Below are 144,179 nucleotides of genomic sequence, written 5' to 3' on the forward strand. Positions count from 1 at the left end.
AATTTGTTCAGTGAGTCCAAAAAAATCACAGGGAAAAAAAATCATTTTTGTCTAAGCTGAACATGAAATTTTTAGTGGAAAAAATTCCCAAAATGTTTTGTTTCAGTTTTGAGCATTTTCAATTTTTTTTTAAATTTTTTGTAATAATTAGGGCTGTCAAACAATTAAAAAATGAATCGCAATTGAGCACAAGATTAGAAAAAATAGTCACGATTAATCAGTTTTAATCACACTGTTAATAGTAGAATGGCATTTATTTAAATATTCAGGGCAGCCGGGGGTGGGGGGGGAAGGAAAGTGAGGCAGTTTACCCCAGGACCCGGGCTCCACAAAGGCCCCAAGAGAACGGGTGAGGGTACGGCCCCAGGGCCCGATCCCGCCTCCGCCCCTCTCCCTGAGCCTCAGCGCATCCAGGAGTGTCCCTGAACAGCTGTGTAGCCTGACTCTGGGGGGGCCTGAGCTCTGCCCCACTCAGAGGCACGTGGTAAGGGGCGGGGCTGTGAGCTCAGGCCCCACTGGAGCTCGCAGCCTCGCCCCTTTGCCTCGCGGCTCTGTGCGGGGAGAAGCTCCTGTGTCATCGGAACCACACTGCACAGCTGTTCAGGGACGCTCCTGGATACGACGCGCTGAGGCTCCAGGTGAAGAGGGAGCCGGGGGTAAGGGGCTGGGGGCGGGTTGGATAAGGGTAGGGAGTTCTGGGGACAGGGAGTGGGCAGAGGTTGGGGGGGCGGTCAGAGAACAGAAAACGGGGGGGATAGGATCGTGGGTGTTCTGGGGGTCTGTCAGGACTCAGTGGGGGGTGGATAGGGATTGGGGCAGGCAAGGGACAGGGAGCAGGGTTGGGGTCTCTCAGGGATGGTGAGGGGGCAAGGAGCAGGATAGGTCGGGGATTCTGAGGGGGGCAGGCAGCTGGAGGACAGGAAGTAGGTGAGGTCAGATAGGGGGCAGGGCCAGGCTGTTTGGGAGGGACAGCCTTCCCTACCCTAAAGCTCATTCAGCAGTTGGAGGCTTGCAGAAGAGCCAAGCTGTTAGTTTTTCCATTAGGACTACCATCCCTTTCACTTCTCAAATGCCAAATTATAGTCTATATTTAATTTCAGTGCCATAGGGAGATTCATGTCAGGGGAGAGTAGCTTCATTTAAAATTAGCCACTGGGGGGAGGGATCACATGAGAAGAGCAATATCCTACACCACCTACCTCCTTCCCAACCCTACCAAGGGAGACTTCCCCTCCCCTGTATTCCCTGAGGCTTCAGAGGGGTTAATTCAGTGGTTCTCAAACTTTTGTACTGGTGACCCCTTTCACATAGCAAACCTCTGAGTGCGACCCCCTCCCTTATAAATTGAAAACACTTTTTAATATATTTAACGCTATCATAAATGCTGGAGGCAAAGCGGGGTTTGAGGTGGAGGCTGACAGCTCATGACCCCCAGTAATAACCTTGTGACCCCTTGAGGGGTCCCGAATACCAGTTTGAGAACCCCTGGGTTAATTTAATTTTAGCATCCTGTGTCCATTCACATGCATGTGCTATTTTGAACATGTCAGTTTTCACAACATAGGCTCATCCCAGATTCTGGAACAAGCTCAAATGCTCAGTTCGTGGAGTATGTACATAAACTATACTAAAGACAAACCCAAAGTAACCGTCTCCAGTTTGTGAGGGACCCCATGGAGCCAGTCTCTAGGAAACAGATAAATGCATGGAGGTTGAGTCCATTAATGGCTATTAGCCAGGATGGGTAAGGAATGGTGTCCCTAGCCTCTGTTCGTCTGAGGGTGGAGATGGATGGCAGGAGAGAGATCACTTGATCATTACCTGTTAGGTTCATTCCCTCTGAGGCACTTGGCATTGGCCATTGTCGGTAGACAGGATACTGGGTTTGATGGACCTTTGGTTTGACCCAGTGTGGCTGTTCTTATGTTCTAACCTAAATGAACCCAAAGTTATGGAGACAGATATGAGTCAAGGAAGCCAGCAGAGTATCTGAAACCTGGAAAAATCTCTGACTCGATGGGCTCAGACATTTGGTCACAAGCCGAGGTGGTTCAAAAGTTTTGGATTTTTGTTAAGCAGAATTTTTTTATTGCTTCTTTAAACAATCAAACACAGCAAGCGGCAAATATTTGGTCACCCACTTCTGAAACCCCAAACCATATTCAGGTTTTGGCAGACTAATTTCAGCTTTTCGATTAAAAAAAACCACAACAAATTTTGAAGGAAAGCAGACATTATCCGTGATTTTTTTTCTGCTTTTTAAAAACCCATCGTTTTCGATCTAAAAAAAGTTTTGAGGGAAAATTTGTCCAACCCTTTTAATGAGCTTTAGTGCCTTTTAGCACTAGCTGATTCTGAGAACCAGTAATACCTTGTAAAGAAGTTCTCGAAACTAGGTTTGTGCAGAGATGCAGAAGGTTTATTTTTCCCAGGGCCGTCCTTGGGGAGAGCAAGTGGGGCAATTTGCCCAGGCCCCCCAGGGGCCCCCATGAGAATATAGTATTGCAATTTTTTTTATGGAAGGGGCCCCTAAAATTGCTTTGCCCCAGGCCTCTGAATCCTCTGGGCAGCCCTGTAAATATTTGTGGATGTTTTCTACATTTTCAAATATATTGACTTCAGTTACAGCACACCCTTACTTCTGCTCTGCTGTTGTGGCTTGTGGTGCCTGGTGCTCAACCTGCAGTTCCAGGCAGGCTCCGTGTGGCTGCCGCTTGCCAGAACCCACAGCCATCCTGCAGCCCTCTGGCCACTTTTGGCTCACCAGGGGCACCATTTTAGATTTTAGTTTGGGGAGAGAGAGAGAGAGTGTGAGTGTGTGTGTGTGTGTGTGTTGGCAGAGCACTGTCTCTTTAAGCAGAGCACTCAGGAGCCTGAACACTTTTTCGGCCAGCAGCAGCCAGTCTCCCCCTGGTCCCTGACCCCAGCTTAGTGATGACAGGCTACACTGGTGGGAGGACGGGGAACACCCCATGTCAGTCCTTCCGCCCCCATTCTCGCCGGCAGACATAAGTCAGGTTCCCAGTCTGGAGGTGGCTCCATGGCAGGGGAGGAGGAGGCAGGCACACCAGTGGAGCAGGGCGGTTGGAGTAGGGGCACCCCGTGCTGTGGCCTCCCCCGCCCACCACTAAGGCCAACCCTGGGGGAAGGCATGGTGTAGGCAGCAGGGTGTGATTAATTGACAACCCTAAAAATAATTATAGGAAATTTCAAAACAAAGTTGTTTCAAATTGAAAAATCAAACCATTTTGTTTTGAAAATGCTGGAATGAAAGGTTTGGATTATTTCCCATTTTTCTTTTTTAGTTCAAAAATGTAGCACAATGGCCAGACATTCACTGAGCGGTTTAGTGTCACCTAATCTCCATTTTTTTGCTGGAAAAAGTTTTGGTCAAAAAATGCCACGCAGCTCCAGGTGTAAATTAGGGATCTCTCCAGCCTCCCAGCAGGTGGAACATCCATTGAAACTGTTACCAGGGCATTTCCCTGCACTTCCAGTATGTCCACTGTTTAAAAACTGTCAATCATGAAAAAAACCAGTGGGTGTAGTAATTCAGTCTAACCATGTCTGTCTGAAGCCTCATTCCATATGAGGTTGGCCTCTATTTCTGCATATTACAAGAGGATTAGCAAGTACAGATATTGAAAATTGTGTCTATCAACATATCATGTGAATTTCCAAAGATGTCATGCAACTTCCCAGTTACTGACCCACATTGCATTAATTCGTCCTCCTCTGCTTATTCTGTACTTGAGATGAGTAAGAAGTGCAGCATGCCTCTGATTTCTATGCTTGGGTGACAGATTTCTGTCATTTGTCAGGTTATAAGAAGACTGATGAACTGGCCAGGCCCCATTGGGTTCATTTTCCAGCTGCATCTCTACCTTCCTGTGAAGTTTCTGAACCCACAAAGCAGCCCCAGACCCATACAAACTGTTCTTCACACCATGCACAGTATGCTTGTGGAGCTCCTTGCAGAGGATTTTATAAAGGCCAAGACACTTAGAGTTAAAAAAACAAAACAAAACAGTTAACAGAGATAGGTCCATCAATGGCTATTAGCCAGAATGGGCAGGGATGGAGTCTCTAGGCTCTGTTTGCCAGGAGCTGGGAGTGGGTGACAGGGGATGGATCACTTGATTACCTATCTGTTCATTTCCTCTGGGGCACCTGGCATTGGCCACTGTCGGAAGACAAGATACTGGACTAGATGGACCATTGATCTGACCCAGTACTGCCGTTCTTATGAAATACAAAGCACTAACCATGCTTTGCAGTGCATAAAGGCTTGATGGAATGTTGTGATTCTTATACAAGCTTAAGCAAGATGTAACTATGATTAACTAGCTTCTTAATTTTAATATACCCTGTCTAGTGTTCATTGGAAATAACCCTTGATGTTTACTTTTGAGTCCATGCAAACCCCTAGCTGTTCAAGGTGCAGTAAAGCTAAGTTCTGACACCAATTACCATTAAATTAGTTTTTTGTAAAAGATACATAGTGCATGAAGTTCCTCAGAGCTTTAATGGCTCGACTGTGAGGATGACTCTGAAGGTTAAGTGAGGAGGGCTGAGAAGCCCTAGCTAAATGTATCTGCTACAGATCAAATTACTTCATTCTATTCCATCTGAAAAGCAACTAAATATATTTTGCATTTCTAATGTTAGCCAAAGATCCAGGGAGATCTAAAAATGGATGTTTTCAGTCATCAGTTGAGCTTCTGGAATCACCCTACAGTGTTCTTTATAACAATAAAAATCAGCATTACTTGCATTTTTATTCAAAACCTGCAAATATTTTGCATATGTTTTTAATGAAATTATCTTAATGTATTTATTTTAAAATTTTAAAGTTTGTAAAGTGAATGTATTGTCCATGCAAAGTTACAATTTAACTGGACACTGTTGTTATCTGTTCCTAGAAGCAGTCTTGGTGCTGCAGCAATGTAAGCTTGCTTACTCTGCTCCATTGAGGTGATTCTACCATGACTCAAAGAAACCCCATTCCATGCTTGGCCTCTCCACAGAGGCTCCTGACAAGGGTAATATCAATGTAGATGGTGGGTTTTGTGTTGTCTAAACTGGTGGAACTGGACTGAGATTGATAAAGTTCAGAGACTACCAAACAGTCATGAGCTGGTTTAGCCTTTTGATCACCCTGACCTGGATTGGATTTGTTAACAGGGGGCAGATTGCATACCCTATCAACTATTCCCTGAGCCTTCCAGCCTCCCTCATTAGTATCCTGTCTGAGAGGTTTCACTCCTTTTGCTGCCTAATTTAACAACAAATCTGGGTGGAGGGGTTCCTCTGCGCAACTCTAATTCTTTACAGTTTCTTTCATTCTACCATATTTTAAAAAGTCCCAATGACAGAGACCATGTTTGTTATTGTAATTCCTAGACTAGACCGAATTGTCTCCTTTTGAATCACTTTTAGGGATCTCACTGTTCTACAAACCCTGGATGTAGAGGTGTTTGTCATTCAGAAATTATTTCCATAATTAAGGATCCAGTTGTAGCAAATTGATTTGTTTCTGTCTCTAGAGTTTTTTTCTCCCAAGGGTAAAGCTGCATCTCTCTCTTCCCCCCAGTTTTATGAAGCTCTTATCCCAAACTTTTAATTTAGAGACCAGCACTAGCTACATCCCACTACTCCAGATCTGGATCCATATTCAATCTTTGTCAAAAGCTGGGGCTGTCAGATTAGAGCCAAGGTTTTGGTGGAGACCATTGTAGAACTAGGATCCAGTTATGAAGCTGGGATCTGAAGCTGGACTTTTCCAAACTCCAGGAGAGCTTTAATTTGGAGTTTTTGTTTGGGTCCATTGCCACTACAATCCTGTGGTAGGTTTCTCTTTTGGGAGCAGAATGGTAGATGTTTAAATCTCTTCTAATTGGGAGACCAAGAATCATTTAAAAATCATTGCAATTTGGGAAGCCCTATGTGCTTCTATTTTCCCAGCCTCTTGTAATTCGACTCCCTGTTTTGCACCCTGTGCATCAGCTACTTGGGTAAAGGATGGCAGCGGAACATATTAATGAATGGTCGAGAACTTGGTCTCACTGAAGTCAATGGAAAAACCTCCACTTTCTCCCTCACTCATGGGCAGTGAGTATCATAGGCAGGGGTAGGCTGTGCCTTCCCAAACAGCCTAGTGTGGCCCCACTCACTCTGTAGCCCCAGGCCAGGCCCCTCCTGCATTCCAGACTCTGACTTGGCTGGCCTGGCAGGGGAGCTGGTGCTGTGGCCATGCCACTGGGAGCACCAGGGCTGGTCACCTCACCTCTCACAGGGAGTTAAGACGGCTGATACTGGAGCTGTGCTGCCTGGTGCACTGGGGCTGGCTGTGCCACTTGGCCCCCAGAGCACCGGGGCCAGGAGCGCTACTTCCCGGCGCATTGGGGCTGGTTGTGCCACCTGGAGCACCAGGGCCATGAACGCTGCTGTCTGGCACACTGGGGCTGGGGCCTTGCCCCCTGGCCACCCAGCCCTGGGGCCAGGGCCAGCAGTGGGGGAGCTATGGGCTCCTTCAGGGAAGGGGGGACAGGTGGGGAGGGGCAGGTGTGGGGGGCTAGCCTCCCTGAAAGGCTGGGTCACCGGCCACCCGTGCTCTCAGCCTTACGGAAGTGTGATAGCAGGAATAGACCAGCACAGTTCCTGTGCTTCGCCACTCCAGTGGCTAACCACTGTGCAGGCATGTTGAGGGGAGGAAAATTCTTCAAACTCTCCCTCTTGTGCATCCATAAGATTCCTAACCACAATCTGATCCTCTGTCTCACCCAGATGTATTTCAGTGGGGAGTTATGAAATCTGGCTGTATGACTGGATGCAATGCTGTTGAAGCCAAGACTTACTCATTGGATGGAAGCAACAATGGCTTTTGGAACAAAATCATTTCTTAGATTAGATTAAAGAGCAAATTGGCTTGTTTTACGAAGTCACGAAAAGCCAAATTAATGAACTGCACTTGCAAACCAATGTGTAAGAAAGCAAATAGATCCCATTTCCCAGCCTCAGATACTTTACTGACTTCCTGCAGCATGTAAAAACGTAAATGTGTACTTAATACATGTGATGCATTGGAGAATACACACTGGTGTTAAGATGACAGCACTTCTGGAGTTATGGTTAATCTGTCCGCAATTATCCTTTCCCTTGGTCCAGTAATAGATTTGCCTTCTCATCATTAAATGCCACATTTAAAAACCAACTAGTTTACACCTCTGGCATGTTAATTAGATCTTTGTTTCACAGCAGGTTCCACTCATGCAGGAGTGTGTGAGGAAAAAAATTAGGGTTCAGTTCCTCAGAAGGTATAAATTGGCTTCAGTGGCACTTAGTGGATTTGACCTAGCTGAGGGTCTGAAATCTGGGGCTGAGACTAAAGATGCTCTTGCTTTCTCATATTAATATATGTGAAAAATAAAATGTGAAGGTTTAATGCTAAAAGCACTGTTCTGAATGGAAACGTTCAGGATATCCGTGTATTAACAAATAGAAGCTCTGCATGAGTACTACTCATGGTGTCATTCTGTGCTTCAGTGACTGAAAGTCATGTGACATGGGATTTTTCAAAAGCATTCACTGTTGGTCTTACTGCGCTCTCCTGGAAGCTAAGGGGAATGTTACTGCTGATTTTAATGGGAGCAGAGCCAGGGCGATGCTGAGTGTTTTTGAAATTCCCACCCCGGGCATGTGAGGATTAAATGCTTTTAAAAACTCTGATAGATAACTAAAGACCTAGAGTGAAATCCTTGCCCCCGTGAAGCTGATGGGTGTTTTGCCTTGCAGGATCAGGTAATATATATTTACACAGAGCTGTCCTGTTGCCCCTCACCCACCTTCTGCAGTAGGTCTGCCATTGCTCACCACGTGACCACTCACACAGTGAATGCAGCTAACTACAGGACTAGTGCAATGTGTTAAAAAGACCTGATGGCTTTCACCCTTCTCTCCATCTATGATTGTCAATGACAAGAGAAAATGGCAAGTCACTCCATATGAGGGACCCACCGCTTCTGGGACGGTCCTCAAATATAAATTTTCTGGACCTCAGTAAGGATGTAATCCAAAGCCCATCGAAGTTGATGGGAATATTTCCATTGACCTCAATGGGCTTTGGATCAGGCCCTAACTGATTCCTGACCCTTAGTTCCAACTGGCATATGAAGGACTCCGAAGCTGTTTAACAACAATCCTTTTTAGCAAATTTAAAGAGTGAAATGGTTCGACCCGGAAGGGAGTTAGTCACCAGTCCTCTTGGCACAAAGGTTTCTGACTGTGTGTGATGGGGCAACTGCCTCACACTGGCCTGTAAGGGGTTAATGGAGCCCTAGGGAGGCTGTACAAAAGCAGCCAATAGAAAAGGGGCTGTGAGGAACAGCCAATCAGGGCCTGGCAGGCCCATATACGAAGAGCTGCAGGGCAGAGTAGGTTCAATTGCTCCTTGGAGTTCAAGGAAGGAGGACTGGCTGCCTTGCAGGTGGAAGACAGACCCTGGACAGAGCAATGCTGCTAACAGAGACCAGGGTAGCGACACACAGCTCCTGGCTGGGCATAGATTCAAGGTTTGGAAGGGACCTTGAGAGGTCATTGAGTCCAGTCCCCTACCCTCATGGCAGGGCCAAATACTGTCTAGACCATCCCTGATAGACATTTATCTACTCTTAAATATCTCCAGAGATGGAGATTCCACAACCTCCCTAATTTATTCCAGTGTTTAACCACCCTGACAGTTAAGAACTTTTCTCTAATGTCCAACTAAACCTCCCTTGCAGCAGTTTAAGCCCATTGCTTCTTGTTCTGTCCTTAGAGGCTAAGATGAACAAGTTTTCACCTGCCTCCTTATGACCAGAGCTGCCCAGAGGATTCAGGGGGCCTGGGACAAAGCAATTTTTGGGGCCCCTTCCATAAAGTTGCAATACTATAGAATACTGTCTTCTTGTGGGAGGCTCCGTGGGCCCTGGGGAAAATAAACATTTAAAAACCTTCCGCATCTCAGCACAAACCCAGTTTCGAGAGAATTTCTTTTCAAGTCATCTTTACAAGGTATCACTCACTGGTTCTCAGTATCAGCTAGTGCTAAAAGGCACTAAAGCTCATTAAAAAGTTTGGACAAATATTTTCTGTCAAAACTTATTTTGGATCAAAAACTAGGGTTTTTTTAAAAGAAAAAAAACACGGACAATGTCTGCTTTCCTTCAAAATTTGTTGTGGTTTTTTTTATTGAAAAGCTGAAATAAGTCTGCCAAAACCTGAAAATGATTCGGGGTTTCAGAAGTGTGTGGCCAAATATTTGCTGCTTGCTGGTTTTGATTGTTTAAAGAAACAATAAAATTCTTCTTAAAAAAATCCAAAACTTTTGAATTTTAATGGAGTTAGATGGCTTGCCTCTTTGATCTTCCTCGGCAAAAGCACACACAACAACAGACAAAGACATTCCTCCCTCCCAGATTTGAAAGTATCTTGTCTCCTTATTGGTCCTGTTGGTCAGGTGTCAGCTAGGTTATGTGATCTTCTTAACCCTTTACAGGCAAAAGAGGAATTAATCCTTAACCATATGTTTATGACACACTCTAAAAGCTTATCAGATGTCACTGCTCAATCTGACGGGAGCCCTAGTAAGCCAAAGTTCTTCCAGCCCTTCTGGAAGGGTTGCGTCTTTGGTCAGAAGGACTTGTCTGCTTGCTGAATCCAAAGAAGGCCTTGAGTCAGTTTAAATGTAGACTTTTTATGCCAAACACCCTTTCTTAGTCAGTTGGTCTCTGGAAAACTGAGTTTGAACCGGTTTATGCAAGCGTCCTCAGGCATGGTACCTCTCTGGAGGTCTTTACAACCTGAGTGATTCACCTTAAATCACCATCCACTGCTTTTAGTTCCTGGAGGAGCTGTGGTATTATTCCCCCTCACTCTCCTCCATTGCCCCAAGTTGCATACAGTCCCTGGCCCACAGTGATACATAAACTATTCATAAGCTTAATACGTATGTATCCCCAAAGATACTGCAGAAGGTTACAACATATGTCATAACAACCTAGTATGATATTAGTCTCTTTTGTAGCTGCATCATATTGTTGACACATTCACTTTGTGATTCACTATAATCCCCAGATCCTTTCCAGAGGTACTATTGCCTAGCTAGTTATTCCCCATTTTGTAGTTATGCATTTGATTTTTCATTCCTAAGTGTAGTACTTTGCACTTGTTTTTATTGAATTTCATCTGCTGATTTCAGACCAATCCTCCAATTTATCAAGTGCGTTTCAAATTCTAATCATGTCGTCCAAAGTGCTTTCAACCCCTCCCAGCCTGGTGTCATCTACAAATTGCATAAGTGAACTTTTGACTTCATTATCCAATTGATTTATGAAAATATTGAATAGTCCCTGTGGGACCTGCTGGACACATTTCCCCAGTTTGAAAGTGTGTCATTGATAACCATTCCTTGATTACTGTCCTTCAAACCAGTTTTTCACCCACTATTTCACCTACCTGCACATGACTGAGCCGTAGAAGGCAGGCGAAGCACATGCTTGGCTAAAATAATGTAGAAATATCTTGTGGTTAATCTGAAGAGCAGAAATACACTATTTTTCTTCTTTGCCCAAGGAGTGACTCAGTTATAGGTCAAAAGGAGGAATGCGCTCATGCCATCCAGCAAAAGTAACAGTTTCAGCCAGATATCTAGGCACTGAGACAGAGGCTGGGTGAGAAGCTGAGAGTTAAGGGAAGGAAGCCATATTTAGCAGGTGCCCCCTATGAGACTGAACTCAGGGCCAGTGGGCCATTCAGGCTAGGCATAAGTAGTATACAGAAGCCTGTGTGGTTACAACTAAAGCTGGGTGATTTTTTTGTTCAAAACATTTAAGAAAAAGTGTAGAAAAATGTTGTTTCATTCAACTTTTGTTTTCCACTTAAATTAAAGTCTTTTAAAATGGTTTTCATTGAGCTTTTCCTCTCTTGGGCTTTCCTTCTCATCACCTCCTTTTCCCTCTCAGAGCAGGGGGAGAAAAAGGTAAAGAGAGAGAAAAAGGAGATGGGGTAGAGGGGAACAACAAATTGAAAACCTTGGAGGCTTTTTTGATTCTTGTTTCACCAAGAAGCAGAAAAAAAAAATACACACAAACCTTGCTAAACATTTCAAATGAAATGAGAATTTTTTAGAATCTTTGATCCATCCTGCTCCTTGTCCCCTGATCACCCCCTCCAAGACCCCCCCAATCCAACCAGCCTTCCCTGTCCCCTGACTGCCCCCCCTAGAACCTCTGCCCCATCCAACCCCCCCTCCCTGCCCCTTATCTAACCCCCCTGGCCCCAGCCGCTTACCCTCACCTCCTAGCGCCTCAGCACGTGCGTCGAGAAGCAACCCTGAACAGCGCTGCAGCCACATCGCTGAGGGGGCCTGAGAACCTCCCCGCTCAGAGTTGCATAGTAAGGGGAGGAGCTACCCTGCCTCCTTGCCACACGGCTCTGAGCGGTGTGGAGCTGAGGCCCCCCCGGAGCCACGTGGCCGCAGCGCTGTTCAGGACGCACTGAGGCGCCACGGGGATGGTGGGGCCGAGCCTCAGCAGGGGCAAATTGCCCCACTTGCCCCCCCCGCTAAGCGGCCCTGCTTATGACACCCTTTTAGATTTAGCATTGCAGACTGAGGCCCTCAGGCAAGGGTGAAGGTGGTACTGGGGTTGCAGGAAAGTGACCCAGGGAAATAGACTGAGAAGTTGGAGGGGATGCAGCACATGGCTGCTATCTACAGGGTCCTGGGCCAGGACTCAGAGTAGTGGGTGGGCCTGGGTCTCCTCCCTCCCCCCGGTTGCTCGCCACTGAGGAAGTTGGACTGCTGTACTGTCCCCCAGAAGGAGTGTCACACAGCCAGAGGGCTGTGTCCTGAAGAGGACACTGTGGTCATTGAAGTGACATGAAGTGATGGTGGGTGAGACACCACCAAGAGTTGGTGTACCTGGGGAGCTGATTCACAAGATGACCAGCAAGAGATGTTAGTGTAGTGAGTCCCACCCTGTCACATTGTGGTAAAATGACTCATGAGGTTACAAATGAATGGAGAGGGGTTATAGAATACGGAAATCCTCGGTATTTAGGGGTTCTGAGAAACAACAAAGAGTTAAATATCCAAAGACACTAGTCTACATTTTGGAAACGTAGTTACTTTTGAGCAATAGGTACTGTACTGGGATTCTGGGACATAAAAATAGGGAGATGCAATATTTTATGGGGGTGGAGGGAGATTTTTCTTGATAGGACTCTGCTAGATTTTATCCTGGAGTGAGTGTGTCCTATCTAATTCTATCCAGAAATACGGGATTTGGTAATGGAAACATTGGCAGGCTCATGACTACAAAGGGGGCTTTCTGTAATGCTGGATTAATCCCCAGAGGTAACCCAGCAAGTTGTTTGTCCTAATAAAGTCCTGACTTAAGAACTAACATTTTATAAACACGTTCTGTACACTTATTTCCTGTGTGCTGAGCAAAGCTAGGATAGCTGTCAAACATACACTGATGCTGAAAGCTTGGAAATTGCTGTACAAGGAGAGACTGTAGATACACCCTTATTTAGCAGCGCTGAAGTACGTTGCCAATAGGAGGGGGGGAAAAAATGGAGGCTCAGCTGTATTTACAAAGGCAAGAGAAATTTTCCTGACCTGAAGCCAACTCTGATATGAGCTATTAATTTAGCTTGATTTTGTGGGGCTAGTTTTGAATGTCGTGTTTTTGGTCCAGAATATAAACAATTTACTTTAGTTCATGTTAGAGTTACATGTTCTTGTTTTCAAAACTGGTGTCTAGTATTTAGTCTCTGCTACTTCTATAACATGGCTGGAATTGCTAGAGAACTCCAAATAGTTTATGCCTGATCAAGATTCCATGCCATTTAGGTACCAGATGCACAATGCATCCGAAACATTTAGTTACGATACTATACATATTCAATTAAAAAAAAAAACCCAAAATCTTGTTACATTGAAAGCAAAGTGATGTAAGTGTTAACAGCACAGATGTACAGATTCTTAATCAAATTGCTACAAGTGCCAAAGGGGTTTTACATTTGTCTGTAAAGATATGTATCTTTATATATTTCTTTTTGTTACTGGAAAATTTTCCTTATCACTCTCATTCAGCAAGATATGAGAGTATGTTCCTAATTTTAAGCATATCATGGGACTATGATGGGGCCTTAAGTACTTTGCTGAATTGGGGCCTATGAAAGTAAAATGAATACAATTTATCTAGCCATGGTAATTATTTGATTGGCTCAATACTGGGCTCAGCTAACTGGCTTCTCCCTTGAGGAGGTCCACGCCATGTCACAGTAATTGGCATAGCCCAGTTATTTAGTTTGGGAGCATGAACCATCTGAGGTCTAGTCCTATCTCTGAAAATATCTTCACCTATGGCCTTTGACTAGTTTCTTAACCTTCCTGCCTCACTCTCCCAGTCTGCAGATGAGATTGATGGTACTTCCTTATCTTAGAGAGCTTCGGGGAGGATTTATCAGTTAAGGCCAAATTCTGCAATCTTCCCTAGGAGTTTTGCTCAATTAAGGACTGCAGAATTTCACCGTAGTGTTTGAGTAATACCAGGAGGAAGAAAAGTTACAATGGATCTTTCCACTGATTTCTAGTGGGAGTTGGATCAGGCCTTAAAAGTGTTATAGCAAGATAGAGATATTAAGTATCAAGCAGCTAAGAAGTCTGAGTTAAACTTGTTAGCAGCTAAGTGTCAAGGCTTTAGAAATAAAAACATAATTTGCCCAAAGCTGCTGTGATTCTGTTTGAGCTCTTCCAAAAAACCATTGCTATAACATAAATCTAGTACTTTATGTCTGGATACTAAGGCTTTGACAGGTACACAGAATCAAATACCAGCTGCTTTTAGAGGCTATGAGGAAAGAGGATGATGGGGATTGCTTAATTTAAGAAGAAACAGCCCAGCAAGAATGAGTTGAAATGACAGCAGCCTAGCGTCATTTGTGATTTATTCTGGATGGAGCCATAACCTATTAAACAAAAACAAAATGACACGAGTCATGGCATACATCAGGGTAGGCAACCTATGGCACGGGTGCTGAAGGCAGCATGCAAGCTGATTTTCAGTGGTACTCATGCTGCCCAGATCCTGGTCACCAGTCCAGGGATCTGCATTTTAATTTAATTTTAAATGAAGCTTCTTAAACATTTTAAAACCTTATTTACTTTACATACAACAATGGTTTAGTTATATATTATAGACATAGGAAGAGACCTTCTAAAAATGTTGAAATGTATTACTGGCACGTGAAGTCTTAAATTAAAGTGAATAAATGAAGACTCGGCACAGCACTTCTGAAAGGTTGCCAACCCCTGGCATACATGCAATATGTTTGAAATAGATTTGTAATCAGGAAACTGCAACAGCAGTACAGTCAGAGTTTAAGACTGACTATAAAAGACCTGAGTTAGAGACTTACAGCAGCCATACAATTACAGGTGTGGTTAGAGATGTCACTGGGGCATCAGTAGCAGGGGTGAAAGTAACTTACAGGACTTATTGGTACTGCTGGAGTCCTGAGGGGGTGTGTGGCCTCACCGGAAGAGGTGTGACATCCAGAAGAGGCGTGGCCTCTCAAGATTTAAAGGCCCTGGGGAACCAGCTGCGGCTGGGAGACCCAGAGCCTTTAAATTAACAAGGGGCTCCCAGCTGCAGAAGTGGCTGGGAGCCCCCCAGGGCTCAGGGGCAAATTAAAGGGCCTGGGGCACTGGCTGCCAGGGGGAACCCTGAGCTTTGTGGGGCTGGGGCAGGGATTTAAATGGTCTAGAGCTCCTGCCACTGAGGGAAGCCCGGAGCCCTTTAAATCCTGGCCCCAGCCCGGCCACCAGAGCTGTGGCCAAGATTCAAAGAGCTCTGGGCTGCCCGCAGCCGCGGGGAGCTCTGAGCCCTATAAATCTCAGCCCCAGCCCAGCTGCTGGAGCTGCGGCTGGGATTTAAAGGGTTCAGGGCTGCCCGCAGCTGCAGGCAGCCCAGAGCCCTTTCAATCCCCGCAGTGGAAGTCGATGCGGTCCAGCACGGCGTACTGGCTCTTGCCGGTACGCTGGACTGGACTGGACCGGACTGGCTTACTTTCACCTCTGACTGTATGTATGTGTATGAATGTGTCACAAACAATGCAGTTGCAGCCTGTCACTGACCAACAGCTACCTTAGCATCTGGCCCCTGTGGGCTACTGCTTGCAGAGAGCTAGCAGGTGCCGCTGGGCTGGGTCTGCCAAGGAGTAAGTAACCAAGGCAAAAACCACAGCCAGCCAGCCAGGAAGGGAGCCGGGTGGGGTGGGGCAGGGGCAGGGAGAGGAGAAGTCAGGGGTGAATGAAGGACAACTGGAATAGCCTTCATGAAGTATACAAGAAATTTAGAGAAAGTTTTGTCAATTTCAGCCTCTGCACTCTGCAGGCAGGACAAAACAAAGATCTGAGATTGCACCCAATGTCCTAAAGACATTTCAGGTGTTTAAATCAATATATAAAGAGGGTGGATTGGAATGAAAACCACTATTTCTTTCAAAAGAGGCACAATAATTTCCCTGAATATTCAGTTTTCCCCCTCCAATCCCTTTGTGCTTTTGTCTATGAAGGCTATTTCCTTTCCCTGTGAATCTTTAGTTGTTTTAGCAAAATTGCTTTGCCCAAAATAAACCCTAATCATCATGGCACATCCTTCTACCATGTTCTCCATGTTTTTTGTGGTTTTTTTAAGCAGTGATATTTCAAAGAGGATCTGCAAGCAGTTTGGACATCACAACCATGATCCTCTGCTGGGGAGGGAATGGGATAGATTTGAACTTGGAAATGGTTCCTGATTTTGATTGTGTTTAGGAGATTCCCCTCATCCTGGGGCCAGAAAAGAACTGCCCCTGCCATAGTCACACACATCCAACAACAACTGGGAGTGAAATTAACAAGGATGCCAGAAACGGCTTCTAACTCTGGGCACTGAACTGCCCAGGGAACAGCTAAGTTCAAACTGTTATTTTGCAAGCAGCATCAGCAGGCATCTCAGCCAGTCCCCCTACTGCAAGGTAGAGCCTAGAGGAAAACCTCTGCTGGGCATGGGGGGAGGTATGGGGAGGAATGCAGAGCCTTGTCTGCAGCCTGGCTGGAGGAGGAGGGAGGAGCTGAGAAACCAATGTGACAGTGAGTTTTCCCCTTCCACCTGCTTTTATTAGCTCTGGATTTAAGCTATGCAGCCAAATGCTTGTATTTGTTGTGTATATTAGTACTGGAGAGATCCCTTCATCCCTGGGGGGCAGAAAAGGACTGCCCCTGCCATGGTCAAACACACCTTCCCCTCAACCCCCTCCCCCCAGCTACTGAGAGTGAAATTAACAAGGATGCCAGAAACCTAGCCTTGAGGACTGCCCCTGCCATGGTCAAACACACCTTCCCCTCAACCCCCTCCCCCCAGCTACTGAGAGTGAAATTAACAAGGATGCCAGAAACCTAGCCTTGAGGACTGCCCCTGCCATGGTCAAACACACCTTCCCCTCAACCCCCTCCCCCCAGCTACTGAGAGTGAAATTAACAAGGATGCCAGAAACCTAGCCTTCAGGGCTGAGCCATCAGGGAACAGCTGAGTTTAAACTATTTTTATGCAGGGAGCAGGCTTCTCTCTCCCTCTCTCAGTCAGTCTCCTTCTTACCGGTCCTCCATACTGGCCCGTACCCACTTACTTTCACCTCTGATCAGTAGCTATTTTGGATGGGATTTTCAAAAGCAATGGTTTTGGCTTGCCTCCCACTGAACTCAATGGGAGTTTTACTATGCATTTCAGTGGGAGCAGTGTTGGGTCAATGTTGAACACTATAAACAGGGGGATTTCCATTAATGATTTACTGACTGACTACTAAGTACCCAGGCCTGGGTTATTGTTGATTCTTCCACATTTGCATGGCTACATGTACAATAACTAAAGAAAGATGCTGACCACACTAGTTCCAGCGTGCTGAGGCAGTCTTCTAGAAAGTGTGCATATAAGTTACAAGGCCAAAATCTGCCCTCAGTCATGCAATTTCAAGTGCAGGATCAGATGCCAAGGCATAACTAAAGGCAAGTTTTCCCCCCGAATATGTGCCTGCCTGAGTTTGTCTGCCAGTGCATGTACTCTATTAGTGACTGATACGAGTGTCTATTGAGGTTGTGTGTTCTACGTACAAAATAATTGCCTGAAAAATAAGTTTCAAATATTCATATGTAGTTGGCTGGGTTCTCTGCCAGTGGTACAAGCTGTGCAGTCCCAGTAAGATGAATGAGTTGACCAGATGCCAAAATGAAATACAAGTTAATAACAAAAGTAAGTTTCCCAGCCCTGAAGAAGAGCTCTGTGTAAGCTCAACAGCTTGTTTCTTTCCCCAGCAGAAACTGGTCCAACAAAAGCTATTACCTCATCCACCTTATGTCGCAGAAACAAAATATTGTCATTGTATTTTGGTTTTTTGACCTGGCTGTCATAGCTGCAGATCTTTGGACAGGACAGAGACAGATTCTAAACACTCTCACACCAGTGCAAACCCAGTGAAGTCAACAGAATTTCTCCTTGCATGCACCAGCCTAAATGAGATTAGGTAATAATTGGAGATATACCAATCTCCTAGAACTGGAAGGGACCTTGAAAGGTCATTGAGTCCAGGCCCCTGCCTTCACTAGCAGGACCAATTTTTGCCCCAGATCCCTAAGTGACCCCCCTCAAGGACTGAGCTGACAACCCTGGGTTTAGCAGGTCAATGCTCAAATCACTGAGCTATCCCTCCCCCCAATTCTGAGAGTTTTAAAATTATAACTTCTTGAAAGTGCTGCCTCTTTTCTCTCCTCAGCATCAGCCTGAGCAAGACATCACAGATGCAGCAGAGCTGCTGGCTCCATTCCACCGTGCTGCTCAGGGGAAAACTGTTGAGAGCAAAGCTTCAAATCAGCTGATGGTTGCAGGGCTGGCAGCCCTACTTCTCCTTTGAAGATCCACTCCTGCCACTTAGCAAGACAGATGAGAGCCAACCAAGATCCTTGCTCTTTATGCCCTACTCAGGCTGTTCTTGCAAGTCAGCTGACAGGAAGAGGCAGCCTTTATTTTCATATTGTACCTCCCACCCATCAGCTGGAGGATATGGTGGCTCACAGACAGCTGAACTGTGTAAAGGACTTCTCTTTCCCCTCTTCAACTCTATGAACCAGCAGTGGGAAGGTAACTTAAAAAAAAGTAGTCAAAGAAATAGATAGTTCCTGTTGCTCCAATACAAGTGTTTTGATGTGTTAGAGTGACCTGATGGCGAGGAGATTCTCTAGTCCCCATGTGCAGGTTGATGGGTTGAAACTCATTTTAGCTAATTAGATCATGGCTTTCCTCCTAACCATTTTCTATACAGTGCTCTGCAAGACAGGGAAGTATCTTGGAACCTTGTTGACCCACCCATATAAATAACTGTGTGTCTTCAGCTCAAAATCTGGTGACAGGTTGGGGAGGATTCCTATTCTGAGCAAGCCCTAAAGCTTTCAGCTACCAAGGATGCTTGTTTAAGGGGAGGCTGGTGGCGGCAGGGAGATGCTTGGCATAGGGAAGGAGAATGGGGTGCCTGGTGTTGGAATTGAATTGAAAACATTGACACTCTTCCACTTCAGCTTTGACCCCTAAGCATGCATTGTGAACATTTCAGCTGTTCAGCCCAAAACAATGAGGATCAGATCCTCCTCAAATCCTTAAAAAAAATATCCACTTCTGGCCTTGACAGCAAGTGTGTTAGATTTCAGCTCAGGAGTCCCTAATCTATAAACCTTGGGGGTGTCGCTCAAACTAAATGAAGACAGCCCCTGAGCTGCAGTGCTGAACAGGGCCCCACTATAGAGAGATTTTATTAGTCATTAAAAATACATTTTGAAACTTGTGGGGACTGTAAAGATTCATTCAAGTGACAGACACCTTTGCCATATTTAAGAATTCAAATAAAGTAGCTCACATATCAGATTGATAAAATACAAAACCTGATTCCCAGCTGGCTGCTGCTGCTGTTCATTGTCTTGTTGACACTGCAATACAAATAATAATCTCCAGTTTAGGACTGGAGCCCTACTGTGCAGGCACTCCCTTTACACACACACTTTTTGCACCACTTTAACTATACCCATGTGGAAACCACTATAGATAAAATACAATTTTTAGAGTCGATGCAGTTATACTTGAGGAAAGGTGCCTTACACTTGTCTTTATTCCTGGAAATTTACCAAAATAAACTAGACTGCTATAAGCCACTTCTTAGTGATATAACTCTAGTTGCACTAGGGGGTTTCCATGTTCATATAGTTAAAGTGGCACAAACCAGACCTCTAACCAAAATAGCTACATTGATACAATAACTGGGTGTAGTCCAGGTCGTTATATATACAAATGTTTTTGAAAAGTCATTGTCTATTATATGCTTAGAGCTGGTCAAGAATTTTCCAACAAAATTCTTGTTGGTCAGAAATTGCCAATTTGGCAAAAAAAAATTCCTGGGAACATGCTAGTTTGGATCAAATTTCATCAGGAAAGGTTTGGCGGGTCCAGGATGTAATTTGTGGTCAAAACCAGAGAGAAAGAATAGTCCAGTGGTTAGGGCACTTACCTGCAATATGCCTGATTCAGAGCAGGGACTTGAACCTGAGTCTCCTGCTTTCCTGGAGAATGCACTGATCACCAGACTTCTAGCTATTTGGAGGGGGGACATACTTGTAAAAATATTCCAAAGGTCTCAGTTTTGCCCTAAAGGGGAACAGCAAAATTTTCAGGAGATGGGGAAAAGTATTTCCTGCCCAGCTCTAGTTTAGATTGCAAGCTGTTTGTGGCAAGAAATAGAGTAGAGATCTCTACAGACACGAGGGGGTGTGTGATAAATGCAAGCTGAGGGAAGAAGGCCCAGGTAAGAGTGAAATAGTCATATTTCATACACATGGGAAGTGGGTGAAACTTCCCTGGGGGGGAAATAAGCTCCTTGTCCAACTCTTCCAACCACAGCCCTGCCCCCACCCACCACTGACTCCCACTTACCTCTTCATCCCCTGTCTGCTCACCTCCTCCACCGCCTGCCTGCCACCTGCTGCTTGCCTCTTCACCCCCACCGCCAAACCCTTTCCCTGTCTGCCCTGAGTACCCTCCCACCCCCACTGTGCAGCTGGCTCGCTGCTTGCCTCCTCACCCTGCTGCCCTCCTGTCATAAACAGATAGCTAAGGGTTAATGTCTCTTTCACCTGAAGCACCTGACCAGAGGACCAATCAGGAAACCGGATTTTTTCAACTTTGGGTGGAGGGAATTTTGTGTCTGAGGTCTTTGTTTTCTGTCTGCCTGCTTTCTCTGAGCTTTGGAGATGTAGTTTCTGTTTTCTAATCTTCTGTTTCTAAGTGTAAGGACAAAGAGATCAGATAGTAAGTTATATGGTTTCTTTTCTTTGGTATTTGCATGAATATAAGTGCTGGAGTGCTTTGATTTGTATTCTTTTTGAATAAGGCTGTTTATTCAATATTCTTTTAAGCAATTGACCCTGTATTTCGTCACCTTAATACAGAGAGACCATTTGTATGTATTTTTTCTTTCTTTTTTATATAAAGCTTTCTTTTAAGACCTGTTGGAGTTTTTCTTTATTTCAGGGAAATTAAGTCTGTACTCACCAGGGAATTGGTGGGAGGAAGAAATCAGGGGGAAATCTGTGTGTGTTGAATTTGCTAGCCTGATTTTGCATTCCCTCTGGGTGAAGAGGAAAGTGCTTTTTGTTTCCAGGACTGGGAACGGAGAGGGAGAGTCACTCTGTTTGGATTCACAGAGCTTGTGTCTGTGTATCTCTCCAGGAGCACCTGGAGGGGGGAAGGGAAAAAGGATTATTTCTCTTTGTTGTGAGACTCAAGGGATTTGGGTCTTGGGGTCCCCAGGGAAGGTTTTTCAGGGGGACCAGAGTGCCCCAAAACACTTTTGGGTGGTGGCAGCAAGTACCAGGTCCAAGCTGATAACTAAGCTTGGAGGTTTTCATGCTAACCCCCATATTTTGGACGCTAAGGTCCAAAGCTGGGACTAGGGTTATGATACCCCATGACACCGTCTCCCCTTTTCACCTTAACGCACTAGTAACATTGCCCAAGGGAACTGAACAGGCAATAGGTATAGCTCAGTTGCCAGATAGATTCTCCTCTGCCTCACAGGCAGTTCGGTGTGTGCTGTATAGAGAGAGATGAAAAGCCAGGCTATCTGTGCCAACTTGAAGCCTCATCTCCTCTTTTGAAAAAGTGCTTGTCATTGACAGCCTGCATTAAGGCAGAAGTTTAATCACTGTTCTTACTCAGAATTCTCTGCCAGACTCCTTTACTTAAACTGGGTTTGAATAAACTGACTAGTTCAAGAAATAAACTCACTGGCTATATCAGCTCCTCCTTGAGTCAAGTTAGCAGTTACTTCTTCTGGGTACAGAGAAGAACTGAAGGGTTGTTATTTGGAAACTATTTTTAACCCCAATAACACATTTTCCTACAATATAAAAGCCAGCTCAATGTGGCCAAAGGAAGCCATTTAACAGGCATTTGCCAATGCCCAGGAAGCATTACCACTTTAATGGCCCTTTAACTAGGGTTACCTTGTAGCAACTGTGGGGAAAAATGAGACAGGGTAGGGGGTTATAGGCACCTATATAAGAAAAAGTCCCCAAAAATGGGACATCTAGTCACCTTAACAGTTTCTGTGATCTTTGCTACTAGGCCTCTGGAAGGCTTTTGCACTGTGTAAAGTTACAGATGGATCCCCTCCACTCACCTCCACACTCTTCTCCCTGCACCCTCAGTCTGCCATTGACTCCCCACTCGCATTCTTACACACACATGCACACCCCACGCCCCACTGGGAGGAGGAGGAGAAATGTGGCTGGCAGCTGCTGGGACCTCTGAGGGGGGGAAGGGGATGGGGTGGAGGAGAGGACGATTCACCCCAGGCAGCAGCAGCAAGCTGTGGGAGCCTGGGAGAAGGGTCAGAGCAGAGAAGGGAAGAGAAGAGGCAGGAGAGGGGGGCACCATGGCTGAGGTGTCAGGCTGCAGGATGGCTGAGCTAGGGGAGGCAATGGCTCCCCTTGCCTATTATACCTGCTGCCCATGTTGGTACAATAAGTACTAACTACAGCATGCCTGCTACTTAGGTGCTATTGTGTGTTTTGTAGGCCTCACAACAGGAATGCATTTTAAGGAGAGATTTGAAAGAGAATAATGTACTGACTGTGGCTTTTTTTACAGTGAGCTCCTCTCATGCATTAGAGGTGGCATGGGAAAAGACACAAAAGGTGAATGAAGGAAAATTGGACTAGCGAACAATGAAAGGTGGTATTGTCAGTGGAATGGAAGCAGGATATCTGAACATGGTGAGTTTTCTGTGCTGTTGTGTGTGATCATACTGTTCATCAGGAATCAGTATTCAGATGACCCTGTTTTATTCCTGAAACATTCCCACATTCTGGGTTTTTCATGAATTGTCATGTGAATGAGGATTTGTAGGGAAGTGTATTATTAATTTGTGTCAGGAATTATTTTTCTCTTTGAAAAGTTTCAATGGGCTAACCATGGTCAGAAAAGTTGCTGTCTGACCGGGGGCTTGCGTTGATCAGTCACACTCTGTGAAGAGCAGATGGGTGAAGCAATGGTCAAAGGAAACAGTTTTTGATCTACTCATAGACTGAAGTGCACATATATAAACTGCTCAGCAAATACATGCAAATAACAAATCCACCTGCAAAAATCTGCATCAGCTCATAAACAGTTTGCAAACTGAAAACAGGTTCAATTTGTTGGCTTGTGCATTCATAACAAATAACTTGACCATCTCCAATATAGGTCAGGCATACACAGTAATAAAAAGTGTCCTGTATGCTGCACTTCTGCTCAGATTGTGTTAGGTTTATTTGATACAAAGCACAAAAGTGCATTTTCAGCTAAAGGCATGAAGGATTTAACCTACCATACCATGACCCCCATTAATACAACAAACTGAAAATAGGCTCCTAAAACAGAGGGAAAGTCTACACTACAAAATTAAGTTGACTTAAGTTATGTTGACTTACAGCCACTGCAGTAATTAAATCACTTTTGTGTCCACACTATGTGCCTTGTGTTGGCATTGCATGTCCTCACCAGGAGCACTTGCACCAATTTAACTGTCAGTGTGGGGCATTGTGGGATGGCTTCTGAAAGGCAGCAATAGTTAATGTAAGGAAATCAGCGTGTACGCTGACACTGCATTGGTCTAGCTACATTGACCTGAGTGCTACACCTCTCGTGGAGGTGGAGTTATTACATCGGTGTAGTGGACAAGCTACAATGGCAGGAGCTACATTTTAGTGTAGCTACTTACAGAGTTAGGTTGACGTAATCTGACTTATGTCAACCTAACTCTGTAGTGTACTGTCAAGCCAATATCGCCTGTCTATGTTAAGCATTTGGGGTGAAAAAAATCACTCATTTAGAGAGAGTGGGCAGAAGACTTACACACCACCAAGGTGGACCTCCGCATATTGGTGAATTTTCTTCTTTCAGAAGTAATAATTGGTTTCCATAAACTATTTTACCTGAAGGACAAATCCACCCTTCCCTCATGTACTACTTTTGCAATCCCTCCCTTCTCCCCACACCATCCACCTCTTTTTTTATTTGTAAAGAAACCTTGTCGTTTTAAGAAAGTGGATTCACATTAAGGCCCCAATTCAGTGGGTCTTTAGATGGGTCCAGGCAAGCAGGTCATTTTGAAAAATCAGGGTCTAGACTCTAGATGATCAGTCCAATTGAGAGATTTCTGGCAAACATTGCTTGATGTTCAAAACTGTATTTTCTTCAGAACAGCACAGTTGGAAACAGAGCCAACCTTACCGATGAGGATTGTAAACCCTAGGAATCTGATGTTTCAAATGCCACTTTTGATCATCAATACATGCAACTTATAATATTCACTAAGATGTAGTCAAAACTGGGTTGACTGGGCAACAAAATGGCAGATGAAATTCAATGTTGATAAATGCAAAGTAATGCACACTGGAAAACAATCACAACTATACATATAAAATGAAGGGGTCTAAATTAGTTGTTACCACTCAGGAAAGAAATCTTGGAGTCATTGTGGATAGTTCTCTGAAAACATCCACTCGATGTGCAACAGCAGTCAAAAAAGCAAACAATGTTTGGAATCATTAAGAAAGGGATAGATAAGACAGAATATATTGCCTCTATATAAATCCATGTTACTCTCACATCTTGAATACTGTGTACAGATGTGGTCACCCCATCTCAAAAAGATATACTGGAATTGGAAAAGAGCAACAAAAAAATTATTAGGGTTCTGGAATGGCTGCCGTATGAGGAGAGATTAATAAGACAGATTTTTCAGCTTGGAAAAGAGATGACTAATGGAGGATACGATAGAGGTCTATAAAATCATGACGGTATGGAGAAAGTAAATAAAGTAGTGTTGTGTACTCCTCTTCATAACACAGGAACTAAGGGTCACCAAATGAAATGAATAGGCAGCAGGTTTAAAACAAACAAAAGGAAGTATTTTTTCCCCACACAAAACACAGTCAACCTGAGGAACTCTTTGCCAGAGGATATTCTGAAGGCCAAGACTAACAGGGTTCAGAAAAGAACTAGATAGATTCATGGAGGATAGGTCCATCAATGGCTATTAGCCAGGATGGGCAGGGATGGTGTCCCTAGCCTCTGTTTGCCAGAAGCTGGGAATGGGCGACAGGAGATGGATCACTTGATTACCTGTTCAATTCATTCCCTTTGGGGCACCTGGCATTGGCCGCTGTCAGAAGACTGGATACTGGGCTAGATGGACCTTTGGTCTGACCCAGTGTGGCCAATTTTATGTTCTTAAGATCAGAGCTGGCTTTAGGCCGATTCCCTGGAATCGGGCTCCGTGCCTAATAGGGCCCCACGCCTGCACCTAAGAGGGCCCCCTGCCTTAGGTGCTTTTTTTTTTGTTTTTGTTTTTAAAAAAAAACAAAAAAACATACCCAGCCGCAGTCTGGGTCTTCGACAGCAGGGGGTCCTTCACTCGCTCCGGGTCTTGGGCGGCATTTCGGCAGCAGGGAGTCCAAAGCAAGTGAAGGACCCCCCTGCCACCAAAGTGCTGCCGAAGACCCAGACAGCTGCCAGGTATTCGAATTGGGCCCTGCAGTTCCTAAAGCTGGCCCTGCTTAAGATATAGGAAAGCCTGAGATTACTGGATGCTGGAATATCTGTCATCTTTGTATCAACAGCTTAAAGTCAGGAAATATTTACTGAGGTTTTTTGTGTGTCCAAATAACTGATAAATCTGAAATGGAGGATATGACATGAGATGCTGGAAACGGCTAAGCTACAGTATTGTACGTTATTAGAAAAAGAATTTAGCTCAATATTAAATTTTTCTGCATTGTTCTTATTTTATTAAAATCTTGGTTTACACATGTAGTATAAAACCACGTTTTGTATTCTCAGTTTATATCAAACAAGCCACAGTGCAGTGGGGGTTGTACTATAACACAACTGGCTGGCACAAAATGTTATTCTATTAAAAAAATCTGTGATTTTAAACTTCCACAGCATGATATGTTAATAAAGTTAATTGGCTGATCAAAATACTTGTTCTATCTGCAGACTGCTTAACTTAGATAAATCATTTGATTACTAATACCATGAGAAAGCAAGACTACTACATTAAGGGCTCAATCATGCAAACACCTATATGCAAGCAACTTCATGCCCTTGAGTACTCTCACTGAAGTCAATGGGGCTAGCACATGCATAAGTGGTTTCAGGATCTGGCTCCAAAATAAAATACAATAAAAAAATCTGGTAGTTGAGTCTCCCATATTCTCTGGGGATTTTTTCAGGTTCAGATAGCAACTAACAGCTGGATTCTCTGTGCAGCTATTTATCAGGACAATTTCACCCAGATAATCATTTATCTCTCGAGGTGCTTATTCAGGCTCATCATCATAGTACCTGAGCATCTCACAAACATTGGTGTGTTCCTCCTTTTACTGTCTGAGGGTATGGAAATGTTATCCCTATTCTGCAGGCAGAGGACCAGAGACAGAAGGTCACGTAGGGAGCCTGTGGCAGAGCCAGGGATGGATTCAGTTTTTCTGAGTCCTAGCCCAGTGCTTTAATAAGACCCTCCTTCGTGTCCACCAGAAATAGAAACACTGATTTAACCCAACACCCTATTCAGGACTACGTTAAAAAGAATAAAGATAATACCTGGAAATACCTCTAATGTAGCAAGATATGGACACCTGGATTAATGGTACCAGTAGATTACACTTAATAGCAACTGTGACAAAGTTCCTCCTCTGCCTTGGTGGGTACTGCACTTATTGGCAGATTTGTGCACCTCAGTGATCTTCCCCTCTGGTGGAACCCACAGTCTGGGTCAACTCCTCCTGTGTCCGATCAGGAGTTGGGAGATTTGGGGGGGGAACCCGGGCTCACCCTCTACTCCAGGTTCCACCCCAGGGCCCTGTGGATCACAGCTGTCTAGAGTGCCACCTGGAACAGCTGCATGACAACTACCACTCCCTGGCCTACTTCCCCATGGCCTCCTCCAAACACTATCTTTATCCTCACCACAGGATCTTCTTCCTGGTGTCTGATAATGTTTGTACTCCTTAGTCTCTCTCTCTCTCTCTCTCTCTCTCTCTCTCTCTCTCTCTGTCTCTCTCAGCTCCTTGCACCTCTTCCTCCCAGCTCCTCACACACACATTTCACTGACTAACTGGGAGGCTTTTAACTAGTTCCAGACAGCCCTTGATTGGCTTCAGGTGTCCCAATCAATCTAGCTATCTCCACTGCATTCTAGAAGGATCTTAATTGGCCACAGGTGTCTTGATTAACATGGAGCAACTGCCATTTGGTTACCATGGTACCAGGGATTTGTTTAGCCTGGGGCTAACATACCTGTTCCTCACAACTTTACTGTAGCCATCTGGCTTTGCCCCATCACACAACCCAGATGATGACCACTTTGTTAATAGCAACATTTTGCTGGGAAGCAATCCCGTCTCATTAACTGATTTGGATATTGGCACTGGGATGCCGCTTATTAGCAAACATTATTTTGGAAGAAAGGTCCCAGCTGCAGGCAGGTTTGTGGAGCCGCAGTCCCAGAAAGAAGTGCTGGGATGGCCCTTCCCCAGTGGCAGCTCTGTGAACCTGCCTGTAGCTAGTGCTCAGTCCGTCCTAGTGCTTCCTTCTGGGGATGCAGCCCTGCAAACCTGCTTTTGGACAGGGACTGCACTGGAGGTAGAGGGCTGAGAGCTTGGGGGACAGGGCAATCACAGGAAGGGGGCTGCAGCCCAGATGCCAGGCTACCCAGTACCTCTCCCTGCACACTCCCTGTGCCCTGCACATAGAGGAGGAAGTTCTGGGACATGCTAAGCCCCAAACCCCAGATTGTGCAGGAAGAGATACTGTGCAGATCCATGGGCCCCGCTGCTGGCACTCCCTGTGGAAAGCCCTGGCACCCCTTCTCACTGCTGCCCCACCCACAAGCAGATTTGCAGGGTTGCAGCCAGGGAAGTCCATGTCCACAGTGCTTCCATCTCTGGATACAGCTCTGAAAACCTGCCTTTCACATGCTAGCAACTGCTGGATAACGGCAACTTTTGCTGGCAACTCAGGCCAGTTGCTAATAATGGAATCTACTGTAGTTCTGAACAACACAAGCTAAAATCTCCAAGGGAATGGTCCTAGGGAATGAGGATCAAAAGGTAAGAAAGTCAATGTTAATCATTTGTTTGGCAGGAATTGCTTTCAGATACAAATGTGTCTTAGGAAGGAGGAGTAGGCTAAGCTGACGAATACTGTGGGCAACACCTGGCAAACATTATCAGAGAGAGTTTTCAAGGCTTTGCATCAGATCATTCCTTCTTCGGGGAGTGGATGCAAAGGAATCAGTAGCATTTGCTTTCAAGTCTGAGGGAAAAAAATAGAAGTAGTCTATTGTACAAGCCAGATCTTCACTTGCCCTCACTCAGAGGTCATTAACCTTCAGCTGCACATATGCAAGGTTCAAAGAGGAAGCAATGAACCAGGGGAATTCTTCCTTTCTCTCCTCCCAGAGATTTATTAAACTAACATCTTATATATTTCAAAATATTTGAACAAGTGGATCCCTCTCTCTCGGAGCCCTGCAGATGCCGTCCATGAAGCAGAAGAACAAAGCAGGAGAATTGTGCTAAGCACAACATGCCCCCACCAAAATACTTTGCCTCCTTTGCGTAATGACCTCTGAACAGGGCAGGTGAAGACCTGAAGTTTATGACAGATTAGTTTGTTCTCTATTGGAACTGAAAGCAAACACTCCCGATTTGCCTTTAATGCTGGCTGACCTAAATCAAAGCTACTGAGACCTCTGCCTGATAATGTTTACCAGATGTAGCAGTGCAGAGATGTCTCCACATTATCCCCCTCAATATACTTTCAATTTGTTCTCTTGGAACTCCTTTTATATTGAAAACTTAAGGGCCCAATGAAGCCCAAGAGTATTTAACCTTTGCCTTCAATGAGAAAAAGCTTAGGCATCAAAATGCAAACATAAATAACATTTCTGCAAAGCCGATACATTCAGACCACACTTGCCAACTTTCATGTGGTAAATAAGCACCCTGACTTTCATTATAAGCCAAAAATCAAGCTAATCCCTTTTCAAACCAATCTAATCCCTAAGAACCCCAATACTATGTGACTAGATCCCCCCTGGTGTGTAGTCTGGGACTGTGGTGGGCCTGCTGTGCACCCCTGACTCTTTCCATCACTCCGGCCTCTGCTTACCAGGAGCCAACCAAAAGAAAGAAGCAACAAGTTGCCACAAGCTACAAGCCAAAGAAGCTACATGCCAAAAATTAGCCAACAAGCAACTCACAAGCCAATTAAGCCAAAGCAAGCCCAGTGTCTGTTTTTTTTCCTCACAGGTTTGGCATGTCTGATTCAGACTCCTGTTCAATGTCACCCGAGTGAAAAGGTTCTATCTAGAGTAAAAGGAAAAGCGAATCTGACAGATTTTTGCAGCACTGCACACTCCGTTTGCTTGCAGCTCTCTGCCTGCTGAAATTTAGTTTACAATTTCAGGCATAGAAAAAAAGAGTTCTGTGCAGCAAGCCGCTGCTGGCAAAAGGACAGAGCCAAATGGAAGAAAAGAACAGCAAAAGCAGTAAACATTTTTGCTGACAGAAGCATTCGGAAGTGGAAAATGTCAACTGGGAGATTTTCACTAGCTGCTGCAGGCACAGGCAGGATTTGGAGATGCTGGGCTATAAGCAGCTCTTTCACATGCAGTGGAAAGCAAAAGAGGGAAAGAAGTGGTTACAAGATCACCAGGCATTAAATAAAAAAACAATGTAATTCAGACATTGCTTTGTAACCAGCAATTGCTTTCTTCAAGGGGCAGCAGAAAGCCCAATGCAGGAAGCCGTGCAGAGAATAATGAGAAAGCACACGTGTGGGTGCAGTGGGGTGATTGAAGTTTTGAGTCAGGAGAAAAGCAAACAAAGAGAGGTAAATGCCAGTTTCAAAGAAGCAGTCTGTCATGCAAGCCTCAAGTGAGGCTATTGTGGAGAGGGGAAAAGAAGGAAGGGGGAAATATAAGTGTTCATATTTCACAGCGCCAGCTGCCAGCAGCAAATGAATACAAAAGCACTGTTACCCAATTGCTACAAATAATGGCAAAATCAGGCTTTCTAGCCAACTGGAGAAAGCTGTGTATTGCCTAATTAGATACATTCTACTGTTGTCGGGCTCTAGCTCTATAAGCATGCTCAGCACTCAAGAATAGGTGAAAAATGCTAAACAACAGGATAAAATCCTTGCTTCCAAAGAACTTTCAACATCCTTGTCACGCACGTTTGTATACACACCCTAAGGACCCAGAAACATGCCAGTCAAACCGCCACATCCAGTACCCTAGGCTCACGGGAATGCACTCTGCTAGGGAACAGTCACTCTTATTTCATAAATTACCTTAAAAAAGCAGCATTGGGGGGAAAAAAGCACTATATCATGTAACACTGTGTTAAAATTAGGCCGATGACTCATTTAGCAGCCATAAGAGAGCAGGGAAGCAGCCTCCAGTGTACAAAGTCTAACACAGACTGACATATAGCCCATTGTAACATACAACTTGTCTCAGGACTTCGGTATTGGTGGGTTGATCTGCAGTGCTTGTAATTTGGCCTAACTCAAAGTCAGACCCCCAGAGAGAAGGGACATCAAACAGAAGCATGCACCTGACTCAACCCAAACTTTCCTCTCCCGTACTCTGTTTTTTTCTATGTTGTGCTAGGTTACTGATTATTATGATGGAAGGATTGTATTAAATCATTAGCTTGGTGGCAAGACAGACTTAGACAAGACATATAGTCAGTCAGGCTCAACTGCTTGTCTGCTCTTTTTAAGGAAGAAATAAGTTAGAATAACAACATGTACAGAGGACAGAAACACAGCAGGGTCAGTGACAAATAGAAGAACGGCCATATAGGGTCAAACCAAAGGTCCGTCTAGCCCAGTAAACTGTCTCCCGACAGTGGCCAGTGCCAGGTGCCCCAGAGGGAATGAACAGAACAGGAAATCATCAAGTGATCCATCCCTTGTCGCCCATTCCCAGCATCTTGCAAACAAAGGCTAGGGATGGGGTGGCAAGTTGTATGGTCTCCAGGAATATTCTGATTTGTATGGTCCTAGGGGCCTAGCTCCACCAATGTTCAATGCTAGGTCTCTCCCCTGGCCACCCCTGCGCACCTCCCCCAGAGCATCTCTTGGCCCCGCCTGCCACCTCCTGGTGATTTAAAAGGGCCCAGGGACCCCCGGCCGCTGCTGCCACCAGCAGTGCAGCATGGCTAAGATGGCCATGCTGTAGCCCTGAGCCCAACCAGGGGTTGCGATGGATTTTACTTTCCCAATGCACCAGAACTTCATCTGCAAAGAATCATCTGCAAGTGAGGCTATATGGATATTAAATGGCTCCCCTCCGAGGGTTTACAAAGTGCTTGGAGATCCTTGGATGAGAGGCTATGGAAATGCCAGGTATTACTCATTTGAATATTTTCTCTTTTCTTTGTATTCCTTGCACTGTCTGTATTCTGAGCTCCGATTACAGTAACATGAGCTGCTCCTAACGAGAGCAGCCGTGGGCAAAGCATCCCATTGGTCTCAATATTAAAAGTCTATTTTAAAAAAATTATATAAAACAGAAAATTAGTACAGAAATAAACCAAGTAAATGATGAAAGTCAGAGCCGTGTGTGTGTGCCCCTCTGTTAATTAGCCAGACATCTGCTTTAACAGGTATTATTTAAAGGAACCAATGAGTTTATCTCTGAAAAAGTTTCCTTTCAAAGGGAAATTCAGTCACAGGAGGATTTTATTTTCCTGGGCAGTTCCCCAGCCATATGCTGTTGGTCATTTATTTTTAATGTAATATCTTCTCATGTTCACGCTACCTTCGTGGAATTGAGGTAGGGACAGGAAAGGAGGAGGGGACGCCACAACTCTCTTGCTTCCTAGATTCTCTAATAGATTTTTCTTTAGAAGTCCTCTTAGAATGAAAACCTGCCATTCTCTTTCATTCCATTGTGCTTCACAAGCTAAGTCCTGCTCCCCACCACGTTGGTATGCGATGCACAGCTGCAGGCCAGCTTTTTTGCTGATGTGGGCAGTGCCATGGGGATCCTGTGCAAAACACTAAATCAGATGCTCATTTCTTGGCCCCATTTGCCTGCCCCTGCCTCTTCCCAGCTCCCTCTTTTCAGTTCAGGAAAATCATTTTAGTAGAGACATTCCAAATAGTCCCGTAAACTAACAGTAATTGTGATAGGTGTCTGTTATGGGTAAAATGCATCATATTTACCATAAAAAGTCAGTAGGTTGTCATTGCTATCTTCTCCCTGCAGTGTATTGTTCTCACCTAGCAGCTGTTTTAGAGGCTTGTTGAGACTGTGTAACATTTGCTTTAGAAGAAAAGAAAAACCTTGTAAAAATGGCATGGGTCAGGAGAGATATGGGGAAATCTGTAGCTTCTTTTTGCTCTGGACATGCTTATTCAAGTCAAAGAATGTTCCCATGAATTCATGGACAAAGTAAAGTAGGTTAGTTAGTCTACAGTTCATTTTTTTCCACAGGTTTCCTTGTTTTTTTCTTGTTTTTGCTGTATGTGGTGTTTTTCCTGCCTGTTCCTGGACAGTAGTGGTAAGTTCTCCTGAAACTGCAGTTATCCTCTGTCCAAACTGTTCACAGGAAGTTCAGCATGCTTCTGTTTTCACTTAGCTCCAGAGGTGCTGTAACAGGGCACTTTAAAACATGTTCTCTGCGTGAGAAAGTTGCCAGCCTGAGAGCTGTCAAGACTGAACATCACTAGGTCCCACAAAAAAATTACAGCAAGGCAATCGGCACTGCAGGGGTTCCCACCCTGTTCTGCCAACGTGCTTCTGCCATTTCAATGCTAAGGTATCATGAGTGACAAGTGAGGCCTTCAGAGTGCAATAGAAAGATGTTCTGCTTTGAATCTTCCACTGTTGTGACTTATCTGCTCGCCAGATACACTTGAGGGAATTTAATATAGGGCCAGATTTTGAAAGTGAGGCACCTAACTGTCATACACGTGCACATATACCTGAATTACATATCCAAACTGAATGCTTACTTGGATAAATTAGATGTGCCCTAATGTATGTGTCTAAATAGATGCATCTGACTTTGGAAATCTTACTCTTCAAAGCTTTAGTACATAATTGGACAACAGTCCTCTAGATTACATTCAACACCAGCATTTTTTGCATGTGGTTAACTAATTTATTTTCAGAACAGTATTCCATAATGAAGAAATTGTGTGGCTCTATTTACAGAATCTCATTTCTGAAAGAATTTTTTTTTTTACTCAGAATTATAACCACAAGAAAACATTGTTGTGTTGTACTTCACTTCAAATCTGCATGTTTTATTGACTGCAAGTTCATAGTGTGTTTTAAAGGATAGCTAGCAAAGTCTGATCAGTGTTCTTTATCTTTTGACTGTTATGACTTTTGGAAGAAAAGCTGCGTTAGTGAAAATGATCTTTTGCACATGTTCAGTATATTGCATGTAACTTTTATTCTGCCTGATTTGTTTTATATATGCTGTTGATTAAAGACAGACCATAAAATGTCCCTAATTCCTTAGCCACTTGTTTTACTTCTTTTTATTTTCTTTCATGCCATTTTGGTGACTTTTATTTTATGCTATTGAAATAATATATCTGGCTGTGTGCGGTCATCTCTGGAAGATAAAATACAATAGTCAACAATCATAGTAAGGATATTCAATACATTAGCTTGAGGCAGAATCTGTTTATTCCTCTCTGTGATTTCCTCAGGCATCTGGAAATGTTGGGTTGGTTTGTTTGTTTGATTTTGGTTTTAACTACTTCTTTTTATATTATTAAATTCGAAAAAACATGTTTAAAAATAAAGGGTCAAACTCTGACCCGGTTTTCTGTGGGAACTGCAGTAGGATGTTATTTAAGATCAAACACTGTTTAGCATTTTGCAGCAGAAAAACAAAAATGGGGCTTGCAACAATAGCTACGGGGTGAACTTATGTCTTACTGAAGGCATTGAAAGAAACCATACTCGCTAGAGACAGGTCTAGGACTTGCATATCAGCTACTTGCTTTATTTTTCTTCTTCCAGCTTTTTTTTAACGAGGAATGTTTGCAATAAAATAAAATCTTTGGTTTTTTTAAGAGATTATTTCCCCACCCCCATCATAATTTCCTCTTTGTAACATCCAAATTGATTGCTATGGAAATGTATATAAGTTCAGAAAGAGGCACATGACTGCACATGGGAAATTAGCAGCAGGAGTTGAAGAACTTTTAAAGGTGCTGTGAAATGCTTTAAAAATCAAATCAAAGTTCTTTTTCTGCATATTGTTTACTTTAGTGGGCTATAGTCCTCCTAGCTCCTGTGTCTAGTGCTGTTATTTATGAATTTTCAGAGCTTTCGAGTTTCATCCTGAGGTGATATGAAGCAGCTGAAATTTTAAACTTCCAAGTTAGGGTTAATAATGAAAATGTGAACAGATCCTTAGGAACAGAATCATTGGCCCAGTGCTCTATTGGCAGTGACTCTAGCCCAGTTACAAAAACCGCTATTCGGAGACTAGAACTGTACAAGATTGACCTTGATGAAGCATCTGGGGTATTTCTCTGACTATGCCAAGCATAGGGGATGACATCCTGACTCCACTAGAGTCAATGTCAAAAGGCCCCTTGACCTCAATGGGCTGGATTTGTACCTGGAAACATTATTCTTTTGGGGTTCTTTCATCTCTTTTTTCCTTTGTGATCTTCAGCGTATCTCTGTGTACACTGGAACAGAGCAAATTGTGATTAAAATGTAGGAAAACTCTCCCCTTTTTGGCTGAGGAAGCAGGGTGCACAGTCACACAGATCTTGGTAGGAACAAGGCTTGCGTGCTGGGCCAAATTCTATCTTCCATTACGTGCATATAGCACCCTCTGCAGTCAATGAGAGTGGCCTGTGGATTGGCATCTGAGGGGAGAATCTGACTGTTTTGAACTTTGCAGTCTTTATATTTGACTTTTTTAATCCTTCCTAATACGATACATTTCTATTGCCTTTGGCCCTTGAAGCAAGGACCGTCTCTTGCCGTGTATTTGTACAGCACCTAACTGTACGCAGCCTGACTGAGACTTTTGGTCACTAGTGCAAACACTAATTTGGGGAACAGTTCTTCTTCTAGTTACTGCTATTTAAAGTACAGTTCTGCTTTAGAAGGTGATTATGTTAAACAACTCAACATCTCTAGTTCTGGTTATCTTGGCTGAACTCTTTATAAGGTTTTCCCTTAGGGGCTGCTGTTGCTGCTGCTTCTTTCTTCTTCTCTAGATTGTATCATTGTGGCAGTACAATTCTTTTTCAAACTTGGCTTACTTTTATCCTCCAATGTCTCCTTCATTATGACCACTCCATCAATTAGGACAAGTTACCCTCTATTTAATGGAATTTTAGAATCCATATGGCCCAGTCCAAATATAAAATCTCTTCCTTATTCCATGGATAACTTATACTGCAATGCAATTTGCAAACCTATTAATCATCTTCCTCATTGGAAGACTCCTCAAGAGCATTCATAAGACGAGGAGGCTGTGACAGAGCACTGGGAGCTCGCAGTGATCACTCTGGTAACAACTAGAGAGCTCTGATTGGGGAATGGAATGGAATTAGCTAATCAGGCTGGCTGGCTGGGTGAGCCAAAGGATTAATTAACCCATCTGCTCAGGACTGACAAAAAGGCACAGGAAGGAAGTGCCTGGGAGAGGCACGGACTTCCTCAGAGAGAGCTCAAGGAAGGGAGATCTCTTCTCCTCTCAGGCCCTGGGGAAAGGGCTGATGGTACAGGAGACGCTGAAAATAGTATTGTCACGTGGAACTGTAGAGGTGCTGGTGGAGGGATCTGAAATAAACTGTGCAGTGTGGCATTTGACTGGTTGGTGGCGTCTGAGCAGTTTCTGTGGGGCTAGAAGGTAGGAGAAGAGCATGCCCGGAGACAGGCTGCTATCGCTAGAAAATTTACCTCTTTGTAACTTTAGCATATTTGTCCCTTTATACAACTGGTTTTCGAAGAGGAAATGTCATAGTATCTAACAGAGCAAAGAAGAAATAAAATTGCTTGCCCTGGGAAAAAAAAAGAGAAATAACCTGGCCATATGTTCCATGATGACAACAATATGTTGACCAATAGGTTGACAGAGCCTCCGCTTCCCCCACACTGAATCCATCAGTTATTCTATGAAGAGTACACACTTTGCTTCAATACTAGCTTAGTCATTGGGGGGTAAGGTGTCACTAAAATTGATTAACCCAAGGAAAAGATCATGAGAAAATAAAAGAGCCTTCATATATTTCCAAAGGGAATCATCTGGTGGCATAAAACCGGCATAGCCAACTTTTACACCCTTTGCCCTTCGCCTCTGCATAGGAGGCATGCTCAGATGTTCCAAGGCTGTGACAGATATAGCCAGGGTGCACTCTACTCTAGTGATCTACAATTGGCTGAACAGTGCCCAGATGACTGTTCCATCTGATATAAATTAGAGCAGCCCTATGGCTGCTCTGATTTGTGCTGGAGGTCAGTTTGGCCCTCCACTGACCCAGGATTGTGGGAAGTGGAAAGACTGCTTTGCCTCACTCATCTGCACTGAGCATTGAAACCATTCTCGCTGACTACGAGGACTTGGTTACCTCAATGGAAGCCTCTAATAATTCACATGAGGTTAAACTATTGAAATTATTTTAGAAAACAGGTCCCAGAGAAATAGTCTCAGACTTACAAGGATCCCTAAAGATGCTGAGAAAGGGAGCATCTTGCTTTAATTTTCTTATAAGTGCTCTGTGTGGATTATTGAATACTGAAGAGAATGATCCATTTGAAACAGAAGGAACTCGACAGACCTTGTGCAGAAGACCAAGAGCAAATGTAAAGGTGCTATACACAGAAAGCAATGGCAAAACAGCTCCATACTACGTTCTGTACACACTGCAACTAAGAATGTGTCTGATTTGTCACTCAAAGTCATCCTGCCTGTGTGCCTGGCTGTTTGGTAAATTAAAAGGATCCTTCCTGAGATAATATAAAAATGATCTTCCACAAGGGCACAAGTGTCTGCTATAAATAGCCCATTATGTTTAAACATATCTATTCATTGTGGACGAGTCCCTTTTAAGCAAATATTGTGCGATTAGAGAGACTGAAAGAGGGAGAATTTTTATGGAGGTCATGTTCTGTTTGTTTGGATATTTTAAATTCTTACAGAGTAGCATCATTATTTATTAAATAACCATGGCACCATGGTATCTGTTTGCTGATCTCTGAACAAAATACTGCTGATGTTTCAGAGATCTATTGTGTCCTTACTTACATGTCATGCAAGCGGGTTTTTCATAATATGGTGTGCTCAGATAAGTGAGACAGCTGCGTAAGTACAGTCCAGTTTCAGTTATTGGTGCACAGTCTATGAAATACATACAAGGAGGCAAGGGGCAGCAGCTAAGGAGGCAGAGACCTGAGGAAAACATGAAGAGTTTCCCCAAAATAGCTACTTCAGTCACTGTATAGCCTAATAAATGTAGGATTTTTTTTTACAGATACTATACAATGTTAAATCATGAGTGTAAAAATTAAGCCTGATTTAGGCTTAAGTTTTATTCAAATAAGTTGTTAGAAGAAATACTGAACAAATGGGGTTTCTCTTGTTCTTTCAGCTCTTGCTTGGCTCACATAGCGCTAACAACAGTTAATGTTCTGCTCAGATTTTCCAGCAATAGCCAAATCCCCCGATTTTTAGACATCCCTTAACCTAATACCTAGTCCTCCCCAAGGCTTTGTCTACACTGCCTCACCTAAGTAGGCATAGTCCTCTAGTATAGATGGAGCATCCACCAGCAAAAGGAAGTTTTCTGCTGGTATAGGAACATTGCCTCTCCAAATGCCATTAGCTATGCTAATAATTTCATTGGCAGAGCTTCAGCTATGCTCAGGGTTTTGTCAGCATAACTATCGGCCAGGTATGCTTGTTCACACTCCTGACCGACATAGATAGGCTGATGTAAGTTTTAAGTGAAGAGACCAAGCCTAAGTGATCACGAATAAAAGCTATCTCAGAGTTTTGGTCACACCAATTCCTGCCAAACTTTTACAAAGAACTTTACTTGAAACTACCAGTCAATTAGCTGCCCATTTTCCAGCGACTCAGGCAAGCAACTTTTCAGCTCTCTTTTTTTCTCCTGTTTCTGTCTAACCGTAGTAACTTTCTGCTTCAGTTACTGATTTAATATCCAAGGACCAAACACTACAGTATATACTCAAGCTAAACCTACACTATAAAGGTTTGTCAGCAGAACTATGTTGGTTGAGGTGGAAACAAGCAGTGTAGACAAGGCCTCAGACAAAATTGTCACTGATCTTTGCTTGAGAAAGATTTATGTATGACTTGTCCCAAAGCAAAGTGACCATTTTCTTGGCTTTTTGTATCCCTTTTTGTTGGCTTCTCCCTGAATATTCAGGCAACCGGTTATTGTTCTCCCAAATGGAAGAATTCTTCCATTTACTTAACTACCACATCTTGGGGAGGTGGGTTAACTACAGCAACAAGAGAACTCCTTGCCCCTCTGTAGGGAGTGTCTACACTGACATGCTATAGTAGTGCCACTGTAGCGTGGTAAGTGTAGACACAGCTTCAGTAACTTTTTACTATGCCTCTAACTGGTTAGGGGCATGTCTGGCTAAAAACATGGCTTGTGTCCACACAGCCAGTGATTAATAACTGCTGAATCTTCACAAGGTGCTGCCCCTACTAACTATCTTGTTAGTAGGCACACAGTCAGGTTCTTGTAACTGGGTAGACACACTGAGTACAATGTTCAAAGGCCCCTAAATGCCATTTTCAAAAGCATCTAAGTCACTTAAGAAGCTTCTTCTTAGCATGTGCACAATGTGCCTCAGGTTGCATGTGACCAGGATTCATCAGCAAATTTGGTCGTCTGGTTGGATCATCAGTTTCCCCAGCTTGGGCCAGGTATTGACAAGGAGTGTGACATGAGTACCTCTGAATGAAAGTGAGGCTCCTAAATGACTGAGGTGCTTTTGAAAGGATCTTAGGCTTCCAAGTCACTGAGGTGTTTTTGAAAATGTTACCCCCCTGTTACTTTGCAGCATCCATAAGGTCACTGTAACTGTGTTACTGTAAGAGGGGAAGTAGATGAGGTAGTGTCTCTCACTGGGCCAACTTCTGTTGGGGAGAGCGACAAGTTTTCAAGCTTACACAGAGCTCTTCCTCAGGTCTGGGAAAGGCACTCAGAGCCTCACAGCTAAATGCAAGGTGGAATGGATTGTTTAGCAATTAACATATATTCTAAGGGACCATTCAAGGTAGAGTGGCCCGTTAACACCCCTGCAGTCATGGGACAAAAAGAAGGGCTTAATGGGTTACAGATTGTTGCTCAGTGTACTTTTCCCAGACCTGAAGAAGAGCTCTGTGTGGCTCGAATGCTTGTCTCTCTCTGACCAACAGAAGTTGGTCCAGTCAAAGATATTACCTCACCCATCTTGTCTTTCTAATATCCTGGGACCAACATGGCTACAACTACACTGCATGGAAGTGGTAAAATTAGTCTTCCTTGTTTCCATAATTTTGTGAGGTTAGCCACCCCATAATGCACTTCTTTGACACTGCATCTCATATCATAATATCTCTATGAAGACTATGATTACGGCATAACTATAATGTATTTTATACAAGATAGGTCATGAGAGATATCATTGAAAAGGTTATGATTTACTGAATATGATTATACTATTTGTATGCATGTATCATTTTGATATCTGAAGTTAGGAATATTGTCTATGTATCTATTAAAAATGTGTTTACACCTGGGGAATGCCCACAAGGCAAAAGACTGTCAGTCTGGATGGCTGGCTGGAAACACAAGTCAATGGACCATTAGGGAGAACAATAGGCCTTACAAGAAGTTTATCTCTAAAGCTGGGAGCCTTCCAAAGGATGCTGCAAACAGCCTCTGAGTCATGGCTGCTATTACACTACAGGGGCATGTGACCAGATCACCTGGTACTAGACTCCATCTTGGAAGACCAGTGTTTTTCCACTGAGAGGCATGGGAACCAAGCTTGGAGACAAGAGGTTCCCACCATATGCAAAAGCTATTTAAGGCAGGAGAGTGACATCATCGTGGTTCTTCACTGACTCCCCGCCCAAAGGAGACTCTTGGAACCAGCAGAGAACAAGGACTCAACTGGGGGGGAATGGCTGGACCCAGGCTAGAGGGGTTTCTAGCTTATGAAAGGAATACCTGGGATAAGTAAGCTGCAAGCAAGGGCAGCTTACCCCTTAGACTTTCTGCAGCTGGTTTAAATAATCATTTAGGCTGGGTATACTTGGTCCTGCTTCAGTGTGTGTGTGGGGAAGAGGTTAAATGGCATCCAGAGGTCACTTCCACCCCATACTTTCAATGGTTTGTATTACAGTAACAGCCAACTGCTCCAGTCAGTATCTGAGCCCCATTGAGGTAGGCACAGTACAGCTATATAAAAAGACACAGTCGCTGCCTAAGGAGACTCTTTAAGAGCGTTCCATCACCCTGTCTGGCTAGTTTTGTGGGTAATAGGTACAGTTGCAGTGTTGCCAACGCTCCCAATTTAATCACAAGAAACAGAATTACGGGCACTATCCTGGAGAAGAACAGCCAATTGTCAAAGTTAGACTCAGGACTCACAGTTTGTCAGACCACTCTGTTTTATTAGCATAGAGCTCTGCTAATACACCCAAATAACGTGAGCACCATGCAAGACACAAACTCTCTTATTTATACAGATGAAAGAGCGGGAATTAGACAAAGGGACAAAGAAAGCAAAACAGTAAAATTTACCTGGGGCACAGCATGCATATTCTACTTCCTTACTAACTCTTATCGATCTAAGGCTAATACTTCACCAATTGCCCTTAAACGGTGCAATTGTTCTATGTTAATGTCTGTATTCCTGACACCTGGATTGCAGCATTCCAACAATTTTGCTTAAAGGTACAGACAGCATTTCTTTAATTCTTTTTATTTTCACAATATAATTCATTCTACTTTCACAATCCCTCCTTTTGGTCAAGCGCACGCCATGACCAACAATTACTGGGTTCCACAAATTAACTGTTCCTTATTTCTTTGTTCATCAGCGATATTTAAAATCATTATATTAGCACTCTGTTTTGCGGCAATTATCTGGGTGACACAATTCTGAATACAACGGGAGATTAACTGAAAGCATACAAAAATCACTAAGATTTCAAACAGGATAGTTAGGGCTCCCTGAAACAATCAGTTTCCTATGCCAGAGAAATTGAACAGGTTACTTAGCCACTTCCATAAAGAACTCGGCTCTACATGGGGAAGATATGTGATTTGTTTTAAATGGCTAGCACGATTTATTACCTTATTGGTGTTGTTTTTCAATGAGAGCACAGTACCCTCCTTTGGCTGCCAGCACTATATTTAATGCCTAATGGTTTTGGAGGGCCACCTGTTGGATCGCCCCTGTTTCTTTGGCCAGGGCTTTTAAACTTTTTCCAGTTTTATTTGCCATTATTTTAACTATTGCTTGTAACCTCAGGAGCTTTTTGCATGGTTTATTACTTCCCCAAGTGGGATAAAGGAACTGCCAATAGCCTCTTCCCAGGTGTTATTACTGTTCCATATTGTGTTAAACAGACAAGGTCCTCCAGTGAGGTCTGGGGAATTGAATGGGTAGCCAGGACAGGAACACCAGTCTGAGAGTGGGCTGGGATATGGCTGCAGACATAGCATTTAGAAATATTAAGGGTCTGAGCTATTTACACTGGATAAAAGAATTGTCATTGTGGACTCCCCAAACCTTAAGACACCAACAGCCGAGGAACAGGCACCACCAAAGGCGCATGTTGGAGGCAGGGCCCTTCTGGTTCTGACAACCTCAACTGAGGGAACTGCAGTCACAGTTTTATGTCCACCAGGCAGCAGGCGCCAGGCTCACTACTGTTTCTTCATGGGCCTTGCTTTATGTAGTCGTCTGCTTCTGGCAACCCTTACAAAAACGTAGATTGAAAGGTATTGCAGGCTGTTCCTCTACATTTTCTTCTGGAGTCACAATTGACTCTGCGCGGTTCTGAGGTGATGATTGCTTCGCTGGGGGTGGTGCATTCTCACACAGCGAAGCATGTATCCACTCTGAGATGCCAGACAGTTTAACAGCCGTCGGGGTAGTAAGCAGTGCCTGGTGATTCTTTGATGTTCTTTAAGTCTCTGTACCACTTTTTCCTTGACTCTGGCTATAACAATGGCTTTCACACCTTATCTTTTCCTGATGCATACATTCCTCATTTACACAAACAGATTGAGAATACAAACAGTAGTATTTTATATTGAGCAAAAAGGCATTGTAAATTAAACCTTGCTAAATTTTACAATTAATAACAAGACAATTTACATTGAGACCCAGGCCTTCAATGTTTCTTTAATTTACTTAACATAGACACAGTAGAGAATCCTGTCTCTTACTACCTAAATCTTAAAACAAAGAGTTAGAAAAGGCCCAATTTGTAATGCATATGGGAAAACAGAATCTTATAGTCCCAGGGAGTCATTTCCTTCTGCTATTTAAAAAAAGGTTGCTAGCAGGATGAAATCAAATTATACTTTAATTCTTATGGGACATTATAAAATCTTGCTCCTACATATCTCCCTTTTGACACTAAGATGATTAATCACCAAAAACCAACCAACCAAACAAAAAGACTTCAGACTCTCTTCCTATTCTCCTGATTTTGATTGCCATATTGCAGCCATGACTTGGTCTTTATTTAAAAACATTTTAAATTTTGTAAAGAATCAAGTTACCCCTTAAGGGTTAAATGCTAAATCCCAAAGCCAAACAGTACTAATTGCCTGTGTCTTGCAAAAAGGTCTGTCAGTTTTGCAACTTCGAATTAAAGAGTCAAATGAATGTTTAGTGGCATTAAAAACAAAAACAAAACCAATTTATTTCACACCTAGAAAACAGGAGTTTTACAAACCAGATGTGTTGGTTTAGATTTTTAGAACTTTACATATTTTCAGACAGATACATACACATTTTCTTTTCCTTAACATTCCTTTACACTGCTTTGTTTTTACATAGCTGTATATATATTTGGATTATTTACAGGCATTTTTTTGGAAAAGGGCCCATTTTTCCTTTAGCATGGCTGCAAAGAAACCAAGAATTTTTTCTTCAACATGGTCCTTTTTAACATTTTTCACAAAGTTTAACTGCTTAATTTTCTCCAGCCTCTGTAGAGTAAACTTTTCACTCTCTTTCCTTAAATCACTGGTTTATGTCCCAAAATGACACCTTTATCACCTCAGCTTTTACCATTTTAAGTATTGTTCCAGGGGTTCATGCATGCACTTACTGCTTTTCTTACTCCTGACACTATTTCCTTATGGCTTCCAACCTGTTTTTCAGTTTTTTTATCTGTTGCTTGCCTGCTTGTCTGGGCCCGATCCTGCTTTTTTCAATGAACCATTTGTGAGTGCTGTTGTGGTCACTTTACAATTTTGAAAGAAATGTTCAAGGAAAGGGACCAGGAAGGGTGGGGGCTAGTTGAGGAGCCCACCCTCCTTGCTGAATTGGTAGTGGAACACTAAAGAATCAGTTTTTGAGGCAGACAATAAAGGGGAACAGAACAGGGGGCTTTTTGTTCTTTTTACAATAAGATGGGAGTATGAAGGTGGTTGGATCGATTCGGGCTTTGGAGAACCGGGTAAAGAGGAGCGCTCGGTCTGGTAGTGGGAGAGGAGGCTTTTAATAAAGCTTTTAACTTATTATTTGAATAATTGAGAGAGGTGAGTTTTGATTTTGTCCACCTACAATTTGCCTCTTCCCACCACTGCATGAAACAATTAACCTCTCCTTTAGCCAATTTAGTTTTAGGTTGGCCGAGTTTGTCCTTTAAGACATCCACTCAGTCTTTGTTCCAAGATTTTAACAGTGGCCACTGAGTTTTTTTGGGGGGATCCCCCTGAGTTAGCCTAGACCATTTTTCCAGAAATTTACGGGAGTCTGGACCCTTTTTACAGGAGTCCGGACCCATCCTAAATACATAAAATGAGCTGGCGTTCATTTAGGGAACTGTCCCGACTTAGATGTCTGGTTACCAATACAGGAGGACTTCACACACCAATCACACAAGAAGGAAATTTGGGTTCGTCAGAGCGATGCCCTGTGCAACACACAAAAGGAGCCCACAGGCTACTGCCTCAATCGCCCTTGCTTTCACACCAGGGGTTTTACCAAAATGCAGTGAGGCTGTGATTGTGCAGATTCCACTCACTCAGACTGCGGGGATAGGAACCCCTTGATCGGCCGATCCCCAGACAGAGACGGCACCCAGACTCAAACACTCCACAAGAGGACGGATAGACACAGAGACAGGACAGTCCTCAATCCAGACAAAACACAGAAATAATTACCTGACCAGATTCCTGATGTCAGATCCCGGGATCCCTACCGGAACAGAGTGGGAACCAATAGGTTCAATGGCTTAACCTTCACTGTGGTCATGCGCCTTTCTGTTCTAGTGGAGTTCCACTCGGGCCAAATGCCCAGGTGCCGGCTGCCACGGTCATCCTACAAAAACAGTCAGGAATCACACAGCCCCAGTGAAGACGGTTGCCATCTTGGTGGAACCTCCAAATTGTCAAAGTTAGACTCAGGACTCACAGTTTGTCAGACCACTCTGTTTTATTAGCACAGAACTCTGCTAATACACCCAGATAATGTGAGCACCATGCAAGACACAAACTATCTTATTTATACAGATAAAAGAGCGGTAATTAGACAAAGGGACAAAGAAAGCAAAACAGTACAATTTACCTGGGGCACAGCATGCATATTCTACTTCCTTACTAACTCTTATCGATCTAAGGCTAATACTTCACCAATTGCCCTTAAACGGTGCAATTGTACTATGTTAATGTCCGTTTTCCTGACACCTGGATTGCAGCATTCCAACAATTTTGCTTAAAGGTACAGACAACATTTCTTTAATTCTTTTTATTTTCACAATATAATTCATTCTACTTTCACACAATCAATCGGAGCATTTCAGGAAGCTGGCAGCACTCTCCCTCCTCCCCTCAGGAGTTGAGAGAAGATTTCTGAGCAGGGGGAGAGGGAGCTGCTGCTGACAGAATGCAGCAAAAAGAGCCAGCTGCCGAGCTTTCCTCCCTCCCGGGAAAAATGGGTCACTCTGCTCTTTGCTCCCTGCAACACCAGGCCTGGGAAGGGGGACAGAGGGTGAGAAACCCCTGGAGCTGCAGGAGCTGCTGAGGTGTATACAGGGCAAGTGGCAGATGTGGGAGGGGGTGGGCGGGAGCGGCAGAATGAATTAGAATTTGGGGGGTTGGAATGAAGCTGGAAGCTCTGTGATATAAGGCAGCATTTGGTACAAATCTGTCAAATTTAATCTGAGCTGGGTTTTGCAGTGAGAGATTCTGCAGAGAGACCCCAAAATCACTTTCCCATATAAGCATGTGAGAGCTGACAGCACTGTAACAGTCACACTGGGTGGGGTGGGCAGGAGGTTCAACAATCAAGCGAGACCAAAAAACCCACAATATAATTTTTTTTTAAAGCCTAATGATTTTGGTGGTGGGGGAGGTGTATCATGATTTTTGAACTTTTGGGGTTGGCAGTAATGAGTGTCTCTGCAGCTCACAAAGCTATCTAGTCAATGGTGGCAGCACCATGTCCAGCAAAACAAAGTTACTGGCATTTTAAATCAGCCTCCTCTCACCTCCACCCTATTGTGTCATGGCGATGTAGTATTGTCTGGTCTTGCAGCTTTGACAAATTATGAGATTGCATAAATGTATTGGTGATCCCGGGAGGCATGTGGTATTTGGAAACTGTACAAGCTGTAAGTCATTTACCTTTGGGTACTTTCTATTGCCTGATTTTTCATAAAGAAACAATTTTTAAAAAGCCTTCAACCTCTGGTGACCTTGCCAGGGAAGCCCTTTGGGTTGGCGTATGCAGAGGGGATAGAGTTTTCAGAGGACAGGTATTTATTGGGGTAAGTTCTGATGGGTTCCCTCTGGGGTGCCACCTGGAACTGGGGTGCCACTGAGCCCCCCTGACCCACCAGCCTGGGCTCCCTCTCACACTGTGGTGCTGTGATAAGTTGCCAAGCTCTCCAAGCTTGTTCTTTCACCACCACTCACACAGGTAGGGACACACCCAGCGGCAGAACTTACAGGCTGCTGTGATCAGCTCTGTATGGCGAGGCTACAGCTAAGGAACTGCCCAGCTGTTCAAGAGCACACACCCCTTGTGCTGCAAAGAGATCCATACAGCATAAGCTCATGAAATTCGCACCCTCCCTCAATGTGGAGAGGAAATATACAACAGCTTTTTGCTCCAACTTGTAGCTCCCACACACTGGTTTGAGATAAAGCAAAAACAAACTTATAAACTACAAAAGAGAGATTTTAAGTGATTTTAAGGGAGAGCAAACAGATCAAAGCAGGTTACCTAGCAAATATGCAATCTAAGATTAATATACTAAAGAAGTTGGATAACCGTAGCAACTTCTCACTAGACCATCCCTGACAGGTTTTTGTCCATCCTGTTCTTAAAACCTTCAGTGACAAGGATTTCACAACCTCCCTAGGTAATCTGTTGCAGTGCTTAACTCTCTGTATAATTAGAAAGTTTTTGCTCATAGCTAACCTAAGTCTCTTTTGTTGCAAACCAAGCCACTTGCTTCTTGTCCTTCTGCAGTGGACACAGAGAGCAATTGATCACCATCCTCTTGTAACAGCCCTTAACATATTTGAAGGCTATCTGGTCCCCCCCACCCAGTCTTTGCTCTAGACTGAATATGCCCAATTCTTTCAATCTGTCTTCAAAGATCAAGTATTTAAAACCTTTTATCACATTTGTTGCGCTCCTCTGGACACTGTCCTATTTGTTCATGGCTTTCTTAAAGTATGGTGCTCAAAACTGGACACAGTAATGCAGCTGAGGCCTCACCAGTGCCAGCTAACTACCTCCCCTGTCTTACATGTGACACTCCTGGTAATATACCACAGAATTACCTTTCCCTTTTTCACAACAGCATCATACCGTTGACTCACATTTTAATTTGTGGTCCACTATCACCCGAGTCCCCAATCCTTTTCAGCAGTACTACCAACTAGCCAGTTATTTCCCATTTTATAGTTGTACATTTGATTAGTCTTTACTAAGCGAAAGACTTTGCATTTGCCTTTGCTGAATTTCATATTTGTTGATTTCAGACAAACTCTCCACTTTATCAAATTCATGTTGAATTCTAAAGTGCTGGTATCTCCTCCCAACTTGGAGATGTCTGCAGATTTTATAAACATACTGTACTCTCTACTCCATCATCCAAGTAATAAATGAAAGTATTGAATAGTACTGGACCCAGGACTGACCCTTGCTGGATACAGTGTCCTAGTTTGATAGTGAATCATTGATAGCTACTCTTTGAGACTAGGCTTTCAACCTGTTGTGTAATTTCATCTAGACCACATTTCCCTTGTTTGCAAATCAGTAATACTGAAAAGCTACAGTACTGGCAATTTTGAAGTCCCTGTGATCATGTTGTGACTGCAGTAAGCAGAGGCCAAAAACCATAATGCTACTTCACTGGCATAAAGATTTCACAGGTTACTAACTTGTAAATCTCCAAAATTAAGCCTGACTCCGATCAGGAGTTTTTAAACTATTTGTGATTTCTTTTAATTATTTAAGAAGTTCCCAGCATCCCTTTATGGAAGTTGAACTCTATTATGTCTAGCTGGTGTCTGTCGTGTCTGTCTGAATTATTTCTGTAAGCCATGCCTACTTTGTGTTCCCCTCTCAGGGCAGCCCATACTGGGAAGCCTCTGAAGCTCAGGACACACTCGCCCTGCCAGAGAAAGTAGGTAAGCCATGCCTGCTCAGTATGGCACTCTGTCCCTATCTAGTGGTGGCTAAGCAGTACACAGTAGCTGGCAGTGAACCTTCTAGCTGGGATAGACGGACTAGTTTGAGTGCAGCTGGCACTAGCATGCTAACAATAGCGGTGTGGATATTGTAGCACCGGCAGAGGAGCACGCTAGCCACCCAAGCTCAGACCCAACCTAGCCCCTATGACTGAGCTCAGGTGGCTAGCCTGAGCCTTCGCCGGTGCTGCAATGTCCACCTGCTACTTTTAGCATGCTTGTGCCAGCTCTCCTCACCTGAGTCTGCATACCCAGGCTGGGCGGCTCCCTCACAGTTAGGGTGACCAGACAGCAAGTGTGAAAAATCGGGACAGGGAGTTAGGGGTAATAGGCACCTATGTAAGGCAAAGCCCCAAATATTGGGAACTGTCCCCATAAAATCAGGACATCTGGTCACCCTACTCACAGTGGCAGCAGAGACATACCAATCACAGAGTGGCTGAGTGTGCTACAGGCTAGCCTAAGAGAATGGGGTGTATAGTTTATGCAGTAAAGGCTTGTGCATTTCACTCCTGACAGCCTAGATTCAATCCCTGCTGCTGATAACCCACTGAGGGGCATGTGTGCTGCATTTCTTGTATCTTCTCAAAGGAAAATATTGTGATACTACTACTGTCAAACATTACGGTAATTCCTTGATTTGGTTACTCGCCAGTAAAGGGCTTCGTCAGTAGTTAGATGTCAGTGTTTCACTGTTTTGAAGGGCAGTTGCTGAGCACTCTCCTTGATCCCTTACTGCATACAGTAAAGTCTGCACTGCTGGAGGTCATGCCCTGCTCCTTCTGCTAAGCCTGATAGGAGTGTGCCTTAGGGTAAATGAGGCCAGATCACTCAGATACACAGGAATACGGCATTTGCAGTGATCACGTCTACTCAGCCAGAATATACTTGCTTCTAACACCTACACAGGAATACGGCATTTGCAGTGATCACGTCTACTCAGCAAGAATATACTTGCTTCTAACACCTGCAAGAAATTAAGAAAGATTGAAATAGTCCCTAAAATCTGTTGCTCATCATGCAGCCTACACAAAAGAACCAAATTCTTTTTACATGAGAACACCGGGATACATCTGCTTGTAATCATCCTTCTGCAGGCAGTCAGGCCTCCTTCTGATTAAGCCGCAATGTGATTCTCCACACTTGGTCCACAGAACGCTTAGTAGAAGTTTTTAGCCAAGGGGCTGGAATTCACGAGCAATAGAATAAATGCGTCTTTCATATATTACTTCACCAGTCAGGTGGCCTCAGCATTTGGAACTCTTTTCCTCTGCTGCTCGCTCATTTCTTGCATTACTTTCAGAAGTCAAGAAATGCTTAAATAAAGAGAAACTTGTTCCGTGACAGAAAAGGTCATTTCTTCTGGCCAGGCATTTGGGAAGGAGACAGGAAGCATATTATTTTAAAGGTAAACTGATAAAATATGTGTTTGCTGTAGATATAGGAGGAAAGTCAAAAACCATGTCAGAGTTCTTTAGACAGTACTGGGAGGAAACGTTACTGTAACACCTGGGGACTGTGCTGACAACAACTACATGTATCACAGGGGAAACAGGTTAGTCTTCAATTATCGGTACATTCGTGCAATGTAAATATTTTTCTTTGCTCACAGAAATCTAGGTTGTTGGTGTGTGTCTAAATGTCTAAAACTACTACCGCTGCAGTACAGTGAGTATTCCACTGAAGAATATTAGACATGTCGATGGTAGTAACCTTGATCATTTCTCAATATATTCTTCAATTTTAGAGAATCATCAAGAAAAGAACAATAAAATCCTTTATTTATATGAAAGCTAAGTGTTTTCTCCTATTGTAGCATGGACACACTGGAGTTGAAGTAATGCACTTTTATAGGTTTGTTATGTTACATCCAAAAGGATGTCTTATATACTACTATACACAATGACTGGGAATGTAATTTAAACTGTTTGAAAGGGAACCAGGCTTGTTTTATGTTTAATAAAAGAAAACTTCTCTTGATAGCTAAGTGTTACTATGATTCATAGAGATAAGTTGATGGCTCTGTCTGCACTATGTTTATTTACCTCAATTGATTGCCAGTTAGCTTGAGCTAGTTAACAGGTTTGGAAAGGCAAGCGTCTGCGCTCCTTAAATGTTTATTTCTGGATCCTGTACAGACAAAGTTGAAGACCTCAGCCGTGCCTAGGCTAGGAGTACTCTGCTGATACAGCTATCTCAGTATGTCTGTACTTATGGCTTATACTGACAAAACTGAGTTTTTGCTGGTATAGCTTATTCCAACCACCCACCCCCAAGCAAAATAAATTATACCAACAAAAGTGCAGTTTTGCTGATGTAACTGAATTTACACTAGGAACTTGTGTTGGCGCAGCTGTATCGGTAGCAAATTGTACTTCTTCAGACTCCAACTTCAGACTTCAGACATATAGTTATGCCGGCAGAAGTCAGTAGTGTAGACCTGGCCGTAAAAAGTTGGACTAATGCATTTTAGTTTGTGTTTGAAATGTAGAGGCATGTAGTTAAATGCAAAGATAAAAGAGAAGCCTGGGTTAATTATTCATTTTATCAATTAAATGCTCAATTGCATTCTGACATCTACATATACAGTATAAAGGGCCTCATTTAAATAGTGTGAACAATTTACTGCACTAATACAGTGTCATTAAAGTTTTGACACAGGAAATAATTGTCCTTATTACACCTCTATGTAGAACTTGGTCTGTTTTAATATTTTTAAGCACACACCTACTTGGTATTATGCTTTCCTTTAAAATGTGTTTAAAGAAGTCACATATTCATACAGTATATCAGTGGCAAACTTTCAGAGAGTATTGATCCACTGCATTGGAGAGTACATTAAGGAGCAATATTTTTGGAAATATTGCAAAGAAAGCAGTCTTTATCTTCTGCAGTGAGTGGGCTGCCACATATGAGTTCACAGCCAGATTTTCAAAGGCGCTTAGCACATTGGATACTGAGCTCTTGGACAATCTGATCATAAGAGTGTCAATGGGAGCTTCGAGGCACCAAACTGTCTGGAAAATCTGAGCTGAAACCCTGGCTTCATGGGAGTCAATGGCAAAATGCGGATTACCTTAAATGGGACTGGAATTTCACCCCGAGCATCTATTTGGTTACCTTGTTGTGAGGTGAGCTCTTATGGAAATCTGGTTTTTAGTGCTAGGGAAATCTTAACATGCAGAAACAACCCTGACTCCTCTCTTTTGTTCTTTTCTTAAGTTTGGAGTGTGTGGTGAGAAAACATTATTTGCCCTTTGGCATGAGAGAAGGACATTAGCAGATCCATGTAGAAAGTGAAGGAGCAATGAGTATTAATGAGATGCTGCAGTAGCAGATCAACAAGTGGTTCTCCTACAGACACTTCTGAAGTTTCAGAGAACTTTTGACATGAAATGTATTAAGTTTACTAATGGATTTCAAATGTTTATCTTTCTACAGAAAGAAGGAGGTTTAGTTTTCATTTTACATAGTCTTGCCAGCATTAGAAACTGATATTTAAGTAAGTTTTCGACTATTTGAACTTTAAATTTATTTGGCAAAATGGAAGATCTTTGTTCTACACTCAATAACTGGATATGCACTAATTGACAGGATTGATTTAATGGAGCCTCCTTTAATGCCTGGTATTTTAGCCCCTTCTGACTTCTAGTCTGAAATTCAAATTAAAAGCAAAAATCAAAACCAGGGAAAGCAGCATCAGACAATGTTGGCAGGAAAGCTTTGTATCTGGGTTAGTTATCTTTCAAAAGTCTCTACTCAACTCAACACACAGTTTTATCTGTGTGTTCTTTTCATTCAAACATTTAACAGTTCAGTTATGCTTTTGTATTAGAATTCTCCCCAGCCACTTATTCCTGGGCAAAGTAGATTTTTAGCAAACATATTTAAAGACCCATCCAAAAAAATTTAGCTTAGCTTCTTTCTTCCAAAACAAGGGAATGACTAATCTAGCAGCGTGAGGTACAAGGGGAAACATTTCTCCTTGAAAAATACTAAGAAGATTTCTTGCATAGAGGCTGAATGCTTGGGGCACTTTCACACTTTGCTAGACATGACGTATGACTGACAAAACCTAATGATATATAGAATAACTATCTGAAGGGAACTGCACTTTCATCTGATATTTATTATTTTTAGTGCACCTATTTCATGGTCCCTCTTAAGAGTTCAAGATCCACCTGAACTTACCATCTTGCAAATTTGGTGGCAAAGCAATTTTAGTGTAATTTAGGACCACAGGACTGGAAGGGTCCTCCTAAGTCATCAAATCAGCTCCCTGATATTGCAGGCAACCATGTCATATAATCCCATTCATAAATTTTTCAAACTGCATCTTCAAACTAATTAAGTTTCTAGTCCCCACTGTTCTATTATTTGGCATCTTCAGATTTCCTTGATACCCTTCAGCATAACTTTCAGCCTGGGTGTGACAGCACAATGGCTACACTAGTCTTCTTGACTGATCCCCTAGTGATGATATGCAAAGGACAAGTGTCTACACTGATTATTTTAAGTCTGTCAGCAGTCTTTGAAAGCACTGGCTACAGAGAGACGCTGAGACTTGCCAACTGTGAAAGTACAGTCTATAGTGTATTAGCACAGGAATCTGGATTTTGGCAAGGATGAACCCCTGGCAACTAAAAAAGGGACCTCAGATTAAGAACATAAGAACAGCCATACTGGATCAGACCAAAGGTCCATCTAGCCCAGTATCCTGTCTTCTGACAGTGGCCAATGCCAGGTGCCCCAGAGGGAATGAACAGAAGAGGTAATCATCAAGTGATCCATCCCCTATTGCCCATTCCCAGTTTCTGCCATACAGAGGCTAGGGACACCATCCTTGCTAATAGCCATAGAGTCAGACCTAGGCTCCATGAATTTATCCAGTTCATTTTTAAACCCTGCTATAGTCTTGGCCTTCACAACATCCTCTGGCAAGGAGTTCCACAAGTTGACTGTGCTTTGTATGAAAAAATACTTTCTTTTGTTTTAAACCTGCTGCCTATTAATTTCATTTGGTGGCCCCTACTTCTTATGTTATGAGAAGGAGTAAATAACACTTCCTTATTTACTTTTTCTACACCAGTCGTGATTTTTATAGTCCTCTATCATATCCCCCCTTCATCGTCTCTTTTCCAAGCTGAAAAGTCTCAGTCTTATTAATCTCTCCTCATACGGAAGCTGTTCCATAACTGTAATAATTTTGTTGCCCTTTTCTGAACCTTTTCTAATTCCAATATATCTTTTTTGCGATGGGGCAACCACATCTGCACGCAGTATTCAAGATGTGCACATACCATGGATTTATATAATGGCAATATGCTATTTTCTGTCATACTATCTATCCCTTTCTTAATGATTCTCTCCATGACACTCATTATTCACAATATCTGAATCCAAGACTTGGTCTCAGTGGGACTGCAGCAACCTAAAATGTACTGCATTTTATTCTTTAAAATGTCTGTTTCCATAGTTAGTACTGTAACAGTTGCTGTGAGGCTCTGTGCACCTCTCAACATCAATAGGTGAAAGGTGACACTGCAGCAAGGCTGTACTTGGTTTAGGGGAAAATGTAACTTGTTTGTATCTTGTCCTCATCTTTAAGAGCTACACAACTCTACTCTTGACTCACCCACTCTTGTCCTCACATTGCTCCCCAACCTCTCTGCTCTGGCATGATGCTAGCCTTACCTGCCAGTTTGTCCTCTGCTCCTGCTTTCTTCTACAGCATCTCTTCTGTATAGAAGACTGTCTATGAAACAATCTGAAAGGCCAGTGTCCTCTTCTCTTTCAGATCCCTCCTGAAGAGACACTGCTGCTGTGACCGCTACAAGAAACTGGCTAATCAGTGAGGTCTAGTTGGAAGGGAAGTTGGTTTTAGCTGATAGTTTATTTTTATAAAAATAATTAGAATATTTTTAAGTTATTCAGCACAATCACATTGTGCACATAGTGAGTCTGTTTAAATGCACAATGTTTTTACTGTTGCCCTTCTCCTTTGCCTTACTTCCTAATGCTTGTCACATTCATTCAGTGCATCTTGTCTTAAATTAAGCTCTGAGCCTGAAAACACACATAGCCAGAGACTGTAAGTTCTTCAGAACAGAGATGGGGTCTTCCTATGTGTATGTACATCACCTAGCAAAAAGAGTCTGAATTTGTATCAGGAATTAGGGCCTTTGGACACTATTAAAATACAAATAATTAAGTAAATAATAAATGCCGCAATATAATTGTAATTGTTTATGCCTATATTGTTCACAGTCAGAGGTGGGTTAATATGGCAAAAAATATCTGTGAACATTCATTTCAATAAAAATGCAGACACCTTCCAATGGTATTTACCATTTCCTTTAGTTACTTTCTGCAAACATGCATATGGACAAAATGTTGTTCATTAGAGTCTGCACAGAAAGAGACAGTGTTGTGAAAACTCAGGTATATCTGCATTCGTGCGTGTGTTCATGCCAGAAGTGCTCAGTGGCCATCATGAAAACTCAGTGGTCTGGGAATTATCCAACAGAAACAATACCACGTGACTTAGGTGGTCAATAACACCACACAGATCTATTCATCCAGCTGTGAAATATGTTTGCATAAATTGTTTACTAATATTTTGGAATTCATTACTCTAAATTACTTAAACTATTCACAGATCATTTATGAAGGAAAAGAAGAGCAATGTTTGTCTAATATTTTGTTTACAAAGAATTTGCTCAGCTCTATGAATAATAGGACAGTTTTATATGACTGTGTTAACCTAAACAGATTTAAGTTTTAGTTTTATCGATCATGGCTTAATTTGTGAACATTTCCTGTTTAGCTGAGAGATGAAAGAACCCCACTATGAAAGGAGAAGAGGACTTGAAAAAGAATTTCTTAGTAGCTAATCAAATAACCAAGTGTCCCACCAGCTGTTAGTGTGCTCTTTTACTGGTTTAGCCAGCCAGAAGACTGGTCTAGAGTAGGACAGTCATCCTGCAGGTTAATTAATCACCGTCTAGGGCTGGAGCAACTTGTAGTGGCTATTGGAGTCTACTGCAAACATTGAGAAAACAGGCTTATGGGTGGCTCTGCAACTATAACCACAGTAGTTTAATTTTTTGGCTTCTACAGGAAATGAACCTTTCCTTTCACATGAAGTGGTCAGCCTGCTATGCACACAGCATCAATGACCCTCCACCGTTTAAGAACCTCCAAAGCCCAGATATATTTTCATTTGGACTAGAACTGAAATTTATTATGGCAATTTACAGAAATGCAGGAGTTGTGCATTGTTTATGATACATTTTTTTGAGAACTGTTGTTAAAATATTGATTTTTCAGAAATTTCTTTCTGCTATTTCTTTACTAAACTATATTCCCTAGAACAGGGGTTATCACTTCTTTTCTTTCTGAGCCCCCCACCCGCAACATACTATAAAAACTCCACAGCCCACCTGTGCCACAACAATTGTTGTTCTGCATATAAAAGCCAATGCTGGCGTTAAGGAATAGCAAGCAGAGTAGCTAGCAGGGCAGTTGCCCGAGGCTCCATACCACAGGGTACCCCGCAAAGCTTCGTTGCCCAGGCTTCTGCTTCAGCCCCGGGTGGCAGAGCTCAAGCCCGGAGCCCTGTGTGGCAGGGCTTAGACTGTCTGCCCTAGGCCTCAGTGAGTCTAACACTGGTCCTGTTTGGCATATCCTCTGAAACCTGCTCACGGCCCCCCAGGGGGCCCCAGGCTCCTGCTTGAGAACCACTGCCCTACAACTCAAACACCCTCCTTTGGTAAAATTGCTGTTTGTTTCTTTTCTCTCTCTTTGTTCTCTACAGGGTTCTTTAAGCTCTTCAGTCAAGTTTACATTAGGCAAAAAATAAATTAAGACTCAGACAAAAATGTTACTATGGAAAAGCTCCACTAGACGGTTGTTATACTAATTTACTGGGTTGTTTTAATAGACATGTCTCTTTTGAAAGGACAAACTGATCTCACGCATTTCAGTATAAAATGATTTCAGTGTAAAATCCTGACTCTACTGCAATCAATGGCAAAACTCCTGTAGACTTCAGTGGGGCTAGTCTCTCACCACAACCATGTAAACCCCACCAACAGAGCTCAGGGTAGCCCTATGGGAACTGCAATCCCACTTGACCTTGGTGTGCTCCGAAGAGAATGAGTGCTTTGTGCGTCCACAATTTTCCTTTCACGAAAAGTAGGCTTCAAGCATTCTAACTCATTGTCACCAATTTACAAGTGATTCCCAACAGCGAGTTATATTACATGTCACATGCTGTCACAGCCTTGACATGAAAATCTTTGGTAATGAGCAAGAAAAGATTTTTTTTTAAAGTGATCATCTTTGAGAATGGGTTCCAAACCCTCTTATTACTTGAACAAAAATAATCTTACGTCACTTTGGGAGCCTCTCCTGTTCTATCATGCAATTATTGCCACACTCATGCTATTTTTATAAATGACAGTAACTCCCCACAGAGCTTATCTATGTGTTCACTGGCTTCCATATAGCTGAACAATAGTCAGGACGCAAATGGAAAACAAAGAGCCCAATACAACCAAAGTATCATTTTCCAATAAATTACCCCAACCCTCAGTAAGACTCAGCTATTGCATATTAGACTTAAAGCTATTGCACCTTTAGTAGTAATGTGTTGTGTGACAGTGTCTTTTATGAAGGACACTAGGTGACAACACAGACTAGTGGAACGACAGGATTTTTATTTTAGGAGGTTATAGGGGCTATAGGTATTGTTGGAAAATAACAAGAACTGAGGACACTGATCTCTAATGGAAGGAGTGGAGCAGATGTGAGATGCAATAAGAAGATATGATATAGCAGGAAAACTAAATGTTATGCAAATCAAGATCACCAGGCCTGGAAGATGATGAAATGAGCACTAGTTTGCATAATCAAAACAAAAAAGAAAACAAGGAGTTAAGGTAATAGACTTTAGATCCTTTCACCTGTTAGTTCAAATTCAGCCCAAGGGGGTAGTAACTATAAATGATTATGATCTGCTGGATGTTTGAATGCTTATATAAAATGAGTCAATAAACTCAGTTCAGTTCTCAGAGGATATGTCTACACAGCAAGGAAAAACCCATGGCTGGCCTGTGTCAGCCCACTCAGGCTTGCAGGGCTTGGGCAGTGGGGCTGTGTAGACTTCTGGGCTCGGGTTGGAGCCCAAGCTCTGGGACCCTGCCACCCCGCATGCCCCCAGAAGCCAAAGAATGCAAGATCATGGAGTTTGCCCTATTTTCTCACCCTGTAAAGATGGCACCTCTAGGTGAGACTTGAGTCTCATTGAGATGGGATGAGGAAGCTTGTGCTGCCACTGTCCATCCTGCATCTGTCAGGTGACCAGAGAACTTTCGCCTTCTAGCCTTTCAAACTAGCACTTTGCAGATAAACCACATCTAGACAAATTATTTAATTGAAAAACCAAATGGGATAACAAAGATTTTCAGCATGAAGATTCCCTGCCCTTTTCATGGTCTTTCCTATGGCTGTACAACTGCAGGGTCCTCTTTATTTGTAGTGACCAGTAGCAAGAACTAATAATGGGTAAGAAGAAAAAAATGATTATTATAAAGGTTCTTAAAAGAGTTTTACTGCTAGTGTGAAGCATGGCTAACATTTAATCTGGCATGTTAAAAAAATAATATTTTACTGATGCTTTTAAATTATTCAGTAAACAAGAAAAAATATAATGGGTCAGTTTCTGTATGCAGTTCAAGTCTAGCCTGCAAATGCCCAACAGAGAATTCCCTTTCTGAAGGGGACCGGCCTGCTGATGCAAGTGGGTCAGAACTGGACCAGCCTACATAATCAGGGAGTAGAGCTGGCTGGAAAATTTTAGTGGACCCTTTTTTTTTCCCAACAGAAAATGCCATTTTCATCAGAACACATTGGAATACCATGTCAATTTCTACAGCAACTCATATGGGGAAAAACTGAAATGAAAACTTTTCATTTTGGAACATTTTTGTTTAGGAAATTTTGAAATTTTGTTTTGACATTTTGAAATCTTGTTTCAAAAATTTTTTAAATATATTTTATGACATGACAGTGCATATTATGCACTGCTACTAGTGACGTGTCACAAGATGAGATAGTATAATAATTGAAATAGTCTCTTTTTGTTTTATTTTTAAAATCATTAAGGGCAACTTCTACTTAGCTTACATCAGAGTGTTGTGTATGTGTGTGTGAGTGTGTGGTAATGAAGCATTTTGACACCTTCACACAATTTTTATGCTCCTAGTGATATTTTGAAACGAAATTTCTGAAATCTGAAACAAAAATTTGAAATTCCCGTTCCCATTTCCCCCAAACCAACATTTTTCAGAAATGTTGGTTTGTGGAAAATTTCATAAATATTTTGTTTTGATCCCAGATCAGAATGAAAAGAAGCTTCAACATGTCAACATGTCCCACTAACTGGAAATTCTGAGTTTTGATCAGTTTCCCCTACTGGTTATGGTCCCCACCCCGCATCTCCCCAGAGAATCTTGCCAAACGGCAGCAAAGAGCTGACAGCTGAGCCAGTTTGTTTGAGTTACACTTCTGTAGTGTAATATTTTGCAAGTTTTATCGAAATATGTCATTGTCCCGCTGGGATTTAGCTTTGGGAGCATGTGGCTCCATGGTATTACTCTTTTATGTTTTAAGTGATGTATGCACAAAAATGTATGTAAGATTGAGTCCAGAATTAACATGGCAGGCAAAAATCTTCTTTCATGGTTTCATACTATGCATCCGTTCAGTCTTGTACAGCCAGGTTAGTAAACTCTACATTGAACTTGCTGGGATCTAAGCATAACCTGGTGCAGTGGGATTTCCTGCTGCAAGATTAAAGATGTCATGATCTTTTATGTGGCAGCAGTAAGGAGGAAAAACTACAAAAAGTGCAATCTTCTGGAAACAAAATATACTGTAAATCAGAAACATAGACTACAGTCTAACATCAAAGCAAAAAAAAAGGCACAGGCTTCTAACAGAGAGATTTAGGGCGGGCAGTTATGAGACTAGCATTTATAGATTTAAAACAGGACCAATAAATATGGCACCAAAGCAATTCAAGAGAAGTACAAGGTCAAATGGGATAATGTCAGAAAGACATGTGCTATATCTTAACAGTCAGGATCTCAGCACTAGAGCTAGGGCTGGTAGCATCATGTATTGCTCAGGTTGCCCAGCCCTGCTCTCTATAAACTCCTGTTTTCAGTTACTTATAATTTTGCCAAACTTTAAACATTTAGGCTGAAATTTTCCATGCTGAGTATATGTCTCAGGCTGAATTTTATGGGAAATTTCAGCCAAAACAATTCTGCCATTTCTGAGAATGAGTCTTGGGGAAAATATGTTGTTTGGCCTATGTTAAAAATTCTGGCAACATTTTCTTGGTCAGCTGTCGTGCCCCCATGCTCTGGAACAGGGATTGGAAATATGGCTGGTGGGGTGGATGGTCTTCATGTCAGGGATGTGCCTTTAGCCATCCCTGTGAAAATTTGCCTAAATTTAGCCAAGTTATAATCCTTTAAAAAATCACAGTTTGTACATATGCAGTAGAAACTTGCTAGAACTTTGTAGGTAAAATCTGTAAAATGGGACCAGTATCACCCCTCAAACCCCAGGAGTGTTGTATAGATAAAATAATTGTTTGAGAAGCACTCAGATACAATTGTAATGACCCACATAGAAAAGCCCAGGAGGAAGTTAATAATTACATCTTCAAAGTGAGTTCTGAACTATAGATAAGCCATGGAGCCACACACTGAACCAGGAGAAAACAAAACATTAAATAGCTGCTCATTAATGCACACCATCCATCCTGTACACTGAATGGGGCAGAGGTCCTGGGGGAAGAATAGTATCTGCTCATATAATTAAAGACTGTCATAATGCATATACATGGGAGGGTCAAATTAAGGTTGTACAGGCAACCTTAATTCTGGCATTTCTTAACTTTTGAGGGGTGTGTTGCGTGTGTAAAGGGTGGGAAATGTTGAAATGGGAGACAAAAATAGCTCAGAAAGGAGGACTTAGAAAATTGTGTGGAAGCAGCCTGAATAGAAGAAAGAGAGCAATGAATGAGTAAGTCTATGGAAACAATCATTCTGCAGTGAAATGACATATTCAAAAGCTGCTGCATTCTTCCCAGCCCCATCTCCTCTCCTGTTAAATCTGGCTCATGAACCTGCTATATTTGCTTGAGGTTTATGTAACATACATTTGATGTAGTGGAGGAGGAGGAGGAGCAATGCTCAGAGGTTGAATGTATTTGTATCCTCTTATGGTGTGTTAGCTAATGAAGGGAAGCAGTTGTGGCCAGATAATGTTGCCAAACTAATATGCTTTCCACTGTGCTTTAATATAACAGCAAGACTGTTCCTTTCATAAGTAGGACAACACAGTACCAGGAATTAACAGAACAGACGTAGAGGGACAAATAAGTGAATAAGCATCAGTTTGTAGCTGACAAGCTCAGACAAAAGAAGTTTCAAAAAATCATCAGCAGTGGCAAAGCAGAGAAAACGACCCTAATCTGTATAATCACTAAGAAAATTGCTTAGAAAGTTGACAGTCCCCAGTGCTGAGTGATGACTATGGACAGAAAAATAATACACTGGCAAATGGGACATTGCAGAAGAAACGCTGTTGATCCTGCCTGTTGTGAACTGAACTGTGGAATAAGGTCAACAAATCTCATGGTTGGTGATAAGCGGCAAGGCCGCGATGCACAGTTTATACAGAAACTGACTTTCCCCAAGGCTGAGGTGTTTGGATCTGAGATTTGTTTTAATCCCATTTCTATAAGGAAAATATCTGTAGGAGCAGAAAAGCAAATAGTATAAAAGTCAAGATGTTTTGGAAGTAATTGACTGATCACTGAAATGTTCTTGCTGTTTCTGTTTGGAAGAAAAATGTGACTCCTGAAGTTTTCTTGGAACTAGCTGCAGAAAGCAATTTGGAATGCCAGGGGCACTTAACCTAAGACTAGCTCCGGGGGCAATATAGTTGGGATATTATGTAAAAATCCTTATCAGCAGAAAATAATGATTGCATGGTATTGGGGCACTTGGCTGTGCTGCCAAGTTCCTGATCAAATGAGGTCATTAAAAATCCCCTGGTCTTTTTTTACAAGAAGAAAAGTGTTATCTCCTGGAATTCTGGCCAAATTCCAATTTGTCTACTAAATTATTATTGCCAAATATTGTGATTTTAATCTTAAATCTCATGATATTTGCTGCTTTTCTTAACCCCCCAGCTTCTGGAGTCATGTGATTGTATGAGACTCTCAGCTTACATTTTTTTTAAAAAAAGATAAGTTTCTAGCCCTCATAGTTGTGGAGAAAAGCATGAAATCATGAGTTCTAAAGGCTCCAAAACCAGAAGGCAAATAAAATAAATCATTTTTTTAAAAATCTCATTATTATGCCAAATATTATGATTTTTAAGGTTCTGATTTTTGAGTGCTTTGGAGTTGGCAATGCTGAAATTATCTCTTCAATTTTAGCTGAATGTAACATATATAATTCTCTGTTTAATAGCTGCGGTGTTCCACACCAAAGACTCCTGCATTCCTGTGGCATTCAGCCTTCTTTTTGTACCTAATATATATAAAATATAAAATTACAAACAGACTGCTGAAAGTATGTATATATATATATATATATATATATATATATATATATATATATATATATATATATATATATATATATATATATACACACACACACACAAACACACCCCAACAGAGCATTTAGTGTAAGGGCCAGCTCTGTAAAGGTATTTAGGTGCCTAAAGATATAGAGATACCCTAGTGGAATTTTCAAAAATGCCTCTGCTCCTAACTCTCTCTGGGCACTTAGGTACTTTGGAAGATCTCACTTGGTCAGGGGTTGGCAACCTTTCAGAAGCGATGTGCCGAGTCTTCATGTATACACTCTAATTTAAGGCTTCGTTTGCCAGTAATACATTTGAATGCTTTTTAGAAGGTCTCTCTATAAGTCTATAATATATAACCAAACTACTGTTATATGTAAAGTAAACAAGGTTTTCAAATTTTTCAGAAGCTTTATTTAAAATTAAATTAAAATTCAGATCTTATTAGTTTAGTGTGATCCTTGCCCTTGCTTTTCCTTGCTGAGTTTTCCAATGTCTAGTGGCATGTATTTGGATACTTTAAGCTGCACACAGACTTCTGAGTTATAAGTTGATAACCGGCTGGCAGGAGGTCAGCGACTGGAACCCCAGATCAGCAGCTGAGGTGAGTGGAGCTGGCGGCTGGTAGGGCTGAGTGGGGCCGGAAGCCTGGACCCTGTCTGGCAGGGGGCCTGTGCTGGAACTCCAACTGGAAGCAAGGTGAGTGGGGCTGTGGAGGGGACCCCGGCTCGCAGGGGGCCAGCAGCCAGAACCCCAGAGCAGCGGCGGGCTGAGTGGCTCAGCCCGCTGCTGTTCTGGGGTCTCAGCCTGCTGCCAGCCTGGGTTCCTTCCTCAAGGCCAGCAGTGGGTGCTGAGTGGGACCCCAGTTGGCAAGGAGCCAGCAGTGGGAACCCCAGAGTGGTGGCGGGCTGAGCTGCTCAACCTGCCGCCCCTCTGGGGTTTCCACCACAGGTTCCTGCCAGCTGGGGTCTCAGCCCACTGCCAGCCTGAGGTACTGTCCCCCAGGCCAGCCGCGGGTGCTGAGTGGGACTGGCAGCGGGACCCCAGCTGGCAAGGGGCCAGCAATGGGAATCCCAGAGTGGCAGTGGGCTGAGCGGCTCAGCCCGCCCCGCAAGCCATCAAAAATCAGCCCATGTGCCATATGTTGCTGACCCCTGCACTAAGTGTTTCTTGGTATTTTTAGGTGCCTAAATATCTTCACAAGGCTGTTTGGGACAGATATTTAGAAATTTAGTCCCATTCACCTAAACAGGCATGTCCATTGATGTCATAACATAGGTAATAATTTTAGGTGGTAGGTGAAGTTTCTCCTGTATGTTATATGGCTAAAATAACACTGCCCCTTTGGCCCAAGGAGATAGTAAATATTTGGTGCCTTACAGCGTTGTTTCCATTAGGATGAGAAATTGATGATCCAAGTCAGGTACCTTCTTGGTGCAATCTTGTTTATTTACAAAGCAGCAGCAGACAGTTTCCTTGCTCGGGAATCCCCACACTCTGTCTCTGCCCCCTCACAGGTTCATGGACACAACTGCTTCTCGGGGCTTTCTAGTGGATTTTTCCTGGCTTTAATCCACAGGCTGCAGCACACACAGCCCTTGTGTTTGCAATCAGGGAAACTCCTCAGCCCAAATGTTACAGCTCTGATATGCCATTTGCCTTGGAAGTCCCTCCAAGCTGTCTCTACTGCAGAAAGGGGCTAAACTGCACTTTCCATTGTGGCTGAAAGAGAGCTTGCTCATCAATTGACTTGAACTAGGTCTGCAATTATCTTTGGATCAGAGACTCACCTCATGGCAGGCATCAGCATCTTTCAGCATAACAGTTTAGTGTTACTGTTCTGTTAGCTTGGCTGTAGGAGATATCAGTGATAAAATCCATTAACCAACTAGCTATTGGCCAAACCAGAAATCCAAGAGAGTCTCTCTCAGCAACTCCTTGTATCTGTGAGCTACAATAGAAACTTGGCTTCTGACTGGCTGTCTCAGTATTCCTCCAGTACCAATCTCCATAGTACTATATGTAGGCACATAAAAGCCACCACCTCTAGGGCTAAGACATACACCAACCTCACCTCTGCCAGTGGCCATTGCTGTTGTTGCTAACAAAGAGACTGCTGGGAAACATTGCAGTATCAAATAGTACTCACAGTGCCTGCTTTCATATGTTGTGTGAACTAGAAAAAAGAACACTAGGGGATATCTTGGCCATGGAGATGTCAATAAAGAGAGGCACTCGTTTGAATATTTACACAAATGCTAGTGCATTGTAGAGTCCTGATGATGCAGTGTGCACCAGCTGAGCTGAAAAATTACCTCCTGCTGCAATTGACACATGACAGGGAGGATGACAATATGTCAGACCCTTAAAAAAACCAGACTGGAGCGGGAAGAAGAGAGTAAACAATTGCCAAGAGAAGGGCATTGCTCATCTCCTTTCACCATCGTTTTTGAAAGAGCATGTGGCAATATAGTTTCAATTACTTTGTTAGATTTTATATTAAAAATGGCTGTCCTCTGAAAAAGTGGCAAAATATTGTGCTCAGTCTAACCTTGAGCATTCTGTCCTTGAAGAGCAATGATTTTGCACAATAACCTTGAACTTGAGTGAGTATATTCTCTGAGTTAAACAAGATAGCATTTGAGCCAGACAGCTTCTTGAACTACAGTAATATATTTAAAACCTTTTGTATTTGTATTCCCCTGGATTTCCAGGGATATATGGTATAGCAACACCAAACATCATACCAAGCTCTTTGTGTGCCTGTCTGCCTGCTGCTTGTTTACAAATTATTTACTGAACCAAATAATGCCCTGACTTCCCTTTAGCAATATAACAATGTCTGTTAATATTTGTTACTTTCATTCTTACATCATTTGTCTTCATAACTTCATGTACTTTCTGCATATCTATATGCATCATTTGTCTGTATAGTCTTAGCCATACACTGCACCTATTCATTTGAATTAAAATTGAATGGGTTTAAGAAAAGACATGTGGACATTAAATTAATGAATGAACCCTTGATTCTAATAAGTATCGGTATTTGCTGATACACACTGTGATATGCATTATGAGTGCTGGCACTTGTGATGCTGGGATGTGCATATGAACCCTCAAAACACAGTGAAACAAGGAGACCAATGAAATTCAGTTGTTTAAGGGAGGTTTCTAATATGGGATAGCAGAGTTGCACTCCCTGTCCCCAGAAAGCATTTTGGGACTTAAGACAGGGCTTTGCATAATACAAGTACTTGTACAGGCTTCATTGTTCAAGAGCCGGAATAATAATGCAAACTTAAAATATAAAAAAGAACATTTAAAACGGAGATCAAAACACGGTGTTTGGTCTATATCTTGTACAGTATACTGTGGTACACACGACATTTCAGGGTGTGGGGGGGAATAGGGGAACAATATTATCTATTAGTAAGGCTATGATTTTGGCACAGGTATTTTTATTAAAAGTCACGGACAGGACGAAGGCAACAAACAGCACAGCATGGATTTACTGAAGCCAGAGCCGGAACCCCTGAAGCTGTGCTGCTGGAGCACTTCAATGTAGATGCTGAAGCCCGAGCCCCACCGCCCAGGACTGACTTACTGGAATTTTCAAGAAGTCACAGAGGTCTTATAAAATCACAGATTCTGTGACCTCCATGACAGATTCATAGCCCGAGCTCTTAGTTGCTGTCCAAAACTCCACTATGATCAATGGGCCTCTTTCAAACACCAATGAAGTCAATCGAAAGACAGTCCATGGGAAATCTGTGCCTTGACATCAATGGACTTTAGATCAGACCCAATAGCATTTTCAAGCTTTCACCAGCTATAGGTGGTCTGTCACCCAGGACCTGCACGGAGGCCAGATTTAGATAAACACATGCCCTGATCCAAAATCCACTGACTTCTGTGAGCTTTGGGTCAGGTCCATAATTGGAGAAATTAATTCCTGGTAGTCTATTTAAATCAATGGAGTTACCCCAGGAATTAGTTTGGTCCATTGACTAATATAATTTTTTTCTTCAGTAATCAAGTGGTGTCAAGTCAATTACACCTCTACCTCAATATAACGATGTCCTTGGGAGCCAAAAAATCTTACCAGGTTATAGATGAAACTGTGTATATCGAACTTGCTTTGATCCGCCAGAGTGCACAGCCCCCCCCGCAAGCACTGCTTTACTGTATTTTATCCAAATTCATGTAATATCGAGGCGTTATACCGAAGTAGCAGTGTGCTTAGGCTCCAGAGGGCATTCCATGCCAAACTGTAACAATATTATAGTATGGCAACTTTTGTCTTTTCCACAATTTCCCTTTAAAATAATACAGGTCTAAGAGCCATAGATCAGCTGGTGTAAACTCATTTAGTTCCATCTGCTTTTACACCAAAGGAGGATCTGGCTTTACATGTAGAAAAATGACAAAAACATTATGTCAGGGTCTATTTTTTATTATATCTCATATAACAAGATTTCTAATTCTGTATGAATTGCTGACACACAATAGTGAGGTTTATTTGTGGAAATATTTGTGAAAATTTAAAAAAAAAAAACATGCTACAATGTGTCCAGAAAATATACAATACTGAAGGCACAAGTGTACATGCTTTGTTGACTGGTTGTAAATGGAAAAGGTTATACAAAATCACAAAGGAGCAAACTAATACGTAACAGCTGTTAAGTACAGTACAGAAGAGAGACTGTTGCATACAGAAAGAATTCCTTTATTGACTAATTAAGTAGGTTTTGATCAGAACCTTGAAAACTTGACAAGGAAATGCATATTAAATGCTGTTATACTGAGAATAATGCTGGTTATGAACTCACTTTAAAAAAGGGTAGTGCGCAGCATACTGATGAACCAAATAATTATTTTGATAGTAACATAGCTCAATTCATTTTGTTTGATTTCAGATATGGTCCTAATATAAATTGAATGTATCATTTGTTTATAACAATATTTCTTCACCTTGTTTTAGATTCTGTGTATTATACATTGGAATTTCCTACTCAGACTTGAGTATGTCCTTCCAGACATTTTTATCTAGTCATTTCTCCAAAAAGTTAGGGTCTGGCATTATTGTGCAGACTGACATGCCTGTTTTACATTATAATGATTGCAAAAAAATATCTGGTGTGATCTGGATCAGCAGGTAGTAGTAGTACACATTGCAAATCGCTTACACCCTTCTGCTTCTGGAATTAAGATTTCAAATTGAAAATACATTATTACTTACATAATACTCAAGGAGTGCATGACACTTTGCATATATATATATATATAGGGTGACAAAGTCCCTATTCTGAGGAGTTTGTAATCTAAGGCAATAGTTTTCAATGGGATTCCTCACTGAGTAACTTTATTCATACAGATAATTGTTAAAGGCTCAAATTTGATCTCTTTTAGCCTTTTTTTGACGTGTCCTAACAGCTGGTATGCATCCTTTTTATAAGCCTGGTTATTTAAACAAATCTGCCACTGCTATGTGGGAGGCTGTGTTGAATTAATTTGCACTTAACTAGAAATGTCTATAGCCATCCTCAAAGCGCTATAGAAACAATTAAATCACAATGTTTAGATTCCACAGAAAATGAACCCAGTGATATAATTAAATTCCAGGATTGTCACTGTTCTGTGCGTGCCACTCTGAAGCCTGCAATGTCTGTTGAGTCACATGAAGTGATGGAAACAGCTACACGCGTTGCTGAGAGCTTGTTTTATTCTGAATGTCACCAGGTCACTCATCACTGGGTTTCGCTGGGTTTTATGAGCTGATTTTAAAGTGCGTAAATCATTTTTGGCTTTTTCTTACACACCTGTGAAAGCATGGGCATAGCTCCCAGTATACACGTGTTAGCTGCTCAGGTAGATGATTAGCTCCCTAGCTAATATACCACCTGAGTGTGGACAGATTTCTTTTTTGTGTATTACCAGTGGCAATTATTAATCCTTATGCTATGCCACAGCTGGTTTTTAGGCGCTCATTGCCACTGCACATACACAAAGTGTAGGGGACTGTCCTGTGCAGGGCTCTGTATGATCCACAGCTTTGTTGGCCCCTGGGTGCAATGTGTGGGGTGCAGCGATAAGGCCGTTTCTATGGGGTGCAGGGCCATTGCCCCTCTGCCCTGGGTGAGAGTGGGTGGGGCACAAGGCCATTGGACCTAAGCAGTGTGTGTGGTGGGGGGCGAGGGGATGTGGGTGACTCAGGGCCATTGCCCTCTACATGGTGTGAGAGGTTTGGGGTGCAGAGCCATTACCCCTCTGCAGTGCATGAGGGAGGCTGGGGTGAAGGGCCAGTGCTACCCAGCATGATGTGGGGAGAGGGGGTGAGTGTGATGAATATGGGGCTCAGGGCCTATGCCTCAGGGCAGGGTGAGGGGCATGGTGAGCCATTGGGGCCATTGCCCCCAGGGGCAGGGTGAAGGACACATTGCCCCAGGTGTGGTGTGAGGGATCAGGGCCATGGCCTCTGGCCGTGTGAGGGGTTGCTTGAAGCAGGCCCATTGCCTCAGGGGTGCTGTGCTGCGCATATCCCAGCAGATCGGTGCCCCTCAGCTGTGCAGGGGGCACTGCCAGTGGTGCCCCTCAGCCCGTGCCTAGCAGGGGTGCTGTGCTGGGGAGAGGTGCTAACTGAACCACTGCAGGGGATATGGCCTGGGGTCCAGACCAGCCCTGTCCATGCCATGCTGTCTCCTGAGCCTCCGCCTCTTGTCCGTTCCCTGCAGGTGGAAGAGCTGTGCTGCCTCCCTCACCAGCTGCCACCTGTCAAGATGGTGCTATCGGCCTGCCGGGGGGTGCTGCCCCTGGCTGCCCTAGCACTGCTCCTGCTCGTCTGCTTGGCTCCCGGTGAGTACGTGGCACACCTGGTGCTGTAAGGAACACTCTGTGCCATGCAGACGGGAACCAAGGGGAGAGGGAGGTGGGTGGGGATGTTGGGATGATCCCCAGACACCCAGCAATGGGCGCTCGTGCCCGGAGAAAGGCTGCTCAGTGGGAAGGGGGGGTAGAGGGAGACCCTGTAACCCCACTCTTTTGAATTCTCCTGTTATTAAAGCCTCTCTCTGGGGTTAAAGGATTCCCTTTGTGTATTGCAGTGTCACACGCTGTACTGGATCCTGACCTCCAACTTTGGGGGAGTTCATGACCAAGCCCACGTCCCAGTTACCGTCTCAGTGGGAAAGAATAATTGTGAAAGCTCTCGTTCCAGTTGCTCAGGGCCCACTGGGAAGTGAATGGTTTTATAGATAACACACACTTTATAGACTCAGAGACTTTAAGACCAGAAGGGATGATCAGGATCATCATGTCTGACCTCCTCCACATTTAAGGTCACAGAACCTCACCCACCCACTCCTATAACAGATCCCTAACTTCTGACTGAGCAACTGAAGTCCTCAAATCATGGTTTAAAGACTTCAAGTTATAGAGAATCCACCATTTACACTAGTTTAAACCTGAAAGTGACACGTGCCTCATGCTGTAGAAGGTGGCAAAAAAAACCCAGAGGCTCTGACAATCTCACCCAGGGGAAAATTCCTCTCATTTTGCAGTATTCAGCACTAAAAAATGATGAAATCTAGAAGAGCTCTGCTGTAATTGAAACTAAGCAGAGAATAAAAAATGGGAAAGTACTGTAATTTTTTTCTCTTTCACTTTGAGAAAAAAAATCTGGTTCCACCCACACTTAGAGCAAATGGTTGTGCCAATGAATAAGACTTTCACTTTCTATAAAAAATTGTCCTTATGTTCAGTGAGATACGTTAGATGACAGGGACAGTATTCATTTTAGGAAAGTTGTACAGTAAAAGCTTTGTTATCTGGCATGTTGGGGGAATAGGGGGTGTTGGTTAGTAAAATATTCCAGAGGGAGGGAGTTTGGGTGTGGGAGGTTTAGGTGTGGAAGGTGGCTCGGGGTAGGGGGTTGGGGCACAGGAGGGGTTTTGGGGTGCCAGATCCAGGCAGCACTCACCTTGGGTGACTCCCCACAAGTGGCGATATGTCCCTGCTGCTCCTAGACGAAGGTACGGCCAGGTGGCTCTGCATGTTGTCTCCACCTGCAGGCGCCATCCCTGTAGCTCCTATTGGCTATGATTCCTGGCCAATGGGAGCTGCAAAGCCAGCGTTCGGGAAAGGGTGGAGCGGGGGCAGCAAATGGAGCCCCTGGGGCCATTCCTCTGCCTAGGAGCATCAGGGACATGTTGCTGCTTCTGGGGAGCCACACAGAGCCAGGTAGGGAGCCTGCCACTCCCGTGCCAACTGGACTTTTAATTTGTATTGGGAGCTATCAGAAAGGCCATTTTCTAGAGGTTTGGTAAAGTGCTGGATAACACAGGTTTTACTGTGCTAAAGGAGTCTAAAGGTTCAAGGATCAAGACTGGGTCTGTTTGGAAAAAAATTTCCTATCAGCTTATTTAAAATTAACAAGTTTGGGAACTGGGCATTCCAGTTATGCAAGCTGGGAATCAGATGTGCTAAAGGAAACATGTAAAATTACTCAGACCCATAAGCTAGCTAAATGTTCTCTTTGTACTGCCAAGCTAGGTAATAAAAAATGAACATTGCAAATGCTTGATGAGTTTTGCTGTGCTGGATTGCCACTGGATTATGGAAAGTTTAAAAGTCTTAGTTAAAAGGTGGACAAAAATAGACTAGTCAATGGATTTTGTTGTCATATTTACATACTGCCTGGCAGCTCAGTGATGACAACTCTCCTAAATATAAGGGCCAATTCTGCAGCTTTTACCCAGCCCGTTGCAGTCAATAGGAACTCTGATTGAGTGGGGACGGTAGGATCAAGTCCATAAGACATAATTTTTAAAAAATGCTTAGAAAAAAATAATCCAGTAAGTGCATGGATTGACATTTTCCAATATTATAATCGTATTTGCATAAATTAAATACTGCAGCCTGTTTCTTTTTTGCTTTTAAACAGAGAAGGTTTTTTCCCTAACAATTACATTATTATGGGCAGGCTATAAAACAGTGGTGAATGCCACTGCGTCTTAAAAGGCAGGATATTAAAATACGCTGGGGTGTGAATACACCTGATATTTTTGACTAAGAGGCATACAATTCCTACAGAGAAATTGTTTTAGCAAGATTACAGTTCTGAAATGCTAAGAGGAAAATTGTACCAAGTCTGCTTGCTAATATGCTTTTTATTCTGTGACAGAATGTCTCATGATTAACACAGCAACATGGATGTTACATCCTGGTACTGACACCAGGAAGAAGTCTTGATCTGCTAAAAAGTAGACCAGTTGCATGAGATAAGGACATATTAGGTTTCAATGTCAAGTGCCCTTGTTGAAAGATGTTAGAATCATGAAGGCCTTCTCAGAGCATGTGTTTTACTTGAGTGTCAGACTTGGAGCTAGGACAGATACTAGTGCTTTGTTATATATTCAGGAGTTATGCCTTTTGTATTTTTTTCAAGTTAGTGTTTTACTTCCTCTTGTCCATGATGCATAGTTAAAGAGTGTACTTAATCTTTATTTTTATTCACCTAGATGGTTCAAGAGGGAATAAACTTAAGCTGATGCTTCAAAAACGCAAAGGTAAAACCTCCTAAACAAACTTCCTCACCGCTTGTGTGGGTTGGGATTTCCTTGCAAAAGAAAAGTTCTTCAACTGCTGTCCCTTCTTTGATAAATCTCACACAGCACAGAAGCTCAGCCATATTGGCTGTGTCTGTGACTTGTCTTAACCTGTTCTGTGAACTGGTCCTGGACATTTTCTGCAAGGTCATCAAGGCATCAGCGCACAGTTTTATTTGGCGTAAGAATGGTTTTCAGTGCCATGGCTCTTTATTTCCCAGTCATAATTCTGTACCAGTCTATTGCTGCTGGAATTAGAAGGCTCTTATCAATGGTGCATGTTCGTTTGCATTTTGCACTTTGTATGGCCCCAACATAAACTGCTTCTAAGGCCTTTTAAGGAACAGTTGCTGCTTTGGACGTGACTTTAATTTTTTTTGCTACTTTCTTTTCTGAAGGGAAAAATCACAGCTTCCTTATGAATTTTGGCTCTATGGTTTCTATATGTCTCTGTAGTTTCCCCGGCCTCGGTCTTTCATTTACTAACACTTGGCAAACAAATGGCACATTGGGGCTGTGAAATTTCTGCAGTAACATGAAAAGCCAAACATAATGTAACTATCATCATATTGTCTACACCTCTTCCTTTCCTGTTTAACTTTAACATACAGCTGAAGAAGATGATGGTTTTTAATAACTACACACAAGCTTGGTAACAATTGTTCCAGAATGAAGATTAGATGCCCCTGTCACTCCCTCAGCACCCTTCCCTAGCTTGCAGTGCTGCCTGGACTGGAAGCTTCTCTTTTGCTTCAGCAGGGGGCTTTCAGCTGAGACACTTCCTGCTGAATGCTTTCCTCAGCCAGAAATCACTCTGCTTTAGGCTCCCTGCAGGAGCTGAGGGCATAGAGAGCCTCTCAGCTAGGGTTGCCAACTTGGTAATATCTAAAAACAGGACCCTCTAGCAAAGAGTGCCAGAACCTCCCCTGTCCTCCCTCTTCCCCTGAGGCCCTGCCCCTGCCCCACCTCTCACCCTGAGGCCCCACCCCTTCCCTGCCTCTTTCCCTGAGGCCCTCTTCCCCTTTGCCCCTGTCACTTTCTGCTTTTCCCTGCCCACCCCAACAGCTCCTGGTCAGGAGGGACTTGCCTGCAGAGCAGGCTGGGAGCTGCAGCCACCTGATGAAGGTAGGAGGCAGCTCCGGCTGAATAGGGGCTGGAGTGGGTGATGATCTGGTGCCACCCTGCCTCCAGTAACTAAACTTTGGATGTCCAGTCAGTAGATCTGACTGAACACCGTCAGATCACCTTTTCAACCAGACTTTCCAGTCAAAAGCGAGGCACCTGGCCACACTACTCTCAGCCCCAGCAAGCAGCAGGATAAGATGCAGACCCATAGATAAAATCACATTTTTTTTCTTAATTAGAAAAAACAAGAACAGTCGTATTGCTATAAATTTCTCAGACACTCATAGCTCACCCTTGAACCTTTTGTAGCCACATCTCACAGTCTGGAAAGCACTGTACTCTGCTGTCCATTAAATCCAGCCCAACTCCCACATTCTATGAGTGGACTAAGAAGTAATAGAACTCAAGATCTAAAGTACTATTTTCACATGACTACACCACTGATTTAAGATTGAAAAAAATACGAATTTGAGTTGTTGGTGTTTATCCTAGTGCCTTAAGGCTTGGTTCAAAAATGTGTTTTTCTTTGCATGGCTTTTCGTTTCCCGTCCCCCTTATACCAACATGGAGCTATCATGTTTCAGCATCTCTCCTCAGAGTGGAACACAACTCATACTATGCAGTAGTTTCATCAGTCCTTGTTTAGTGTATAGCTTCTGGGGAAGGATAGCTGATGGAAAATCCAGCAGGTAGGGGAAAGGGGCTGAGGGCGAGACATGGGCAAAATCCAGAATGAAGTAAACTGACAGTGTCTATTTTATTTGATTGATTATGTCTGTTATTATTACAACTCTGTTGTTACTATTGAGTGCATAGGTAAGCCAAGCATGAAGGTGGTGACTTATTGCTAAAGGCATAACTAGGCTAATACATTTTGGGTTGATCAAAAAGTTACTGCCATGTCATTTGAGGACTTCATTTCAGCTCTGGCACCAGCTAAAACAGAGGTGTCAGTGAAAGAAAACACGGCCAAGGAGTTCTTAAGCAGCCTGAAACGCCAGAAGCGCCAACTGTGGGACAGGACTCAACCCGATGTGCAGCAGTGGTATCAGCAATTCCTCTACTTGGGGTTTGATGAAGCTGTGAGTACTAGTCTTGCCAGTAGTAATGGGGACTTCAGTATGTGTCCAAATATAGTGATACTAAGAATACATATCAATGAGAAAGTGGCTTATTTCTTTTTTTCCACAAGTTTGACACTTTCGTACCTTTTGAAAATAGAGAATTGTGAAGTATAAATGCAAACCCAGTAGTTATTTGTGATAGCTTGATTTAAAACCCTGTTCAGAAAAATTATATAAAGAAAACATGTTCCAAAATTTTTGAATCCCGTTGAGCTTCAATTTAATGAAATTGTCATCTGGTTTATATGGAAGTGTGTGGATGAGAGAGAGACATACACCAAACAAAGTTACCAGTGTTGAAATGAGCATCGTGGTCTCAGTCTATTACTTTTGGGTGTTTGGGTGTTTGGACAAATCACAAATCCACTCATAGTTTAGCATAGTTTCTCAGAAGAGGTAGGGAATTTGAATACCGGCTAGAGCATTGGCAGTTGTGGTGAGAGGCTTTTAGATCACAGACCTACAGTACATCCAGCTTTGATCAGTGCTGTAACTTTCTAATTTGCATGAGCACTAAAGGTATTTGGGCACCTAACTTCTTTAGAACTCAATGGAAGTTAGATGCCTAAATAGCTAAGTTTTAAGTTAATTAAAAAGTTTAAAGAGAAGTGTGTACTATTTGAAGGCATTTGACAAGCCTCCTTTCCAGAGAAATAGTTAATTTGTAGGAATGTTAGAGTGGAACTGAGAGTTCTAGTTCCTCTGCATATTCCACAAAGCTGTAACTGAGAGATCACTGAAAGTGGGGAATAGACATATTTATAGTGACACACTCCCAGCTCTAGCATAAAGAAGAGGTAAAAAATAAAGTTATAGATGTTAAATTCTTGGCTTCTTGGAATGTTTTTGATGAAGTTGAATTGGCACAGAGCAGTTGTACTACAGCTAGACTTCTATGACTGTGTGGACTGTTTACTGCACTAATTTTGGAAGGCCAAATGATTTGTTTTAAAAGCCTACTTTTTTCAAATAAGGAAAGGCTTAACATCCCTAAAACAAAGCAGAAGCAGCCATTACATTGTTTTCCTTTTACACAAAATGATTGTGGCTTTAGAAGACAAGTTGATTCTTTCTCATCTTTTGTTTGCAGAAATTTGAAGATGACGTCTCCTACTGGACAAACCTGCGACGTGGTGGCAATGAATATTATGGAGGCTACTACCAGAACCATTTTGATGAAGATGCACCTATTGGGCCCCGAAACCCACACACCTTCAGGCATGGAGCAAATGTCAACTATGATGATTATTAACCTCATTTATTCTACTGTAACTAAGAATTGTATGTCTGTACTGGATTGAGCTAAGCCCTACCCTCACTAACTCACATTCTCTCTCTCCCTCTACCCTCTTTTTTTTATAGTAGCCATTTGTTATAAACAGGGAGAAGGAAGAAACTGTCTAGCACAGAAGCCTATTTGGAATGGGCTTCTATAATTACTTAATAGTACACTACGTATAAGTGTTAGAATTAAAGTCTTTTGGTAAAATAAGCATTTTTCCATTTCTTGGGTAGAGTTTGCAATAGCTGACCACTTCAAAGCACTGCATTATTAGAGATTACATTTTCAAGGGCTTTTTACCCATTCTTAAAAACTGATTGTCTAATTCCATGATTTCACCCAGTTTTGGTGTATTTTATAAGACAATGCGTTTCAATGTGCTTAGTTATTTAGGTCTGTGTCAATACTGTAAATAAATCCCACACTTTTAGAGGAAAAACTGTTTCCTCAAATTTAAACATCTTTGTGGGTCCTTTCCCTACATTTCCATTTTCAGCATGCTCTAATACATAATATATATTAAATATTATAGCTCTTTTATAGTTCACGTTGCATCCTTTACAACTTGGCTGTAAAAGTTTAACCTGGGCTGAAACTTGGCATAAAATTACCAAAGGAGCTATTTTAAAGTTATGTGAGTACAAAAATAATAGATGTTTAAAGGGTCTCTCCATCGCTATATAATCAGGTATAAAATATATTGTCCCATGAAATTAATAGTGGTGAAATAGCACCAGATAGTGGCCTCTGCCGTGGTCATGGGAAGTGCAGCCTGGATACGATCACATGAAGCTGTCAAAAGGGAACATAAAGCTAAGATCAAAAAATTGTGTCTGAATGAAGGGGGTAGCAAGTTAATGAAGAAAAACATCCAGGACTCAGCAGAGCACAGAGGGGCTTTGTGATGCAACCCAACCCCAGGCCCAGCTTTTGTGTCGTTAGTTGAAAATGGGCTGGGGCTGCATTCTTTTTTCCTCAGTGTGGCCCTATGGGAAGCCTTTATTAGGTTTAAATGAATCTAAGAGGACACCCTCAAAGACATGAGGAGTTTCAGAATGAGTATAAAGGTTGATGTAAATGGAGGAATCAGAGGAGAAGTTGGGAGGCCTCAGGATATTGACACTGGGGGAGGGGGGTCAGGCTGATGAACAGGAAGACACGTTCTGTAAGTCCAGTCAGGAACTTGTAGCAAACTGGGGCTTGACGTAAATAAGAATGTCCAACACCATGCATAACTATAATGTCTCCATGCCCGCTATCATGTCTCCTAAGCCTTACCCATTACTTATCTTCTGTCTGCAGCCAGCAGATGTAGTGTGATGGAGAACTACCCAGCAGCCCAAGCACTACACTAGTGCAGGGATGCACTCTGGAGGCAGATGCTTGGAGATGGAAACGGATTTTTAGAAATGCTAGTTAGTTTTCCTTTGCACCTGGCCCCACCTGCTTTAATGCAGATGAAAACTGGCTATACTTACACACAGAAAATGTTTCCTTTTATGTTTTGGATCGTTTGCACATAGGCTCCCAGTCAGTTACACCAATTTAACTAAATTTATTTTAACTTTCTCATGTAGACAAGGCCTCAGCTACCATTTTACACTGCATTAAGTGGGCTTCTCTTGACACCATGTCTTACATGAGTGAAAAATGCTACTTTTGGAAGCTTTTCTCACCCTTCTGTGTCCCTGCTAAAAATCAGCAGGGCTTTAGAACACTCAAGTGAAATTGGTGATTTCCCCCCCAAAATTTCAGACCTCAACATCCAGTGCAAGGAAACATTGTCAACAATTACAAAAATATTACACATTCTTTCGGAACCTCTTTTGACACAAATTTAAACCTAAAAGGAACTATAGTGTCCCCCTTTTGGTCCTGAGATAAAAGCTTTGGTTTTTAGAAAGGGTTTTAAACTACATATATAACAACTTATTTTAATACTATAAGTCTATGAAAATCCTCAAAATTATTTATTTAAATGTCTCCAAAATGGTTCTGGCCAGAAAAAACAGCTAACAAGAGGCCACATGTTCCCGTCTTCTCATATGCAGACAATATAGATAGGCCACTGGCGAATCATAGAAATGTAGGCCTAGAAGTGACCGAGATAGGTCAACTAGATCAGCCAGATGCACTGAGGCAGAACTAAATGTGATGGGTTTGATCACAGAGACTCCATTGAGGCTGTCACCTGATGTGCTGGAATTACCTGTGAGCCTGTTTTCCATTGCCAGCTTGGGACTCCAGAACCCTGTCTTGTTGAGCCAGACACACGAGCCTGCTGCAACACAGACCCAGGTCTGGTTCACGCCCCCAAAGCTGCAGACTTTAACCAATAACTGCTCAGCAAGTCACCTATCTCCAGCACCCAGACACCCAAATCCCAAATAAATCTGTTGTACTCTGTATAAAGCTTATATAGGGTAAACTCAAATTGTTTGCCCTCTATAACACTGATAGAGATATGCACAGCTGTTTGCTCCCCCAGGTATTAATCATTTACTCTGGGTTTACTAATCAACAAAACTGATTTTATTAAGTATAAAAGTAGGATTTAAGTGTTTTCCAGTAATAACAGACAGAACAAAGTTAGTTACCAAGCAAAATAAAACAAAACACTCAAGACTAATCCTAAGACATTAAGAACCTGACTACAGGTAAATCTCATCCTTAGAGATGTTCCAATAAGCTTCTTTCACAGACTAGACTTCTTCCTGGTCTAGGCCCAATCCTTTCCTCGGTACAGTTCTTGTTAGTTCCAGCTCAGGTGGTAACTAGGGGAATTCTCATGACTGGCATCCCCCTTTGTTCTGTTCCACCCCCTTTTATAGCTTCGGTACGAGGCGGGACTCCTTTATATCTCTCTGTGTTCCAACCCTTCCTTCTAAATGGAAAAGCTCCAGGTTTAAGATGGATTCCAGTTCAGGTGACATGATCACATGTCACCGTAAAACCTCCTTCTTCATTACCTAGTAGTTGGAAGATGCGTACACAGGAAGGTTTGCAGGTAAACAAACCCATTCACAGTTCATTGAGTCTGAAATACCCTTAATGGCTGCCACTTAACATGTTTACAACAGTAATACACATTTATATCTTATCCTCCTAACTCCAGATACAGAAATAATACATGCAAACAAATCGGATGACCACTCTCAGTAGATCATAAGCTTTGTAATGATACCTTACAAGAGACCTTTTGCATGAAGCATATTTTAGTTACATCATATTCACACTTAAACATATTTCCATAAAACATATGGAATGCAACATCACGCTAAGTACCTAGCTCTGCCTTGACAAGTGTTTGGCTAACCTGTTCTTAAAAACCTGTAGTGATGGAGCTTCCACAACCTTCCTAGGTAATTTGTTCCAGTGCTTAGCTAACTTAATAGTTCGGAAGTTTTTCATAATGTTTAACCTAAATCTCCCTTGCTGCAATTTAAGCCCATTACTTCTTGTGCTGTCCTCAGCAGTTAAAGAGAACACTATCAATCACCCTACATAAGAAAATAAAACACCCAGACTGGGCCAGACCAATGGCCCATCCAGCCCCATAACCTGTCTTCTGACAGTGGCCAATGCCAGGTGCTTCAGAGGTAATGAACAGAACACACAATCATCGAGTGATCCTGTTGTCCACTCAAGCTTCTGACAACAGAGGCTAGCGATTCTCAGAGCAGGGTGTTCCATCCCTGACTGTTTGGGCTAATATCCATTGATTGACCTATCCTCCATGAACTTTTCTAGTTCTTTTTTTAACCCTGTTATAGGTTTGGCCTTCACAACATCCCTGGCAACAAGTTGTACAGGTTGACCAGGTGTTGTGTGAAGTAGTATTTCCTTTTGTTCATTTTAAACCTGCTTCCTATTAATTTCATTGGGTGACTGCTGGTTCCTGTATTATGTGAAGGAGTAAATAACACTTTCTTATTCCCTATCTCCACACCAATCACGATTTTTAAAAATCTCTCTGATATCCCTCCCTTAGTTGTCTCTTTTCCAAGTTGAAAAGTCCAATCTTTTTACTCTCTCCTCATAAGGAAGCTGTTCTATACCTCAATCCTTTTTGTTGCCCTTCTCTGTAATCCTACCCTCCAAAGTGCTTGCAACTCCTCCCATCTTTTGTACAGTGTGCAAACGTTAATGTGTGTTCGCTATGCTATTATCTAAATCATTTATGAAGATACCAAATAGAACCAGACCCAGGACAAATTCCTGCCAGTGGATAGTTCATACACCCTTCCAGCTCGTGAACCATTGGTGATTACTTTCAGTGTATGCTTTTCCAACCAGCTGTACACCCATTTTCTAGTTCATCTAGGCTATATTATCAGAAGGTCACATGAGGCAGTATCAAGCACCTTACCAAGATATATCACATCTTTTGCTTCTCCACAAGGCTTGTTACCCTGTCAAAGGATGTTAGATAGGTTTGACATAATTTGTTCTTGACAAATTCATGTTGACTGCTCTTTATCGCCTTCTTTTCTCCTAGTTGCTTTGCTCCATTATCTTTCTAAGCAACAGAGTTAAGCTGACTGGTCTATCATTCCCCGAGTTGTACTTATTCCCCTCTTGGCATATAGATACTATGTTTTCCCTTTGCCAGTCCTCTGGGATCGCTCCCATCCTCCATGAATTCGTAAAGATAATTGCTAAAGGCTCAGAGATCTCTTCAGGCAGTTCCTTAAGTGTTCTAGAAAACAACATGCCTGGCCCTCGTGGTTGTTGAAATCACATAGCTGTCCTTATAAAATGGAAAAGCGGTCAGTGTACAGTGAAAGCTCCTAAAGAATATGAGCAGTTTGGCTGCGAGCCAGCTTTTAATGTTTCAAGACCTGACAAGGTCACATTCCTGCATGCTGAATCAGTAATTCAGACCAAGCCGTGGTCCTACCAATTTTCTGAGAAAGTGTACAAAATGCCTGCAGGATCTCACTTCTTTTTCAAAGAACACTGCTAATAATAAACATTCCTATAGTGACTGTTAAATACATCCCCTGCCACATGTACAGAGAAACATTTTCAACAACTGCCTGTCCACTTCTCCCTCACACACAAAGGCAGGCTCCCAAATACAGCTGGGCAATACATTTTTTTTTTAAAGATGCGATTTTGGGTCAACTGAAACTGTTTGCAAATTCAGGACAAGACATTTCAGCCAAAAGGAAAAAGGGGTGAGGGTAGAGGAGAATGAAAACAAAAAAACAGAATGTAACATTTTTGTTTTGAATTTAGCTAGAATTAGCTTAAAGATTTTTTTTTTTTAAACCCAACTGCAACTAGAAACATTTTGTTGTTGTTGCTGCTGCTGCTGCGGCAAGAATCAACACCAAATTGTCATTTCATTGTGACCCAGCAGAAAACGTGTTTCAGATGTTTCTGTTTTGCCACTGAACTGAAGAGGGGAAAAAAAAACCAAAAAACCAATTATTCCCTCAGCTCTACTCCCAACCTCCTCTTCAGAACACCTGGGCCGGCTCATACTGCACAGCTTCCTTTCCTCTCTCTGGCTCTCTGGACCTCAAGGTGCAGGAAGATGTTACAGAGAGCCCCCCCCCTGCACCTGCAGGTCCCAGGGGCCCAGGACAAGGGGGACTCCTGAGCAGCAGCAACCGCCAGTTCAAACCATTCTGCCTGGGTTCACGCTCCCCTCCTCCAGGCTAGGCACCCTTCTCAGACCCAGTAAACTTTCCCCTTTTCTCCAGGAGAGTCCCAATTTCAGACACTTTTCTCATGGGATCCTGAGTAGCAGCGTGAATTTCCAGGGAAAGACAGAGACCCCAGCAACAGTCCTAGCCTCTCTGGTGTTGCTGAGGTTGAAAAATATGTGCAATCCCGCACTAACTCACTTATACCGTTGCAATCTTTCCACATAGGTGCAGCAGCTCCAGAACACTTTTTAGAGTGGGAGAGCTGTGCTCCCCCTTACCCTTGTCCACGGCCCCCAGCACTGGGGCTGGGAGCAGGACGGTGGCTCCCGAAGGGCGGGGGATGCAGACAGGACTAAGGGGGCTGAGGCTGGGGGTGGGAGTGGAGCCAGCAGCATAAACCAGGACCATGATTTCAAGCCCACCACATTTATCACCTCTTCTACCTGTTCACCTTTGGGAGGAATTGTTCCACTCCCAATTCGTGTGCAATCATTGTGGATTCAAAATTCAGCTGTAAAACTAGTTTTTTTTTTTTTAAAGAACTGTGTTAATGAAATGCTCATGCAGCCTTGGTGAATGAATTCCTGTTTATCTACAGCACACACAGTAGGAGGTAAGGCTCCCCTCACCCAGCACTTCTGAGCCCTGGGAAGCAGAAGAGATCCCACACACTTTCTGTAGGGATAACAGGTAGTTTAGTATCTGGGGCCAATGCCAGTTTTGGCCTCCTTGCCGAGTCGGCCAATTAGAGCAAAGTGTGGTGATGTTTTTAAGATGTGAAAACTGAAATGGAGACACAAATTCTCCTAGTAATTGCTCATATTTACGCCTTCATGAGTGAATCTTGTTTTCTGCAAAGATGTGTTTATTTAATAAAGTTCCAACCTTTTTGGAACCCATTGTGGCAGGACCTTCCACTCTGCACACACAAGTATCCTCTCTTCCACGCTACTCAGTCATGTTCAAACAAACCATATCCTAATTGCTGCATCCGATTCTTAAAGGGATAGTTCCCACTAACCAGAATGCAACAAATATTAATACATTGTACAACTACAGTTCACATTAAAGTATATTTAAATTATCCCAGGTTCCCCACACTAATCCCTCCCCCCACAGGTCATGCATGAATTATGTTTGATCTACAACATGGAGATGCAGCACAGAACTCTTCCTTTTTTGCTATAGTAGTAGGTGGTGGAGAAAAGCAAATTATCCTCCCTGAGAAACGGTCGGTCCATACATGTAAAGTATTAACAGGTAATGTACTCAGATTTCTGGCTCTAAAAGCATGGTCCTCTCCCATCTGAGCTTGAAGGTGCAGATCTTAATCTCTATGTGATCTAGGCACTACAGAATTCTACTTCTAATCATGCCTGCAGTGACCGTATCCAGCCTCTCTTATCTTAGCTGTACATCGTTACACTTTCCCTCGAGTAGGGTGCACGGAAGTTTTGGTTAAGAATAGTTGTGAAGTACACAAATATTCATAGCAGTCATTGGAAGAGCTGGGTTTAGAACTCATGGGCTGTTGGCTTATATCTCAGTGCACCTTCCCCTAGATTGCAGGGCGTATTTTGTGCAGGAGTCTCTCTCTGAAAATGCATGAGATTTTACAGGTATATAGGAATGACACTTGACAGGTCTGAATTTATTGTCCTGTTTCCAAACACCCATTCTTTTCTGCTGCTCCTTCCCAAATTCATGCCATGCATTATCACATTCCCCTGTACCCAGCCAGGTCCTCATGTGATGGTTAAAGGACCATTATTTTTCCTGAGAGCAGCCTGGCTTCAGCCCCATTGCAAATAGTGTGAAAAAATACCCATCTTTGCCGGGGGAAGCCTCACTTTCACTAGCAAAGCCTGTAGTTGCCATCTTGTTGAAGGTAGCCTGTGACTTGGTCCCATTAACAGTGTTCAGAGATGGCGGCCATTTTAGATAACAGCAAAATGGTTCAAGACTGAAGGCAGAAATCAGAAAGCTGTGAGAACCCTTAAAAAGCCCAAATATCACATTCACAATAAAAATCAATAACCCCTCTGGTGAGTGTTGGGACAGCATGGCCCACACTTCGTGTGTGCTGCAGGGGAGTTTCAAAATGGGAGCCACAGCTGTGAGGAAAAGAGGAGCAGGGCACACAGCAATGGCACAACAAGGCCTCGGGACAGCCCCTCTGATCCTAGTTATTGGAGAGCTGAGCAAGTGGATCTGAAATAACCCTGCAAAGATTCTCTCCTGGAAGGAAGCAAGAACAGCAGGGCTCCTTCTGCCTGGAGCCTGTAGGAAAAGCAACATGAACTTTTTCTTGGTTTGGCGAGGGCATGCTCATTTCTCACCCTCACTGTGGTGTCTAGGCTCCTCACTCCCATCCTTAGTGGCTATGAGAGTCTGACATCAGAAATCCCATCTGCCAAGGTTCCTTCCCCACTCTGAACTTGGACACTTCTAAGCTTAATTATCAGCTTAGATTTGGTATCACTGCCACCATCCCCCAAGTACTACTTTTTTCCCTGGGTAGTTTTGAGGGACTTCACCAATTCCCTGGTGAACACAGATCCAAACCCCTTGGATCTTAAAACAAGGAGAAATTAACCATCCCCCCTCCTTTCCCTGGTGAGTCCAGATCCAATCCCCTTGGATCTAAAAACAAGGAAAAATCAATCAGGTATTAAGAAAAAGGCTTTTAATTAAAGAAAAGAAAGGTAAAAGAAAACCCTCTGGGAGAGATTAGCATACCAGCTACTCTCACAGACAACAGATTCAAAACACAGAGGATGTTCCCCTGGGCACAAATTTAGTTACACAAAAAAATACCCAAATACCAAATTTTATTCTACCTCTAATTGCATAAGACAGGTTACAAAGAAATAAACATAAATCTATTTATCCCTTTCTAAAACTTACTACTCTCATAAGAGGCTCGTTCCTTGATCTTTTTCACTCTGGCTGAAACTGAAACTCTAAACAAAGGAAAAACTTCCCTCCTTCCTTTTGAAACATCTTGTTCCCCCACTGGTTCCTCTGGTCAGGTATCAGCTAGGCTAGGTGAACTTCTTAACCCTTTACAGGTAAAAGAGGCATTAACCCTTAACTATCTGTTTATGACAAGCTAAAACCAACTTCCCTTCAAACTTGACATCACTAATGAGCCAGTTTCTTGTAGCGGTCACAGCAGAAGTGTCTCTTCATGAGGGATCTGAAAAAGAAGAGGACACTGGCCTTTCAGATTGTTTCATAGATGGTCTTCTATACAGAAGAGATGCTGTAGAAGAAAGCAGGAGCAGAGGACAAATTGGCAGGTAAGGCTAGCATCATGTCAGAGCAGAGAGGTTGGGGAGCAATGTGAAGACAAGAGTGGGTGAGTCAAGAGTAGAGTTGTGTAGCTCTTAAAGATGAGGACAAGATACATCTGTTTATGACACCATCAGACTGTCAGCGAATGATACTTGAAAATAACCCACCATTTTATTTCAGTTTAGAGGTTTCAGTTTCACTTAGGACTTAAAGGCACCTCAAGTCTGGCAACAGTGAGCTTTATGGCATGCCTCTGCCTGGTGCACCTGACACTGCAGTGAGAGCTGGGAGTAGGCATAGAGAACAAAGAACTTCAGCAAATAACACAACATGAGGTCATCCATACTGAGATATGCAAAGTAGGGGATGCCTTTATTTACCTAAAATCTCCAGATTTCCCAGCCTCCAATCTTATTAGGTCTGGCATCTTCCTTCCACTGATGACTCTTTGGGGTGGCAGCAGCAGCTAGCTCAGGCTTCTCTCTGACAGCTCTCCCCATTCCACCTACTGAGGATGTGTGTAACGTCACACAAATACAGGGGGATCACAAGCAGCCCCATGTACTCTATCTCTCAGGCACCAGCTCTGTCAAGTCCTGCGTAAACAGCCTGAAATTATACCTGAATTTCAGTATGAACCATCAGCACTATAATGCTGATCTGAAACTACCATTAAGCCACTAACCATCACAAAGCTACTGTTTTTTCAAATCTATGCTACTGCTACAATCTCAAGATTTTGTTTTTGAGCAAGTGTGAAGGATGTCATTTTGGCAGAGACAGGGGATTGAACCAGGGACCTCCAGAGCTAAACACAAAAGTTTACAGCTTGAGCTAGAGAGCTGTAACACACTAATCTTCTCTGCAGATTGAGCACTGAGGACAACACACACAAACCACTGAGTTACAAAAGCACCAGACAGACCTCCTCTAATTCTCATCCCCTTATGAAGACAGACTAGGTAGTGAGCAAATCTAACATCTTTAATAGCAAACTATTGAGACATTCTGTAACCATTCTTGAAAGTGGACTTTTATCATTATTTCTTTTCGACACCATCAGGAAGCATGCTTGTTGGTCTGCAGTGCTGACAGAATGTCAGCTCTTGAGGGCCGGACCACAGCCCTGATTTTTAAAGGTTTTTGGGCATTCCTCTGCTCAGTGTGGCGAAGTCCAGGGGATTTAAACAGCTAAATCCCATTTTCAAAATGGACTTAGGCGCTTAAGTTCCACTGACTTTCAATGAGACTTAGGCTTTGAAACTCTGAGCAGAGGAATGCCTCAATATCTTTAAAAAAATCTAGGCATATGCTTCCCAACACCAGACAGTTGCAATAAGTCCAGATATTCAACAAGTGTATTTCCTGGTAAAAAACAATAGAAAGTTTTGTTTCTAAATAAAATACATGCTTTCCCTCATGCTGGCGACGTTAAAGTTCTATTTTATGTTTTAAAGGCATTTTACACTTCTGCACTGTGACAATCTGGGTCTAATGCAAACAATGACATAAGCTTAATTATAATAACCTGAAGGTTGTGGTTTTTTTTTTTTTTTTTTAACATGAGCATCTTAGAGCCTTTTCCCAAGAATCATTTAAAAAATAAATGTGATTTGAAAAGTGAAAAATCATCATTATCAACCATCAAACAGGATGACTTGTTTTTAATAACTGATTATAGATTTTTTTAAAATTAACATTTGCAATATGTACAGATAAAACACAAACTAGAGAACTAATTTTAATTGAAAAACTGAAACCTGTAAGTAGAACTTTCCATATTTTATTAAAATAGCATATTCAACCACTGGTAACCAATAATACATTAACTTCCCCCCCCAGAGTATGCACAACACAGTAGCAATTTAAAATATCCTTATCCATGATAATCAATGAAAATAGTCCAAATTCAAGTGTGCAACTAAAACTAAACCTCTGAAAAAACTCTGATTTAAAGAATACATAAAGCTCTCATACAGAATTCTTTTATACCCTATATACTAAATGCCAGTGTTTCACTCACCTGACAATACTGCTAGCTTTTTCTCTTATGCATAGTATAACGTCTCATTTATAGTACCCATTTTATAAATAAATTGGCATATCCCATCCTGTTTATATTCATCTTCAGCTTCACAAAGAAACCAGTAAATAAAACTGTCAAAGACAGTCACAACAAATGATCTTACAGCAAGATATAAAACTTGAAGATACTTAAAGATTTCTCTACTCTATTTTACATAAAAAGACAGATTTAAAAAGTGCAAGGCAAGATTTGCAGTTTTTTTTTTTTAATTTTTAGGCACATCCACTTCTTTAAAGCAAGCTTCAGAATGAAATTCCAGTTTGTTCTTCATGATACCTGTTAAGTCTCTTTAAAAAAAGAAAAAAATTACATCCTGTCAAATGTAAAGTAGGGAATCTCCTGTCCAAAGTAACTGTTTTCAGTTATGTCTTGTTCTTCCTTTTTTTATCCTTGCAGGTTTCGGTTTGGGGATATATTGATTGTTTGCCTGATATTCGAGTTCTTTACGAAAGTAGTGAATTGCTTTATTTAAGCCTTCTTCCAAGGGGACCTGTTTAAAGAAAGAAGAGACGGTCACATCAGCCTAAGATTCTGGCTACCATTATTGTGGCTATCTTCTAAGCTATGAAAACAATGTTTTGAAATCCTTTACTTCTTTATCAATAAAAATACAGAGCCTCACCAACTGGTTACAGTCTGTCCATGCATTTCTAATGCACCCATCACTGTAATATCTAGTTATCATTCACTAAATTAGAAACAGTCAACTCAGCTGGAAATACCACATTTTGTACCAGGCAGTAACACTTAACCCAGTTTATGCCCAAATACAAACTCGGAGAATTCCTTAATATGTTTGTAAGGAACTAAAGAGGAAAAAGAATGGTTTTTGGCTTGTTTTGAATTATATTAAGAGAACATCCTATAGATAATCTGTGCAAATGGTGAGGCCTAACGAGGTTTAAAGTACAATACTTCTTTAAACTGGTCCACTAAAAAATAGCCTAAACTAAGCCCTTTCCCTCAGCGGTAAACTAAGCTCTTGCTTTCAGCTATGCTCAATGGCATGCGTATGAGTGAAACATAACTAGGGTGTTTCATCATTTGGCTCAGTATCAATCACAGATGTACTTCACTTTGCAGACGTTAATTCTTAGGAAAACAGCAAATCTTTATGGTAGTATCAGCTGAGTATTGGCTAATTTCTAGGGATTCCATTCAGGCAGGGATGAAGGGGGCTGGGTCATGAAAGGCTGAAGGATTTGTAGCCACTAATGGTGCACCTACCCTAGAACCAGTATCTGTTTTCCAGCAGCACTGTTGTTTTTAAAACAGTTTCCCAGCAAAGTTCTCTAGTGAAATCAAGGCTTAAGAATCAAGGCCAGGTTGTAACACTTGTCCTGGCCACTCGAGTGGCTCTGTGTAGTGTGGCCAGCTAGCCTCAAGGTAACGTAGTGTAATGTCAGCTTGGGAGGCCTTTCTTAAGGAAGGGCGATGAGTCAGTGTGTGCAGAAGGGAGGTATTCAAGAAAGAGTACACATCACTGAGTGATACAATGGTATTACAATACTATCTGTATTATTCCCAGCCTCTTAATGCACCACAAGTATTTAAAAGCTTTTTTGGACAGCAACTTCTATTAAGCAAATTTCACTGCTGCCCACAATAAATCCCAGACCTCCCCCACCTTTACCAAAAGAGCATATACAACTAATTCTTAACCACACAGAACAAGTAGCTTAATTAATTCTTCCAATATGTATTAAATTATTTTTGTCTATGGCAAAGTCAGGGTGGAATTTCAAAAGGTTTAAATCTGTTCTCACTGAAGTCAACAATAAAACTCCCATTAACTTCAATGGGAGCAGAAGTAGGCCAACCCGAGCAGGTTCTCAAAATCCCATTGTTAGTATACTACCGCTTTGTCCAACTACCTAGTTTTTATTGGATTCTTCTGCTATTCCTCACAATCCTCCCTAGTGACTAGATTAAACCTAATAAGTGCAGTAACATTTGTATATCTTTAAAAGGCTCTTAAAAACCTCAACCCTTAAATGTTTTAATTCATTTTGTATTGAACAACATCCACATAATAAAAGCTAATTTCTCTTTAACAACAGGATAAGTGGAGGGGTAATTCATTATGTATCACACATTCCCAGGTATATGACAGGCATATGAAGGATTATTGTCTTGGTATGACTCTTATATGAATGAGGTTAATTTTTATTACAGTGCTTTGTCACATATTTCATAGGTTGATAGATTTTAAGGCCAGGGACCTGTGATCACCTAGTCCAGGGGTCGGCAACCTCTGGCACGCGGTTCGCCAGGATAAGCACCATGCTGGGCCAGGTCAGTTTGCATGGGCAGGTTCGGCCAATTGCGGCTCCCACTGGCTGCGGTTCGCCATCCCAGTCCAATGGGGGTGGCGGGAAGCTGCAGCCAGCACATTCCTTGGCCCACATCGCTTCCCGCCGCCCCCACTGGCCTAGAGAGGCAAACCACGGCCAGTGGGAGCGGCGGTACACCGAATCTGCAGACACGGCAAGAAAACAAACTGGCCTGGCCCGCCAGGGTGCTTACCTTGGCGAGCCGTGTGCCAGAGGTTGCCGATCCCTGAGCTAGGTACTGAAGTGTAAACTATGCAGTCCCATCAAAATTAAGCTGGGGATTTTTGATTAAAAAATAATTAGAAAGAGTGTAGGCAGAAAACAAGCAGAGCTTAATCAAACGAGGCAGAGAATTGTTCAGATCCCAACGGACACAAATGAGCACCTAAATATAGATACCTTACAACTTGATGAAGCTGGAAAATAGATGTGGAATTTATTTTAATAATAGTTCTCATCTATTTAGTCCATAACTGTGTTGTCATTTTCTTATGGAGACAGAATTTCATAGCTTTTAAGGCCAGAAGGGACCATTGTGGTCATCTTGTCTGACCTCCCATACGATACGTGCCACATAGCCTCACTCATTCATTTCTGCAACAAGCCCAAAGTTCATCTAGAGCTAGCTTCGTTTATTTAGGCGAGAAGCGGTGCGGGCTGAGGGAAGTGCTGGCTGCAGCTTCCTGCCACCCTCATTGGCCTGCGACGGTGGACCGAGGCTAATGGGAGCCACGGTTGGCCGAACATGCCGGTGTGGCAGGTAAACAAACTGGCTCGGCCTGCCAGGAGCCGCTTGCCAGAGGTTGCCAACCCCTGATCTAGTCTGACTTCCTGCACAACACAGGTCACAGAACTTCCCCCAGTACACATTTATTGAGTGTCCATGTAAGACTCAAGGCACTTTACAACCTTTACAATAATTGCCCTTGGAATTCTTTCCTCCACTTCCCCTAGTTCTTTAAGATGCTCTAATAACTGCAGGATATCTTATTTTATAAAGGCAAGACAATCATCAGAAAAACCACAGGTTCACATACGACACTATTAATTCAGCTTTACATACCACAGGTTCCCAACCAAGCAATAACTTGGCTTTCTTGATGTCAGGCCTTCTTTTCTGGGGGTCATCTTGAGCTTCCGTGAGAAACTGGATTTCACTGCCACTACCTGTTGAAAAAAAATTGCAATTTATTATCCTTTGTTTGCTATGCTTTCAACTTACACATTTCCCCAGTGGTGGTATGTCGTCCCTCTCAAGCCTATTTAGATTATTCCCCAATTTCCCCCTCCTTCCCACAAAGGTGGGATAAACCATCCAGGAATGGCACTGCAAAGTGACTCAAACACTTCCTCCTCCCCAGTACTATCAATTCCTACTGTCTGTGGAGTGAAGAACCAGGCGTGAGACTTGTATTCAGATCTCTTCATAGTAGCACATTGAAAACTTACTACGCAAGCCCAAAACATTCTGCATTATTGTATACAAATGTTTATTTGAGTTTAAAAATTTGTGGGCAGAGCAAAACAGAGCTAGTTAGTTAGTGAGAGAGAACTTATTTTGTCTACCAGGTAATCTAGTGGCACCATAGTGTTCTACCACAAAAACAAGCTATAAGCAAAATCTCAGATAAGACATAAGAACAGCTATACAGGATCAGACCAAAGGTCCATCTAGCCCAATATCTTGCCTTCCAACAGTGGCCAATGCCAGGTGCTCCAGAGGGAATGAACAGAACAGGTAATCATCAAGTGATCCATCTTGTCACTCATTCCGAGCTTCTGGCAAACAAGAGGCTAGAGACACCGTCCCTGGCCATCCTGCCTACTAGCCATTGATGGACCTAACCTCCATGAATTTATCAGTTATTTTTTGAACCCTTTATAGTCTTGGCCTTCACAACATCGTCTGGTGGCAAGGAGTTCCACAAGTTGATTGTGTGCTGTGTGAAAAAGTACTTCCTTTTGATTGTTTTAAACCTGCTGCCTATTAATTTCACTTGGTGACCCCTAGTTCTTCTGTAATGAGGAGTAAATAACACTTCCTTATTTACCTTCTCCACACAAGTCATGATTTTATAGACCTCAATCATATCCCCCATTAGTCATCTCTTTTCCAAGCTGAAAAGTCTCAGTCTTATTAATCTCTCCCCATACGGCAGCCATTCCAGAACCCTAATAATTTTTGTAGCCCTTTTCTGAATCTTTTCCAATTCCAATATATTTTTTTTGAGATGTGGTGACTACATCTGCACGCAGTATTCAAGATGTGGGCTTACCATGGATTTAGAGGCAATATGATATTTTCTGTCTTCTTATCTATGCCTTTCTTAATGATTCCCAACATTCAGTTCGCTTTTTTTGACTGTTGCTGAACATTTAGCGGATGTTTTCAGAGAACTATCCACAATGACTCCAAGATCTCATTCTTGAGTGGTAACAGCTAATTTAGACCTCATCGTTTTATATGTACAGTTGGGATTTTATTTTCCAATGTGTATTATTTGCATTTATCAACAGTGTATTTCAGCTGCCATTTTGTTGCCCAGTCACCCAGTTTTGAGAGATCCTTTTGTAGCTCTTTGCAGTCTGCCTGGGACTTAACTATCTTGAGCAGTTCTGTATTATCTGCACATTTTGCCATCTCGCTGTTTCCCCCTTTTTCCAGATAATTTAAGAATATGCTGAATAGGATGGGGCGCAGTACAGGCCCCTGGGGGACATCACTATTTACCTCTATGCATTCTGAAAACTGACCATTTATTCCTACCTTTTAACCAGTTAACAATCCATGAGAGGACCTTCCCTCTTATCCTATGACAGCTTACTTTGCTTAACAGCCTTTGGTGAGGGACCATGTCAAAAGCTTTATGAAACCTAAACACACTGGATCCCCCTTGTCCACATGCTTGTTGACCCCCTTAAAGAATTCTAGTAGATTGGTGAGGCATGTTTTCCCTTTACAAAAACCATGTTGACTCCTGCAACAATTCTGTGTGTCTAACAATTTTGTTCTTTAGTATATAGTTTCAACCAGTTTGACCAGTACTCAAATCAGGCTTAACAGCCTGTAATTGCCGGGGTTACCTCTAGAGCCCTTTTTAAAAATTGGTGTCACATTAGCTATCTTCCAGTCATTTGGAACACCTAAAAAAAGGATTGGGAATCTCCCTCACATCCTCAGTGAATCTCCCTCACATCCTCAGTGAAGACTCATGCATTTTATTTAGTTTAGATGAATTAATTTAGTTTCTCTGCAATGGCCTTGTTGTCCTGGAGTGCTCCTTTAGGGCTGGTCTACACCAGGGGAGGGGATCGATCTAAGATACGCAACTTCAGCTACGTGAATAACGTAGCTGAAGTTGAAGTATCTTAGATCGAATTACTTACCGTCCTCATGGCGCGGGATCGACGTCTGTGGCTCCCCCGTCGACTCCGCTACTGCCGCTCGCTCCGGTGGAGTTCCGGAGTCAACAGGAGCGCGTTCGGGGATCGATATATCGCGTGTAGATGAGACGTGATATATCGATCCCTGAGAAATCGATTGCTAGCCGCCGATACGGCGGGTAGTGAAGACGTAGCCTTAGCGGTTGATCATCAAGTGGTCTCCCTAGTTGCTTAACAGGTTTCCTGCTTCTCACCTACTTAACATTTTTTTTTTTGCTATTACTCTGAGTCTTTGGCTAGCTGTTCTTCAAATTCTTTTTTGGCCTTCCTAATTATATTTTTGCACTTCATTTGCCAGAGTTTATGATCCTTTCTATTTTTCTCACTAAGATTTAACTTCCACTTTTTAAAGGATGCCTTTTTGCCTATCACTGCTTCTCTTACTTTGTTGTTTAGCCACAGTGGCACTTTTTTGGTTCTCTTACTATGTTTTTTAATTTGGTGTATACATTTAAGTTGAGCCTCTATTATGGTGTCTTTAAGAAGTTTCCATGCAGCTTGCAGGGATTTTACTTTAGTGCTGTAACTTTTAATTTCTGTTTAACTAAAATCATCATTGTTGTGTAGTTCTCCTTTCTGAAATTAAATGCTACAGTGTTGGGCCACTGTCGTGTTTTCCTCGCCACAGGGATATTAAATTTAATTATATTATGGTCACTATTACCAAGCAGTCCAGCTATATTCAGCTCTTGGCCCTGTGCTCCATTTAGTAATAAATCAAGAATTCCCTCTCCTCTTGTGGGTTCCAGGACCAGCTGCTCCAAGAAGTCATTTAAGTTGTCAAGAAACTATCTCTGCATCCCGTCTTGAGGTGACATCTACCCAGTCATTGTGAGGATAGTTGAAACCCCCATTATTGAGTTTTTAATTTTAATAGCCCCTCTAGTCTCCCTGAGCATTTCAGTCACTATCATCATTCTGTTCAGGGGGTCGGTAATATATCCCTACTGCTATATTCTTATTATTTGAGATTCTATGGTACAGTGTGGGTGAGTTAAGATTTTTATTTCATTTGATTCTACGCTTTCTTTCACATATAGTGCCATTCCCACACCAGCACGATCTGTTCTGTCCTTCTGATATATTTTGCACCCTGGTATTACTGTGTCCCATGGATTATCCTCATTCCACCAACTTTCTGTGATGTCTCTTATATCAATATCCTCATTTAATACGAGGCACTCTAGGTCACTCATCTCATTATTCAGACATATAGCATTGGTATATAAGCACTTTAAAAACTTGTCACTTTTTAGCTGTTTCTCATTACATGATGTAATTGAATGAGACTTTTTCTGATTTGACTGTTACTTATCAGATCCTACTTGTATTTTATCATCCTCCATACTCTCCTGCTTACTAGGGCATAGAGAATCTCCATTAGTAGATCCTCCTATAAGGGACGTCTTTGTCTGACCCACGTGCTCCTCCGCACCTGTCAACTTTCCCCCAGCCCTTAGTTTAAAAACTGCACTATGACCTTTTTAGTGTTAAGTGCCAACAACCTGACTTCATTTTGATTTAGGTGGAGCCCACCCTTCCTGTATAGGTTCCCCCTTTCCCAAAAGGTTTCCCAGTTCCTAATAAATCTAAACCCCACTTCCCTACACCATCATCTCATCCACGCATTGAGACCCTGCAGTTCTGCCTAACTGGCCCTGCGTGTGGAACTGGAAGCAATTTAGAGAATGCTACCATGGAGGTCCTGGACTTCAATCTCTTACCTAGCAGCCTAAATTTGGGATTCAAAGGCAGCACACACAACAGCAGGAACACAGGGTGACAGACTGCCAAGTATTCCCCAGCATCCCCTCCAGCCAAGTGAAAGGGAGACTCTGAAGGGAGCTGGAATGAATCACTTCTAGCCTCGAGTGGCCAGGTCGGTATAGGGGAAGAAAAATGATCATTACAGCATAGGACTTTTGAGGGTGGTACAGAGAGAAACTCATGGAGAAAATGTGAAGAGGATTCCTGGACAAATCTACGCAAACACTATTTGTATTTTAGTTCAGGAGATGATATATTTCATTCACATTCAGCTCAGTTTAGACTTTTTTCAATGATTGCATTTACGCAGGAGTTGGTGTGTGGGTCTTGTACTGAACTTTTATCTAAAATAGTCATAGCATCTCTCCTTCCTACTGCTGCCAGAATTTTGTGTAGTACGCCTGCCAGGGATCATCTTACATCTTAAAAGACAAAAACTCATGCACAGGGAAGTCTACCTGGGGTCAGACCAGAATGGGGAGCAATATTCAGAACTACCTGGTAGTCCCTCTCAGAATGGGCATGAATTGCCCTTCCTATCCACATTTCTTAGTGCTCTTTGCCAAGTTCATTGTTGGAAGAAAAAAAGTAATATACATTTGCCACTCCCTTGAAGGAAAGGCAACATGTAATGAGGAAGAATAGAACAGGCTCTTCATTTGTCCACAACGAACCCATTCACTTGCATAAACTATATGTAAGTTACCAGTACCACATAAAAATAAATATTCATTTTTTTCTTCATACAGTATTTTATGTATAATTGAAAATCTGAACTAAATTCTAAATTCTTAATCTAATATTTAATTACAGAATCTGTAGACAATTAAATGTCCTTGGTAAAACTGCTGTTTAGCAACAGAAAGAAACAGATTCAATTAGTCTTATATATTATACATACTTTAACTAAGTAATTATCAGCTGATAATATAAGCCCTCTATGAACTTCACCCAATAATTACTTGTCATACTTACCAACAAGTTTTTTAATTAATTGGGCAAATTCTAGGATACTGTGCTCTTCTGGGTTCCCCTAAGAAAGAAATGGATACAGGTTACAAGAGAAATTACAAAGCATCTCTAAAAATGCATATTTGTGATTTGCCAGGAATCACTATGTGAATGAACTAAAATTCATAGATTACAAGGCCAGAAGGGTCTGACCTCCTGTATACCAGGCCAGAAAACTGCCCCAATATAAATCCTGTTTGAACGAGAGCATCTCTTTGAAGAGACAGCGAAACTTGATTTAAAAATTGCCAGTGATGGAAAATGCACCACTAAATTTGGTAAATTGTTCCAAGGGTTAATTATCCTCAAAGAGGCACAACATCTCAATTCTACTTTGAAAAGTAACCAGAAGCACTTAAACAAAAATTTTCTGGTCCCCCACATCTTTTAAAACAACACAGTATGTAATGTGTCTTCAAAGACATAACAAAATGCATTTTCTAGGGTGCGATTTTAAAAGTATTCATTGGTGGCCTAACTCTTGTTCCCAATGAAGTCAATGGAAGTTTTACCACTTCAATAGCAGCAGAGTTAAGCCAACAGAGCACTATTGAAAATCTGGGTCCCAAGTTGAGTCTATTTAGTCATCCAAAAAAGAAACTAGGTTTTCACAGGTTTTCAGGTGTTCTTTAATTGTGCATGTCCCCGTTTTTTTTCATATGCTTTAGCTTCATGAGATGCACATTTCGCTTTCCATGAGAATCCCAAGGGAAAAACCATCACAGTTTTTCAAGACCTGACCTCAGCAGTATGCCATACGCCTCTAAATATTATAATTTCAAACTAACTAGATAAACCATGGATATGTTATAACTGCTTTGGAAACAACCATCCACATTTGATCTTTATTACCGATGATACTTTAGCACAATTGCCATGGCGGGGGGGAAGGACATGTATCACGACGACAACAAAAAATGAAGGTTAATAAAGGTTAAGCAGGTTTATAAATTACAACAGCGTGTCACCAATGGTTTCAGATCGCACTTTTGATGTATAGAAACGAGGGTGATCTTCAACTGAATTTCTAAAGTGTCTTAAAATAACTTACTCCCTGCCTCCTCTTTCTAATACAGTAGACCCCCATTTATCTGACTCTCCATATTAACTGGGCAACCAGAACACACAGATCCAAGGGGAGTGATCTCTCCAGTGGCCACTAGATGGTGCTGCAGCATTGCACTTTTCCATTCTCTGGTTTTTCCAGATTTTTGATTATCCAGTCTGCTCCCGGTCTCAATTAGATCCGATAAACGGGGCTCTGCTGTATTGCATATTGAGCAAAAAGCTTAAATCAGTTTAAACTCAAAACGTATTGCAAAATTCTCTGATTCCTGAGACAGTGATCAGATTTAAGGTCTAGGAGCCCAGCAAGTACTATGCCAAATCTCTTATACGTAAAGTGAAGATAGGGTTTTTTGTGTATGATGGAAAGTATTTTCACTGCATTTAATTCTTGTAAAATTTAACAACAATGACAAGCAAGAAAGAAAAAACTAGACTACTGTGAAGTAAATGTAGCAGAACAGAACTGTGTGCTCACCAAGTTGACAGGACTGCTGACATTGCTGTTCATTAAGGCCACCAAGCCATTCACAAGATCACTGCAAAAGGGAAAGCGGGGATTGAGTAGATATCCATTTCTCTTTAAACAGTCATATTTTATTCAAAGAGATCCATCTCGCTAGAACCACATTGAAGCAATATAAATAGATGAAGAGTGGAGAAATCAAATCCTGCAATTAAAATGGATTTTATGCATTTTGTAGATTTCAGGTGGAAGTCCACATTTCATACCAACTGGTAATTTGCTGGCTGGTTAGCTCCATAGTTATTCATTTCAATAAATCAAAACCAGTGGAGGACTTGCTGTTAGTTTTAGAGAATAATTTGCTGCAGTGAAAGCATTTACATTGGGGAGGCACAAGCTTCAGTTCCTCCAGTTTTATGAAAAACCAACCAAGACATATTAATGGATTACCAAAAAAAAATAATACTTTATTATTTCCTCTGGCCTCTAGGCCTCCCACTCATTTAAAATGAGGTAACTGCCAATTTTTCAGATGGATTGTAATAGATTGGCTCATGATGGTGAAAAGAAGCAAGAACACTGCTGCTTACCAAGTTTGTCCTTACTTTCAGAAGCTTTAAAAAGACTCTGTTAAAACAAGTTTACTTGGTGAAAATGATATCTTGGTGTTACACACTAAATCCTCCTCCTGTGTCCTAGGTCCAGACTAATTAATAGGAACAACAAAAGGTATCAGCTCTTTTCTGCACTACAGGTTCAAATGAGGTATCAAATCAAGATGCTATAAATTTCCAGACCATTTACTACTACTGCAGAAGGCCGGGGGGGGGGGGGGGAGGAGGAGGGAGAAGAGATTTTTAAAAGGAGTTTGTCAAAAACAACACACAAAAACAAAAAAAACCCCGGCACTTTGGTTTAGCTGGCAAGTAAGACAGGAGATATGGACATGCTGTTTAATAAATATAGGTCACAATCTTGAATCTGATCTGAACAGACAGACTCCTGTGTTTGTACAAGTCCCAGCAACTTTGCATGGGTGTAAGGATCTGGCCATCAGGATCAGAGTGCAGGACCTCTGATGTAAGCTTCTTGAAGCCACGAAAGAGCATACTAGTTTCTTAAGTGCCATGCATTTTTATGGCACTATATAAATAATTATAAAGTGGATTTTTGTTGATTAGAAAGTAATGCTTTCATCAGATATAATAAACTGAATAAAAGCTTGTTTTGAAGTGTATTGTTAACAATATTTTGAGGTGTTTGGATAATTAACTCACACTGAAGTAAAGGTACAGAGTCCCTTCAACTCCATTAGAGGCTCTGTAAGTTTTGCATCACAGCAATGACAACACAACCATGTGCTTTGCTATAAATGCATCGTAATTCTGCTACAGTCAGTCCCAACCATCAGTTGCAAACAATAAGTTATCATGCTGCACTATTAGGTAATTATGTATAGCAAACAGTGTTGTGCAATGTGCTCTCAACCATAAAATGGCATTGTTTATATTAAACCTGAATGTGAAATATATTTATCCTGTATCTCATGCCTGAAGTGTTTATTAAGTGATTTAAAAATGGATGTAATCAGAAAAGATTATTCAAGGGGACTACTTCTACAGCCTTTACGTATGTATTGAGGAAAATAGGATTTTAGATCTAAATGAGAACTGTGCAATCAGGCCCTAAGTTTTTATACAGGTTATTAGGGCCCTCAGCTTTAGAAGAAGGGGGTCTGTGTTTTTGGATATAGTGAAGCAGACTTCAAGATGTGTGCGAGGGGATGGGAATGGAGGGATAAAGGGGGAACTGTCCTAGATATAAGAAACAGTATGATACAGTAAAATAAATAATAAATGAAAAACTAAAGCTTCGCCTTATTAGAAACGATCCAGTTCTGACCATACTGGTTTTTGGTACAAACAAAAAATAAATCTAATTTTAACATGGAATGAGAAATTATAATACATGAAATATTACACTTTTGTCACTTTAAAACAAGGGAGGATTTTGTCTCAGCACTAAATGAGCTAAAAACCAGTTCTCCTCCAATATTATGGGACAACACTTTGAATTGTACAAGCCATGGGAAATGCTGATGGACATGAATATAGCATAAATGTTGTAATATAATACAAATTAAATCACTACTTGCCATGTTTGATATTACCCTAAACTGTTCAGAGGAAAGCTTGAAAGTGTGAAGTCAAATTTTGGCAGGCAGCTTTAGAGAGACGCTGCCAAGATATTAATCAACAGAATTCCTTGTATTACTAACACAGGCTATCAACATAAGATGGCAGCAGCGTATTCAGTTACAAAGACATGAAACTTGAGATTTTATGAAGCAGAAAAATGATAACAGAACCACTTGCATCCACTGGTGAGGATCACCACAAATTACTAGCTATGTCTGAATTTAAAGTTCTCACCTGGCTAGGGACTATTTATATATTCAACTTCTCTGTGAAAGTACAATTTGTGTTCTAGAACACTACTATATATCTAAGAAACAGAACTCTTTGTACATTTCCCATTTTGCTTTATATTTTACTGGCTTGATCCAGTTTGTAGAATGTCTGAGTCTACTAGAATATGATGACAGGTATCAGACTCAGTAGAAAAGTGCTAGAGAGAACAAGCAAGCCTTACCTGACATACTGGAATGCTCTAGTCTGAGTTCCAGGCCCATAGACCTAAAAAACAATGAAAATCAACATTACAAGAACATGAAAACGTATGGCATGTCTCGTCATCATCATAAGTAGGCTGCCAGGACCACTTGAGGCATGAATATGGGACACAAAACCAAGTTACAATCTTAGCTGGCTGCCAGACTGTACGTCATGAGTGCCAGGCCAAATCCTAATCTTGGCAATTCTTCATATACTACTTTTCTAAAATTCAACCCCTTTTCACTATCTACAGGTAGAACGCTTATCTTTTGTCTTGAGGATTATAGCCTACTTCTCTTTGGTCTTCCCAGGACCCACCAGTGTCCCTCCTCTTCACTCCACAGAAAATGCAGCTGCTAATATCACCTTCCACGCCTGACCATGACACTCAGCTGTCTGAATCTCTACACTGACTATGCAGTGAAAATCTGAAGCAGATCTACTATTTTTCATGCAACAACAACAAAGAAAAACAAAATACCACCAAAAACATGACACCTCTCTCAAGTTAAGTGGAAATAACTAAGGTATTGCAATGTCTTCAACATAGTACTGTTTTTACACAGGCTGGCTGTGAAGTTAAGGCAATAAATCAGCATACTTTTGAAATTTCCAGTATAAATCGATATTTGATAGCTATAACTAGGTATGTTTAAGGATAAAAATGGGGATACATCTCTTGACGTGGACATACACTGAATTAGAAACGCTTTTTGGAAGTAGCAGATAGAATATTTGTTTTGCTCAAAAAATAGGGACACATCTGATGGATATGCCAACATCTGTCATAGGTTAAGCCTGTTTTAAGGGTCTGACCCAAACTCCACTAATCTCAAAGGGAGTCTTCAGTTCAGTGGGCTTTGGCTGAAGCCTTAAACATTTAGAAGTCTAACAGAGTTTACTTAATATCTTATTCTGAAAGAAATGTGGGGGAGTGCACTGGTGGCTCGACAGCATGCCCCACACAGCTTTCCAGCCTCTGTTTTAACATTGTTGATAGATCAATAGAGTGATTTAATAGACAGACAGACAGACAGACCGGGCAGGGGGAGGGGAACTCACTTTGTGCATGTTTCCTATACAGTGATCTTCGTTGCCACATGTTTTAAAGGCAGTCTGGGATTACGCTGTGTTCACCCCCACACCCACAACTTCTCGTATGAATATTTTAACAATAAAATCAAGATGACTGTTCGCATGGGACAAAAACTTTTGACTAATGAGGAATAATAAAGAGATATGTTCCCATTTTGTAGAATTAGTTCCCACATTTGAACTTCTCTTTAAACAACAATTGCCTTTATGCATTCATTTTTGTTTTTTTGAGGGGGATAAAAATTGAATACACTCGTTTTAAAATAGTTAATTTGATAACAGATTTTAATTTTAACAGCAAAAGTTGTAAAAAATTATGTCAAAGTTTTTGATTTCTGATTCACTTTTCACTGTTTTTCTGCTGGCTGTTGATTTATTTTACTTGAGCATGGCCAATTCAACAAAACTTCAGTCTCACTCTTATGTCTAATCAATTTTGCTTTTTGAAACTCATGCACTAGTAGTATAGTGATCTTGGGTCAAGCTTTTATTTATTATTATTTTATCCATGGTTAGAGACTTCTACAAATTATAACTAAGTCTACCACAAGGCCTCCTTCAAACTTTTCCTTGTAACGCTCCTCTGCTGTGATGGCCGCAAAACATCCAACAATGGTTAGGTAACGGATGGGTGCAGTGATTTCTACGTGTTACACTGAACGGAAACGTTCCACTGTTACCATGTGCTCCCCTTGCCTGCTGCATCCACCTGTTGTCTCATTTTATACTTGGATAGTGAACACTTTTGGGGTAGGGGCCGTCTTTGTGACATGTCAATGCTTAGCACAATGGAGACCTGATCCTAGTTTGGGCCTCTAGGTGTCACTGTAATATAAACAATAGCAATAACTTGTGACAACTTTAAAAGTCTGACCTCCCATTTATTCAAATTGGGAGCTGCATTTCTTATGTTCCAGTTAACCAGCGTCCACCACCTAGTCAGGATGCTGAAGCATCACTGGTACCCTCACATCCTCTTCCCTAGTGACTTTTCAGACTCCAAAGAATTATGAAAGTTGTAAGGTGGATAAGGAACTGGTTAAAGGGGAGACTCCAGCGGGTCGTATTGAAAGGTGAACTGTCAGGCTGGAAGGAGGTCACTAGTGGAGTCCCTCAAGGATCGGTTTTGGGACCGATCTTATTTAACCTTTTTATTACTGACCTTGGCACAAAGAGCGGGAATGTGCTAATAAAGTTTGCGGATGACACAAAGCTGGGGGGTATTGCTAACACGGAGAAGGACAGGGATACTATTCAGGAAGATCTGAACCACCTTGTAAACTGGAGTAATAGAAATAGGATGACATACAATAGTGAAAAGTGCAAGGTCATGCACTTAGGAATTAATAATAAGAATTTTGGATATACGTTGGGGGCGCATCAGTTGGAAGCGACGGAGGAGGAGAAGGACCTTGGGGTACTGGTTGATAGCAGGATGACTATGAGTCGCCAATGTGATACGGCTGTTAAAAAAGCAAATGCGATTTTGGGATGCATCAGGCGGGGTATTTCCTGCAAGGATAAGGAGGTGTTAGTACCGTTTAATAAGGCGTTGGTGAGACCCCATCTGGAATACTGTGTGCAGTTCTGGTGTCCCATGTTCAAGAAGGATGAATTCAAACTGGAACAGGTTCAGAGACGGGCTACAAGGATGATCCGAGGAATGGAAAAACTGCCTTATGAAAGGAGACTTAAAGAGCTTGGCTTGTTTAGCCTGGCCAAAAGAAGGCTGCGGGGGGATATGCTTGCTCTATATAAATATATCAGGGGGGTTAACGTTAGGGAGGGAGAGGAATTATTTAAGTTTAGTACTAATGTAGGCACGAGGACGAATGGGTATAAACTGGATATTAGGAAGTTTAGACTTGAAATTAGACGAAGGTTTCTAACCATTAGGGGAGTGAAGTTCTGGAACAGCCTTCCGAGGGAAGTAGTAGGGGCAAAAGACTTTTCTGGCTTTAAGACAAAGCTTGATAAGTATATGGAGGGGATGTTATGATAGGATCGTTAATTTGCGCAATTGATCTTGGATTACCACCAGATAGGTCTGCTCAATGGTCTGCGGGGAGACGTTGGATGGGATGGGAACTGAGTTACTGCAGAGAATTCCTTCTTGGGTGCTGGCTGGTGAGTCTTGCCCACATGCTCAGGGTTTAGCTGATCGCCATATTTGGGGTCGGGAAGGAATTTTCCTCCAGGGCGGATTGGCAGGGGCCCTGGAGGTTTTTTGCCTTCCCCTGCAGCGTGGGGCACGGGTCGCTTGCTGGTGGATTCTCTGCAGCTTGAGGTCTTCAAACCAATTTTGAGGATTTCAATAACTCGGTCCTGGGTTAGGGGTTGTTATAAAATTGGATGGGTGGGGTTCTGTGGCCTGCCTTGTGCAGGAGGTCAGACTAGATGATCATATTGGTCCCTTGTGACCTATGAGTCTATGAGTCTATTATTCGACTTTGGCTGTGCCCACACTAACTTATTTGCTTAACATTTCTCCGTTCCTCCCACAGGTGCAGCTACAACAGCAGGAGCTCAACTACAGACTGGCCGTTGGAGTTAAAAAATATCTAACAGACAAGACTTCAACTCTCCTCCCCCAGGACTGTACTACTCTAAGCTTTTCTTGATGACATTTTGAAATATCCTGAACTATGAATTGTTTTAAATCTAGATAAATATGCCACATACACACTTTTTAGGAAAGCTGTCAGAGAATTGTGCGTCTCTGCAATGATTACCTTCTCATTTATAATTATAAAAAAAAGTCAAGGCTCTGCTGGATATGTCCGAGAAGCTCAGAACTACTACATGATGTATTCAGATGCCAAGCTGGCATATCAACCACTTGACCAGCACAGTATAAGCAACAAGAGAATGATCAAATAAAACACACAGCAACATCTGACCTCTGATGCTCTATGCAAAACTTATAAACGCTACCTAGAGAGACCTATGCTTTGTGCCCCCTGTGTATCACCCCAGGAGCATATAGTGGGGTGGATAGGAGAGTGAAGGCCCTTTCAAAACAATTTACAAAAGTCCTTTAAAAGCCCATATGTAAAATACATTCTTGGGTGCAGGCTGCTGTCTTTTGTGCTACTGTTCTCGGGTTTAACCCAATGTGATAAATGTGGGCATGCTCATGGGGCAGTACAATGGGAATGACTCACCATAGCCATGTAAAATCAGAAGAATCATACCAAGAAACAACTAGTTTTGGAACATGCCTTTACATAGATTTCTTCTATCCCCAGCCCCAAAACACTGCAACACTTTCCCAGCGCAACTGTAGGAAGAACTGAAATAAGCAGTGCTTGGACACTAAGCTATCCTGCCCCATCTAAGGGTAGGCAAGTATAGTCACTTTTAAAGGTTTTCTCACAAGGGCAACACATCCTTCTATCGTTATAAATTGGTATTTTTGTTGTTTTAGTGGAAGAGGGAAAAAGAGAAACAAGTAACGTTGTGATAAAATACAAGAAAGAATGCTGGCCCCTGACATCTTTCCTGACTTTAGATACCTTGAAAAAATTGACTTCAGCTCCCCTCTCCTTACTGACTAGGCACATTTATTGCCTGAGCAACACTCCTTTCCAAACAAACAGGAGCTCTGCTAGCATACAGACAACACACAAATTATTACTGTCCACAAACAGCGCACTTCAATCTTGGGGTTGTCAACCCAGTACAGCAAAGCCCTTTACAAGGGTGTGCTTTGTAGAGTACTCAAACGTATTGAACTCTAACTGTCCCATATACACCCTATGGCATGCTTTTTTTAAAAAAAAGATACTTAATTTAAACAATAAAATCCTAGAAAGGCCTTGAGTGATTTCCTAGTACCATTCACTTCATTCTTTGCTCCAGATATAGCCTCCAACTTTTATATGTGAAATTTAAAAAGTTGCCATGTGTATGAAATTACATATCTCATGACCTCATCCTTGACCTCAAATACCCCTCCACCACCCATTTTGTATTATGATTAATTTAGGATGTATGCTTCTATCTATATCTTTGGCACTTATAAGGCCCCTATTATTGAATTATCTGAGTGCCTCACAATCCTTAGTGTATTTCTCCTCAAAACACCCCTGCGAGGCAGGACAGTGCTATTATCCCCATTTTACAGATGGGGAACTGAGGCAGAGAGAGACCTTGCCCAAGGTCACAATGAAAGGCTGTGGTAGAGCAAGGATTTGAGGTCTCCTGGATCCTAGGCTAATGACTGAACCACATGACCATCCTTCCTTCTCATGGAGAGAACACATTTTTGACAGTACAGTACTATCTATGCACACTTGTAAAGTTTTATAAATACAGGCTAACATTTTCAAGAATGACTAGTTATTTTTGGACACCCAGGTTGAGACATTCAGAGGCCTGGTTTTCAGAGAGTGGGAGCTCAGCACTTTTTAAAAATCTAGCCTCTTTCAAGTGTTTCAGGTTGTGCATCCAAAAACTAGGGGATCACTAAATCATCAGTCACTTTTGAAAATCTTGGCCATAGCACTCATTAAGTGGTTTTGTTCTAAGCCCAGGACCAAGTGCCAATCACTTACCGTTAGAGGTTCTCCCTGAAGAGCCTGTAAGATAAAGTTACTGACAACTCTGCCATCGTTCATGTGCATCCGAGGACCAAAAGTATTGAATATTCTAGCAACTCGCACCTCAACCCCTTCCTGTAAGCAAAAGAAAGAAAACAAACAAAACTTGTACTTAATGAAGATTCTATAACCCTCCCTCCCCCAACCCCTTCAAATTGCAGACTTTCATATTTAGGAGGTGGTGTTTTTTTTAAAAGGGCGATATTTCCATAAGTATAAGAATGCCAATATACACATGCTGCTTTCTCGTCTTGAGATTCTTGTAACTTCACATAAACCACAGAGCATATGGTAGGAGAATTTTCCCTAATTATCTACATTCATAATGCAATATGAACCACTGATAGAAAATGTGAAGACAGTTCTTTACCCTAATGAATTTTTCTTTAAAGAAATACTTTGCAATTCAATAGGGTCTTCCATCAGAGGCTCTAAGGAGAAGTATTTTCACAGATTGGAGAACATCAATCAAGTGACTTGCCAAGACCACAGAATAATCCGTGGCTAAGCACAGCGAGAAATTTTTATAAAAGTGTTTAGAGATTTTTGGGTGCCCATTGTGAGCTATCTTAAAGGATCCTGATTGTCAGAGGTGCTGAACTGATGCTTATAATAAAGTGACCTCCTAACCATAGCCATAACATTACTATTTTGCATTCGCCTACAGGAAGCTTATGGGCTAGTTTATTTCTCAGATTCCCATTGTTTATTTACAGGCTGTTCAAATACAGGTATTATATATCTTACAACTTTAATACTACAGAAATTTTATTTGATTCTGATAATTTTTTCCATTATACCCAGTAATGCTTTGTGTGGATGTTATGTAAATCCATCTTCAGATAATCAATGCATTCAACTGAGTTTAGCAAGCAGAACCAATGCGGTCTATAGATGGCATCGTGACCATGTGAAATTGCAGGGCTGGAACCCATCACTGAGAATAAACTGTTTCACCTAAATTCTGCAAGAGCCAAATCCTCAGCCTTTATGGCAAGGAAAACGTTCAACCATGGTGAACTAATTCACAGGGTTGGCTTTTGATGCACTCAACAGTTCACCGTGACAACATGTAGAAACATCACCTCTGAAAGTAAACTTCTTGCCGCTGACTGAAAAGCAGCAAAAGTCACAAGCACAAACTCCTAAGGTTACACAAATCATGTAATGTGTTACAATATTCTTGAGGCTTTCGATGAAAACATGGAATTTTATGTTTTCAAACAGTTTGCCAACAGATTATGGCTGGTTGCCACTGCCTGGAAAAATGGGACTTGAAGACATGGTGAAACTATGTTTGTGGATTTTCCCATTATAAGAGGATACACAGTGTGCTGCATACATTTTCAGCTTCTCTTCAGAAGACTGCAGCCTGTGCTCACACATCCCTCGCTCAAGGGACATCCAAAGACCATGATTTTCCTTGAAACAGGTTAGCCTGAAAGTAGATTCAGTTATAAGAATATTTAACTGCCTGCCCCAGGAACTCAGAATCGTTTATAAATAAACAAATTAATCCCATTCCTAAAGTTTATTTTAGAGTGTTTTATGCAGCCTAGTTTTGAAGTCTCCCAAGAAAATCAGGCCTCCATCCATTCCCTTGGGAAACTATTACACAAACGAATAGATCTCAGTGTTGGGAATCTTATTCCAAATATTTAGCCTATATTTCCCCCCTCATTTTCAGCCCATTACTTTTAGTAACTCCCCCGCCCTCCCCATATTCTTCTGGAATAATTTCTCTGAGGCATCAAATATTTGTAGAATGTTACACTCTTAGCCATGCGCCATCATTAGTATGAACACCTCCAAACCCATACGGCACTAGCTGTGACCTCCCTCCTCACCTCAGGACAGCACACCAACACCTCGGGCCTGGGCAGTTATTTCACCATGTGCTGCTGCTAACTCAATACTAAACCATGTACAGTAACTCCTCACTTAACGTTGTAGTTATGTTCCTGAAAGATGGGACTAAGTGAAACAATGTTAAGCAAATCAAATTTCTCCACAAGAATTAACATAAATGAGGGGGCTGGTTCCAGGGCAGCTTCCCCTACTCTGCAAGCACCAGGGGCGGGGGGGCTCAATTCTCAGCCTGCCCACTCCACCCCTTCCCCCAAACCCCCACCCTTGAGCCGTCTCTTCTTCCCCCACCCCATCTCCCCCCCCCCTTTACTTCGCATGCTGTGTCCTGGCTCCTTCCCGCTCCCTCCCCTGGGCAGGAGGGTGGGGAGAGGCACGCCAAGTCCTCACTCCTCCCTCCTGCCCAGGGCAATCAGCTGGCTTGCGGCATTCGGGAGGCAGGGGGAGCCTGCGCGTCGAGTCCTCGCTCCTCCCCCACCTCAAAATGCTGCAAGCCAGCTGATTGGTGTGGGCAGGAAGCGGGGGGAGATGAGGGAAGGTGCTGATCTGCAGGGTCTGCCAGGGGGCAGGAGGCATTGGGAGGGGTGTGTACGCAGGGAGGCTGTCAGCTGTGGAGAAAGCAGGCAGCCAAACAACATAAGAGTGGATGGAGCATTGCACAACTTTAAATGAGTATGTTCCCTAATCGATCAGTGACATAACAACGAAACAACGTTAAGTGGGATGACTTTAAGTGAGGAATTACTGTATTTATTTGCTGACACGGGAAGGGAAGAAGGAAGACTCAATCCAGATAGACCCAGCTGTAAGTTGTAAGTTTCCCAGAGCAAAGAAGGTGGTGGGATGAGTCAATAAAGAGGCACAAGTGTTCAAACCGAACACTTAAGTTGAAGGCATCTTGATCCTGGGGACATCCAGAGCCATAAAACTGATAGATGCCTTTAAGCATCTGCAGCATTGGACAGTTAATGACAAGAGCAGCTTGCTGTCCTTGATTTAAACAGAACAGTGATCACCACTGCAATTTCCCTGTGTCTTTCAGGGTACGTCTACTCTGTTATAAAACACATGGCAGCAAATCTCAGAGCCCAGGTCTACAGACTCTGGTTCATGGGGCTCACAATCTAGCACTAAACACTGCAGTGTAAACATCTCAGGCTGGACCCTGAGCTCCAGCCCAACCCCCAACGTCCACACTGCTGGTTTTAGCATCACGGTGCATGCCCAAGTCTGCAGAGCTGGGATCTGAGACTCGCTACTGTGGGTTTACAGCCCAGTGCAGACATACCCTTAGACTAACACTCACTCTTTACCAGGTGAACCACACCCCATAGCTGTACAAAATAGACAACTTGTGCTAATCTTTCAGTTTTCAATCTTACGTCTCTGTGATTTCATTCCAGCCTCCTACAAACCTTAAATCTTTCCTGTTGTCTATGTATTTAGACCTGTTTTTCAAATCCTTTAAAATGTGCTTGGTGCTTTTACAAAACTTGAAAAGCACATTGTATATACAGTTTTACATATGTATAAAACAGAACAATAGATTCCAGCATCAGATTTCCAAGGGATGCATACACAAAGGCATTTATTTTAAGTCAGCTCTACACTAGAAACTTTTGCTGATACAGCAATATTAGTTAGGGCCGTGACTTTTTTTTTTTTTTACACACACACAATATTTCAAATCACAAATGTGTTATATTGACACAGAAATGCTTTTGCTGGTATAGTTTATTTCGCTCATGTGACTAAACCAGTGTAAGTTGTCCCAGCAAATGCACTTTGTTGATGGCATAAAAACTGCATCTACATTAGGAGGGATTTCCCAGTATAGCTATATTGATATATCTATACCTGAAAACCTATTCTAATGTAGACTAGGCCTAAGTTATGAAAAATTATACTGATATCTAAAGTTTTTGGTGATTTTATATTTCCTTCTCTGCCTTTTGTTAACAAAAAAATAAATAAATCTGTTTAAGGGGACAATTAATGACAGCCAAAGCGTTGCATGTACTAGCCAACAGATATTGTCAGGGCTCCTATGAAATTACCCCAAACCAAAATTTTCAAAACTAAGTGACTAAGGTTAGGCTAATAAATCAGTGGCTTCATTTTCCAAGGTGATGGGTACTCACCATGCCTCACAGAGATGTAGGGTACAGAGCACCTTTGAAAGTTAGGCCACTAATTTAGGCACTTAAATATGGAGTGAGGAACTCTAACTGTAGGTACTTATTTTTGAAAGTCTTGGCTCCAATAACGTCTACAGCAAGGCATGGCAGGATGACATCAATGTATATTTTTCTTTAAAAGAATAAACATGCCATATTTTAGATTAACAAATCTACCTTTAGTAAAAGATGCGTGGTCTGCATGTTTCAGAAAATAGATCAACACAGAATGCAACTTACGAGTCTAAAGGTTTCCAATGATGGTTTTAACTGAAATAGCTTCAACATACACTTGGGGTATGTCTACACTACCCACCGGATTGGCGGGTAGTGACCGATGTATCGGGTATCCATTGTATCGCGTCTAGATGAGACGCAGTACATCGATCCCAGAACACGCATCCCGTCGACTCCAGAACTCCACCAGGGCGAGAGGTGGAAGCGGAGTCGACGGGGGAGCAGCGGCCGCCGATCCTGCGCCGTGAGGACGCAAAGTAAGTCAATCTAAGGGCTTGGCTACACTGGAGAGTTGCAGCGCTGGTGGTGGCTTTACAGCGCTGCAACTCACTCACCGTTCACACTTGCAAGGCACATCCAGCGCTGTATCTCCCTGGCTACAGTGCTGGTTGTACTCCACCTCGACCTGGGGAATAATGACTACAGCACTGCTGATGCAGCGCTGCTCTGCCAGCGTGGCCACCAAAAGCGCTGTTATTGGCCTCCAGAGGTATTCGGAGGTATCCCAGAATGCCAGTTCAGCCACTCTGCTCATCAGTTCGAACTCTACTGCCATGGCCTCAGGTGACCAAGCGTCAGACTCTCCCTTTAAATGCCCTGGGAATTTAAACAATCCCCTTCCTGTTTGCTCAGCCAGGTGTAGAGTGCAATCAGTGAATCTTTCCAGGTGAGCATGGCTCCACGTGGCAAATGAGCCCCAGCATGGAGCAATGGCAAGTTGCTGGACCTCATCAGTGTTTAGGGGGAGGAAGCTGTGCAGTTCCAGCTGCGCTCCAGCCATAGGAATTATGATACCTATGGGCAGATCTCAAGGGCCATGCTGGAAAGGGGCCAAGACTGGGACACGCTGCAGTGCAGGGTTGTCATAAACAGATAAGTAAGAGTTAATAGAACAGAAGTACTTCATCTCTCTTTTGCCTGTAAAGGGTTAACAAGATCAGAGAGCCAGGCTGTCACCTGACCAGAGGACCAATCAGGGGACAGGATACTTTCAAATCTTGAAGGAGGGAAGTTTTTGTGTGTGCTGTTAGATTTTGGTTGTTGTTCACTCTGGGGGCTCAGAGGGATCAGACGTACAACCAGGTTTCTCTCCAATCTCTCCGATACAGGCTCCTATAAGGTCAGAATAGTGAGTACTAGGTAGATAAAGCGAGTTAGGCTTATGGTTGTTTTCTTTATTTGCAAACGTGTATTTGGCTGGGAGGAGTTCAAATGTGTATTTGGCTGGAAGGAGTTCAAATTTATATTTTGCTGAAAGGATTTTAATTTGTACTTGAATACTTAGGCTGGGAGGGTATTCCCAGTGTCTATAGCTGAAAGACCCTGTAACATATTCCATCTTAAATTTACAAAGATAATTTTTACCTTTGTTCTTTCTTTAATGAAAAGTTTTTCTTGTTTAAGAACCTGACTGTTTTTTTATTCTGGTGTGAGACCCCAGGGGACGGGGTCTGGATCCACCAGGGAATTGGTGGGGAGAAAGGAGGGAAGGGGGAGAGAAAGGTTAACTTCTCTCTGTGTTAGGATTACTTTCTCTCTCAGGGAGAGTCTGGGAGGGGGAAAGAGAAGGAAGGGAGGAAGGTGAATTTTCCTCTCTGTTTTAAGATTCAAGGAGTTTGAATCACAGTGATCTTCCAGGGTAACCCAGAGAGGGGAAGCCTGGGAGAGGCAATGGTGAGGGAAAGGGTTTACTTTCCTTGTGTTAAGATCCAGAGGGTCGGGTCTTGGGGGTCCCCGGGCAAGGTTTTGGGGGGACCAGAGTGTACCAGGCACTGGAATTCCTGGTTGATGGCAGCGCTATAGGTTCTAAGCTGGTAATTGAGCTTAGAGGAATTCATGCTGGTACCCCATCTTTTGGATGCTAAGGTTCAGAGTGGGGAATTATACCATGACAAGGGTTAAAGTGAAGGAGCTGCGGAGTGACTACTGCAAAGCCCGCAAGGGAAACCGCCGCTCGGGTGCTGCCCCCACGACCTGCCGTTTTTACAAAGAGCTGGACGCGATACTTGGGGGTGACCCCACCTCCACTCTGAGAACCACGATGGACACTTAAGAGTGGGGGGAGGAGGCAAGCAAGAGTGAGGGTACTGGGGTGGGGAGAGACACCCTGGTGTCCCAGCAGGCATGCAGCCAGGAGCTCTTCTCAAGCCAGGAGGAAGGTAGCCAGTTGCAGCAGCCAGTACTTGGTGGAGGACAAACAGAGGAGCGGGTTCCTGGTAAGTGGCTTTTATTTTCAGGATTGAAATTTTTCGGAGAGTAGGGAGGGTTAGGGTTGCATGCATGCGTGCCTAGGTGTGAAACAGCGCATTGAGGTGGTCTATCACATCGCGGTAATTGGCCTCGGTAATCTCTTCAAAAGTTTCAACCAGAGCATGGCCAATGTGCTTGCGCAGGTTTCTTGGGAGAGCCACTGTGGTCCTTGTCCCAGTCAGGCTAACGTGTCCACGTCACGAAGGGTGGGAGGACCATTGCAAGACACAGGCAAGCTGCATAGGGGCCAGGGCGGAATCCGCATTGCAGTAGAACAGGCCTGCACAACATGCGGCCCGCGGGGGGATTCTAAATCCCCCGCACAAGGAGCTCTGCGGGCAGCCCAGAGCCCTTTAAATCTCAGCCGCGGCTGGGAATCAAAGGGCTCTGGCCTGCCCGCAGCAGCGGGGAGCCCAGAGCCCTTTAAATCTCAGCCGCGGCTGGGAGCAGCAGGGAGGTACGGGGGGGATCCCAGGGCTGGAACGGGGGGCAGCCAAATTTTTTTTTGCTTGGGGTAGCAAAAAAACCTAGAACCGGCCCTGGCGGGTTCCCCCAGCTGCCGGAGCTCCGAGCCCTTTAATTTGATCCTGAGGGCTCCCAGCGACCTCTTCAGCTCGGAGCCTCTGGTTGATTTAAAATAAAGTATCACCTCCCCACCCTCAACCTTCCTTTTTGGCCCACAGCTGATTTGGTGGGGCAGCGCTGGGGAAGGAGGGTTTGTTTCTGCAGGGCTGGGCAGCCCTGGGGCAGGGGTGTTTCTGCCGGGCCGGGAAGTTTCGGCCCTCAGTTGTTTTCTTTAGAGTAATGTGGCCCTCGCAGCTTTACGAGTTGTGCAGGCCTGCACTAGAAGACCCTCCCATGCTTCCCAGGTGACCCGCAGCAGCGAGATATCTTCCAGGATAAACTCCTGTGGAAAATGTTGGGATAGTGTTCAGTGTAGGTCCCCCCTGCAGCTGTTTGCTTTCCCCAAAGCACAGAAACCCCGAGGACAGTACAGCCCTGAAACAATCAGTCCCCCTTACTCACCATTTTGGGACTCCCGTGGGTTATGTGCGCTCTCTTTGGGATGGGAAAATTATGCTATTGGGAAGACTGTTACCCTCCTTAACTACGGGGGAATAACTGTCTGGTATAAACAATGCTGCCTCTGTTAAGTGTTGCATTTTTGCCTTTACAGATGCAACCTTGAGATCTCAGCTGCCCGTGTTATCAACGGCTGAGAGACTACAAAAACTCCAGAAGAAGCTGCGAAAAAGCAAAGACGACATGCTGCAAGCAGTTACGCAGCACTCTGTCATAGAGAATCAAAAAGTGCAGGACTGGAGGGAAAGGGAAAGCAGGATCCGCCACAGAAATGCAGCGGACAGGAAGAAAAGCACAAAGCAGCTGATAAGGATCCTGGAGCGCCAAGCGGACTCTATCCAGGCGCTCGTAGCCATGTAGATGGAGCACTACTGAGCCTGCCCACCCCCGCCACCGCCCTTGTCCCAAAGCTCTTTTCCTTGTGTCCCCATGTGAGCTCAAAACCCCCTTCCCCAGCATCCAGGTTCTTACCACCACCAGCTGCCTCCAACACCTGTATGTCCACCAAGCAGCCCTGAGAACTACGACCATTACTCTCTGCACTCAATCCCCCCTCACCATGCAGTATAGCCATCCTGAAGTGCAGCAGTCATTGCACAGCACTCCAGACAGGACATATCCAAACCTGTGACTGCACAGTTCCCCATCCCACCCCCCTGCCCTTTTAGGTTCCCAAAAACTTGTGTGTCTGTCAAAGTTATTTTCTTTTCAACAAATGAATTCTTGGCTTTGAAAAGAGTCTATTAGTGCAGAAAGTCAAAGATACCTTAGCTCAGGAAAGAAACAGGCACTGCAAATCAGCTTAGCAAACACAGATTCCTACTAACAGTGTAACCACTGCACTTCACTCCGGTGCAAGGCACCAAATATTACTGTTGGTTTTCAGCCTCAAATTCCTCCCTCAAGGCATCCCTAATCCTTGCAGCCCTGTGCTGGGCCTCTCTAGTAGCCCTGCTCTCTGGCTGTGCAAATTCAGCACCCAGGCGTTGAACCTCGGAGGTCCATGTCTGACTGAATCTTCCACCCTTCCCTTCATAAATATTATGGAGGGTACAGCACGTTGATATAACCGCAGAGATGCTGCTTTCCCCCAAGTCCAGCTTCCCATACAGAGATCGCCAGTGACCCTTTAAATGGCCAAAAGCACACTCCACAGTCATTCGGCACCGGCTTAGCCTGTAGTTCAACCGCTCCTTGCTGCTGTCAAGGCTCCCTGTGTACGGTTTCATGAGCCACGGCATTAATGGGTAAGCAGGGTCTCCAAGGATCACAATGGGCATTTCAACGTCCCCTACTGTGATCTTCCAGTCTGGGAAAAAAGTCCCGGCCTGCATCTTCTTGAACAGGCCAGTGTTCTGAAAGATGCGTGCATCATGCACCTCTCCGGGCCAGCCTCTGCTAATGTCAATGAAATGCCCACAGTGATCTACAAGCACCTGGAGAACCATTGAGAAATACCCCTTCCGATTAATGTACTCGGATGCTAGGTGGGGTGGTGCCAGAATAGGAATATGCATCCCGTCTATCGCCCCTCCACAGTTAGGGAAACCCATTTGGGCAAAGCCATCCACAATTTCCTGCACGTTCCCCAGAGTCACAGTTCTTAGCAGGATGCGATTAATGGCCTTGCAAACTTGCATCAACACGATTCCAACGGTCGACTTTCCCACTCCAAACTGGTTCCCGACCGATCGGTAGCTGTCTGGAGTTGCCAGCTTCCAGACTGCAATAGCCACCCGTTTCTCCATCGACAGGGCAGCTCTCAATCTCATGTCTTTACGCCACAGAGTGGGGGCGAGCTCAGCACACAGTCCCAAGAAAGTGGCTTTTTTCATCCGAAAGTTCTGCAGCCATTGCTCGTCATCCCAGACTTCCATGACCATGTGATCCCACCACTCAGTGCTTGTTTCCCGAGCCCAAAAGTAGCATTCCATGGTGCTGACCATATCCGTGAATGCCACAAGCAATTTCGTGTCGTACGTATTACGCGACTCGCTATCATCGTCAGACTCCTCACTGTCACTTTGGATTTTAAGGAATAGCTCAACTGCCAAACGTGATGTGCTGGTGAGACTCGTCAGCATACTCCTCAGCAGTTCGGGCTCCATTTCCCACAGAAATCGCGCTGCACAGAAACCGTTCAAAGAGGCAAGATGGCGCCAAACGCGGACGGAAAAACAGGGATTGCTGGGATGTGAAGCGATGCATCACAGAGAGTTGGGACAGGAAGCAGAATGACCCACACCCTCCGCCCCCTTCCCACAACCTACGATGCCAGAATGGGAAGAGGCGCTCTGTGGGATAGCTGCCCATAATGCACCACTACCAACACCGCTGCAAATGCTGCAAATGTGGTCACACTGCAGCGCTGGTAGCTGTCAGTGTGGCCACACTGCGGCGCTTTCCCTACACAGCTGTACGAAGACAGCTTTAACTCCCAGCGCTGCACACCTGCAAGTGTAGCCAAACTCCAAGTTGATCTAAGATATGTCGACTTCAGCTACACTATTCTCATAGCTGAAGTTGCATATCTTAGATTGATCCTCCCACAGTGTAGACCAGGCCTAAAGCTGCAATGCAGAAGCAGGGTAACAGGTGAATCATTCTTATTAATTAACTTTAATGCTCACAATTTGCAAGTTTTGCACCAATGTTGCAAATTCTTCTACTATGAATCACCAGCCAGTAAGCAAAGATTTAAACAAGAAAGATGAAAAACTCTACTTGCACGAAACCAGGACATAAGGAGCTGCAAAGTGACTCTGACATGTGGGGACTCACTGGCATCAGAAATCCTTACAACAAAATGCGTAAATAACCTGCCAGAGAAAGACCAGAAACCTGCAGAGCTACCATAGCGAGCAAAACTAGGCTAATTACTCTTTCAGATAAAGTTATTAAAATCGCTGCCTGCATCCTTTGAAATTCTTTTGACTAGCGTGTGTTATCTGTGTGAAAATCTTGACTAGCAGTCAACTACAAAGGATATAATTGTTGGTGTCTGAAATACACACATTTAAAAATTATACCACATACAATTTTGAAAAGTAATCACAGTGCAATTATTTCCAGGCAATTCATTTTAGAAAATGTCACCAATGGGTCCTACAAATACAAAATCCAATCCTGAGTATACAAATATACACAAAGACTTGACCTCATGGCCACGACATTAGCAAATTGGATTCATCCTTGCATGTTGTTAACATTTAAGATTGTTTTTCACTATGATTTACACTGCCTGGAATCAAGAGTTCATAGATTTTAAGGCCAGGAGGGACCATTATAATCATCTAGTCTGAACTCCTATATAATACAGGCCTCAGAATTTCAGTTGGTGATTCCTGCATTTATCTCAGCTTGTGGTTGAACTAGATTATATCTTTTAGAGACTCCTACTCCTGATTTAGAACACTGCAAGTGTTGTAAAATTTGATATAATTTGAAGGACCCTTCCAATAGCTAAAATTTTGCCTGGTGTCCACTTTAAACTTTGCTGACTTCAACTTCAAGCCGCTAAACCTTGCTATGCCTTTATCTGAGGCATTAAGGAACCCTTTACTATCATATCTTCTTTTTGCATTGGTAATTATAGATTGTGCTCAAGTTGCCTCTTAACCTTCTCTTCAATAAAATAAACTGATTGCATTTTTAGTTTCTCATTGTAAGGTTGGCTTCCAAACCAAAAATTATTCTCTGAACCCTCTTCACTTTTTTAACATCCTTTAAAATAGATGGATACCAGAACTGCACACAATATTCCAGCAGTGGTTCACTCATGCCATATTCCAAAATTATACCATCTCTCTAATTCTGCTCAATATTCTCTTGTTAACACAACCAAATATTAGCTCTTTTATGACACAGTATCACACTGGGAACTCATTTTCTGGCTACCTTGTTTGTTGATTGCAGAACTAAAATGAAAATGGTCATCAATAATTACCAGGTTCCTATGGATGGACTGAACTGCCTATACACAGCTACGAAGTGGGAGCTTTGGAGATGAGTAATGAAGATGCACAAGTGAGTGGATAAAGCCACACTTACAGGAGATAGTTTGCTTAATAATTTCCTTTTATAGATTCCTCTGACATGGACTATTTCTTCCTACCACCACTCTCCTCCTTTCTTTACCTTCTGAAAAGCACCTCTTGAAATACCTCCTGAGAGGATAAGAAAACACCTTCAGTCATCCCTGAGTCTGAGAGTCTCATGAGAAAGTCGCTTTCTGGTTACCCTGAGAATAAGATCAACGGGAGAAAGAAATCCTATGGAGAATTTAGTACGTTATTTTAAATACGTATCTTCAATATACGTCCTTTACCAGTACTGTACTAAATAGGTATAATGTCAAACTGGGATTTCGTATATTAACAAGAAAGATCGGTTTTCTTATGAAAGGATTGTTTGTATCAATTCTAAATCTGAAATGGCCTAAAAAGTACCATAAACACTGGTTTGTTCACAACTACTCCAATTACTACTCCACTTGGTTAGGTAGACACAACCAAAAATGCAGAAAGTGAGTGACTGGTGAAATGTTGTTAGTGTGTCAACTCATGTGTTGGTGCTACTGTTAATGGCAAGAGAGCATATGTAATAATATTGATATTACCACACTTACATAAGGATTATATGCACTAAAAACTGTGTGTGAAGCTAGCGTTCCAATATCATGGTGATTTGTAATATGCATCAGGCCATTAGTGGAACACTAAATCTAAATTTTATTCCCCACATCATTGCCTTGATAATCAATTTTACAGCACCCAAGCATGCTACTACGCACTTTACAGAGCAAAAAACTATGGGGGAAAACCTGGCTCTACTGAAGTCTGAGAGTGTTTTGCCATTGACTTCAGTGGGGCCAGGATTTGATCCAAGATTCTTGTCCTAAACAGCTTAATCTCATTTTAGACATGAGTGTGAAAGTTCTGGACAGTATTACACTTACTCATTAATTGATGTGATTAGAGCAATTATGGATACACAATTAGGTCCTTCCTGTGCTAATGTAAGGAGAGATTTTAACAGCCTAGCCAAGTGCCAAGGCCACAGCCAGTAACTAGAATATCTACTGGAATGCTTATTGCAAAAAGCAGTTAAACTAGTAGGCCTTTGCAGCAATCTTAGCATAACTAGGCAGGCCAGGAAGGGAGTGGAAGCGATGATGAGAGTTGAGCATGTGACCCTGCACCATCTTGTTCGGCTTTCCTTTAAACCGCTGAAGTATGCAGTTTTGAAAGACAGGAAGTCCATCTATACTTCTGGTTTGTGCGCACATGTGTAACTCTGCAGAAACACAGCTGTATAACCAATCGCTTGAAACTTCTTGCTTCGGCTGCTTGTTCAGCAGTTATTGGTGACTGACAAGCAGCGAGACACTTAAAAGCATAAAAAGGGGAAAAGGTCTGTGTCGGGTGCACTCTTCGAGGACATATCTCAATATCCCTAGCTGCAGACAGAAGGTCGGTCACCAGAAATCTGTTGCACTTGAAGGAACCTCCAGACTTCTGAGGTAACTACTGATTTTTGGGGGCTGCTAACCTGTTGCTTATATGTGTATGTGCTTGAGACTAAAATAAAGTGGAAGTTGTAAGTGAAAGTAGTCTTGCGTTGTACTGCTTGTGCCAACCATCTATGGACACGCTGTGCTATGGATGTGCTGTGCCCCCATTTATTTTCTGACATTGCCTCACAGAATATAGTTACCAAGAGCTGTGGATTCAGAAAACCCTGGGTAACAGTAACAGAGCCAAAGTGGATGTCCAAAAAGGAAGCATCTTTTTGCCAAAATAAGAAAGCTATTGTAGGTGAAAGATGCCACAGATTACATATTTTGCACCCCGGGACACAAATAATTGCAATGGATGCATTCCAAAGCCTCAAAGAGTGACTGAGGTATTGGATATGGCTTTTGGAAATAGACATCCTTACAAAGTGTTTAAATCTTCAAGACTTTAGAAATCACTTTTTCGTCCTTGGAAAGAAAACATAGCAAGTTAAAGAAAAGGGGCTTTAAGTTCTCCTCTGATTAGTGAAGGAAATTCAGAACGATTTATTCCTCATGTGTAGTGAAAAAGAAAAAAAGTGGCATAGCTCTTGCTGAAAGTATGCTGGAGCTTATCTGATAAATGCCCTGTATTTGTTTGATCCACACTTTTAGTGATCACTTCAAGATAAAATGTCTCATGAACCAAGAGAAACAGAAATTATTTCTCTGTACACTGCCAGAAAGACTAAAATCCCTGCTTTTCAATGGTGAGAAAGGGTGTAATGTATTCTAGTGCTGGTGATGCAACGAGACATTAGGCCTTGCTATCATATCACCTCCATTTTCTTCTTTGTATGGCAAGGGAAGTTATTAGCAATGTTCATAGAGCCAAACCCACGTCAGTGAGTGGCGTGGTGTGAGCCTGAGATGGTACTGGCAAATGATCAAAGTGGGCATTGATTTAAAGCGTGGTCCACAATCACATTATGAACTGTCTAATCTTCCACAGTCATAAGAGATGACAGCATCTGCTGAATGATGCTCTGAAATGGTTCAACGTGGGCCATTGTTTCCGGGATAGCTTGAAGCCTGGAAGTTTTTCTGTGAGATCAGCAATCAGGTGTTTGCTTGGAATATGAGCATTATTCCAGTATGCCTCAGCTTTAAGAACTTAAGCCCGATCCCCAAAAGGCTTGCAAGATTTCAAGGGTGTCTTTGGAAGGTTCTGGAGGTTGTCATGAATTGGTAAGTTCAGGTTGGCCATGGTTTGCTTGCACTTGTGAGCTGTCTCTCTCTCCGGACCAAGGGTGGGGTTGTACATGCCCAAAGTGGCAAACCATTGAACAGCAGTATGTTCCAGTGCTAATCCTCACTGTAGCATTAAGCTGGATGGCTAGAGATTAATTATGTGAGCTGCCTGCCCAGACTGGTGCGCAGTATTCGGAGATCAACTATACCAACACTAGAGTCAATGTGCATCTTCATAGATTATAAAGCCTCAAAAGACCTGTGATGGGGTGCCTGCCTCACTCTGGACCCTAAGGGGTTAATAGAGCCCTAGGGAGGCTGTGCAGGAGGCAGCAAATCAGAGAAGGGCTGAAGGGAGCGGCCAATCAGGGCCCAGCAGGCCCACAATAAAAGGGAGCAGCAGGGCAGAGAAGGGCAGTTCTCTGCTGGAAGCCCAGGGAGGAAGGACTGTGTCTCTGGAGGGCTGAGAGAACTGCCAGCCCCCTGGACAGAGCAGTGCTGCAAGCAGAAACCAGGGGAGCAAGAGATAGCTCCTGGCTGACTGCTGGGATTTGCAGGCTGAGGCCCCAAGGCAAAGGCAAAGATGATGCTGGGGCTACGAGGAAATGGCCAGATAATTTGCTGCAATAGCCACTAAGGGAAGTGGCTGGATAGAGGACTGCAGGTCCCCTGGAAGGGCTGTGTCACTGAAGACGATGCTGCGGTCCTTGGAGAGACGTGGGTCCTAGAGCAGGAGATACGGGCACCACCCGAAGAGGGTACACTACCATGAGGGCTAATTCCCAGGACAGCCAGCAGGAGGTGCCAGAGTGCTGAGTGAACCCTGTTACAGGACCACTCTGATCTTCTAGTCTGATTTCCTCCATATCACTGGCCAGACTTCCCTGAATTAATTCCTGCTTGATTTAGAGCATATTTGTTAGAGAAACATCCAATCTTGATTTAAAAATTGCCCATGATGAAGAATGCACCACAATTCTTGGTAAGTGGCTCCAGTGGATAGACAGTAACGCGCCCAACATTGGGCTCTTACTCACAACCCTGAGATTAAGAGTCTCATGCGCTACCGACTGAGCCAGGTGCGCACCCTTGAGTTAATTGGGCACCTTAAGGTCCAGTGTTGAGTATGGCAGAGCCGTACAAAGACTTTCAGAAAAACTTTTGATCTGAGTCAATGCATCACCACCTTCCCTCCTGTTTCAGGATCAATAATTAGGATGGCTAACTGCCTGCTCTAAGGAGAGGTCATGTCTGCTGTAGCACAGCCATCCCCCCACTTGGCCTGTGACCCACCTAGCCTGCCCTTGGAAATTAAACTCATTTTCATTGCTAATATGAATTAATGTGCTCCTCCACGTAACTTTGGCAGTTTTCAGTATTTGTTAGTACTTACTTTTGACATGATGCATAATCCACAAAAATTCTTCTCTGGAATCCTAACAAAGTGTAATTTTACAGTGCTGAAACTTACTGCGCTCAGGGGTATATTTTTTCACACCCCATAGCAAGAATTTGCAGCGCTATGAAGTGCCAGTGTAGACAAGCCCTAATTATGAGAATTACTGAGTAATTATACTTAGTGTTACTAATTACAATGTAGTTCTATTAGCAATTTAATCAACTATTTTCATTCTCCTTAAATTTTATATCTCGGCTGCTTATGAATACTGAAACCAATTCAGTTTGTGCATTAACAAAACAAGGATTACAGAAACAAGTGCAGCGCATAAAAACAAAACAGGAAGCGCATTACAAAAAGCTGTGTTCACAATATATTTATTCAACATGTGTTTGCTTATCTATTTGAAACCCACGCTCTTCAATCTTTATTTTGTAAACCTCATCTTTTCCATTTAGTTGCCTCTATCCTTCCACCCTGTGACGTTATTGATATAAACTGGGACCATATAGAACATGGGTTGCAACCAAGGTCCTGCAGCGGCACCAAATCCTAGGTAAAGGGGGTCATATATAAGGTGTCTAGGACCAGGTTACGGATTACTGGTTATGATTATGCTGTCTGTATGTCTGTAGCATTTTGGTAGTTGAAGTTATGAATATTGGCTGTATGCTGTCTGTATTCCAAACTTGTGTTGTGTTACTGGGAAAGATCCCAGACAAGTTGGTGTCAGCTCTATTTAGCCTGCTTGATGGCCCATTAAGGACCATCACCTACACAACTGTCCCATCGAGAGAAGGCAGTTACGCCCTGTGACTCAGCAGGGTGTGCAGAAACTGGCCCATGTGACTGCAAACTCCATTTTGCTGTAACTTTCCACAGCAGGAACAAAGGAGTGTTCTTACACTTGGAAAAGCCTATATAAGGCAGAGGCCTCATCTCCATTTTGTCTTCAATCCTGCTTCTTACCTCTGGAGGGATTTTGCTACAAGCTGAAGCTCTACACAAGGGACTGAGGACCCATCCCAGTGGGGGATGTTCTCCAGAGACTTGATTTGCACCTGCATTTACTCCATCACTGAATTGGCACTCTCAGTTGGTTCCCGCCAGAACCGCATAGTCACACACCCACTATTTAGTTTTTGCCCAGTAAGTCTGATAAAACTTAAGCAATAAATTATTATTCACCAGGCCAAACACAAACCTTCTAGATATATTTAAGGATGACAAACAATTCTGTAATCCTAAATATCTTGATACGATAATCACTACATCCAATCTCTTCCAATACATTTGTAGGGAAGTTAGGAATACAGAAATCGTGATTTCTAATTAGAGAATGGAGGTATCCTGAGGCAATTTGGAAGCTATCACTTCACATAAAATAAGGTAAGACTAGATGATTACTTATTAGCACTGCACTTGTGAAACGACATAGTGTTTTAATCTGGCACCCACAAGTAATACTGCTCCGCCAATTAAACAGAATCACAAGTAGAAAGAACAATTTAATTGGTATGAAAATGTGGGTTTAAAAAGGAAGATTGTGAATTTCTAGATCATTAAGGTCTGAAACAAGACTTCAGGTCACCAAGCAGTAGAGTTTATTTTTTAATTGTAAAAAGAAGAAATCAGACCCTAACTACACTACATCTTTCAAACAGTGTCAAGGAAAGTGTAAAACTAAGTATTTAACCTAGTTTACATTAATAAAACAATGATTCTGTATAGTTTCACAACAGTACAGAAGAAAATATTTGATTCACATTATGTGGGGAAATGGAAAACAAATTCTGAACAGGTTTCAACTTAAACTGGTGTAGGTGAGATATGCATAATCATATTAGTGTGAGAGACGGCAGGGCTTGAACCCAGGCCCATAGGTCTGTAGGCCGTGCTCAGGCTGTGGCTGCCACACAGGAGCTCACCCAAACCAGAGAAGAAGGGGACTAGCAAAGCTCTAGCTCACAAAGGGCCACACCCATGAAGCTAGGGTGACCAGATGTCCTGATTTTACAGGGACAGTCCCCATTTTTGGGTCTTTCTTATATAGGCTCCTAGCACCCCCCACTCCCATCCTGATTTTTCTCACTTGCTGGTCTGGTCACCCTACATGAAGCTCCTGATTGGGGGAGACATCCAGCCCCACTGATTGGCTGGGACCCAGCAGTTAAACCAGAAAGAGGCACAGAAAGTTGATCCATGCAACTAGGTGAATCCCGAGCTAGCTGCTACGACAGACCCTGCCTACATGGCCTGGCTCCTACCTTTCTTACCTCAGACACCCGTCTGTTCCCAGTTCCTACTTCTCTCCAAGTTTCTGCTCCTGTGACCTACCCCTGATGCTGATTCTGGCTTTGACCCCTGGCTTGACTTGTGACTCTGCCTCCAGCTCTGACCTTTGGCTTGGCCCCCCCCCGACCCTATCTTTGAGCCCTGGCTTGATTCTGGACTTCAGCTCCAGCGCCTGACTTACCATTAGGCATGACTGCCCACACCTCGCTTCCTATAATTGTGGGGAGTCCTACACAACCTCAGTTCCCATCATAATTCAAGAGACTGAGCGCAGGCCGAGTGGCAATTTCCAAACAAAACCAGGAAGTGAACAATGCATTCTAGTGTACACGTAGTGGAAAAAAGCCAGGAAGGATATCTTCCTCCTGCCCTGAGTAGTGGATAAGAAATATGCTTGCTAAGATTCTGGGAAGTGCAGATGTCACTGAACCTCATAAATGAGAGCCTAAGATTACTACTGTTAAGTAGGGATACCAAGTAGTTATGAACAGACATTAGAAAACTGATTGGACACATTACAAATGTGTAGTTTTTATTAGAATGGCACATTTGAACATATGATTTTAAACAGTAAGACATACCTATCTGCATGTGACTGTGCTTACGAGTCTGACTCTGCATGGTTTGAATATCTGCAGGTACTCCCGTGCAGTTACAAACATTTTTAACACATCAGCAGCATGTTTGTTTATATTTTTGAGTTTAACCAATACATGTTCCTCCCGACCCATTACAAAAAGAGCAGAAAACATTTAAAAATTACTACAAAAGTGAATTACCTCCGTGCAAGAATAACAGTCACAGCAGTAGGCACAGTCATTGCAGGGCTGAGAACTCATTTTATCACATTGTGAACTTTATCTAACGTGCTCTAAAACAAAAGTTGCCTTCACACAATCCTAAACCATATAAAATGCCCAGAAAAACTTCCAGTGAGTAAGGTGCAACAGTAAAGAAACCATGTGTACAGAGCAGCATTTGTTTTTCCTCTGAGAACATATCATCATGCAAGATCTCATGTACTCACAAACTCAGTTACCAAATTCTTGCTTTTGTGCAATATCAAATGGCATTTTAAAGTGAGGATGCTGGGGCAGTGATAAGGCAGGGAAAAATCAGTGCATACAAGAGTGCCTTTTTACAGATTCCTTTGGGCTACCAGAAGGTAAGTGTTAGCTGCCACCTTCTGTTACTAGAAACAAATCACCGAATTGGTATTTAATATTAATGTTATATTAACTCCAAGGGGCCAAGATGGCAACCAAGACTCCCTTGTGCAAACTGAGAAAGATAGTACATGTCCCAAAGTTTACAATTTAAAGCACTATATGAAGGATAGGGAGAATTAAACTAACACTTGAATATGTATTAGAAACAAAGATGATATTTAGTGACAGTTGATCTGTGAAAGTCAGACCCCATCAAGCCAAAATCTTAAAAATATGAAAAACAAACAAAACATGGAAGTTAAAGAAAGGGAAAAAGCCTGTGCATTCTTTCTACCTTTACATTGCCCATGACACGGACAATAACTAACTCCATTACAATACCTAGCTATTATATAATGCTTTTCATCTGTGCCTCCATAAGGCTTTCACTTCTAGCACCAACAGATACCCAAAAGCGGAATGTACCCCAACTTCACCAAACCGGCACGCTAAGACAAAACCTTAATACTGACTTCATGTGCTTTTATATCAATTATATCAACAGACTGACACATCTGACCGTTACACAGTCCATGCATTTGGAGAGTTATTCTGCCTTTGCACTGCTCCAAGATAATCATTAAGGTCCTGATTGGCAAAGCACTTTCTTGGAGAGCGTTGCTCACTTGAATCGCAACAAAAGATGGAAGCAATAAAACTTCCATGTTAAAGAAAACAGATTTTGCAATTGCAAGAATACCTTTACTCAAGCCATCCTCTACCTCCCTCCACCCCTAACATACATTTATTCATTCCAGTTTTGTTCTGCACTTGTTCTCAGCAAGTAGAGCAAGGCCACTGAATTTGACAGCCAAATACCTGCTTCATGTAGGCATAGCACATTGTTTCCGCAACTCTCTTTCCTTCATCGTAGCAGGCCCTAGGTCCTATGGGGTTCACGTGGCCCCAGTAATCTTCATTCTGAGGGTGAACTTCAGGATCTATGGAGAGAAAACACTTGAATGACTTTCTCTTTCTAGTAACAGGAAGAGGGACTGTAACTCCTTTTATATAGGGCTCTTTTGATAGAGCTTGTTTTAGTATGTACAGTGTTAATCAATTTTTCTTCAAATTATCTAATTTTTAAATATTAAAGTCCAACATCTTTCACTCCAATAGATTCATCAAATAGAATCCCAAAGGGATAACTATTAAGAACAATCTGAGAATCTACAAAATCCCCAAATTGAGCGTATTAAACACAGCAACCTCCTTGTTGGATGTGTCTCCTCATAAGAGCCATTACTCATGGCACGCTGAGTTGAATGTCTGGAAATGGATCTTAAAGATGGAATAACTCTAGATGTAAAACCAAGATTCTCATTTAAGATAACTGAATAGAGAGATTACAGGTTATTTAGAGTTCATCGGCAATTTCTATTTAGTTTGCAAAAGGAGCTAAGACATCTTGGCATTCAAAAAAGAGCTGGGGGGAAAAGGAGGCAGGAGGTGGAAATTTAGACATGCCATAAAGAATCTGGTTTGGTGACGGGATGAGGCGGCCCTGTAAACAAAAATGGTGTATGTGTGCCTTGTTCTTCTCTCGGCCTGATACTCTGGGACCAGCAAGTGGCACAGAGAAGTTACTTTTTCAGCCAAGATGATTCTGAGTAGACAAAGCAGAGGCAGCTGAGCATAAGGAAGGGCAAGGTGCTTTATCTAGAGAGTTAGTTTAAATTTCCCTCTATCCCCCTAACAAAAAAAGTTACAAACATGCTGCTCTGGCTCGCTTTCAGCCTTGTCTGTATCCCCATGACCCACTGGTATGATACGCCTGGAGGTGTAGGCCAGGTGCAAATAGATTGGTTGATGGTGGCAGCATTCTTAGGAGTTGCTGAGCAAGAGCTGCAACAAAGGAAAAGAGAACCCTTTGATGCTACTGGGAGGGTCATACTTGCCTTCTCGTCACCTCCAATACATGCTGAAATACAAATATGAGAAGGCCAGGACAAACATTAAAACCATTCAGCTGAGTCATATATAATAGACAGCTGTCATTACCATCACCGCCACCAATGAATACTTAATACATTGGCAGAATCTCCTCTATGCCACTTACAAGTTCCATGAAGATTTTGCTCCCTCTAGTCTTTTCTAGTAAGCAACCATTCATCTCTTGAATTAACAGTCGTAAAAACAGATTCTTATTGGCATGCTCAGAGGTAAATTCTCTTTTTACAACACCTTGACTAGCATTCCTGCATGGATGAAAGGTATCCCTGCTCCGGAAGCATCTTTTTCTTTTTTACTGGTACTATTTATATTGAATATTAAACACACACTTTAGGAAGAAAAACAGAAATGTTACAGATCACAATTCTTATTCTGATCTTCAAGGACAAATAGATCACAACATGATCATCAGTTGTGCCCAGTTCTCTCCAGGTTATTATTACCCCAATAGAGCAGCATGAGGGAAAGTGGAAACAATTTCATTTGGATAGGTAATATGCTTGTTTACATATGCAGAGACTGAAAGTTACAGTTCGGTCCAAGGCTTATCGCTTTCTGGACGCTACTGCTCTGGATCAAAAGAGCCCTGCTCGAGCAGAGACCAGCACAGACCCTGAGGCTTTTACTGTCTAATATAAACTGTCCTAAGAGTTTTACAGACCAACATCCAATTCATTCATTTTAAATAACCAGGAGGTGGAGATCTAGATATGCCATAAAGAATCTGGTTTGGTGAAGGTGGGGAACAGCCCCACAAACAAAAATGGTGCGCGTGCCTTGCTCTTCTCTGAGCCGGATATGCTGAGGACAGCAAGTGGCACAGAGGTTACTTTTTCAGCCAAGATTTATTCAATTTAAAAATGAATGTTAGAAATATTTGAAAGTTAGTGTTCAAATGGTATTAATCATTCCTCTCTAGAGCTGGCTGGCAGACAATGAGACTGAACTGTAGCTCCTTGGAAGAAATCTGGTCAGTTCAGATTTGCTGTAAGCATTCAAGAAAACCATGTTCTGGGACATCACATACACTGAAATGAATAGTTGCATTGACACTGCTCATAGGAGCATATTTTCCCCCCTCTATTTGTAGCCTGGATTTCAAACTTCCCTTTTTTAAAAAATATTAAGACACTACCAAATAATGGCTTATAATTAGAATGCCTCCTCTGCCAGGAGCTACTTACAGCTTTGCCTTTGTCATGCTATAACTTTTTGATGCTTTTTATAAAGGATACAGTATAAAAAGAAATTTTTCATTGCATTTATAGTTTCAAATTAAGGTTCTAACTGATTAAAATGTCCTCTATGGCCAAATCTCACAGGAAATTTAATTTTTTTTCATAACCTCCCTGAAGGCAAATACTGATGGCAAATATACTCAACCATATTTCACAGAACACATCAAAATCAGGGCTTTGGAGTGGAGCCTGGAGCAGCTCCGGAGCAGTGGAACTACAGGTTTTTGCCTGGAGCTGGAGCGGAGCTGGAGCACAGCTCCAAAGCCCGGATCAAAAGACAATGGTTCACGAATCTTTGCATATTATAGACTAAGACAGGATTTTTAAAAGTATCCAAGTGAATTATGAGAAAATTCCCCATTGAAAGTCAATCAAAATTGTGGTCCTAAGTCAATTCATTGTTTTTAAAATTGAGACCACAGCATGGATTACTATCTCCTCTCCTTCCTTCTCAAGGTCCAAGCCCAGTTCCACACCATCCCTGCTTCAACAACAGAGCTTGACTTCATAAAGAAAAATTATAGTTAAGGCAGGATAAAATAGACACAATACCATTGCTTTATTACAACACCCATTTTATCTGTGCTGTTTTCTCCTCCTATCTGGGTCTGAAGTTTGCATATATTACCAAATTCCTATTGTTATCCCGCTGTCCCACTGCTCTACTTTTTCTAGGCCACTGAGTTTTAGTTCTGTTCCCCTGTATGTTTGCTACCACTAATTTTTAAGCCGTTCTCAGATTCTATAATGGTTAAATTCATGCCAAATGAAACATGTGACAGTGAAAAGACACCAGATATTTTAGTCGATCATAAAAAGTCTGTGGAAACCCTAAGGAGGTCCTGGATTGTGTTCAAGTTACAGTGCAGCTTTAATTCATGCAGATGCTTCAATACTCTGACAGAAGCAACTCTGCCAGTCACCTGGAAACAGAGTACAGTTTGAGAACCTCTGTAGGAAGCAGAAACAGCTGAAGGACATTTTCAAGGAGTTTATCCTGCCAAGAACTCAAAAACAATAACTCTTTTCCATTTAGTTAAACCTACTATATGAAGACGGTAGATCCCTTTGCCTGACTGGATTTTATGCATAACAAAGTCTGACAATCTGTGTTTCTTTAAGTTTTCCCCTGAGGCAAATCAGATTGCTGGGGAGAGATGCTGCTCCGGAATTTGTACACTTGGTCTGCCTGTAGCAATGTTCCACCTTCTGGAAGACAGAATATGGTTTCTTGTTCAGTTAGGCAGTGCCTCTTGGCCCAGAACTTTCCCCATATAGGAACTGACCCTTACATAACAGAAATAGGGAGGCAGGAATGTGAGATGAGACACAATCATGCTATTTTCAGTGACTGCCTCATCATTGGTGGAGTTCTTGCTTGTGATATTTGTGGTGCACCTGCGTGCCTAAAGTTATTCCATCCAAAAAGTAAACATGAGGGGAGTAAAAAGAGCACATCTCATTCTTTCCGTCTAGGGGAAGAGGAGACACTTTACGAACTTTTAATGAAAAGGTCTTTAAAGTGCTCAGCTATTAGCAACATCATGCTGCCTGCTGTGTTACTTAGATCAGCTCAATGCTGAAAATGCCTGTAGTAACTGGTAACCTATCTATACTAATGCTTCCACAAATGCTACTACTAGCGGAGTAGAACTGGTGTTCACAACACAGGGAAATTTTTAGAAAGTTTACATGGCACCAGCAAGGCCAATCATGGTCCCTGATGTAACCAAAGAGCATTTTGCTGCATCTGCACTAGTTAAATAATTCTCAACATGATTTAAAGAGGGGAAGGCAGGAAGTAGCCAGGGGTTCATTGCTGACAGTCATGTTGTCAGTAGGTCATTTTCCAATGGAGACAGACCTTTTCTTTGTATGCTGTTACAGAGCAGGGTGTGTGGCTTGTTACACACCATTGCTTCTGCTTAATCATCATCATAATCCAGTTTCCAAACAGTCCGGGGAACAAGAGTCAAACCTGCTGCCTGTTTTCCTCCAATGCGTTCCCACTATGGCCTCTGGAATCTACAAGTTGAACACGTAGAAACTTCCACTAAGATCCCTTTATTACAAAGAATGCTAACATTCTCTTATAGGCAACTCTTACACACAGTATTGAGGGCCTGATTTTCATTTACGCTTGGGTTGCTTTATTCCACTCTGGCAACGCAAAGTGAAGATTACCATCAACATTTTAAACATTAAGATGAAAGCTAACAAGTCCAAGTATGACAAATACTTGATGCTGCAACACAATCTACAGAAGTTATTGTAAATCTTCCTTGATCAGTCACACCACAGATACTCTAGCTATGCTCATGTCTTACCTCCATACACCTCAGAGGTGGAGGCCAGCAGAAGCCGTGCTCCAACACGTTTTGCTAATCCTGAACATTGAGAAAAAGGAAACAGTGAATTTTAGTGACTACAAAAGACTTTCAGTTATGTTCATTGCTTTATTAAGACCCCACTTTGTCTAAGGAAGAAGAGAATTCAGGGCTTCCCTAATCAGTTTTTTTCAGATCTAGCCTCTCTTCCTCCAAGTCTCCAGTACCTTCAAGCTGGAAGGAACACGACTGAGCTTTTCTGCAGCTACTCATACCACACAGCTGGCTGATTGTCAGATCTTACGTACACTTATTTCGTGGATTGAAAGTTACACTGAACTAAAGTGCAGGACTTTTTTCCATAGATCACAAGGGACAATTGTGATCATCTACTCTGACCTCCTGCATAACACAAGGCCATAGGACTTCCCTGAATTAACTCCTGTTTGAACTAAAGAATATATTTTAGGACAACAGCCAGTCTTGATTTAAAAATTGCCAGTGTGGAGAATCCACCAGAGCCCTTGGTACATTGTTCTAATGGATAATCACCCTCCTATTAAAAATTTGCTATATTAAGTCCGGGATTGGGGCCAGAAAAGTACTGCTAGCCTGAAGGAATAGCTACTGTTTTAACGTCTGATATCCTGTGAACCACAAGAGTTAGAAACACCAATAGGAAGCTGGGTAGGAGCTAAGTGGAGCTATGTGTTTTAGGAGAAAAGTGTGTCATATTCCCCATGTGAGTTCATTAGACCTTTGTACCTCCTCTTGAAACTGAACATAGCGGACCTGATTCTGCCCAGCGTAAGGGAGGCTTTTCACTGCTCTGCTGACACATTGACCCTCAAGATGGCAGAGCTAGTGATAGAAATTTTTCCCTGGCTAGGGGGACAATTTGATGGCACAGTACTGAGAGACAGTAGCTTTTAAGTCGTCTTCTTTCCTGAACTGTGCCCAGTGCAGCATTTCCTGGTGGGGAAAAGAAGTGAGGCCAGAGGGTCCCCATGTCTCAGCAAATACCCACTACTTCAAAAAATCCCAGGGGCCATTGGCAACCAGTGCAAACTAAAGCAGTGACAACTGGATCGAGATTAGGATGTAAAGGACCGGATAACAAAAAAAGAGGCTTCAAGCCACTTTGCTGCCTCTATACCCGTGACTCTCAGCTGAACTAAATACAAATTAATATAGCTGAGAATTTGTCCCTGACACTGTATATGACTTCAGCACCAGCATAGGACTCTCAGAATTGGCCGGGGGGTGAGGGGGAGAAGAGATCTCCACAATGGGAGGTACCAGTACTACGGAGTTATTGCAATTCTACATACTTTAACACTCATTTTACTGAAATGGAATCAGCTGTCACTCTTAACCCAGGGATGCTCCACAGTCACTGACACACAACAGAAGTGTTTCCCCCAAAGTTGCACTCTGTGTGCCTGATCCGCATAATTGCTTCATAGATATTACTCAATAATTGGGCCATGACTATGGAAACCCTCGTACTCTGGTTGGCTCCTATGCTTAAGATTTTCATGCTGTTTGTAAATGGTCTCAGCTGAAATACTGAAATGTTGACATGAAGACATAAACATGCTAGAGGAAAATAGGTCTTTCAAGGAAAATTTATTTTTTATTTGATTTTTGACTCAGTCCCCCTTCTTATCCCTCGCCGAACTCTTCCTTCTCTTGTGCCAGATAAGAAGGCTCTTTCTTGGTCTTAGAATAGCTGTCAGTATTTGTGTTTACGTTAGGAAAATATTAGCTCCTCCTTTCCAATTCTGTTTTTAATCCAACATGAACAAATATATAGCAGTTATTCTGAGACAGAGAATGAAGGGGAAAAAAGCATACCTTTTTTACCCTAAAACCACTTTCTTTCAATACTAGCGAGAGTTCAGTTTGCAGATTTTACACTTATTTAAATACTGAATTTAAAATTTTAGTGGAACAGTAAGTTGAACTTTCTTTCTAACTTGCTAGTAAACAAACTGGGCTGATGAATTCAGTCTTACATGGTACAATAGACAGAATCAACTCAGTGCAGACGGCAGTGCTCCAGATTCAGCCAGGTACTTAAACATGTGCGTCGCACTAAAAATACAAATAGTTCCTTTGATTTTTCATAATTGACTTTAAAGGAACTACTCATGTGCCTTTCATTAAGCCTCTACTTAAGTATACAGGTGGAACTGGACCTTAAAGCTTAAGTGGAACACAATTGTGAGCCCAATAGTTGTTAGCAGTTCTGAGTATTTCAAGCAAAATGAATGCAGTAAGACAAAAAAACAAAGATTTCAACTCACCTAACATGTTTAATGTCCCAATAGTATTGGTCTTTAATGTCTTGATAGGATTATACATGTAATTTGGAGGGGAAGCAGGAGATGCTAGATGATAGATCTGGTCCACTGTGAGAAAATGGAGAAAAAAAATCCCAATATAATAAACTAAAGGAAAAAAGCAGCAGGGCTACAGGAAGCTACCACTGCAATGAATGCCTTATTATCAAACTCTTCACCTTCTGTATCTGTGTCTCTTAACTTCAAACCCTAGTTCTTAACACACTTATCTACAGAGATCATATATGCAAATCCATAGTAAAAACATAGCAAAATAAACATAGAATTAAACAGATTAACATTTTTAATCAAAGCAACGTTGTTAGCACTTGTTCACACAGATATATAGATGCTCCTGGTGTGTTTGCAGAATGCATAGCCTACAAGTAAAACATTTTACTTCTGCCAGCACTGCACAGCTATGCACGATAGCTGCAGAAGAGAAAGGTCAAAATTACATTAATTTTTCTTATTGTACCTAGGAAGTGCACTTCATATGGGACAGTACAATCCTTTATAAACCTCATTTCCAAAACATGCAATTTTAGTTGTTTCTGGTAAGATGGGTCAAGAGACTTATATAGATTAGATATGCATGCATGCATGCATGCTTCTGCTCATCTTAGGTTTCCTGTTAGTGGCCTGATAGGCTATATGACCAAGATTCTGAATAGTGAAGAGTGAAAGTGATGCAACTGGATTCCACGCAGCCCGTACATATTCATGGAGTTTTTGTGATGGGTATTGGAATCCTTCTATATCAGAGAAGTCGGTACCTATTCATTTCAGAAATTGTAAGAGAATACTCAGCTCAGGAGAGAAAGTATAATAGAAGCTCAAGTCAAAGGAACTGAAGGAAACCTATAACTAGTTGTGCAATACAACAAAATCTGTCATACATGACCAGTCAAGGGACCAGTATAGACCGGTTCTTAATAGAGGCAAGTGATTTTCCCACAGAAAAGGAACAAGGATACGTTGGGTGATCTCTGAAGACAAGATGTTGCCTAATAAGGTTCCAGGTTTCACTGAATGAAACAGGAGTTTGAAGACTGCAGCTGACGGAAAAAATGGTTTGTTAGCAATAAAACGAAGAACATTGAGCCTTAACTGAAGATTCCTGTGAAACCCAACGTGAATGATTCAACAAAATCAGGTTAACAAGCTATTCGTAATGGAGCACATAGAGAGCAGAAAGATATTTTTCTAGTGTCTCTCACCACAGTATGTCCAGAGCACCCTGTATCTTTTTCTTGTTTAAAAGAGACTGTGTGTACCAGAGGATGCCAAAAATTAAATGGGAAGAGTTCAATTTGGACACGAAAAAAACAGATCTCCTACAAGGACACCTAAGAAAACACTTAAAGGTCATTTAAGAAGGGATAAAACAAAAAGGGTGCCATGCCTTTTTTGCTTCTTCATGATACTTATTTTTTTAACAAACCTGCTTGTTTTTAAACCTTAAGATACCAGAAGGATCCAGTCTGGTCCCTGTTTTGCTGATGATCTAACAGCGTGATGCTATGATGTAAAGCTGTCAATCTTTACCGGTAGGGTAACGACGTTAAAGCTCTAACACGGCTCTTCTTTCAATTGTTTAGTCAGATGTTTATACGACTGACCATCTGATAGCAAAAACCACCACTTCAAAATAAAATGCACTCTTTGCACAGTGAATAAATCTCACTCCCCGTTCATTCAAGTTTAACTTCCATGACATCTGCAACTTCATTAAGTTATCCACTGAATCTTCAAGCAAAAATAAGGTAGACAAACCCTCATTTTCAATTAAAATTAAAAAAAAGCAAAACACACTTTTCTAGGCATTCTTCATATGTCGTAAGCAACAAAAGATGGCACACACCCATTTCACCACCTCTTCCCTTCAAAAAATGGCAAAGATGCAAACTTAGCCAGTTCACAATCCTTTTTCAATCCATTGTACTGCTGTGACTCACAGGCACCTCACCCTGGAAGTCTGATCATAGGCAATGTTTCCCAGGGACCAGGGGTCACTCGATGAAATTAAAAGGCAGCAGTTTTGAAACAAACATAAGAAAGTACTTCTTCACACAACATGGTCAACCTGTGGAACTCATTGCCAGGGGATGTTGTGAAGGCAAAAAGTATAACTGTATTTAAAAAAAATAGGTAAGTTCATGAAAGATAGCCATTGATGGGCCTATTAGCCAAGATGTTCAGGGATGCAATCCTATGCTCTGCATGTTCCTAAACCTCTGATTGCCAGAAGCTGGTGCTGAGCGATGAGTGATGGATCAGTCAGCAATTGTCTTGTTCTGTTCATTCCCTCTGAAGCATCAGGCACTGGCTATTGTCAAAAGACAGGCTACTAGACTAGATGGACCATTGGTATGACTCGGTATGGCAGTTATGTCAAATTACCAACTTAAGCTCAACAACTCTAATATAGAAATAGCCATTTTACTGCCATATTAATGGATAAAAGGTCTCATTTAAATATAGCTACCTGTTTAAAGAATATAAGTTGCATAGCTAATTTTGTTCTACCACTGCATGACTGATGTCAAAAAAGCTTACAAACTAAAAAGCCAGAATATAAAATCTACTAGCTGAGGTTGAAAGAGACAATGTCAAAATGAGGGACAAAGCGAGTGAGGCAGTATACTTTATTGGACCAACTTCTGTTGGTGAGAGAGAAAAGCTTTTGAGCTACAAAGTGCTCTTCTTAAAACCACAAGCCCTCTAGAAATGGGATACTCATTTTTTCCATGACAGCCACACAAAAGGATCCCTTGTTCTGAGAAGTTCCTCTGGGAGCTATCGTACTATAAATTGTTTATTAATCACAAATACAAAACGTTAGGGAAATATACATGCTTTTATTTCTGACACACAAAACAATTCCAAAAACAATCCTGCAACAAGTTAGTGCATTTCCATGGTGCAGGAAAAAATTCAGAGGGGAAACAGGTATAAGGTTTAAGTTTCATTTACTACTTTAAAAACACTATGTTAAAAATGATCAGGGTATTTAATATACATAATTATTTTAAGCCAGGTTTAATTAAATCACAATGATTTTGCTGATTCTTATTTTTGTAGCAGACAGGTCCCAAATTTTAAGAGGATTTGCAAGACCCCTATTATCAGGGCTTTAGATACATAATCTCCCTCAACCCTTACAGCCCAAAGACTGGTTTTGCCATTTCATACTAAGATTACTTTGTGATATTCTAGTGAACTATGTGCCACAATGACATTTTTAAACGGCATTTTTGTCATCCAGATAAACGTTATTACTACTGAATGATACTCTATTGGATGACCAATGTGCATGTTTCTGAAAAGACCTCACTGGAATTTTCTACATGTAACAGCTAGTACAAGTTTAACATTATAATGGTACATTGATGTTTAGAACAGTGGTCCATTAAGAGTGAACATTCCTTCCTTGGCATGAGTGAATGAAGATATATTTGAGCTGATACTTATCCATAACTGTTATATAAATGCTAACAAAAAAGTAACCATATGCAAGAATCAAAAAATTCCTTTTAATTACTCAATCTCATTCCAGACAGAAAACAAGTGCAACAGAAGCACACACAGAGATGGATCTGGGAAAGCATATCTCCTTCATTTTTAATCTATTCCTCTCTGAGTCTTTTTCTCCAGTTGTTAGTTGCTGCAGCACCACAGGAAAATGTGGACCGGAAGAAGAAACACAGCCCTGAATGGTCTGTCCTATCAACTGCTTCACTTGCCAGAGAAGAGGGAATGTTTCAGCACCTGGGTACAACGCAGAGTGGTGCTTCTTTTGCAGACTGTGACAATATTATGCAAAGGACTTAGCAAGGCCAGGGCTAGCAAGTAGAAGGGTGATGGAGTATTCACCATGGGACAGATGGTTGTCTGGATAGGAAAGCAGCCAGCTCCAGGCCCTCTCCAAAACATTTAAAGATGCAGGCAACTGAACCATTTTGGAGGGGAAAGGGTAAAAGTAATTTGTGGATGTCACTCATATACTGTAATGCAAGTGACCAAACAGGCCCATAATCTCAGCATTGTAAGACAAATATGGCTGCCTCTCTAGCTCTGTTTTCCCTCTTTCAAGTGTTTCAGTATTTAAACATATTTCTATCCTTTCCCTGAGATGCTTGTTTTCCATGACTGCAAGCTGGACCTAGACTGTAGTCACAGGAATGCATATTACAAATGCAGCAAACACTCTGCATTTGTCATGCTCTTATATGACAAGCTCAACATCGCACGTCAACTACGCAATATACCAAGCCAAGATGGTAACTGTGGTACAATAAGCAGATGCAACATTAAAGTGTGCATGCTCATGTATATGCAAGCACTGAAGTACCCAAGTAAGAGTGATAAAAGAACAACAGTGAAAGAGCTATCCAAAAGAATGGCAGGCGTTTGCTGCTGACTCACTCTTAGCGGGTGTGGGAACTTGGCTGGGTACCCTGAACATGAAAGATGGAAATGGATCACCAGCCAGAAGAAACTAGAGAAAGATTGGTCATAAGGCAGGAAATGTAGGCCGTCAACTCTGGGAAAAGGGCTTAGGCTAGAGTTTACATGTTTACTATCTATGGGTTACTTTGGGAAATTAATTTTAGTAATTTATGGTGATTATTAAAACAGACATTATGAAAACTGAAAGGGCAGGTCATTTCAGATGCCCCAGGTTTCTTCACATGCATACAGGAGAGTCTTTTGAAGAATGAAATAAGTGTAAATGATTAAAAGTTATAAACCTATCAAGCTGATTTTAAAAAGAGCAGCTAAATTAAATGCAAACTTAGACTTCACATAAAAGTTACACCTGATTAACCAAAATCATTTTTCGAATCAGTACAAGCCAGGTGCAATCAATTTAAGTTTCTACAGAAAAAGGTTTGCATCATTTCAACTAGACAGTTGGGGGGGGGGTGTTTGTTTTTGTTTTTTAAAACAGCTTTAGTTGAAATGGTGTAACTTGTGTATTTAGACAATACCTTTGTTTAAGAACAGCCAAAATACCCGCAAAGCACAAGTTCTCCTTAGGAGTTACAATAGAATCATGTTACAAGGCCCTATGTGGGAAAACCCAATGAACTTCTCAAATCAGAATTGTGCTGAAAAGTAAAAGATTCCACCTTAAAATGAAAGCGTTATATAAGGTGTTTTAATGCTCATATGCATCAATGAGGTTCTGTAACTGGTGTACCCACAAGCTTTACCTGTATCCAACGAGCCACAAAAAGTGTGAGGTTCTATAACATCTTTGAAAACCAAAAGGAAAGTAGTTCTTCAAATCTGATTCTTAAAAAGTCACCTTCTCAGCTAGGAATCTGGTCATTTAAAAAGTAAGTCAGAACTAGTTTGAGGTACCTACACATGCCTATATGCCCTTGTCGAGTTAGTAGTTTTAACGATCAAACGCTTTCATTTGCCTCTCCCCCTGCTGCAATGTTAAAGACCCACACAAATAACAATGGAACTTATTTAACAGAGCAAACAGTGAAACTGACTACACAAAGTGCTGTCAAAGAAACAATGCGAACAAACAAATCTTTTTCTGTCATCGTGATCTTAAGGGTCATTTGTAACAATAGCACGTAAAAAAAATCCAGAAAGAAGTCTGATTTTTTTTTAAAGTTGACAATGCCCCTTTAAAACAAGTGCCCAGCATCAGCACCAACAACAGCTTTTGTCTCTGATTGTCACAGAAGAACAACTAGAGTGAAATGTCAGTTGTCCAATTGTTAAAAAAATGGAATTTTAGATTTTAATTAAAACATGAACAAGTGAGGAACATTAAAACCATATGCCCATATATTATTTAGTCTTCAGTTATATCTTTAATGCTGAATGAAGGTAATCAACCTCTCTACTTGGGGCACTGATCAACTAGTGCTGTGACTTAAAAACCTTCCTTGGATGACAGAAGTCTTTGGTAATTAAATGCTATCCACTTTTCCCACACTTATCACGATGGTATCCAAGTGCCTTCCAAAAAGAGGCACAGTTGGGAAAGTAACAAATTATCTGCAAAAGCAGCAAAGAATCCTGTGGCACCTTATAGACTAACAGACGTTTTGGAACATGAGGTTTCGTGGGTGAATACCCACTTCGTCAGATGCATGCGTGTATTCATCCACGAAAGCTCATGCTCCAAAATATCGGTTAGTCTAAAAGGTGCCACAGGATTCTTTGCTGCTTTTACAGATCCAGATTAACACAGCTACCCCTCTGATACTTGACAATTTATCTGCAATAATCAATAGCTCATGTCTTCAACACATCTCAGCATACTGGTACAAATACAATAAATGTTTTATATAAATCACAGCAAACTTCAGGCAACAAATATTAAGCAAAAAGATGAACTTTAGTCAGGAACACAGGAAACTTTGTATCTTAGGTAGATGGGATTCCCCGTAAGGCAGCATCTATACTGAATTTTAGCAGTTCTCCCACTGTTGGTCTAGTACAGACATCGTTCAGACAGGGGAAGCCCCAGGTTAGACTGGATGCAGAAGCAGTTTGTACTGTGTGAGGTGGTAAAACCGCAAGCTACAGGTTATTTTTTACATTCAAGTATTAATTATACTGAAATCCATATCTTTTAAGTTTCAGCAGAATCACTTATACTGTTGGTAAAACCCTACTAATACCAATCCATAACATGCAAAATTTTACTTTAGTGCTTTTTTTGTGTGTGTTTAATAAAATTAGGCTGACATCACTGATTAGAGTCACACACCATCTGAACACAGAGTGCTACATTATCCACACTGGTCTCTTCTTGATACCTGGCTTGCAACAATCACTATTCCACTACTAGATTCTCCTGAGCAGAAGATTGGCCCATGTCAGATACAGGACAGGTAGCAAAACTCACTAGGGACTAGGCTATCCCCATAACATTTTTCACAGCAAGATCCTTGGAGGTGATCCACAGTGCCCCAGGAGCAAGAACTTCTCAAAACACCCAATTTACTGTACCTGTGACCTATAAAGTAAGATGGAATGACAGTTCCTAGAAATGAGAGAACAACAAATATTTGTACGGCAGTAGTGCCTAGGAGCCCATCACACAAGGCAATGCACAAACAAAACAAAGACCGCTTTTGTCCTATTGTACTACCGGCTCCCTTAAAATGACCCTAACACTATCCTAACTTAATGAGTTACAAACTATTAAAGCAGAATAAAATAATTATTTAGCAGATGGGGGGAAAACAATGGGATAAAACTGAATAAGGATGCAACTACTGAAGCATTGATAACTCTCTTGTATTTGACAAAGTGGCCAGAGAAATTCCAGAGCATTTAACATAGATCTTATCCCAGCTCAATGGCATGTCAGTTGTTTTGGTACAGCCTGTTCTAGGAAAATATCTAAGGAAAGGAATAAACATGCACTACTAATTTATTTAGTATTTCTCATTCATGAAGTTAACAGCTCAAACTTCTGCAAAAAATAATTCTCAGCTATTGAAGATACCCAGCATAAAAAATTAAAATCCTTATTTAAAAGGATCAGTCAGCCTAAGCCTTGATCTTGCAAAGCACTTAAGAACATTAATAACTTTAAGAACATGTTTAAATTCCATTTGAGTCAATGTTTTAAAAGTACACGGCAAATACATTTATTTGCCTTTGCTATTAACCATATATACAGTAAAAAATTTGAAAATCCATGTACTTGTTACTACACCCTATTTATGCTGTTTATTTTTGGCATTTCCGTTAGCATTCTCCACCTTCAGGTTCTTAGTGCCACAATGGCCACATCTACCTAAATTCTTATGCCATCATTCAAGCATTTTTAGGTACAATTCAGAGAGGGATAAATACTTATTATTTTTAAAAAGTTTGTTTTAACTTTGAGCCAAATTTAAGTTGATAGTGTCTTTTAAATAAAAAAAAAAACTACCCTTCATATATGCCTACAGAAAATAGAGGTGAAATTAATAAATGACCTGTCATGAATTATGTTCCCATGCTGAAATCATGAAAAATGGCTAGATTGAAAAACGTGTACAGATTTGTAATTAACTCAGAGCACGCCTTCCAATAACTCTGGAAATACAACTGATTCATTAGTTAGGATTTAAGGTTTTAAACCAACTTCCATAGGATCTTCTCCTTGCAGGAACTCCGCCTTCTTTAGCTACTTCATGCTATGTAGTGCAGGCAGACACTTTGATTAGATTTTGAAGAGTCTCTTCTCATCTTTGAGAGTCATTCTGAAATTGCCTTTCATTACACACTGCAAATAGACCGTATTTCACATCCAGCCAAGACACAATATTCACACTAAGATAGATTACAACTTCAACAATGTCCCACTGGTATTGTTTTACTTAAAGTGCCTAACTGTACAGTGAAATGCTGGAGGCCATTAGCAAAATTCCTACTGTGCAACCATGCTCCCATGGTATTATGTGTTTGCTGTAATGACAACGCATTCACAGAGTATTCTGCACTTGTGATTATAGTCATGAAAAATGTATAATCCATTCATTGTTTGGAAGTGCTGAAGACTTTGTCTGCAGCCTCTCCAGGCCTATTTTTGGTATGGGGGGGGGGAGAGGGAGGAAGGGAGAAGTAAACCACTGCATTCCTATACACCAAAGCTTCAAAGCCAAGATGATGTACGGGATGCTTTTTGTATGGTAGTCCTTGACTATATACAGAAGGGTCACACTTCACAAGTGTTAATGGACTGGCGATTCATGCTGAACTCCCTGATGTAGTAATGGGATAATATTTATCAGCCTCACAAGAGTTCTGTGGCGCTTAATAAATATTGCAAAGTCCACTGAAATCCTTGGATGCTCAAAGATTTACTAGTATTAAACACCATACTGTCCCTAAATATTGCAGAGCACCATTCATTTCAGTTTCTATTGCTTTATGGTAGTTTTCCTCATGGCCATCATGTGCACCCCACACACACACACAAAAATACTTTGGGGGTTTTATACTTCAGAGTCACTTTTTTGTTATCTTTACCCACAGCCACCTCGCTTGAGAGACTGTACTTGCTGGGCATGGAATACAGAGAGAAACGAGGGGGAGATAATGTGTGCAAATTATCCTGCTCAGGAGCACATTTGAAGCCTTGCGAGAGTCCTATTTAGGAAAGGTAGAAGAGTGATGGGGCTGTTCTCACAGCTGCCCTCAAAGCAATCCATTTCTTCCAATGCGGTAGACAAGCCAAATGCAGCAACTACCTGAGAAAACACTTGCCTCCCTGTGTGCGCACATGTGACAGGAGGAGTAGTCTGCAAGCAGCAGTCCTGAACATTTAGAGATGCTAATCAGTTTTTAAGAATCCAAACTAGAATCTGATGGTCATCTCTTGACACTACCCTGCAATGTACAGAGTTTGGCTGTGACTCAGTGTGATTCTTCCACAAATTAAACCTACCGTTGTAATAATGCTGCATCACATAAGCACAATTTGTGCTTATTTAAAAAAATATGTTGACGTTTCTTCTATAGTTACATTGGAATCTGATATATAACCACTACTAATTAGTCTGGGGTCTTGACAAAGACAGTATTAGATCTTAATGCAATTATGAAAAAGTTAAATGTGTTATTTTCTCCCCACAGGTTTACACTGGAATTCCATTCAATCACTTCCAATACAATTTAGATCTATTAGTATGGTTTTGTTCAGATCCCAAAGACACGGGTACTAACCCACCCTCTCACAAGTAATATATGGGGTCTTTATTAGCCATGCAGAGCAGGCAGGATTGCCATTTTTTCTTCCTAAATACCAAGGCGTATAAGAATCTTGGCAGCAGCATTCTGAAGAGAGTAAACAGCTATAAAGTTTTAAAGCGGTAACTCAATTACCATAAAATCAGGTTTGCCCTCCTGGTTTTGTAAGAGTACTGTGAATTTTCAGACAACATTCTCTGGACTGTTTCAATAATTTGCAAAACTCATACACTGTTCTAATTTAATTAAAGTAGTAACTGTCCTTAGTTTCCACTTAGACAGAAAGCCTTACATGAAAGCTTTACAATTCTGTAAGTCTTCTGTTGGTGTTATAGTCAATGAATTTGAAAGTGAAGGCAATTCCTGTGTGAAATGATAACCCTGAGCCAAGACATTCACAGAACAGAGAACAAAATGAGTGCTTTTAGGCCATCTGCTAGTATCTCTGCATCAGTCAAGGACAAATGCATCCCAAAAAGTTGGGTGTTGCTTTATACTTATGAGAAAATACTGGTTACCTCTTGGGAATCAAAGAGCTGGACTTCAACACAGCCTTCCCCTAGAAACTTCTGCGAAGCTAATTACCATTGAGACTCATTTAAACATACAAGGAGGATATATATCTGGGGATGAAATTCAAAATCACATGCAATCAAGAACATATCCTTCTTTCTAGATAAGGAATTAAGTCTCCTTATTAAATAATTGCTATATCACAGAAAAGCTATGTTAAACATTCTAAAATTGGTCTAGTTTCTAGAAAGCAGCAAATAAATGGCTGCTCCTTATGCATGGATCATCCTCCCATACCGCTCTTCGCCAAACCTGCACACAAATTCTCTCTTAAAAACCCAATGCTATGCAAAGTTATCCTAATTTTTATAGTCCCATCCAGAGATGGAATGTGCCCAAGACAACAAACAAAAACAAACACAGGTGACCTTACTACAGTAACCACACCACCAAGTTTATTACTTACACTTACTGTGGCACATCTAAAGTTGACTGTCAGCTCTTCAGGGATTATTTTTAATGTAACCTCTAAACACATTCTAGGTGTGTCATAACTAATACCAAAATAAAACAAGTGGAATCTTTTCTTAAATACCACATTAAAATGCATGAAACTGCTTGCTGATGTCTTAATTATGTGCAGCATTAATTATGAACTAGCTGAGGTACAAGCTACTAGTACCTGCAGTGAACACAGATCCAGTTAATCAGATTCTAGTCTCATTATCCTTCAGTGGAAGCAAAGGCTGAAGTAAAAACAGACAGCAACTGAACCGATGCATTGTCAGAATAGAGAATGAGTGTGCACCTGCAGAACTATTTCAGCATTAAATGCTTTGATACAGTCAGAAGCCCATTACAAGACTTCTAAGGAGATGCATTTACAAGATTTTTTTCTGCAAAGTTCCATCCATCAGAAATACAGCAAAAGTAGAGCAAACAAGGTTTCCACTACCATTCTTCTTTTAAATCTATAACTATTATATAGCTGCACAGTTTCAAAACACAAAAGGAATGAAAAAACCACCACTGTGGCTAAAATAAAGTTCTAATCACTTCACCACATGCTTTTCTATTCCAAAGGAAGTCTGTAATAACACACACATCTTGTGCAATATCCTGTAATTCACTAAAACATCAGTTTGTTTACAAAACAGAACAATGTTCTGCTGCTTATGGTAATTTAGGTGTAGGATTGCTTACACTTTTTATAAGGAGAGGGTTTTTTTGGATAGGTGGGGAATACAGTGACATCATGTCCCTACTTCACAGGGGGCTTGCAAAGAAATGATTAGGAACCAGGGATCTCCACCTTTGCCATAACATGACATCATGGTACAACAAAATATAACTGGGTTCAAAAAAACAACACGTTCATAGAGGGTAGATCTATCAATAGCTATTAGCTAAGATGGTCAGGGATGCAAACCTATGCTGTGGGTGAACCTAAACCTGTGACTGCCAGAAACTGCAACTGGACAACAGGGTCACTTAATAATTGCTCTGTTTTGTTCATTCCCTCTGAAGCATCTGGCACTAGCCATTGTCGGAAGACAGGCTGCTGGGCTAGATGGACCCTTGGTCTGACCCAGTATGGTCATTCTCATGTCATATGAGAAAAGATGTTTTTGGGATCCCCCTCCCATTTAGTCAGGAAGAAAGAGGGCATTCATAACGTGACAACTTCTTTGAACCTTTCTGCGACCCCTTAGAAGTCATGACCACTAGCTTGACAGAGCAGGGTGGACCACATCTACCTAGATCAAGCCACAAAATTGCACATAAATCCAATTTCTAAATGTACTTCTGATGGGAAAGTGTGATTAACTGCAGAGATCAAAGCATATAAATGGTTAAGCAGGCTACTCACCTTCAATGTATAGGGGTTCAACGACATCATGATTAATCAGTTCAAAGTTCTCGTGACCAATCCAGTGTTCCACATTTCTTTTCCTGCCCGTAAAGAAGTTGTCCACAACTGTAACCTCATGGCCATCCATCATTAGTTTGTCAGTAAGATGAGAACCCACAAACCCTGCTCCTCCAGTTATCTGCGTTAGGACAGTGGGTATGAATTTTTTTTTCTTTTTACAGAAACACCAGACAAAGTCCACAAACATGAAGACAGAAGAACAGCAGCTTTCAAAACTTTGCTTACCACTAGGGGGACAACTCCATTTTCATTTTAAATTCATTTCTTTAAATTTCAGGCCCAATATTTAGGTAACACATAACATTTCAAGAGAAATACTTCACCTAGTTTGAAAATGTTGAACAAAGATCATTGTGGAGAAAATGAGAGGATTCAATTTTTTTTTCTTCCTATCTGGACCCTCCCCCTCCTCCCCTTTAAATTGAGCTTGTGCCCTTCATGCACTGGGGGGAAAAACCCACAACATTCCTGATATTACTACAATTAAGCCTGACCTTTTCCTGGTTTTGATGGAGGATGTTTTGGGTAGGGGTGGGCTTAAAGAAATATTCTAAGTGCTCTCATCTTATTCAAAGGAGTTGAATCTTTAAAGACCTCTTTTCTTCCATGTGGCTGTTAAGTGTGAAAGAGTGAAAAAGAAGCAAGCTCCAAACCATCTTATATTGCTTGCCCACTGTACTGCTCAGTTTTCAGCTTATATTTCAATCTAGCTAGTTCTTCTGTCATCCACGGAGTTACAGGATAGACAAGCTCTGAAGCTCTACTAGAAAGAAAGAAGAAAAAAAAAAAACTTTGGAAGTTAACTTTCACATCCTTTCCATAAAGTATAAAAAGACCATTTTTAGCTTTTGCAGCTCACCCTTAAAGAGCAATGAATCACTGAACACAGTAATTGTATGACTACTTCAACAAGTCCGATGCTGCGT

The 144,179-nt window shown here is 42.1% G+C and overlaps 2 protein-coding genes across 6 annotated transcripts in view; one reads left to right on the forward strand and one right to left on the reverse strand.

Moving 5' to 3' along the window:
* Positions 1-591: 591 nt before the first annotated feature.
* On the forward strand, positions 592-74,967 carry ECRG4 (ECRG4 augurin precursor). 4 transcript variants are annotated; one of them, XM_050922878.1, is made up of 5 exons: positions 592-638; positions 68,063-68,183; positions 70,847-70,894; positions 72,983-73,140; positions 74,273-74,966. In XM_050922878.1, the coding sequence occupies exons 2-5, from the start codon at positions 68,108-68,110 to the stop codon at positions 74,432-74,434; spliced, it is 444 nt and encodes a 147-aa protein (XP_050778835.1). In that variant the 5' UTR covers positions 592-638; positions 68,063-68,107; the 3' UTR covers positions 74,435-74,966. The 4 variants fall into 4 exon arrangements, with proteins under 4 accessions (XP_050778835.1, XP_050778815.1, XP_050778821.1 ...); XM_050922858.1 differs by lacking the exon at positions 592-638 and adding an exon at positions 22,291-22,402 and having other exon boundaries at positions 74,273-74,967; XM_050922864.1 differs by lacking the exon at positions 592-638 and adding an exon at positions 48,848-49,065 and having other exon boundaries at positions 74,273-74,965.
* Positions 74,968-85,185: 10,218 nt separating this feature from the next.
* Positions 85,186-144,179, reverse strand: part of UXS1 (UDP-glucuronate decarboxylase 1) — a 92,355-nt gene continuing 33,361 nt past the window's right edge. The window contains exons 6-15 of one of the 2 annotated variants that reach the window (XM_050922425.1): positions 143,191-143,371; positions 131,049-131,153; positions 128,740-128,799; positions 124,041-124,162; positions 103,917-104,036; positions 98,243-98,286; positions 95,603-95,663; positions 94,024-94,081; positions 88,901-89,004; positions 85,186-85,994 (exon numbers count right to left, since the gene is read on the reverse strand). In XM_050922425.1, the coding sequence (XP_050778382.1) occupies positions 85,863-85,994; positions 88,901-89,004; positions 94,024-94,081; positions 95,603-95,663; positions 98,243-98,286; positions 103,917-104,036; positions 124,041-124,162; positions 128,740-128,799; positions 131,049-131,153; positions 143,191-143,371 (987 nt within the window). In that variant the 3' untranslated portion in view covers positions 85,186-85,862. The remainder of the gene's footprint in view (positions 85,995-88,900; positions 89,005-94,023; positions 94,082-95,602; positions 95,664-98,242; positions 98,287-103,916; positions 104,037-124,040; positions 124,163-128,739; positions 128,800-131,048; positions 131,154-143,190; positions 143,372-144,179) is intronic. The other variant, XM_050922434.1, reaches the window with a different exon arrangement.

Source organism: Gopherus flavomarginatus, chromosome 1, assembly GCF_025201925.1.
Source record: "Gopherus flavomarginatus isolate rGopFla2 chromosome 1, rGopFla2.mat.asm, whole genome shotgun sequence".
NCBI classification, from domain to species: domain Eukaryota; kingdom Metazoa; phylum Chordata; order Testudines; family Testudinidae; genus Gopherus; species Gopherus flavomarginatus.

What these genes read in the sequence shown, in the direction of transcription:
- ECRG4 (XM_050922858.1), top strand. Translation starts at nt 22,355, where the DNA reads ATGAAAGGTGGTATTGTCAGTGGAATGGAAGCAGGATATCTGAACATG. An exon ending in GCTCGTCTGCTTGGCTCCCG is followed by an intron (nt 68,184 to 70,846) that starts GTGAGTACGTGG and finishes TTATTCACCTAG; the next exon opens with ATGGTTCAAGAGGGAATAAA. An exon ending in ACTTGGGGTTTGATGAAGCT is followed by an intron (nt 73,141 to 74,272) that starts GTGAGTACTAGT and finishes TTTTGTTTGCAG; the next exon opens with AAATTTGAAGATGACGTCTC.